General features: G+C 30.8%; 17 protein-coding genes across 31 annotated transcripts in view; 5 read left to right on the top strand and 12 right to left on the bottom strand.

Moving 5' to 3' along the window:
• The window catches only part of ATRZ-1C (RNA-binding (RRM/RBD/RNP motifs) family protein with retrovirus zinc finger-like domain-containing protein), a 5,299-nt gene extending 2,070 nt beyond the window's left edge, over positions 1-3,229 (bottom strand). Inside the window, exons 1-2 of one of the 2 annotated variants that reach the window (XM_047319858.2) lie at positions 3,075-3,229; positions 2,839-2,974 (exon numbers count right to left, since the gene is read on the bottom strand). In XM_047319858.2, coding sequence (XP_047175814.1) covers positions 2,839-2,949 — 111 coding nt within the window. In that variant the 5' untranslated portion in view covers positions 2,950-2,974; positions 3,075-3,229. Of the gene's footprint in view, positions 1-89; positions 1,617-2,838; positions 2,975-3,074 lie in introns of those variants that run through there. The other variant, XM_088096708.1, reaches the window with a different exon arrangement.
• Positions 3,230-7,778: 4,549 nt separating this feature from the next.
• SPD1 (P-loop containing nucleoside triphosphate hydrolases superfamily protein) lies at positions 7,779-11,512 on the bottom strand. Its single transcript, XM_047319868.2, has 9 exons — positions 11,002-11,512; positions 10,675-10,889; positions 10,212-10,362; positions 9,915-10,106; positions 9,556-9,718; positions 9,208-9,449; positions 8,931-9,107; positions 8,693-8,854; positions 7,779-8,336 (listed from the first exon to the last, which is right to left on the bottom strand). Exons 1-9 carry the CDS (start codon positions 11,401-11,403, stop codon positions 8,040-8,042), a joined length of 2,001 nt encoding a protein of 666 aa, XP_047175824.2. The 5' UTR covers positions 11,404-11,512; the 3' UTR covers positions 7,779-8,039.
• Positions 11,513-14,651: 3,139 nt separating this feature from the next.
• Positions 14,652-18,790, bottom strand: LOC124843195 (GDT1-like protein 4). Of its 2 annotated transcripts, none has more exons than XM_047319859.2 (13): positions 18,630-18,790; positions 18,465-18,533; positions 17,940-17,999; positions 17,742-17,789; positions 17,430-17,518; positions 17,294-17,330; positions 17,160-17,207; positions 16,450-16,518; positions 16,254-16,298; positions 16,108-16,169; positions 15,773-15,845; positions 15,344-15,430; positions 14,652-14,935 (listed from the first exon to the last, which is right to left on the bottom strand). In XM_047319859.2, the coding sequence occupies exons 1-12, from the start codon at positions 18,645-18,647 to the stop codon at positions 15,359-15,361; spliced, it is 690 nt and encodes a 229-aa protein (XP_047175815.1). In that variant the 5' UTR covers positions 18,648-18,790; the 3' UTR covers positions 14,652-14,935; positions 15,344-15,358. The 2 variants fall into 2 exon arrangements, with proteins under 2 accessions (XP_047175815.1, XP_087951742.1); XM_088095616.1 differs by lacking the exon at positions 14,652-14,935 and adding an exon at positions 14,948-15,262.
• Positions 18,791-25,995: 7,205 nt separating this feature from the next.
• On the top strand, positions 25,996-30,259 carry LOC124843202 (uncharacterized). 2 transcript variants are annotated; one of them, XR_015781326.1, is made up of 7 exons: positions 25,996-26,192; positions 26,406-26,851; positions 27,740-27,923; positions 28,039-28,263; positions 28,364-28,480; positions 29,123-29,440; positions 29,758-29,894. XR_015781326.1 is itself a non-coding variant. In XM_047319867.2 (7 exons), exons 1-7 carry the CDS (start codon positions 26,127-26,129, stop codon positions 29,971-29,973), a joined length of 1,488 nt encoding a protein of 495 aa, XP_047175823.1. In that variant the 5' UTR covers positions 26,000-26,126; the 3' UTR covers positions 29,974-30,259. The 2 variants fall into 2 exon arrangements, 1 of the variants encoding a protein (XP_047175823.1); XM_047319867.2 differs by having other exon boundaries at positions 26,000-26,192; positions 29,123-29,356; positions 29,758-30,259.
• Positions 30,260-38,683: 8,424 nt separating this feature from the next.
• LOC124843209 (transcription factor TGA2.2-like) lies at positions 38,684-42,178 on the top strand. Of its 2 annotated transcripts, XM_047319875.2 has the most exons (11): positions 38,684-38,888; positions 39,026-39,111; positions 39,218-39,291; positions 39,393-39,581; positions 39,871-39,975; positions 40,068-40,127; positions 40,348-40,425; positions 40,525-40,582; positions 41,048-41,319; positions 41,413-41,658; positions 41,893-42,178. In XM_047319875.2, the coding sequence occupies exons 1-11, from the start codon at positions 38,818-38,820 to the stop codon at positions 42,040-42,042; spliced, it is 1,389 nt and encodes a 462-aa protein (XP_047175831.1). In that variant the 5' UTR covers positions 38,684-38,817; the 3' UTR covers positions 42,043-42,178. The 2 variants fall into 2 exon arrangements, with proteins under 2 accessions (XP_047175831.1, XP_087952513.1); XM_088096387.1 differs by lacking the exon at positions 38,684-38,888 and having other exon boundaries at positions 38,907-39,111.
• A 144-nt stretch (positions 42,179-42,322) lies between these two features.
• Positions 42,323-43,215, bottom strand: LOC124843207 (uncharacterized). The gene is made up of 2 exons (XM_047319872.2): positions 42,743-43,215; positions 42,323-42,643 (listed from the first exon to the last, which is right to left on the bottom strand). Exons 1-2 carry the CDS (start codon positions 43,077-43,079, stop codon positions 42,591-42,593), a joined length of 390 nt encoding a protein of 129 aa, XP_047175828.1. The 5' UTR covers positions 43,080-43,215; the 3' UTR covers positions 42,323-42,590.
• A 5,322-nt stretch (positions 43,216-48,537) lies between these two features.
• Positions 48,538-49,890, top strand: LOC124843186 (putative carboxylesterase 6). The gene has a single exon (XM_047319848.2). It carries the CDS (start codon positions 48,630-48,632, stop codon positions 49,674-49,676), a length of 1,047 nt encoding a protein of 348 aa, XP_047175804.2. The 5' UTR covers positions 48,538-48,629; the 3' UTR covers positions 49,677-49,890.
• A 1,981-nt stretch (positions 49,891-51,871) lies between these two features.
• PP2AA2 (protein phosphatase 2A subunit A2) lies at positions 51,872-61,236 on the bottom strand. The gene is made up of 13 exons (XM_047319854.2): positions 61,008-61,236; positions 60,024-60,437; positions 59,546-59,792; positions 59,296-59,408; positions 56,174-56,253; positions 55,500-55,641; positions 55,285-55,365; positions 54,206-54,310; positions 53,887-54,069; positions 53,705-53,797; positions 52,525-52,664; positions 52,363-52,429; positions 51,872-52,273 (listed from the first exon to the last, which is right to left on the bottom strand). Exons 2-13 carry the CDS (start codon positions 60,414-60,416, stop codon positions 52,154-52,156), a joined length of 1,764 nt encoding a protein of 587 aa, XP_047175810.2. The 5' UTR covers positions 60,417-60,437; positions 61,008-61,236; the 3' UTR covers positions 51,872-52,153.
• Positions 61,237-62,518: 1,282 nt separating this feature from the next.
• On the bottom strand, positions 62,519-65,920 carry LOC124843191 (aluminum-activated malate transporter 4-like). The gene is made up of 6 exons (XM_047319853.2): positions 65,410-65,920; positions 64,818-64,958; positions 64,432-64,701; positions 63,886-64,022; positions 63,671-63,817; positions 62,519-63,284 (listed from the first exon to the last, which is right to left on the bottom strand). Exons 1-6 carry the CDS (start codon positions 65,789-65,791, stop codon positions 62,724-62,726), a joined length of 1,638 nt encoding a protein of 545 aa, XP_047175809.1. The 5' UTR covers positions 65,792-65,920; the 3' UTR covers positions 62,519-62,723.
• An 849-nt stretch (positions 65,921-66,769) lies between these two features.
• Positions 66,770-68,839, bottom strand: LOC124843217 (cytochrome P450 CYP73A100-like). Its single transcript, XM_047319909.2, has 2 exons — positions 67,916-68,839; positions 66,770-67,695 (listed from the first exon to the last, which is right to left on the bottom strand). The coding sequence occupies exons 1-2, from the start codon at positions 68,791-68,793 to the stop codon at positions 66,960-66,962; spliced, it is 1,614 nt and encodes a 537-aa protein (XP_047175865.2). The 5' UTR covers positions 68,794-68,839; the 3' UTR covers positions 66,770-66,959.
• A 5,436-nt stretch (positions 68,840-74,275) lies between these two features.
• On the top strand, positions 74,276-83,773 carry LOC124843214 (Protein kinase superfamily protein). Of its 9 annotated transcripts, none has more exons than XR_015781544.1 (16): positions 74,277-74,752; positions 75,304-76,439; positions 76,580-76,749; positions 77,353-77,519; positions 77,610-77,678; positions 77,994-78,066; positions 78,579-78,735; positions 78,840-79,131; positions 79,244-79,358; positions 79,465-79,628; positions 79,862-79,936; positions 80,038-80,449; positions 80,726-80,789; positions 81,329-81,380; positions 81,480-81,504; positions 83,386-83,773. XR_015781544.1 is itself a non-coding variant. In XM_088096188.1 (12 exons), exons 1-12 carry the CDS (start codon positions 74,408-74,410, stop codon positions 80,224-80,226), a joined length of 2,952 nt encoding a protein of 983 aa, XP_087952314.1. In that variant the 5' UTR covers positions 74,277-74,407; the 3' UTR covers positions 80,227-80,556. The 9 variants fall into 9 exon arrangements, 1 of the variants encoding a protein (XP_087952314.1); XR_015781543.1 differs by lacking the exon at positions 83,386-83,773 and adding an exon at positions 81,578-81,844; XR_015781546.1 differs by lacking the exon at positions 83,386-83,773 and having other exon boundaries at positions 74,276-74,752; positions 78,840-78,882; positions 79,003-79,131; positions 80,726-81,380; positions 81,480-81,844.
• Positions 83,774-84,332: 559 nt separating this feature from the next.
• LOC124843193 (uncharacterized) lies at positions 84,333-87,050 on the bottom strand. Of its 3 annotated transcripts, none has more exons than XM_088097529.1 (3): positions 86,134-87,050; positions 85,916-86,063; positions 84,333-84,915 (listed from the first exon to the last, which is right to left on the bottom strand). In XM_088097529.1, exons 1-3 carry the CDS (start codon positions 86,248-86,250, stop codon positions 84,764-84,766), a joined length of 417 nt encoding a protein of 138 aa, XP_087953655.1. In that variant the 5' UTR covers positions 86,251-87,050; the 3' UTR covers positions 84,333-84,763. The 3 variants fall into 3 exon arrangements, with proteins under 3 accessions (XP_087953655.1, XP_047175813.1, XP_047175812.1); XM_047319857.2 differs by having other exon boundaries at positions 84,338-84,912; positions 85,982-86,063; XM_047319856.2 differs by having other exon boundaries at positions 84,346-84,915; positions 85,982-86,063.
• A 4,769-nt stretch (positions 87,051-91,819) lies between these two features.
• Positions 91,820-96,717, top strand: LTA2 (2-oxoacid dehydrogenases acyltransferase family protein). Its single transcript, XM_047319861.2, has 6 exons — positions 91,820-92,867; positions 92,973-93,164; positions 93,332-93,419; positions 93,517-93,587; positions 93,699-93,782; positions 96,310-96,717. Exons 1-6 carry the CDS (start codon positions 92,007-92,009, stop codon positions 96,412-96,414), a joined length of 1,401 nt encoding a protein of 466 aa, XP_047175817.1. The 5' UTR covers positions 91,820-92,006; the 3' UTR covers positions 96,415-96,717.
• Positions 96,718-97,656: 939 nt separating this feature from the next.
• LOC124843212 (Glycolipid transfer protein (GLTP) family protein) lies at positions 97,657-101,501 on the bottom strand. The gene is made up of 4 exons (XM_047319876.2): positions 101,026-101,501; positions 99,827-99,999; positions 99,313-99,458; positions 97,657-98,010 (listed from the first exon to the last, which is right to left on the bottom strand). The coding sequence occupies exons 1-4, from the start codon at positions 101,233-101,235 to the stop codon at positions 97,904-97,906; spliced, it is 636 nt and encodes a 211-aa protein (XP_047175832.1). The 5' UTR covers positions 101,236-101,501; the 3' UTR covers positions 97,657-97,903.
• A 2,604-nt stretch (positions 101,502-104,105) lies between these two features.
• LOC124843198 (ubiquitin receptor RAD23d-like) lies at positions 104,106-107,856 on the bottom strand. The gene is made up of 12 exons (XM_047319863.2): positions 107,638-107,856; positions 106,552-106,713; positions 106,372-106,425; positions 106,150-106,229; positions 105,964-106,038; positions 105,646-105,823; positions 105,311-105,466; positions 105,168-105,236; positions 105,025-105,072; positions 104,837-104,946; positions 104,625-104,703; positions 104,106-104,439 (listed from the first exon to the last, which is right to left on the bottom strand). Exons 1-12 carry the CDS (start codon positions 107,701-107,703, stop codon positions 104,320-104,322), a joined length of 1,197 nt encoding a protein of 398 aa, XP_047175819.1. The 5' UTR covers positions 107,704-107,856; the 3' UTR covers positions 104,106-104,319.
• Positions 107,857-115,338: 7,482 nt separating this feature from the next.
• LOC124843201 (uncharacterized) lies at positions 115,339-116,320 on the bottom strand. Its single transcript, XM_047319865.2, has one exon. The coding sequence runs from the start codon at positions 116,059-116,061 to the stop codon at positions 115,525-115,527; it is 537 nt and encodes a 178-aa protein (XP_047175821.1). The 5' UTR covers positions 116,062-116,320; the 3' UTR covers positions 115,339-115,524.
• Positions 116,321-136,302: 19,982 nt separating this feature from the next.
• Positions 136,303-140,017, bottom strand: LOC124843200 (ubiquitin receptor RAD23d-like). Its single transcript, XM_047319864.2, has 12 exons — positions 139,790-140,017; positions 138,736-138,897; positions 138,559-138,612; positions 138,337-138,416; positions 138,162-138,230; positions 137,845-138,022; positions 137,531-137,686; positions 137,387-137,455; positions 137,245-137,292; positions 137,052-137,161; positions 136,840-136,918; positions 136,303-136,653 (listed from the first exon to the last, which is right to left on the bottom strand). The coding sequence occupies exons 1-12, from the start codon at positions 139,853-139,855 to the stop codon at positions 136,534-136,536; spliced, it is 1,191 nt and encodes a 396-aa protein (XP_047175820.1). The 5' UTR covers positions 139,856-140,017; the 3' UTR covers positions 136,303-136,533.
• Positions 140,018-141,722: the final 1,705 nt, after the last annotated feature.

Here is a 141,722-nt window from a genome sequence, read left to right as displayed (position 1 = left end):
ACAAAGTGTTACATGTTGGTTTTAGTACTTATTTACCAGATGCAAACAACATTAAATTAAAAAGAAAAACTTGTAACCAGACAACTTACTTCTCTGTTACAATGATTAAGCTTTCATATAGCTAAGCCTTTAAGAGGAATCCCAAGCCCATATTTGACAACAAACACTTCCACATTCTGAGATAGAATTTCAGCATGTTCCATAGTGATTCATGACTCCAAGATAGACCTTTAAATATTTAATCCCTCAAACATATTCTTATCGTCTGACTTATTTGAAAAAAAGGCACTGTATTATATGATACTATTATTTTCTGACCCAGAAGAACTAACATTACAACATCTACCCACAAATGAATGGTATGCCATCAAATCCAACTGTAGCTTTCACTTCAGCAGTCAACAGATTTTCTCACAACTTCAATTTTACGATGAGTTTCACATTTGGTATCTCTTCAAAACAAAAATACTCAGCCAGCAAATATTTTCCATAATTCTGAAAGACAAAAAGCAGGACACAGGCATTCACAGCATTCCTTTTGAAGATCATGCTTTCACTTTTTTTGAAAGAGTTCATCTACCTCCTGTGATTTATTCGCCTCACCAGATGCAAGAAATCAATCTTATGCAGCAACAACAATACTCAGCAACATAGAAGATGAATGCATAATATTTACTGTACTGCAATTAAATGCCTATCACTCTAGGTAATTCTGCTGTCACTTAACTGACAATATCCAACACACCAGCATTTTAGCGGAAAACCATTCCTATGCAGATGAGGATTCTTTATGTAAGAGTACACTGACAAAAGCAGAACCATTCAAACCAAAGAAAACATCTCCAACCAATGAACTCTATCCAAGTAAGGAAATATTGACTAAATCCAAGATATTCAATCATTTGACCTTCGATACAGTTAGCAATAAGAGGTTGATCAACTGGTGAGATACAGGATGTCATAAAAAAGGAGGAACCCAATCTCTGAGCAGCAACTGTCTATAGTCTCAATGCTTCGGATTGAAAATATTGAGCTCTGCAGCACCAAAGCACTCACAGGACCCGTAATGATGCAGAATGTGTTGGTGTTGTAGAGACAAACTCACACGGTTTGGATATTTATGAGAATATATATTTGTTAGAAGGGCGACGACATCAGCAAAACACAAAGCAATGTCCAAACACCAGAGCTTTACATTGCTATGAGAAACTAATGAAAACTGCCAAAGGTGCTGCAACGTTGGACTGCTCAACTGAAGCAAGCACATACAAATTCTTGAACTCCCTTTAACTAATGAAAACTGCCAAAGGTGCAGCAACATTGGACTGCTCAACTGAAGCAAACACATACAAATTCTTGAACTCACTTTAACCGGTCTACTGAGCACCACAAATCACAGCTCTTTGAAACGGTTCTATCTATACTTCGAATGGAACAGTATATTAGTTAGTGGGGTAATTTTCATTTCCATTAAAAACAGTATATTACTCTCTTCCCCAGGAACTGCGTGTATGTGAATCTTTCCACATTTCAGGACCACTAGAAATGCCACCTTGACCTTACCAAATGCATTGTCAGTTCATAAGATGGCACATCTGTTGCCCATGCCTCTACAACTAAAGAAACGGGTATAAGCAGTGTTCACAACATATCAATATATCAAAGGATAAAAATTTCAAAAAGCATAATGTGAGAAAGCAGTCTTTAACGCCTGTTTCTAATTTCCTGTAATTATCTTGGACAACAATTGATCAAGATCCAGAAGAAAAAGAAGGAATACCCAGCATAAGTTTGTTATATATCCCACTGGTAACAATTGCCATCACAAGATAGATTTGCAACTAGAAAAGGAAGGAAGCCACAGTACAGATGCAGCATGGTTTTCTATGTGAACTTTGAATTTGGACAGAAAAAATTCTTTACCCAAAAGAATTAAATGCAACTCAACTAAACAAGTGTCACAAACTGCTCAGTTCATTAGTCATGCAACAAGGCATAGATCTGTGAGCCGCACAAAAAACAAGTATTAAAACAAAAAATAGCATACTCCAACACGCATGTTATGGTATTAACTTTGTCGAAATGTCACTTGCCAGCCCAATTATAAAGCAAAACACCCATTCCAAATTACAATGCTTTTACTAACAAATCATAAGCACATCAAAGACAAACGAATAGCAGACAGCTCAGACTGTTATTTGATCAACGACCTTCCTTGCACCAAATTACAATATCCAAACCACAATAATCTCCAGGTCAAGTTCTACAGTTACCACAAAATATCATTTTATCAGAAAATTGAAAATGAACTTCAGCCATGAAGAAATCATTCTGGTAAAACATCTTTTAAAAAATCCAACCACAGCATCTTAAAGATCACGATATTCAAAACCAGCATTTCAAAAAGACAAAAAAACAAAAAAAAAGTACAGAATCCTATCATAAAACTTCAACCCTAAAGCACTATAAAAAAAATAAAAAAATAAGATTCCTACGCAATAACTCGGCCAAAACCAGACCCTGCAATCGCCCCTATCCTAAACTAGAAACCACAACGGCACTGAACAGGTGCACTTCGTGAATCACAATAGTCTCACCCAAAAATTATCATTACTACTGTTTTATAACGATATGCACGTTTAGATTAAATTAAAACGTTACTTTTATCAAAAAAATAAATAAATAAAAAAGCTTCTTTCCACTATTAATTTCTGAAAGAGCATGCCGAACATGATTGAAACGAGAATAAACAAGATCCCCTTTCCATAGTAGTGAAATAGTTTAATTTAAAAATACAGAACATTGGTCCGGAAAATCGATAGCGAAGAAGAGGGATACCTGGCATTCGATAATTTTGCCGTAACGAGAAAAGGCATGCTCGAGTTGACGCTCAGTGACGTCCCAAGATAAACCACCCACAAATATTCGATTATCCTCCTTCGCAGCCATCACCCACTCCAAATCTCGCTAAATCCTGAACCGCACAAAATCAAATGCCGACAGTTTAAAAATCAATTAAAAAAAAAAACACAGGGCAACGAAATCTTCTGCAAGTACAACTTTGAGATACTTACACGAGAGTAACTGATGAATTGAAAAGAAAAAAGAAAACGGAGAGAATTTCGGTGTTTTGAAGGAAACCCTCGAAGTTGAACTCCACGATAACGCTCTCACTTACGAGAGCGAAGTAAAACTCTTTTATTTTGAGCGTTAAGGCCGTGTTTGTTTAAAGGAGTATCTCACGTTTGGAGAATAAATGCTGTTTGTGAACATATTTTTTAGAATTCAAATGATAAAATAAAAATTTATAAAAATATTTATTGATAATATTTTCGGATTATCTTTTAAAATAGGGTTAAATATGTTTTTAGTCCCTAAACTATTGGTCGTTTCTGGTTTTCGTCCCTCTTTCAAAGTAAGGTACAATTTGGTCCTCATTTTTTTCGAAACGTTCGTTTTAGTCCTCGAAACGTTCGTTTTAGTCCTCGAAATTTTGGTAAATGAGGACCAAATTTTTAAACAGTGTTTAAAAGAAACGTTTCAAAAAGGATGAGGACCAAATTATACCTTACTTTGAAACAGGGACGAAAATCAGAAAAGACCAATAGTTTAAGAACTAAAAACATATTTAACCCTTTAAAATACAACAGATAACACGAAATAGGAAAAGATTGGAATACATAATGTTCATAATTTGGTAGATGATGAATATAAATTCTGTTTCCAAAATCCATTTATTTACAATTGTTTTTTATTAATCGTAGCAAGTATATTATGACTTGTCTTATATCATGATTAAAAAAATATAATATTTAATTTAACTGTTAATACAGAGTTATTCAAATCTATCTACATGTTTAAAAAAACAAAAATAGAGAAAGAGATCAACCATTTTCCATCCATTTCGTTGAAATTTTGAAGAAAGAGAAAACTCGCATTTTTTTTTCTTCCAACCACCTTGCTCACATATCGTTAAATAAAATTACAGTAACTACTTTCAGATTTTATATATACATCTATCTATATATATACATGTATATATACATACATACATGTATATACAAATGTATGTATATATATGTTTATATACATGTATATACAAATATATATATATATATATATATATATTTATATACACGTATATACAAATGTATAGATGTATATATATACATGTATAGATGTATATGTATATATGTATATATATACATGTGTATATATATATACATATATACATATACATCTATACATGTATATATATATATATGTATATATATATATATATGTATATATATATATATATATGTATATATATATATATATATGTATATATATATATATATATGTATATATATATATATATGTATATATAGGTTCGTTAACTTGTGTTCCTTTTTCAATTTTAACATGTGTATTAAGTTTTAGTAGACAAAAAAATCTTTGTATATCGTGAAGTCTAAGCTTTAAAGTTAAAAGCATTTTAATAATTTTTGTTTTCAAAACTAAAAAAAAACAAGAAACTCCTAAACCTTCACTCACCTTTCTTGTTACTTTTAACCATTTTTTTTTCATCTCTCTAATTCTAACATTTTCTATGTCTTTCCTACGTTAGTTACAACTAAAAAAAATCAGAAACATTCGTCTAACTCTAATCTACTTTCCTCAATTAATCAATTTGTTTCTCTCTTGTATTTATACTCTCCCTCACCCACACACAATAACCCACGACACCACAATTTATTGTTTTTGTTTCGTTCATTTGTTTTTCATTTTAATAACAAAATAATTGATGATATTGACGTTGATTTTTAATTAGAGGGTTATGTTATATATTTTTTCTTCTGATTATTATTAAATTTTGTTTTTAAATTTTAGAATTAGTCTTCTTATACATTTTTTTTAATGATAAATATTAAAATTAAAAAAATGATATAAAGTTTATGCACAATTAAACACACATAGCAAAATCTTCTTCTTCTTATTGGAATCACCAAAACATGGCTACCACTAGTGCCACCCAAATGTATTATTTTGGTCGGTGTATGAAGGGTGCGTTTCTAGATACGATAATTGCGTTGAACATCGTTCGTTTTTTTTATCATTTAGTGTGAGTAGTTTACATGAAATTTATATACTTTCTTTTGATTGTTTAACTAAGAAGGGTGTTTAAGTGTAGGGTGTTTAAGTGTATAAGAAGATAAACTACTAATTCTAAAATTTTAAAACAAAATTTAATAATAATTAGAAGGGAATGTATATAACACAGTCCTCCAATCAAAAATCAACATCAACATCATCAATTATTTTGTTATTAAAGTGGAAAACAAATGAACAAACAAATCAAGAGCAACAAAATGCGGTGTCCCAGATTGCTGTGTGTGGGTGAGGAAGAATATGGAGATGAGAGAGAAACAAATCGGACAAGTGAGGAAGATATATTAGGGTTAAACGAATGTTTCTCATTTTTTCAGTTAGGACTATTGTAAGGATGACAGAGAAAATGTTGGAGTGAGAGATGAAAGAGAAATGATTGAGAGGAACGAGGGAGGTGAGTAAGGGTTCGAGGATTTTTTTTTTTAGTTTTGAGAAGAATCCATGATATATATATATATATATATATATATATATAAATCACTGCACCAGTATTTTTTTTACATTATATTAACCCCTTTAAATATTAAGAATAAATTACATGGTATGTGTAGTACCTTTAATTTTATAACATCCAACAAATTAAAGAATTTGATTGTATAAAACTTATAATAAATGATGAAAAATATATACATGTATATAAATATCTATACAAAGTTTGTTCAAATAAATTAAAAATTTTATGTCTATTATTTTCCAAATGTTCTCTATCTAGTTGTATTATATCTATTTTTGTATATACATAATACGGTCATAATTGTGGTTCACAATGCATTAAGAGTAACTTACTAAAATAAATTATTAACTTAAAAGAAAAAATATATAAAATAATAATATTTTAGTTAATTAATCTTAACTATTCACTTTCCATTAAAATCTATCATATAAGTGTCACATAAACTATAAATGAATTTATACATCAAATACACTATATAATATCAATTAACGTCTCTTAAGAAACTCTTTGTCTTGCCAAAAGTTAATATACGATCCAATTTAAAATATAAATTTATATATTTAGTAATGTGTAAAAACTTTCTCGTATTCTTTTCACTATCTTGCCAAAAGTTAATATATGATCCAATTTAAAATATAAATTTATATATGTAATAATGTGTAAAAACTTTCTCGTATTTTTTTCACTATTTTAGATAATTATTGAAGTAAAGAAATCTTTGTACAATATAATATCAAATACTTAATTCATCAACTAAACAACAATTTACATATCCTTGATCACAACTTATATAAGTTTCGTATTTTCATAAATTTTAAATAATTAGACCACATTATAGACATGCATCTCACTTCATTGAAAACTTACTGCATCTCATCAATCAACATGCTTTTTATATCAATTTATTTTTAAATACCACCATTTATCACTATAAAAATATTAAATCTCATATATATATATATATATATATATATATATATATATATACATATATATTTATGATATTTAATGTATTGTAAAAAATATTATAATTTTTCGAAGCATGGTAAAAAAGTTATAAGATTGCCTTCTCGTAAATATAGATAAAAATACAAATTAATATAATATATTAAAGTTTTATGCAATGTACTTTTGTTTTGTAATGTATATTTAAATTCTAGAATTTTTTTTAGAAATTTTGATAATAATGAGTATTTCAGAACATAGTATGTAAAAAACATAAATACCAATTATATAGAGCATGAGGTTGACTAGCATAGTACAAAATTCATTGGGATTATTTAAGATCTCAAAACGCATTAGATTTCGAAATTTCTTATTTTTATAAATCCAAACTATTTTGTCTCTCTTTCAATCACAATAATATTAATATATATATATATATATATATATATATATATATATATATATTCTTAATTTCCTAGATAGTATAAATTGGTATATTTTATTTTTCTTATTTTTTTCCTATGAATACAGTGATACTTCTTAAACTGACTTATGTTTAAGCAACAATATTCATCAATATTAATTTATTATTCGGAGTTTAAGGTCTGGAGGTTAACATTGATATTCATATTAGTTTTTGTCATAGTTTAAGATTTGGAGGTTAACCTAGATATTCCTGTTAATTTTTTTTTATTATGTCTTATAGAATCCTAGACAACTGGTATGATTACATGATTCAGAAGTTACATACAATACACCATATGTGTAATATGTGAAAATTACATGACTAGTTTTGTATTGTTTAGTATAACATACACAGTTGTTTGATTAAACAACATTTTAGTTTTAAAAAAATTAAGTGTCACACTTGTATAACTAAAATTAAGAAACAAATATATTAAAAAATTACAAAAAAAATTTCATTGGTAAATTACCTGTGAATTCATCTCAAACCTCACCTAAACATGTTTGACTCAGCGTAAACAAGATTCAATTTAACTTATATTTAGAAAGAATAATATTTTTTTCTAATTCAACTGAACTTGAATCAATTTGGTTCTAACAGTTTTAAACCTAATTTTACACTCCTACTTTGACCATTCAACTTTTGTCTCTGAAATTTTAACTAATTAAATTTTTTTATATTTGACATTTTAATCAGATATTTGCATATTTCAGTCTTATCGTCTCTAGCTACACAAATTTACCACTATAAATTGAAAGTACATTGGAGGAGTAAAACCATGATGTATTATATTACATTTAATATGAATTGATTTTTTTTTTCAATACATACACTTTGGTACAAGAAGAGACAGCTGGACGGAGGATCAAACTTCCGGCATAGATATCACACCCCAACTGAGCTACAAGCTCTTAGGCTATGAATAAATTATTTACCCCACGTTCATACTGTACATGTTACATACATAATACATGTACGAACCACAGAAGTGAAATATGTTAGAATTGGGAAAAAAGAATTGAATTATTCAGGCAAAATGGGAAGCCTGGTAATACTGGTGCCATTGCCGCTGCCATCAGTAGAAGCTGAGGTTGTTTTCTTGCGGGCAACAGAAGTAGTAGATTTGGAGGGTTTATTGGTATTTATCCTCAAGGGAAGAATCTGCAACCTGGGGTTCTGTTCTGTACCTGACTTTTCAGCAGCCAACTGATAACTTTGCACCAGTTCAAGCTGAAGGGCAATAATTTCAGAACGTCTAGGAAGAAGTTCCACAGCCTCTCCACCAGGAATCACAATGTACTCTATTGCAAGTCGGACCTCCTGCCAGAAAAAAAGTAAAAGAATTTTAAAAAGTGACAACATGAAAGAGGTTAATATATAATACTGTAGGCTTTCTCTTGTTTAAATGGATGTAATGTAATTGGGAAATGGTCTTCTAAGAATGAACCCAGACACCAATAGAGAAACAAGTAATAGCATAGATGGTCCCCAGGAAGGGATCTATTTCCCATTTGAATAAACTAATTCAATTGCTAAGTGCATCTTCTTTCAGAAACCAGGATTCGAAAGCAATTGCAAGACTACAATAGACAGCACATGTTTTAATTGCAAAACAGAAAATGGAACATGAAGTGGAGCAATCAGATACTAACTAAATAGTTGTGAAGGGTGTGTACCTCCAAGGCATCAATCTCTTCCAGAGATGGTTTTCGTTTCGGCTCATCATCCTCAATTTCAATATCCAAGCAGTCATTTAATGACTTATTTGTTGTACGGCCAAAGGATTCTAGCCCAAGGATCATTCGTACTGCCTTGACCATTTGAGCCATGGTATTGGACTGAAAGAAATAAAAGTTCGTTACAAGACAGGAGATTTACACTGAAGGAAAAACTAAAGAAGCAGCAAGTGGGCACCTTGATAACAAATACTGGCACATGATGGAACTTTGCTACGCCACGGATCCATGGGTTCTGTCGTATCTCAGAACCGGTCGCTAGAATTGCATCAGCAGTTCCAATGTCATCAGTCACATCTATTACATCTTCAAGCCCCATTACCTTTGATACTTGTAATAGATCAGCTTCAAGAATCTGAATTCATTCAACGAGAAAGACATTGCCCATTCAAATTGTGATAAAGTTCCCAATCACTCAAGACCTTAACAAGCGCATGCAACCTCAGACAATTTACCTTATGAGTATAAACTTGCATTGGTGAACTTCTCTTCATCACAGGTCCACGAGTACTCCATTTTGTGGACCAAGTGCGTGCATGGTCTTTATCACCCTTACCAGTTTCACTTTCAGAACTTGTGATATTATTGTCAGTTAAACCAGATGTTTCCTTAAGATTTTCTTCAGGCACTGGAGCATAGTTTTCCAAATCCTTGGCATAATCATCCCATTGACGGACTTCAAACAATGGAGGTTTGCCTGTAATAAAAGAGATTTTCGAATTACACTTCAATTTAATCAACTGTTCAAATATTGTGTCAATTAATCATGACTGAAATACTTCATTACAGAAGGTGAGGAATACCTGCCAAAATGGCATCCACAGTTGCATCTAATCTATGATGAACACGGCATTCTGTTTTAGATATCATCTCAACAGCGCATGAAAACGTTGGGGGTCCTTTCCTTTCAAGAATTGTCTTCTGCACTTTCCTCTTCCTGGCTTCCTCATCCCCAAGGGTAACGCTCTATTCAAACAAATCTTCAATAAATATTAGAAATGTGGGAAAACACTACACATTCCATTTGCACATGGCTCTGAAATTTTAAGATCAATTAGCTCTTTGAAAGAAGAAGCGGGCCAGAAAGGTTGAATGTATTTAATTAGTCATTATTCATATAAATCATAAAAGTGAAAAGAAAATGAAAAGTGCAACTTCGCACCTCTATGCCACCAACAAGAATCTGTAAATAAGGATTTTTTATTATGTTTTCAATGGTCATTCCATGTGCGGTTCCAACCAATTGAACTCCTCTTTGAGCAATGGTACTGGCTGCCAATGCTTCAAGCTCCGTTCCAATTTCATCAATTATAATGGTTTCAGGCATGTGATTTTCAACTGCTTCAATCATAACCTGAATAAAATACATATAAACGGTGTCACAGACGATCGTAAATGATTAGATGTCTTCCAAATAAGATGCAGTAAAGTACAACAAAAGAATGAGATTTGTACAAACATTATGCTGAAGATTCACATTTGGAACTTGCATCCGTCTGGCTCTGCCTATTCCTGCATGAGGAACATCTCCATCCCCTCCAATTTCATTAGATGTATCCACTATTACAACACGCTTCCTGAACTCATCTGCCAGCATTCTAGCAGTCTCTCTGCGCACAAAAATAACTTTCTAATTTTAGATCCTTAACTTGTTAAGGAAAACTAGTTACTTGTTAGTAAGATCCTAATTTTTGTCAATCACTTTAAATGTATTACTCTACCAAACTGAATCCATCTTAGGCGTGACTTTTAAAGTAGATATTTATAGAAAGAATGATGTATCGTACAAACAATGATTGACCAGATGGCAATGTATTTCTTTACCAGTGACATACATTCTGATTAAATTCCAACTTTATTAGCCTAAATAATAATAGACTCAGCAAGACTAGCTAATGTGTAAAGATACATAAAAAGTGTACCTAATCAAAGTTGTTTTACCGACGCCAGGAGGTCCAATCACCAAGATAGAACCTCCATCTTCAACCAAATCACGTATGATTCCAGCACTACCACTCACAGCGCGACCCACCCGACAAGTAAGCCCAATGATTTGCATTTTCCGATTCCGAATGGCACTTATCCGATGCAACGACCTATCAATACCCGACCGGTTGTCATCAGAAAACTCACCAACCTAAACAACCCATCGCAATTACACATCAGTCATCACAACCAAGTGATGTGACCAAGCCAAGCGACTGACACCATAAAAACAATAACAAATCGTTATTTGTTGGAAACATTACCTTGGAAATGGCGTGGCGCAAATCTTCGTGCTCGATGGGTTGTTCGGAGATAACCCAATCGCCGGAGGGAAACCTGGCAAGAGGTTTTCTCCCCAAATCCATGACGACCTCTATGAGGCCTCCAATTTCGCGGTGGCGATAGAGCTCCCTTCGCATCTTCAGAGGGAGAAGTTCGAGGAAGAGGCTGAGGTCCTCCGGGCGGGAGGTGGAGGGCGAGGAGCCGTATAAGCGGTCGGAGGAGGGGCGACGAATCTCCGGCGAAGCCGTACATCGGAGACGGGTTGGTCGTCGACGGAGAGGGGATATGAAGTGGGAGTTTCTGAGGTAAGCGAGGGCAGAGGTTGGCACGTGAGGGTGGTAGTGGAGATCTATAAGGAGCACGTGCGAATTCAGCGCCCTCATTATTATTATGTGTTGTGTTGAATGTGCAGTGGTTATGTTATTATGGAGGGAAAGGTGAATGAGAAGAGAGAAAGAAGAATAAAGAAGAGAAGATTCTATGGTATCTTCTTTTATTGTAGAGTTTGTGAGATTTTGTTTTCCACAGTGTTGTGTTGAGAGACGTTAACGGTTTTTGGTCAGAGGCTGCTCACCACACATTGCACTATACGCATTGTTTGCCTTCACGCACCTTCAACCAAACCAACCACGGACTTTTCTTTTTCTTATTTTCGCCTTCCTCAATAATCACCAACAAAAATCTCAACTAAAACATTAAGAGAAAATAAGTTTTCATATAATTTTGTTCAGTGTTCATGTGTAGAAGGTTGTACCAATGGTTGACTGTTGTATTTAGTTTGTTATTTATGATCAGATGCTTTGTCTTTTGTTTTATTTGATCATGCTCAAAGGGTTCTTGAATTTACTACTATACGCATAAATTATTATAATCTAGTGCTTAAATTTTAAGTATAATGTGACGACGCTGAAAATCTATAAATATCATTAAGTTGGTGGTGTATGGGTGCTCATGATTACGATTACGATAGGGTTGCTTTAGATTTAATATTCCTTAGGGCAAGGAATGAGATTCCCTCCACTCAACAAATTAACAAATCATATACACCAAAACTCAGTTCCCAAGCTTTATCTTTTATATACTAAAAACTTAATACAGTATTAATATAAAAAAAAATATTTTAAGCTTATAGCAAAATATATATATATATATATATATATATATATATGGGTTTGTTAACGCGCTTACGCCTGTTTTTCAGTTGGTACATTTTAGCAATGTGTACCGGATTTTAGTAAACAAAAATACCCTTATATATCATGGATTCTAAGTTTTAAGGTTAAGGGTATTTTTATAATTTTCATTCTCAAAACTTAAAAAAAAAAAAAAAAGAAACCCCCAAACCCTCTCTCATTCCTCTCAATCCTTTCTCTTTCATCTCTCTCACTCCAACCTTTTCTCTGTCATTCCTACTGTAGCCCCAATTGAAAAAATCAGAAACACTTGCCTTTAAACAATTTGTCTTGGTAAAGAGTTGAGTCATTGACATATTCACCTTCAGGCAAAGGTTCATTCAAGATCTCATCAATTTCACCATCTTCACTAATTTCTCTAATTTCATCATCTGCATATGTTGAATCATCATCTCTAAAAAAACCCTCCAGGCCAATTACCAATTCTTTCGGATGTCATTATGCTTATGAAAATTAGATGAAATTATATACGACAAAAATTATAAAATGAAAACTCATTATAAAGTCATTTTTTGTAAGAAATTATTTAGCGACGAGTGTTTCTGATTTTTTCCAGGCCAATTACCAATTCCTTTGATGTCATTATGCTTGTGAAAATGAGATAAAATTAGATGAGACAAAAATTATAAAATAAAAACTCAAGTATTTCTGATTTTTTCCAGGTCAATTACCAATTTCTTTATGCTTGTGAAAATTAGATAAAATTAGATAAGACAAAAATTATAAGATCAAAACTCATTATAAAATCATTTTTTTGTAAGATTGTTTAACGGCAAGTGTTTCTGATTTTTTCAATTGGGGCTACAGTAGGGTGTTTCTGATCTTTTCAATTGGGGCTACAGAGAAAATATTGGAGTGAGAAAGATGAAAGAGAAAGAGTTGAGAGAAATGAGAGAGGTGAGTAAGGGTTTGAGGGTTTCTTTTTTTTTTTAGTTTTGAGAATGAAAATTATTAAAATACCCTTAACCTTAAAACTTAGAATCCATGGTATATAAGGATATTTTTGTCTACTAAAACCCGATACACATTGCTAAAATGTACCAACTGAAAAACAGGCGTACGCGCCAACAAACCCACATATATATATATATATATACACAAAGTTTGTTAACTTATGTAACTTCTTAAAAAGTACTAAACTTTTAATTAACAAAAATATCTTCGTTCTAAACTTTAAAATTAAGAATATTTAAATAATTTTTTATTTTTTTTAAATTAAAAATAAAAATTATTAAAATACTTCTATACTTAAAGTATATCTTTTTTTATTAATAAAATTCTTTTTATCAACTAAAATTTGGTATACTTTAATAAATTATATAAGTTATCCCTGTATATAAATACAAACCCCTGTATATAAATACAAATCATATTTCGGATGCAATCTCTTGCAACCAATCCCATTTCCTCTGTAGCAATTATGTTTAGCTTTTTCTGAAATTATATTAAATCACATCTATTTTCTCTCTAATTCTAAAATTAACATTCAGCTCCTTTATTCTTTAAAAAAATATATCAAAATTGAAGGACTTTTTTAAATGGAAATTAATACCCTTTTTCATGATAAAATAAGGGAGAAAATGTTAATTTATTAAAAACATAAAAAAACATTCAATAAAGTATAAGAGTGAAGAATATTTATTTTAAATGTAAACAAAATCAGTATAATAAGTTTGCAAACGTAATTTCGTCTTAAATTTAATAACTTTATAATTTATAACTATTTATGCATGCATGGGATCATATCACAAAATTACCCATTCATTTTGAAGTTATAATGATTCAATAGCAATATTGTTAAATAAACTACACCGAGCATTGTCCTAGTAAAATTATTCATAGAATAATGAGTCATAGTTTTCTTGTTCAACTATGATTGAATCAATAATTGTAAAATACTTGCTTAATATTATGTAATAAACCAAAAAACTATACAAAACTTAAATCATCTAAATTCTAAATATAAAAAACATCTTATTCTACAAGATAACAAAATAATCGAGCAATAATACATTCCCAAGTCCCATAACTTTTCATTTTAAAAATGTTCAAAATAAATTAATTTTCTGCCATTAATTTTTCCTAAATTTAGTTAACTCTGTAATTCATGTGGATGATCTAACCAATTATCGATTCAATAAATCAAATTGAGCAGTTCGATTCTTTTTCATTTCTTTATAAATTGTAAAATGTCAAATCTTAAATACATGTGTACACTTTCACATGGAGGAACACAGCTTTACAAAGCTTAATTCTGTCACAAACGAGAAAATATTGCTTCTGGTCTAACATTGGTTGGGTGGCATACCGGAAAAAAAAAATCACTTTTATGAACATTATTTTTTTTTATATGAACATTTTTTTAAACGGTAGGAGGCTAGAGATCATGACACCCAATTGAACAGCAAGAATTTTAATTTTGGGGTGGGGCAGTTAACTGGAATTTTAAACTTGCTATAGTTGAATTATCAGGCTCAAGTATGACTAGTACAATGGTACATGACGCTTTAGGAGGGAACAATGCTAAACTAAAGATTAGTTGTGAGAGACAAAAAAAAACATGCGATATCAAGTTACAGCACTTGGGGAGCGAGGGTTCTACCCATTTTTATATGAACTTTGAAAGGAAAGATTATTGTACATATCAAGTTCACTCAAATTGAGACCTACCAGTTTCACTTTGACCAATTGCTCCAGTGACGGAAAAGCTTTTTCATCCCCTCTACACAAGCAATGACAAAAAGATCACCCCGGGAGCATTAATTCAACAGTGTCAACATCATACGCATACAAGCAATCTTCGTTTTCCTCCCCAACTTAACCCCAAAAACAAAAAAACGTGTTCTTTTATAATATTCCTCAAGCATTGGAAATTAGCACATGGATTTAATTGATGGAGCAAAGAGTACAACGAGAGAATATGCAAAGGCACGGCTTATCTAGAAAGAACAATCTACTCAAGTTGACAACATGTTGAATTTGGCTCTGGTTCTACAGTGGTAAGAGAATGAAATCTACGACCCAGGAGGATTAGACACGAAGCTGAGGTCTTCTGGCAACCAGTTCCAATCATTATAACAAACATGTTTTCAATCATGTCTAGTAAAATGCACAAAGAATAATCACTAACCAATAGCACAGCCCTTCATGATTCCACAGGAGAAAGGTATGATTGAATTCCAAAAACAATAAAAAGAATTCCGCCGGAGAGTGCAACCTGCAAATTATTGAGTACAACATTAAGATGACATAGACACTCGGCTTACCGCTCTACACCACAATTGGACACTACATCGCAAAAAGTGTTCTAATGGCTAGTAGTTATGCTGTACTATTTTTGTTCACATGTTGCACTTGTATCCACTTCATTATTCCATCAATTCTTATATACTCTTTTTCCTTGGTAGTCTGAAACTAATTTTAAATTATTTAAACTTGAGGTATGAGGACGATTTAAGATACGAAATACTGAATTTAAAATAAGTTCACAAAAAAAAATCAAGGTGAGGAAAAGAGATTGACACGAGCAGTAAAAATAAAAAGGATTATAAATTGTTACAATTTTTTCAGATATCCGAGAAGCTAAACTCTTCCCTCCAACAACAGCAGCAGAGGTGCACAGCGCTTGTCCCCTGTGAAAAAACAATTAACAATTATACTCCTCCCATTCAAAATTGCAGGACTTTAAGATTGTCACATATCCTAGCTTACATATTTATGCCTCCTAACAAACACTACGCGTTTGCAAGGGAAGTAAACATGTACGCAGAATTACAGCAACAAATCATTGAAATAAAATGTGCCATCACGACAACCCAAGGATAAGTAGCCAAAGATTCGAGGAAATAAGCTGATTCCAAAATAAAGAAAGAAAAATTACAAGCCAAAACTTACAGAATCCCCCCGAGAACAACACCAAATGGATTCTCATCTGCAGCCAAACCTATGGTAGCCAGCTGAACAAGAAAAAAGAGTTATGCTTATTGAAGTGATTAAGCAGTCTCCATTCTCCAATAAAGGAGCTTATTCAGTATACTAACCTGGCTCTTGTCACCCCATTCACCAAAAAAAGTGATAGAAAATGCCTGCATAATAGGGATGATAAAGGGAATCAAATTTAACCTAGTTCGGTGTTCAATTGCAGAATGTATAAGGATGCTACGATTAATAGTTTATCACCCAGTTCAGTTTTCAACAACATACTGTACAGAGGTACCACCATTAATATTGTATTACCTGTAGAAAGATAGGAGAGAAAAACTGAGATAAAAATGACCGCTGCTGCTTTTTAGCGACATCATCAACCTGGGAAATGAGGCATGGTATATACAATATCAGAACAACAAATGTATAGCATTTGAGAATTCTGTTTTATTTTAATATCATAATCAACAAGAGACTGGCAATAAGTTGCATAAATTAAGTCCTTAAAACAGGAGTCATCCAAATTTCAAATTTTGCTGTTGAAACTTTGCCTGCAAGATGTTATGTGCCTTACCTCATCTGATATTGAACATTTATAAAGCAATTCATTCAAAATCAATTCATTAAGAGCCTCTTTCCTGGATTATGTAGTAATAGTTGAAAATTCAAACTTCCAAGTATCTATCAACCACTTGATAATCATAAGAGTTATAAAGTAAATAAAATATATTCTATTAAATAAATACATTGGGGGTAGCTTACTCGGGATTTATGAATGTAGTTTGTAACCTCCTATGAGCTCTTTTTTAGCTTATTTTCGTGAAGTAGTAAAAATAAGTTTTTTTTGGCTTGTATCAGTAAGCTTCAGAGGCAAACTTATGAATATGCTCTCTATTAGACAATATCTTATTGCATAAATGTTCAACTGTGATATGATCATGCATGCCTTAAAATCAAAAGGGAATGACATGAGAGACAGAAAATAAGGAAATGGAAATTTTATAAAACAGATATTATCTTACCTTTTTGCTATTTTTTGCAGCTCCATTGTTAGCCTTCCAATCTTTATCCTAATAACAGTACAAGCGTGCTATCAAGAAGACAATAAAAAGTCAACCTAAAATAAGAAACCAAAAATAGAGGTAAAATTATTAACCAATTTAGCTTCAACTTCAGCCAATTCTTCAGCATCCCTGTCCATCAAATAAAATCATTAAGCACAAGTCAAGATTCAAGCTTATTGTGAATAGAAAAGGGTGAGCAAGTTGATGTGATGGACAGATAATAATCACCCTTGTTCAAATAATGCATCTTTCAAGGACCAAAGCCCAAACCCCAAGAATAACAATGTAGTAATGTGATGAGTCCAAGTACGGGAAATCTGCAGAATTATATGAAGATCACTAAAGGCAGAAATCAAGGAAGAAGAGTAATTTAGCCAAACATGAGTTAGATAACACCCGTCTATTTGCCAAATATCTATTCTCAATACATTCAATATATTAATCAATGGACTGATACCATGGCACATCCTAAGAAATCTATAGGAATAAAAAAACAGTGATTGGAATTGTAAAGCGAGACCAGAAACAAAGAATACTCACCAGATTAGGAGCAGCCCAGCCAACAAGAGCAGACAGAATGGTCATCACCTAGTATTTTCAAAATTAACACAGAATCATGAAACTCAAAAAGGAGGAAGAATAAAAGACCTATATCATACAATAGACAAATTATCTAACCATCAAAAAAGATAATACAGTGCAGTAAAAAATAAAGGAGAAAGGAGAAAAGAAGCTTACAATCAAAGATGATAAGCAACCTGATAAGACTAGACGTCGTGGGTGCCTCATAGCCAATATCTTGGATAAGCATCATAATATGAAACAGTCAGAGTCCTAATTAATTTCTAGTAGCAAAATTAGAAAAACAATTATAAAGGTCCTTTCTTCTCTGTGTGGAACTATGCAACGAGATAACAAATAAATAACACTAGTCATCTCTTCAAACACACTACACAAAACATGGCTCCCACGTGAGTTTGCCAGCCAGAGCAGTGAAGAATGTTTTACTCAAATCCAATTAACGGCGGAAACAACCGAATACATATTTGCATATTCACAAATACTCTAAAAAAAGATAATAACAATAAACAGAAAAGATTATATGTCAGTTGGTCCAGTCCAGAACACCACTCCAGTAGTCAAGACACGCTGGCTCTCATAAACCAACCAATTAATCCGGTGCAGCCGATAACAAGATCTACAGACGAATAGAAAAATGTAGAACAGGGCTAAAAATACTTCATTAAAAAGGTAGAAACTAACCGCAGCAGCAAAAAATGTTTTGTCGCCGATCTCCGATAGAATAGTCATGGCCAAGGACTTCGTGAAACCCTAATGAAAGAGAAAAACACAAAGAATAGGATTAATGTTGATGAAATCGAAAATTGAGAGAAGAGAACATTGTATGAAAATAGAAAGGGAAAACACCTGAACGATTGAACTCATGTTGGCCGAGCTAAGAAGAAGGACTCAGAGAGAATTGAAGACTGTGTTGTGTTGTGTAGTTGGTTGAAGTGAAAGTCGCCTGAAACGGAAGGTAGAAGGAAGGTGACAAAAGCTCAGAGTGACATGTGCGCGTGTGAGTGCGTTCCCTTTAAAAAAAAATGTATTTTTTTGCACAGCATGGAATTCAATTCCCTTCTATCTTGATAAAAAAAGAAAATAACCATAGATGCTTCTCTTTTTACATTTTTCTATTTCTAAAGACTGCGTTTTGTTTAAGTTTTGATTCTGTTCAAAAGATGCCTTTTACTTCAAAATTATAACATTTTAAAAATAATTGGAAGGTTTTTGTTTTAAGAAATTAAATTGGGTGTTTTCTTTTAAAGACAATATATAAATTGATTTACTGTTACAAAATCAATTTTTCTATTTCTACAGACTGCGTTTTATTTAAGTTTCTACTGTGTTCAAAAAATGCCTTTTACTTCAAAATTATAACAATTTTAGAATGAGTGGAAAGTTTTTTTTTTAAAAGAAATTAAAATGGGTGTTTTGTTTTAAACAAAATATATAAATTCATTTTAGTGTTACAAAATCTTGAAAAGTTGTTTCCATTGTTCTCATGGAGAATAGTTTCTATCATTATAAAAAATAGAAAAAGAAGGGTTTAAGTAAGTTTGTTTTGTGGCGAGCAATAAATCGCTATAATAAAAACAAATAAATGCATCCCACGAACTATTTTTCAGTGGCACGTGGTTGCAACGAGGCATTTTAACAACTTAAAAAAAATAATTTTGTCCTTTCTCTTTTGTGATTTGTTGTTCAGAACAAATAAATCAATGAATATGTTACTGTGTGTTATTTGTACTGAGAACACTGATAGAACAATAAGAAAGAACAATGTGAAAGACAATATCATTTAAGATTTGATTATTGCATTCTGATATAAATTATAATAACAACTTTTTTATTTGCGTAAACTGGAAATTCCACTTCCTGCTTGTATCCCGTATTTATCAGCTAACCTTAGTTTATTTTTCTACCATCTGTCTGCTACAAAATACCTCTTGGTTTCAAGGGATTGTATTTAGAGAGTCGAAAATATATTGTAAAAAGTCTTTTTCCACTATTATCCTTTAATCTCTTTTTTTTATGTTCACATCTTTTACAAAATGACATTGTGATATGTATAAAAGATTATCCATTTATCTGAGTTAAAGATTTTGTTCAAGATACAATTAATACAAAAAGTAAAATCAAATATTATTTAATCTAGTTTATTATGTTTTTCTCGACTTTTACTAAATGGATATTGTGATATGTGTAGAAGATTCTCCATTAATCTGAGTTAAGGATTTTGGTCAAAATATAATTAATGTAAAAAGTAAAGTCAAACATCGATAAAAGTTTTGATATAAATATTTTGTTAATTGTGGGTCTTTATCGAGATAAATCTCAATTATATATTCATTGATCTAATAGCTATATTACATGCGGTGATATGTAACAAGTTTTAGGTGATATGTAACAAGTTTTAGCTAAGTTTCATGGTTTATTGTGATATGTAATAAGTGATGTCAGTAATTTAAGTGTGAGTCCAATGGATAGAGATAAGAAAATATAGCGCACTATATAAAGATGAAAAACTCATTAACGTATTGTCTTAAGATTTTGAATAAATAGTAGTATTGATCTCTCATGTGATTGATTTTAGGTATTATTGATATTATATATCTCCTTTCTCTCTGATAGACCAAACTCTAATATTATAAAGGTGAGAGGATATATGTTAATTTTTAGTAAATAGTCTCTAATATTTAGTAAATGGTTAATTACTATATATTCCATAATTAAAATGTAATATATTTTTAATAAAATATATAATATCAAGTATCTATGTTTGATTAATCAATTATTTTTATATAATAATTGATAGCACTTTTAACATACATTATGTACAAAATGATTTACAAACTTGCGTATAATATTATTATCTAGGAAAGTTATAAATAAAACATTTAGAGATATTGTCTTATTACCATCTTGTAATGAATATTTTAAAAATTATATTTAAGGTATTTTACAAGTTGTTAATCATGTAAGAAAATTACAGTGACAATGTACCAAAAAAGTTAATTAAAAAATAGCAAAAAAAGGTATCTTGTCTTGTCTTCCATGTTTAACTTTTGAAGTTTATTTTAATGCTTAAAAAAACAAAGTGTCTGTTTGCGTTTGTAAATGATACTAAAAAAAGAAATGGATAATATTCAACCTCAAAACCACTTTTTATTTGTTCCTTATGAATAGAGAGTTGAGGATCACAAAAAAGTTTAGGATACCCTGCTCAGATAAAACCAGTTTTGGAAGCTTCTCATTTTGATTTTCTTCAAAGAGAAAAGTACTTCTGCACCATCTTATATAATTTTAATAATTATTATATTTCTATCTAAAATTTTTAACCGGGTGTGTTCAAGGATGAATATGAAAAAGAGTGATTTGATTGAATTTAGATGGATTTGAATGATTTTTTTTTTTTTAAATATTTGGAGGTAAAGTGATGGATTTAAGAATGAGGGATTTAACTTACACATGAGTTAAAAAGAAATTAATGAATTAAAAATATATTATTATTGTTTTACCTTTGTAATTAAAATTAATATATTATATTATTTAATGAATAATAATAACAATAATAATTATATTAATAATTATTATTTATAATAATATTTCTATATTATTATTGCAACTATTGTTAATATTATATTTATAACAATAATTAAGATTTATTATTAGAGTTATTATAAAAGAACAGTATATAAAATCAAAAGTTCACATTTTATAGAATTCTATTAAATTGATAATAAAATTTCACAATAATAATATTAACATAATAGTTATTATAAATGTAATTTTTAGATTAAATATATTTTTGGTTATGTAAAAAATTGAATTACTTACTTTTCAAAACTTTGACGTAGATTTGATTCTTTTAATATAATTTTATTATGTTTATTTGACTTAACGTGTTTCATGATATTATTTTTGAAAAAGTGTTAAATACTGTTAGAAATGTTAAATAAATTAAATAAAATTATATTAAAAATAATAAATTCACGTATTTTTAAGGATAGAAATTAGATCAAAACTAATTTTAATTTTCATTTAAAGTTAATAGACTAAAATCATATTTAATTTTTATTTTTTTAATTGATATTAAATTTATTAATATTAATTTATAATAATTATTATTGCTATTAATATTATGATTATTATTGTTCACTTTTGTAATAATTTTTTGACAATTAATTGCATTACTGTAGGTGTATTGAATTTTAGTGGTCTACATACATATAAACTTTATTCATAAAGTGTTTTAGGTGAGATAGAAGCATAATACCAAATTAATCGTATTGAAGTAAATGGTACCTTGAATTAACTAGTAGTCATAAATAACACTGTCCTAATACAGAGAATTTGTTCCTTAGGGAATCCATTGCTACCACAAATACAAACACAAGATGTTTTCAGGAAATCAATTTTCAATCTTTTAAAAACTAACAAAATCAAATCCATTTTCAGGACAATCGATTCTCCACTTCAAGCAAACTGCAAAGTGTTTCTCCTTTGACTACAAAGCATAAGAATGAATGTGAATACATCCATTTTGGATGCACAGATAAAAGCATAAGAATAATAAGCTATAATTTCAAAAAAGATTACGGTTATTTACGTAAAATCATGATTAATGACATGTCTTTTGTAATAAAAATGGTAATCTTATATAAAAATACGAGGTTTGTTTTTATCACTGACAAAAAAAATACGTAAAAACAAAAACTTATGCCTAAGTTGTGTTTCATCTATAATATGATGTTTATGTATGAGTTTGAACATGAAATCCTATTTTAAAAGATAATGATAATAACACTATATACGTGTTATTTTGTGATTGGTTTATGTTGGTGTCTATAATTATTATTATTATTGATTGTGGAATAATTTTGAACCAGTCACAAAATGACATGTAAATAATGTTAAAATGTTATCAAAAAAATATTGTCAAAGTATCATTATCCATCTCAAAATACCACTTTTACCTCTTAGTCACAAATAAAAAAAAAGTTTTTTTCCTGGAAAAATAAATATTCATCCGAAAAGTCAAGTTCCATGAAAATCACGTGAGGGCACAGGCATAGGCATTAAAAAACAGAGAAGATGAGGTGATGATGTAATTGGGCACTCTCATAACTAAAAGAAAAAGCTAACAACTACCATACACTAATATAAGACAATTGATTACCTTTCAATGGAAAGAGATATCTCCCATTTGGAGATTTCTAATCTCGCTTTGTTTTTTTATTCCTTGAAAGTCGGAGATACATAAATGAACAATTAGGTGAAGATTGACACAATAAAAAAACAATGTCAATGAATTCGTTATTGTGTTCAAAATACAAGTAATTAAATTCTTAATCCAGCTTCTGTTTTCACATTTGTACCGGCATATCTCCTTCTAAAACAATCGAGAATATAGTTTTTTTTTCTACACCGACAAAGCTTAGTATTATTTGAAATTCCAATGTTAAATATGTTTTTAGATAAATAGTGATTTAAATATAAAAAATATTGATATGTTTCATTTTTTAATACAATAAAAATTTCATTTTAATAAAATAATTTTAATTTCATTTCTTCAGTGTTTTATTTGGTCGATTATCAACGTGGTCGAACATGTGTTTTTCCTAGATTAATAACCATGTGTGTATGTTAAACATTAATGAATTATTAATGATTTTAAATTTACAAAATAAAAAAAACGGTAACAAAATTTCTTTAAATCAGCGATAATAACAAAAAATTAATATGTATTCAATTATTTAAAATAATAATAAAATTCAAATAAAATTACAATTTTTATATTAAAATTGTTAAAATTGTGACTATTTTCTTATTATGTGTATTGTCTTATCTACTGTTGTTGACAAAATGAGTGAAAATAAGTATGTTAATTTTTATTATGATAATAAAATATAATAAAATTATAAATATTATTATGAAATTAAACATAAATATTTGTATAATTTTTATTTATTTTATAGGTATTTTTATGATCAAAAAAAGTTGTTAGGTTTAGAAGAACGACTGAATTAAAAATTACAGTTAAATTAAAAAAAAACACTTGAAAATAAAATTAATAAAATAATTATTTTAATTTAAAAATAAAGTCAAAACATAAATGTTTACACAAGAAAATAAAATTATATAGATATAGGTATAGTCGTATAAACAGTAAAAACAAAGCCTTGACATTTAAAAAAAAGAATTATATCAATCCTTTGGGCTAACCCAAGACTTGTCATGGGCTGAAGACCCAATAACTGTTGGCCCAAAACTCAAGCAAACCTAGTATCATTTAAAACTAAACCCTATACAAACACATGATAACTCAGTAGTATCTGTGCGAATGACAAACAATTAAAAACCTTTTGAAATTTCAATAACTTTAGTCTACAAGTAAATTAATTTGTAAAAGTTTATAAAATAAGGTTTTTAACTCGTATAAATTAATTCGTAAAAGTTTATTTTTAAATTAGTCATAGGAAAAAATTACGTATAAATAAAAGTATGGAAATTAAATGTAATTATTGGAAGAAATAAATTGTTTACAATTCTATTCATCATTAAAATCAATATCACATGCACCACCTTAAAAAATCAGTCCTGACAATCTGCAACATCTCTTATTTCGTAACGGAACAAACTTTTCTTTTGTAAAAATATCACTTAATCTTGATTTTGTGTTATAAACTATTAAATTAATTATTAATATTTTATTGGTAATAGTTCCGTGAATTTTGTTAAAAAATAATGATTATTGATATTAATAATCAGTATAATGAGTTACATCCTGTTCAAATATAAATGATTAATTTCTATCATTATAATAAGCTAACGTTGTAATAATTTAAAATAAAGATTAAATGTAAATTATAGAATTATCAAAATGAAATAAAATCCATGATCTAACTCGACATATAACGAGTTTAAATCAATTCAGTTAAAAATAATTTATAAATTTTAGTATAAACCAAAAATAATCCGACTCCATCTCACTAACTAGAACATAAAACAAATCAATTTTGTTTTTTTGAAATTTTTGAAAAAAGAGATTCATAATACTTTATTCTTTACTTTTGTCTTCATTAATCATTTGTTTTTCTTGTTTAAGTAAGTAAGGTATAATATAAGTTTTTTTAATTTCTCTTATAACTTATAACTTTATTTAGAATTGTGATTTAACTTTTTAGATGAATGTTTTTTTTTATTGTCTAAAATGAAAAAAAAAAAGATTTGAATTTTTAGAATTTTAGTTACATATTAAAAAAATATTATATTGAAGAAAAATAAATTGTGTTTTTTTAGTTAAGTGATTTAACTATTTAACTCATCGTGGTGGATGTTATTAAACTTAAGTTTTTCTGAGTTGGATTAAATAAGCTGAGGTAGATTGATTTACCAAATAACAAATACGTGGAGGATCGAACCCTTTGTTAACAGTTTTAATAAATTTAAAGTAAATTTTATTTTAAATAAAAATAATCATCATCAATAGTAATTTATGAAAAAATTGAATATGAAATAAATTTGAGCAATGATACTGAACTTACTTATGAATTTAAAACATTAAAGTTAATTTTATTTTAAGTATATCATTATAAATAAATCTTGTAATTCAACACTTACAGAAGAAATCGTGAATATATTATTCACGATTTTATATTAATTTATTTTATGATTTAGATTATATAATTTAAAATATAAAAAGTAAGGTCAAAATTTGGTTTATTCAGATATGAATTCTGATCTGTTTCTGGACCAAAGGAATAAAACGGAGAATTTGACTTTCTAGAAATGAAATTTGTAGCTGCTGTCGTTAACGGTGTTAGTCGGTAAATACTTATTTTTTAAAATTTATTACCAAATATTGTGTATGGGAATTTATTTTAGCAATTTGTGAAAATTAAAATACATATTATGGAAGCAGCCAAGCCATGACATTACAATCAAATAAAGCGCGTGATCGATAGAAACCCACCGAAAAGACTGTTTAAGAAAATGAAATGAAACTAATTTTGTTTGGATAAGAAGACATAGAAAAATTAATGTAAAATAATTTTTATGCTTATTATTTTTTATTAATCACTAATGTAAAATAGATACTACTTAATATATGGCAAATAAACAATTACCATATTTCTATCAAAATTTGTCTTTGATTGTAAAACAAAAAACACAGTAAAATATCAGTATCACTGTACTAATGTTTGAAACGCAAACCCTAGAAAATAAAATTAATCCTTCGTTCTTCAGCCAAAACCATTGACTTCGTTGCCTCGGAGGTTTCGCCTCGTTTTCTCATGTTTACCAAATTCATAATATATTCTACGTAGACAAAACAATGTTTCTTCTCCATTGCTCCCAATGATGGATTCCCCCTCTTCCTCTTCCTCCTCCTCTGAGTTCGTTTCCATAGCCACCGCCAATCAGGTACCTCAACTCCTTCCTGTTTTTAACTCTCTCAAATCAATCATTTTCGATGTATTTCTCTATGTACCTCGATAATTCAGTGTTAAGGACTATTTTCTTAATCTGGGTACAGCCAGTTGCACTCATTTGTCAATACACTGTAATAACTGTCTACGATGTACTTAATGCCCAAAAAAGATTACTTTGGAACTTGATTGTTGTGAATTGTGATAGAGTGCGGCCAGGAGCAGTGGAGAACGGGTGGCTACGGAGCAGTCGCGGCGGTGGCACGACGTGTTCTGGTTAGGAATATTCTTAATCCATTTGATTGGGTTTGGGTTCCTTCTGGGGGTTCTTGGTCTAAATAGGTTTGAGAGAGAGAATAGACTTAACATTGACAAGTTTACCTCCCGGTTTTCTGAGAACCAATCCGGGTTGACTGAGACTTACTGGCCCCTTTATGCTGCTGCTGGTGGGGTTGGGACTCTTCTTGGATGGGGTTGGTTGTTGTTGTTGGGCTCCCAGGCAACTCAAATGATGAAGGTGTCTGTTCACATACTTACCACTTACCTTGCTGTGGTCAGTGTTTTGTGTTTCTGGGCTGGCCAGATTTTCTGGGGGGTTGCTTTTGCCATTGGAGCTCTTCTGCAGTTCCTTTATGTCATATCAGTCATAGACAGGTATTGGCCTTTACAGGTTTTATGTTGATGTGGATTTCAGTTGTTTTTTTGTTTCTCAAATTGTAGACCGTAAACCAATGAATGAGTGGTGACGGACTCGGTTCGATTAAGCAAGTGATTTGGAACTTGAATCTTGACTTTTTGCGTATGGAGAAAACTTGGTTAAAGAGGGACAACTTATCATTCGATGAATATAGATCTCTCTAAGGATATTAATATCAGTAACTGACTAGGTTCTTGTAATCATACGTGTATCAGAAAATGTTGTGGGTTGTAGACAGAGATTGACCTTGAACGTTGATGTTATTATTAATGGTGTGTTTGAGAAGCCGTTTAAAATCCCATCAAAATCTCAGTCATGTTTAATTTATTGGAATGTGTGAAACGGCCGTTCAAAGTGGGAAACAAACCCGCACTAAGAATACTTGATTAGTGTTTTGTTTTTTGGTATCAATTCACTGTTTTTTTAGAATCCGAAAAAAATGTGTTTTCCGCCTCCATATAAGCAAATAGGACTGGATAGTAAGCTTTCTGAATATGTTGGTTTATCTAATAGTCAACAATGCATCCTGCTTTTGTTTTCTTCTCTGTCGTATGCAGTGAATGTAGTAGTTGATTGACACATTTTGTAGGAGAATATCACTGTTATGCAATTTTGAGTATATTCTTTTTGTTTGCCATTCAATCCCTACGGTTTCAACAGTCTCCCATCCCTGGAAATGCAAATAAGCAGATATTCAGTTTTTACAGAATTTTTCTTTGGGTGTCATCCAAAGATTAACGTTGCCAGCTTCTGATTTTGTGGTTAAGGTTTTTCTGCTGCTTCTTTTAGCCTTTTGTGTTGGTTGAGTCCATAAGATGGTTTATTGTGTTTATTTTCTTCTCCAGACTCCCATTTACGATGTTGATTCTGCAAAAGGCTGTGAAGATGATTTGGAATCTTCCTGAGGTTATGAGAGTGGCATATGCTTTTATGTTTGTTGTGCTTTTATGGATGGCCTTATGGTCATTTGGAGCAGCAGGTGTTGTGGCTTCAAGCATGGGTGATGGTGGACGCTGGTGGCTTCTTGTGGTGAGCTGGCAAGTTTTTTTCTTCATTCTATCTGTCCTTGTTCGAACTGGTTTTTGCATCAGATTACTAGACTTCCCGCATCTGATTATGCTAGTATTACAATTCATGTTTGCAGGTTCTCTCTGTGAGCTTGTTTTGGACAGGTGCAGTACTATGTAATACTGTGCATGTTATAGTGTCTGGGATGGTGTTTCTTGTTCTTTTTCATGGTGGTAGAGATGCAGCTTCGATTCCAGCTAACTCCTTAGTGAAATCTCTACAGTATGCTTTAACTACATCGTTTGGCAGCATTTGCTATGGTTCATTATTTACTGCAGCAATTAGGACACTACGATGGAAGGTAACCAATCATTATGACCAATTCCTAGTTCATTTCTTCCATTTATGAAGGTTTTTCTTGTTCATATTTTCTTCTTTTAAAACTTTGTTTTTTCTTCCAGATACGAGGATTTCGGTCTAAGATAGGCAATAATGAGTGTTTACTTTGCCTTGTTGATTTCCTTTTCCATCTCGTGGAGACTCTTGTTCGTTTCTTTAACAAGTATGCCTATGTTCAGGTATTCCTCTGTGACCGTGCCAGTAACTAGTCCTGTATATGATAGAAATTAACTAGTCCTCTATATGGCAATCAAATACAGGATTTGTGGTTTTTCATTTAAATTAACTGCTGGTATTGTGTAGTAAGAATATGTAAAAGTTCCTGGAAACAGGTTCACTGCAGTAACTTCAGTTTCAGCCACCCTGAAGTGAAAATCTCTTGTTTAGGATATAGTAAGGAACCAATGCAGATTCAGCGCTTCCAAAGGAAATGCCAATACCAGTTTGTTGTCATATCTTAATTGTTTTTTGAAGTTAAGGATATAAATTGGTTGAATTTCTAGGATGAAAGTCTGTCAAGATAAAGGTTAAAAGTGAATTAATAGAATGATTGTTACTAGAATTTGAATTACTAAAAATTTAGAAATATATGGAAAGCATTCCTTCTCTGTCAGCACTTTGCACAACGAGTGTAAAGATTAATTGAGATTACATTTGTAGGGATGACGCAAAAAGATTAACATGGGTTGTTTAAAACAGCTATTTATTTTTCCATGATAATGGAGATATAGTGTACAGTCAAGTTGTGTTGAAGTTTGTTGAATATACTGGTTCTTGGAAAACTTCTTCTGGCATGTTTTTAATGGTAACCTCCATTTCAGATTGCTGTTTACGGTAAAAGCTTTAACCGGTCGGCTAGAGATGCATGGGAGTTACTCCAGTCGACTGGGGTTGAAGCACTTGTGGCCTATGATTGTTCGGGTGCTGTGCTTCTAATGGGTACTATTTTTGGTGGACTGATAACCGGAACTTGCTCTGGTATTTGGGCATGGGTTAAATGGAGTGACAGAATTATTATGATCGGATCCACGTCCATGCTGATGGGGATGGTATTGGTATGTTAAAACAATTTCCTTGTTTAAAGCTTGCTCTTGGTGGGACTACATGCTGCTTGCTAAACTTTTTATTCTCTAAAATTGGTGAGGAACATTCAATGATTGTCCATAAACCACTTGTGATCAATTGGATTGCATCAGTATAATTGCTTCACACATGAGGGGTTTTCCATAAATCAAAAGGCTTGTATTATGCTTATCATTTTCCTGAAACATGTTGACCATTAAAATTATTCAAACTGCAATGTTGAATTTGCAGTTGTTTTTATATATATGAATGACAGCTAAATTAATGATGAAATGTCTTGTGTTCTACGTTCTGTCTGTCGTGTTTTGGCCATGAAAATCAGTCAAAGCTGTACATGGTTGAATGTGACTTAAAATATGCAATTATATTTCAGGTTGGATTGGCAATGGTCGTGGTTGAAAGTGCTGTTACATCCATATACATCTGCTATGCAGAGGACCCCTCATTGATTCAAAGATGGGACGCTGAATTTTTCAACCAAATGTCTGAGACACTTCATCAGCGACTTCAATATAGAAGTGCTCGAGCAAGGGAAGTTTTAACACACAATCGATTCGATGACCTTGTACCCCAAAACGCACGTATCTGAGGGATCATATTTTTTTGTACTACAACTTACGACAGTTTGTTTCTTCATTACATCAAGTCTTTTTTCAATTCATATTTTTCAGATGAATTAGTAGGAATAGGAGAAAGTCAAATGTTGCCTTGTGGTATTTTGTATCGGAAAGGGGACAGAGAGATGTAACTGTGCGTAGGGATTGTCCTGTCTGAAGGTGTATGAATTGATTTGTACAACAATAAACTACAAGATAATGTACAGTTTCTTTATATTTGGCAACTAAAAATGGACATGGAGAATATCAATTTTTTCTTACGTGTTTTTTTGGATGAATGCCATCGATGAAAGGGCATGAAAATATAGGGTTATTGGGCCTTAGGTTGAGGCAGTCAGACCCGTAAAACTAAAAACATCATGACCTTAAAAGGGATCTTTCAAAATCTGAGTTCATTAGCCATCTTTTCCTTCTCTCTCTAGAACTCTTATTTTTCCTTACCTTGCTCTGCCTTCTCTCTACCATTCCCTCACATTCAGCCATTGCATGTTGGATTAGGTGGTGTTCAAGTGACCGCGGCGCAGTGAGTTTCGTAACCATCCGATTAGATTTTCCTTCTTCAGCGGGGTTTGGTCATACATGTTGATGTGTGGGATGTATGAAATTGTAGCGTAAGGTCTGTAAACTGAATTGGTTGAATATAGCTGCTGTAATTGGGCGTGTTGGAAGTGCTTGAAGTAATAAATCTGTTATAGCTTGGTTGAAATCTGTCGTGAGTAGTAGTAGGAGGTCCTAGTCTTGGGTGCTTCCAGTATGGCCCAAGGTGAGTGATAACGGACTAACCTCGTGAGTGTGGTAGGGTGAAACCCATTGACAATGGCTTTGCAAAGCAGTAGAGGCCACCACGAGTGCATGACCCGTCATAGTTCTGCAATCATTCTAAGTCCAGCCGAGTCGAGTTTAAGTGCAACAAGTCATGTGGGTGTAGTGTACTGTATCTGTCTTTGCTTGCATATTGTTTGTGACTACTATAACATGATTTTTATATCTAGCTCACCCTTGTTTGTGTGTTTGTGTTTGCTTGGGTATGTTTTTCTTTTGCAATGATCATCCACTTAGATGTGAGCAGAGGCGAATGAGGTACCTCTGGAGCAGGCTTCGGAGGAAGACGGTGCTGCTGCTTAGTCTCCTTAGGATTCTTTTAATAGGATTTTCCTATGATTTCTATCATTTTGAAATACTCTATTTGCGTTTAAGTTTTAAATTATATCTCATTTTAAAATAACTGTAAGCTTAACTATCTTATTTACCGTCTACTTTAACTGTCTTTTTTTATATAAATATGGACTCATTATAGCTTCTATATAATATGAAATGTAACCATCGATATTAGTTTGAAAATTCCAACTTCATAATTAACATTTTTTTCTCCGTGTATATAGAATTTGAAATACAAATTTAGATGAAAAAGTTAGTGAGAAGTATTTACTAAACTAGTTGTCAGTGCAACATTGGGTAATAATTAGAAATGAATTTATGGGCCCCGTATTGCGGACCTGTCCTATGATTATTTTTTAATTATAAATTAATCGAATATGTTTGGTCTGAGTTTAGGGGCCAGGCTAGTTAACTCTTACAGTAATACATTTATAAAAACAAGATTTACATTTGATACATGATGGTAATTGGTTCAGAATTGAAATCATTTGATACTTCTTAATTGCTGTAATTTTTTTTATGTTTTGTTCATTTGACTAAATTATAACCTTTTTTTTACTATAATCAAAATGAGAGAATTTTAACAGATAAGAAGGTCAAAACTTCAAAGTACACTTGAACTATTGTTTTTCAGATAAAAGGTTACAATAATAACTGTAAGCAAGAAGAACAAGTACAATGTTGTGAGCACGGAATTATTATCAGAATTGAGAGAAAAAACCATATTACTGTTTATAACTAAGCAGAAAGAAACTATGATTTGTAATCAGAGATTGTGGTTTAATTAGAAGAACTAAAATAGATATTTGTAGATTTTGTTGTACATTTTTGTTTTGGGTGAGAAGAGAAGTACCTGTACGCAACACCTGCAAAGTTCTGTGTTATGTTTGAATAGATGAGAAGATTGATTGTACCAGTTTAGCATCACTTTCATTTATTTGTAACCATTTTTTCAATTTTCATAATTTTCTGTCTCTTTATTTCTTTTATGCAAATAAAAGGTGGTGTGTCTGACAAAAACAAAAAATGCATGATAGAGTGCAAATGGTTAATAAAAAGCATTAATTAGGGTTTCCAAATTTAGCTTTAGCTTCTCATCCCATATCAGTTCCACACTTCTAGGCTCAGCCTGATGCCAACGTTAGCGTAAAATGCACAAACTTCTTCTGACACACGCTCTAGCCTGAACCTACTACCACTGCTCCTTGTAATTCTAACACCTGCTTCTTTTTTCTGTTTCTCCTTCTGCTTCGCCCAAACCCATGCCCAACACCAAGAAGTTCCTTTCAAGCAAACATTTTACTTTATTTAACCTTACCTACCTCATTGCTACTCCTCTTTTTCCATCATATAGATCCACAGATCAAAAACCATTAATCTAATCTAATATAATCCAATATTTAACTCTCTTTTTTTCTCCCTATCATTATCAATCATGCATGTGAGTAGTGACATTACTATGGACAAGTATGTGTTTATGAAATAAAAGTTTGAATTTTATTTAGAGTAGAAAACAAAATTGTTTTGGACAGGGAACAATATATAATAAATGAGAGTGAGAAATGTGAAAAAAAATTGAAGCTTTAGTTTTGGTCTTACATGACCTCAATCTCATCACATCCCATCGATCTCAGCATGCACTCCTTCCCATAGCTATAACCTCGCTTTACGTGACATGCATATTAAATACTTTCTCAAGACCTATAAGATGCTCTAATAAATACAACTCTTTTACCTATTTATTCAAAATTTTTAGTCATTTCAACTTTTCAAAAACCTATTTCAACTTTTGTGCCTCTAGTTTTTCAAATCAAATCCATTGTTTTTTATACTTGAATAGAAATCTTTTAAAAGAGGATAGTATGAAGAATCTAAAATACAAAGCTTATATTTATTATATTACTTGAATGTCGGTATTTGCAACGCTTATCGATGTGGTATTCCAAATATATAAAATAATATAATACATTTTCGTATAGACGTAGTAGACACATCACCTTAAAAGAATACAATAATTTAAAAATAAAAAACATAACGACTTTCCACAAATAAGTTCATCGTTTCAAAAGTAGAATTCCTTTATATTGAAGTCTACAAGTCTAGGAGTACTTTTGAAAAAAAAAACACTGAGGAATCAAAATGTTTATCTAAACTTGAGATCCAGAATGAAATTCATAGAAAATCTAGAGACTACAAATACAATTAATTTAAAATATTGATCACAAATCTTAAATAATTTATATGTTAAAAATGTTTGTTCATTATATGGTTCAATTTCAATATAATATGTATGTTGAAAAAAAATATTCTATACAGTTCACATGTTAAAATAATAGTTTTAATTAATTTGATAGATAATTTCTCTGACAATTCACTATCACTGATATTTTTATAACTTTTATTTAAAAGAATTAAATAATTTTATCTTAATCTAAAAAACCAAAATTTATCAATATATATTCAAATTCGATTGTTTCGAGTAAGATCTTAATTTTTAGGTTGTAGACAAAACAAATCACTAAAATTAATCAGCTAAACTAAAAGTTGAAAAAAAAAATTAAAACCCTTAAAATTGTACGACTGTCTTAAATTAAGTTCTGTTAAATGTTTCTCCCTTTTTATTTTCTCCTATTTTTGTTTTTTCTCTTGTTTTGTGTTAACCAAATATCCTAAAGTGTTAATACATTACTGGTAAAATCATATATTAGAAGTTAATATAATTATTCCTTAACCTCATTTTGTAATGAAGAAGCTTTGCAGATGATAGAGGTCAGGTCAGAGCTCAGAGCAGCTCCATAGGACTGAGCATCTCAAAGTTGTAGTGGTATGCTGGAGCCTTGAGAGAGAGAAGCATGCACAATGCAGATTGCAGATATCAGATAGCAGATAGCAGATTGCAGATTGCAGATAGCAGATTGCAGATGCAGAGGATCAATCATGTAATGTAACAGAACACTCCATATTAATAATAATAACATTTTTTGTCTGAAACATCTGAAAATGTGAAGAGAGAGATGCTCAAACAGTTGTTTCTGTCTTGGGAGATGAACCAAATCAAAGATACCTCATACACCTCCACACACAACCAATCACAACATAAACATACACTCAAAGTAGAATGAATATTCAGCCCTATAAAATTTCACTTTTTTTTTTCTTACTGTAATCGTATCCTACTTAACTCCTTTTGCTGGATTTAATTTTGAAAATCTGTATTTCATATATTAACCAATGTTTTAATCAATGGTCCCAATTTTCAATTTTATTTATTTATTTATTTTATTGAAAGAAAAATATATTGAAGTTAGTCAAAAAAATAGCAACTATAATAATAGACTTTCTGCTGTAGTATGAAACCACGATCACTAAAGACAAATTCTATAGATACCTTGGAAAAAGTAATAACAAGGAAAAAGACAAGAGAAAAGTATATGATGGAGAGGACTAGATAAAGAATAATATTGTATATTGTAAAAAGGGTCATGCAAATTTATTTTTTGAACCATGTAACATCACTTCACTTTATTTAATTATGGTAAGATTCTTTTTATTTTACAAATTATGGTAAGATTTTTTTTAAAATTTTAATGTGAAATTCCCCTACTGTTTTTCGTATTTATTATGTGTGCTTAGTTTATTTATTTTTTAATTCCGTCTTTGGTGGTACAATCTAAGTATCTAAATATAACATTCGGTGGTGGGTATATCTAATGTATGCTTAAATTGGATATAATTGTAATAAACGGGGAAAATTTATTTTCTATAAATAGAAACTTCTTATTTCTCCCAACAACTCTCACATTAATTAAAAATAATAAATTTGAATGTTCCGTGTACAATATTAAGTTTATTAAGTTGTTGACGTTTCCAGTGTTTAATTTATATAATCAATTTTCTGTAACTTTGATATAATAGATGATGTATAATATGTTTAATTATTTTATCTTCGCTTAATAAATAAAATCGTATGAAAAAAAAATACATATATAGTCGTAAAAAACAATAAGATAACATAATAAAAAATATATGCATGCCATCGTATAAATAAAAAATAAATTTTTATATCAATTTTTAATTAGATAATGTTACCTTCTTTTCAATAGAGGTTCTTTTAGGTATTGAACTTGAATAACTGTGTATTCTGATATTAAAGCACAGTCATAGCAACAGTAAATACATAGCATATCAACAAACAAAGATAATATAATTAAATTTAATTTAAAATATAAAATAAAACAATCATAAACATTAAAATGTCACATTGTGCTTTCCATTGTCATCTGATAACAAATCAATTCGTATTAAAACTTACTTTGTCATAGAGTAATTCCCAAAAGTCAAGATAATTAGTAATACTTAGTATACAAATAAGAGTATATAAATCTTCACTGATTTCTTTCTTAATATCTTCATTTAATAATAATATATATCGATGAAATATGAATACACTTTCATCGCTGATGTTTTAAGTGTTTAATATGTATCAATTTGAAAAGGTTAATTATAAACTAAGAAATCATCGTTCATGCTCAGTTAAATCTAACTATATCAAATCTAACAATGAACTTAATAAAAAAAATAGTATAACTGTTTATATTTATCAAATGAAATATATAAAATCAATCACAACAAAACTAATACACTCTAAATCACATGTTAAACAATGAAAAAAAATATTATTTGATTAATTTTCTTTGAACACTTTAAATATCAAATTATAAAGAAATATTGTTTAAAAGGCTTTAATAGAAAATAAAATAATTAATTTGTATTAGTTATTTTGAATATGTAACTCGCCCTTCAAATTTTCACATATAACTAGAGTAACGTTTAGTTTAAATGAGAGAGAATGAACATTGATTTTTTTCTCCTTCAAATGTCCAATTTGACACTTTGAATAAAAAAAATTGTTAGACTTATATCTAATTCAAATTGTCAGGTGTTTGAGTGTTGATTAATTAACGATAAACCTTTGCAACCACATTTAATACCACGACTTTAATTTTGTTTAAATGACCTACTTATATAAGTTATGCTAACGAGAGCAACTTAAGAACCTAAAGTTAATTTAACTTTAAAAATATGAATTCAAACCATCTTATAAAGTAAATTTATTTTTTTCCACTTGGTTCAAATTACTTATTATAAGCAATGACAATGTCAAAACCAATGTGTTGACATTTTCAACCAAAAATCTAACGAAAATTACAACCACGAATTCAAACATATAACTTAATTATCAAACATTCAATCAATCCAAACATTTCATTCTTCAATATGGAATAAAACGAAATAAAAAATCATAATATCATACATTCTAACATTACTCATGTGTTTAACCCTCGTTTTAGCAAAAATCATCCTTAAAATTTACAATGCATTTAACATAAATGTCGAAACTAGTTTAAATGTTGTGATGATTGGGAATTAAGATTGAATTGAAAAAAAAAACATGGTTTGACGGAGAAATAATAACCTTTATAAAGTTTTTTTTTCTGGGAGATTTATAGAAGACAATTCAAGGAGTAGACTATAAATAATTAATTTTGGAAATATGACAAATGTTGATTATTGATGATCAAGTTTGCATATGAAGTAATGAATTTATAATAGAAAAATGTGACAAGAGTCATTTTAAGACTTTTAAAGCATTGAGATACTCCACGATTATTTATCATTTATTTAAAGGTTCATCTCTAATAAATAACCATTCTTTAATCTAAGTATTAAAAACAATTAGTCACTTAATATTCTTATGCTGATTTCCTAACAAGGTTAATAATATATTTCATTTTATCAATAGAAAAAAAAAATCTTTATAGATGATAGATGATGATTTGGTTTCAGATGTTTGGTCAATCTGATTACACAAAACCAATATTATTTTTAAAGGTGAGCATTGTATGGAGGGACAACATACACACTTAGATATTCACACTGGTAAGATATTGTTCGTTTTGGGCTAAGTTCTCACGGATTTATTTTTGGTACCACTCCAAAAGGCCTCTTACCAATGGAGATATATTATGTGTATATAAACTCATGTTCATCTCTTGTTTTATTGTTTGTACCCAACATCTTCCCCTCAAACAAAGGACTATGGTTATCCTACCTCCACCTCTCGTAGAAGTGAAGTATTTTCTTATCCTCGAGTACACCATGGTCAACAATGAGCATCTCTTTGCCCTCTTTCACGATCCATAGTCACAACACTAAGCATCTCTTGCCCTCCACCTCTCATGATTTATATAGCTATCTGTCGCTGGCCACCTGTCAGAGCTTCATCTGGTCATGGAAGGACGTACTTGTCTGAGTCCGGTCACCAGACCTGAACCATGGGCTTTGATACCATTTGTAGGGAGGGACAACATACACACATAGATCTCCACACTGGTAAAATATTGTCCACTTTGGACTAAGTTCTCACAGATTTGCTTTTGGTACCACTCCAAAAGGCCTTTTATCAATTGAGGTATCTTACGTGTATATAAACCCATATTCACCCAACAAGCTAAGTAAGAGTTAATTTATAGATTTTATTTCATATCTTAGTATTGGTTATGTGCAAGTATGAGAAACACCTTTTATAATTTATTATGCATTGTATTATAACCTTATAGTTACATCTAACTTTATCAATATTTATTACTCTTTCAGAAAAATCCACATACTAAAAAAAAACCCACTTGATCATTATACGCATTTAAATTTTTGTAGGAAAAAAAAGAAACAAAAGAGAAAAATGGAACATAAAAAAATGAGCTAAAATAAACAAAAACAAGATAATTTAAGGAAAAATAAAAAATAATTTTGTTTGCTATGTTGTTATTATTATTAAAATACTACGATTCGTAAGAAAAAATTTAAAACTTTAAGAGAACAAGTTATAAAGTAGTTAATTCAACTCTCAAATTTAGTTATAGGTACCTTATTTGGTTTCGTATCTTGTTTAAATTTTACTCCCAGGTTAATATCCTTTATTTATTTTGAAACCTATTTAATCGTTTCTATACAATAATATATTTATAACATGTGAAGTGACTTGTGTGTGCTAGTTGTTAATAATAAGTAAACAATAATGAATAAATAAAATTTAAAAATATTTTTTGTTTAAACAATTTATATTTCCATTAAATTGTACTTATTTTTCAATCGAACAATTTTTATTTTACCTCACTTTTTACCTATTTATCTTAATTTTTTCTCTCTCTTTTCCACTGTTTTTAGTTTTTTTTCTAATGTCACACATACCACTAATATACTATTTATTGAACCTATATTTATATTTATAGACTACTTATATTATTTTATTAGTAAATTTAGACCATGCTAATATAATTATCACTTAAAATTCTTATACTATCGACTTATTAAAAAAACACAAGAAAAGAATTAATTTTGTAATAAAAATAATATACTAAAGCAGAGATTATTTTAGAAATGTGTATGAATAAAATCACTGAAAGAAAAAGGTTGAAGCTTTGAAATGTGGGGGTGCTGATGCAACACTACTACATTACACTCTTCTTAAAGCTTCCTCCAACACTTTATGCTTCGAACTGCATTTCCATATTCTCTTCTGCTTCCACTTGTTTAACAACAAAACCTATCATCGCCATCATTCATGCTTTCTTTCCTAATCACTTAGCTTAGAAACAATGCAAAGCTTCAACCCAACCGAATCAGAATCAACCTCGCCACTCTATTCCCACTCTTCCTTCATTCACCGGTAAATTGCATATTACAATCTGCAAGAACCATTCACATGCACCAACAAGTGCTTCTGTTGATTTATTTTTCTTTTGGTATTACAAATATAATGTTTTCTAAAACAGAGTTTCTCTGTTTTTCTCTGTTCTGTAACAGGGGAAATGACGCCAACCCAAATCCCACGCGCTTCTCTGATCTTCAGCATTCTTTTCGGCAGCACGATGCTGTTGATTTAAGCTCAAGTTAATACTCTCTTTCAATGTCTTCACCATTATACAAACACACACTTACACACAAAATGGTTCCTTCTTGTGTAGGAATTTTAATTTTTAACTATATTATATCCAGGTTCTGTGTTTGGTGCGAAGTCGAACAATATGGCTGTTGTTGCAAGCAACTTGCAGTGTGGGACATTCAACACGGTACCGGTTCTTTCTCTCTTGTTTTCCTCTATAGTTATAGACTTTTTTTTTTTTCACGCGTGCCTTGTCTATTTTGGGTTCGGACGAAAATGTTTTTGTAGAACCTTGGAGGTGCAGAGTTTGGTTCGACGGTTGTAGGGTGTGTTGAGACAGAGTCTCAACACATGTATCAGAGAGGAAACAGTAGCGCCACCATGCCCATGGGGAACCAGTATGTTGAGAAATGGGCAGATGATAGTCAACACACTGAAGATACTTGCACAGACATCGACACCGATGATAAAAACCAAGTGGGTTTCTGAAAAATTATTTTCTTGCTGTTACTGTTATGTGTCGGAAATGGAAAGTCATTGTAAAGGCTTAAATGGGTTTTTGTCACTATCTTTTTCTTTTTCTTTTCTTCTACTTTCTGTCTGTTTCTCACACCTACTTAATCAACTTGACTACTAAAAAGTATAACATCAGTTGGATTTTTTGCATCTCTATCAGTATAAATGTTTTGTCCAAAAAGATGAAGACGTATTTAACGGGATAAAATGGAATGTGAATTGCTGATTTTAATGTATTTTTTGTTCACAGTGTTTCTCTACCGTGTCTTGGGGCAATGGAGTTGGAGACGGGGCACTTGTAGTTGTGGACTCCCAGGATCAAAGTAAGACAAAGGTTAAACCCGAAGACCAGAAGGTTGTTTGATGCTAGTTTTGCTACCAAATCCTATGTTTACCATTTCCTGTTTCGTTGCTGATAGCTTTATTTTTGTGAATGTCTTCCGTTAGACCGTTCGTAGGCTAGCTCAGAATCGCGAGGCAGCTAGGAAGAGTCGGCTGAGGAAAAAGGTAATTGCTCAAGGAAGAAGTTTATCCTAATTGACTCTTGATTGAGCAGTTTATTGCTGAGTTTCGTTATATCAGTTAGTTTCAATGTTATTAGTTTTTGTTTCTCCCTGTATGTGTAACAATCGCTGGGAGTAAATTAACAAGTTCATTTTTCAGATAATTCTAAGAATCTTGTTAATGGAATATATTTGATTGGTATATATGGTATGATCATGAACAGGCATACGTGCAACAGTTGGAGAGCAGTCGAGTTAGGCTTGCACAATTAGAACAAGAGCTTCAACGGGCACGTCAGCAGGTGTAAGATATTAAAGGTTTCTGGTAGATAATTTGCATCCATAACACAAATTTTCTGTTATCTTAATTGCTTTTTTATATGGGTTGCTACTTTCTCCAGGGTGTTCTTATTGCAAATGGACTCAATGCGGAACGAGGACATTCAGTTGTTGGAAATGGTAATATGAAAGATTATTTTTCATTTGTAGTGGCAGAACATTGGTAATTGACTATTGAGTACATGTTTTCAAACTCAAAACTACGGTACTGTTTATATATGACAATGATTATTGTTTGAAGCTCACCCATGGCTAAGAAAGAAGCTAAAATAGTTGGTTTTATAGATACAACCTGTATACAGTAAATTTGACATAGAAATTGTCATGATATTGGTAGAATTGAAGCCTCAATCTAGGTAATAACATCAATCATCTGCATGCCTAATTTTCTTCTGATGCTTAAAAGATAATGGCTGGGTAAGGCAAAAGGACTAGTTATTGTTATTTGTAATTTCATCCATACATATTGAATTATAAGTATTTGACATGGCTTAGGTTTGTAATATAAATTGTAATTTCATGAGTGACTATTATTACAAACTAGGCAGTTGAATTTGATTTTGTGATGATTTTTTTATCCTCAAGGAGCATTAGCATTTGACATGGACTATGCTCGATGGGTGGATGAGCATCAAAGGCTGATCAATGATCTAAGATCAGCTATAAATTCTCGAATGGGTGATAATGAACTTTATGTTCTTGTTGATGGAGTCATGGCACATTACGATGAATTATTCAGGTTGAAGAGCATAGGGGCAAAGGCTGATGTATTTCACATACTTTCTGGGATGTGGAAGACTCCTGCAGAAAGATGCTTCATATGGCTAGGTGGATTTCGTTCTTCTGAACTTCTCAAGGTGATTGACCATTTCAGATACTGAAATTTAGTGTCCATAGAATATTCTGTTCAGTTGTTGATGACTAATAGGCACATTTCTTTGGATAATCAGATAGTTAGAAACCAGCTTGAACCATTAACGGAAGAGCAGTTGATGGGCATTTACAATCTGCAACAGTCTTCTCAGCAAGCTGAGGATGCATTATCACAAGGCATGGAAGCATTGCAGCAGTCTCTTTCAGATACACTTTCAACGTCCTCACAGGGATCATCTGGTTCTGGAAATGTTGCCGAGTACATGGGTCAAATGGCAATTGCATTAGGCAAGCTTGCCACACTTGAGAGTTTCCTTCATCAGGTAATAACCTCACTAATCTTAGTCACAGCATCTCTAATACTAATATTTAGCACTTATTGCAACATTATAATCTTTATTTGTAGTTTAAGTTCTCACTTTCAATAGTAAAAATTCCACATTATGCTTATGAGTTTAGTTTCTATGTGTCTTTACTTTGTCAATTATCACTGTGATCACAACCTTTGAAAATTTGATGGAAATGTATTGAGAGAGTATAGATGTTTCCTTTTTCAGGCTGATCTCTTGAGGCAACAAACTCTGCAACAGATGAGACGAATTCTGACCACTTTCCAAGCTGCGCGGGCACTACTCGTCATAAATGATTACGTTTCACGACTCAGAGCTCTTAATTCTCTATGGTTAGCGTGCCCAAGAGAGTACTAGGTGTCACACATATTCAGAACTAATCTTATCAGAAACATGGCTAATTATTGCACCTTGATTCCTACAACTTTTCAGCTATTGACAAATTTGTATATTATTGACATTTTCAAGGAAATATTTTTCTGTGTTATGCTTACACTACTCTTGAAAATAGATAGGTGTCACCTTTGCATCGTTTCACGTACCAGACAGCATTGCAAATAACTTATTGATAGAAATAATTATAAATCATTTCATTCCCTTTCTCATCATTTTTTATATGGAAAGAGAAAACTCTACATTAAAATGCCAACAATATGATGTTTTTTTTATAGAATAGAACAGAACAGACAATTACATTAAACAATTTTCACAAATTGTTTTACTCTCCTATAATAACTAAGATCTGTACATAAATGAACAGTAGTTGTACAAACTTTTCACCCTTTATGTTCTGTAATTCTTCCACTAATGTAGCATCATCATTGTATCCTATGTTATATATATATAGAATGATCGAGCAAGGAGGATATTCAACTTCAATTTAGTAGCAATTTATCTAAGATTCTTCAATTCTTGTTATCCACTGGTCTATATACCTTTTTTCTGCTATTGATTTTTCCTGCCAAGAATCAATAATGTAACACTATTAAAATATTAATCTTTCTTTTAAACAATTTCATCATATTTAAACTAGTCAAGAAGATATAAAAAACTCTACCTGGTCTATGGATTTTTCTGGATGCAACTTGGGGAATGAACACCCCAGTACCCTTACCACTCTTCCACAAGTTCATAAGCCAAAGGGGTGGTGAACCAGAACCATGTCTTTCCCACAAACAAAAATTGCTTGGAGGTGAAGATTCCCAGCTAAATCTGAAAGCTGACCTGGCTGAACCACCATCAGTGACATTAATGGGATTGAAAGTTCTTGTTTGGAGTAAATCTTCGTTATCTTCAGATGTCAATAGCAGAATCTGCCTCCTAATCTCTGCATAGAAAGTATCCTCTTCATATTCTGCCTCAGACATAGCACTAGGATCTGAATTCCTCTCCATGTTATGTTGCTGAAGAAGATGATGATTTGGGAGGTGAAAATAAAACAAGTGTTGAGGTTTATGTATATAGATGGATGAACGAGAGAGAAAAGAGATTAGTTTGAAGTCAGTGTTGTGAAAATAGGCGTGGGTAAATCTGATATCCGATAGTGTCCAAGTTGGAAGAATATGTCCATTTCCATTTCGTTGTCAGCTGCTTTAAATCATATGATGCAATCATTAAATCTATAAGCCAAACCAAGTGGATCAGAACACACAACACAAGACATTTGTCAGTTAATTTGTAGCGACATAAATGGTCGTTATTCATCACTAAACATCAACATCTAGCATGCTTATGGTTTGGGTTACCTTGTCATAAAAAAATTAAAATATCAAATTGTGCCATGTAACTTTCATAACTTGGAATTGTTTGTGATTCAAGTATTTGGTAGATGTTAAATTAGAGTATCTTATTGGTGTTGCTTCACTTCTTATAACTACCTTTAAAAAATGGTCTATCTTATATGCTGATATTTGGATAGCTGAAATTCTCATTACACTGTTAAAAAATAAACTAAATTTTATTCAATCTCTATTATTCTGCATATATTATGATGAACACATTCTCAACACGAAGGGACCTATGAATGTGACATTCTGTACAAGATACTATAAAAGTTATCTCTCTACACCCATAATTTAGTTGTGATATGGATTGGCTTGAAGTTGCTACGTCACAAATAACTCTTTTTTCTTATTTAAATATTTTATGATGGAAAAAAATAAAAAAGTAATAATATTTTATAAGTGCAGAGATATTTTATTTTATTATTTTTATCTTATACTTGTCCACATTTTTTATTCAAATGTTATTAGGTCAACAATCAAAGTTTTAAATGAATGTTGTAAATATTACGAGAATAAGAATAAAATATTAACTATCTTAAAAATAAAATTTGTTTAATCTATCATAAAATAATATTGTACCTAGATAAACCGAAAATAACAATTACTTATCCTTATTTGCTTTGCACAAACCAAAGACATTTCTGAATCCAGAATACATGTGTGGCTCATGCATCATGTTGAGTATTTTTACAATACTCAATATCATATATATATATATATATATATATATATATATATATATATATATATATATATATTCTTTACTTTAAAATTAATCTGATTCTTGGTTTGGGCAGATAAAAAAAATCTAATAACAATAAATTATTTTCATTATGAATAGAATATACATTATTTTTTTCTCACTTAGATTATTTATCTAACATTTTTTTTCATATCAAGCCTAAGGTATTAACCATAATAAATTGTTTTGTTTTCCATTTCTTATACTTCACCTTTTTCTATATAAAATAGTGAATGAATTTAAAAATTACTCATGAAGGTTCATATCTCTACTGTTTTTGAAGGGACAGTGTTTGAAACCAACATACATGATCAAATTATTGGAACTGAAATATTTTTTCTGAATGAAAATGTACGCCATTATTGTTATTTTAGCCGTGGGCCATCGTAGTGTCTTTTTTGTTGGGCTTTGATAACACCAATTTCTAAAAAAACTGAAATCCAGGAATTCCAGCTTCAGGTAAAATCACATTTCAATAAATTTGAAGGTCTAAAATATTTCTTATTTATTTTGACAAATTTGATTTGAAAGATTTTACCCACCTGAATATAATTGTAACCACAAATAAAATGTTTTTACAATGATAATTGTAATTACATTTGTTATAGTAAATATTAGATAGTCCTAAACACTTTTCCTCAAAATCTTTCTCTATTCACTCTCCAAACCGTTCAAGTGTACCTGTCAAAAACATCTCACACTAAGTGATTAATCGGATCAGAAGTCACATTAAAATCTTAAATCCGCAATAAATGTAATCACCTACCTTCTTATCTTTGACCTCTATTTATAGGTTTAATGATGTGCTTGTGATTAATGGAATTCTAATCACAGCTTAATCACAACCCATTACCCACTAAGTAACTCTTACTAATAATCTTAATTAGAAGCTATGTTTAGGAATTTTTATTATTGAGGTCGTCTGTGCGATCTCTCATCTCCATAACTGTAAGTCGGTTAATAAATAATATTTACTTATCTTAATTGAACGACGTTTGGTGATGCTGACCATCTTAGGATAGATTATCTCTTCACAATGGTCTTATCCGATAATTCTTCTATACGTATAACATACAGTAAGCATATTTGTTTCAATTCAAATTATTATCAAACCAAAGTGTTTATAAGTTAAGAAAATACATTTTTTTATTCACGTTCAACCGTAGTGTTGCCAATTCTTCTCTTTCGTGTCTTACATTCTCTGCCACTATTCTTCTAAACCTTGACTCAATAATTATAAACAAATTTTGAAGGTTAAAAATATGCAATAAGTTTATAAGATTCTTTCATAGCATGTCTTGTCGTACCCCAACACTAATTTGTTCTTGATGGTGGTGTCAACCTTCACCAAAACGACTCAGGCTTGTTGAGCTTGGTGGCAATGGTGATATACTCTGGCATGAGGGTTTGGCAAAGGCAGATTGAGAAATGCATTGTCCAGTATGTTACATCAATTAAAAATAAAATGAATATATATTATTTAAATTATAAACAAATTTTGTTAGACTGATAGAAACTTCTTAAAATTAAAATGGTATGAGTCATCTCAAACTAAGAAGTTAATACTAGAACTCTATTAACGATAGACCTATCATTAAAATCACTTCATCGTCTAATGTCCCTAGACTGTACTTGAAGTTGTTTGGATGTTTGACTTTAGAGTTACTCATTATTTCACTCTCTAATGTCTCACCCTACTTCACCCTATTGGAAGCAAAAAGTTTCATGTCCCCGTTTGCCCCAATATCAAACCTAACCATCTTCATATTTTATGGGTGCAGGGACAACTTTTTACTCACCGTGTTTTAAGCTCCCATGAGATAGACATTTATAGGTACAAGGACACAGGGAGTTACCTACGGAGAAGAAAACACAATATATAGGATAATGATACTTTGACAACATTTTTTTAACAACATTTTAACATAATCTACGTATCATTTTGTGATTGGTTCATGTTGGTGTTTATGATTATTATTATTGATTGTGGAGTAATTTTGGACCAATCACAGAATGACACGTAAATGATATTAAAATGTTGTCAAAAAAATGTTGTCAAAGTATCATTATCCAATATACTTAACAAACTTTGGTAACTTTGGTGAAATGCTTTAACTTTTTTATCAGTAATTTATGTTAAAAAATGTTTTTTTAACAACATTTTTACAACATGATAGCTTGTGATTGATCTGTTTCAAATATAGAAACCAATAAAATAGTGACATGTAACATATTCTAAACAAATTGTTAATATATCATAGTACTTTATATTAACAATGGAACACTTGATAACCCTTTTAAAAAAAATACATACAAATTTTCTGTCTAACAGGCAGTTTTCTTTAGATGTATATATTGATATAAAATCTATGAATTTCCATGTTACTTTTACAAAAATACATCCTATTCACATATAAAAATGCTCAAAAAGTTTGTCTGCACAAACTTTATCTAAAGTAAATCAATATTACTGTTTTTTAATTATTGAATCTGCCATGTTTTACGTGTCAAAATTGAGAAATCGTGACCTTGTTCACATCTTCTAAGCATTCTCTTTGCTTTTTTATTTATTTTTGAGTATATTATAAGTACTAATCTCAATAAACTAATTGGTAATACTTGTCATACTCTAACACCTTTTGAATTGGCCGATAATGATCTGACACCAGCATTGTATCTTATACAATAATAATTCTGGTTGACAATTTTATTAATTTTTAACCATTATTGTATAACTCACAAGCAAAGAAAGTCAATAAGAATAACAAAGCACATTATTTCTGAAGTATATATGTGTTACATACAACTCTTACGTCTCCCTCTGGGTTTTTATATAGTCCTTCAAAATTGGAGTTTCATTTTCAAAATTGCACTTTTAGCCATTATGAAAGTCATCCACAGCTCGTTCCACACATTGGAAGAAGCGATCCTTCAATTTCAAATTCTGAACTCTAAAATAGTATCATTCCATTCTTGAAAATGAGAAAAGTGAAGAGGAAGATGCATGTATGTAACTAAAAAGGTAAGCATGATTCATGCACAACGAAGAATGTTTCTTTTTTGAAGATAAAATGAAAAGAAAAAGACTGGCAATAAGGTCTGACTTTGGATATTGAAGGTTCACCGAGGAGCAAGTTCAATGGATATCCTGAAAATGGGTAACCCTAGCTCATCACCACAAACTAACTTCAATTATCACTCTCTATGAAATATCTAGAATGAGTTATTAATTCAACTTCTTATAATGTGTGATGTCTCCTTATTGCTCCTGAAATGGTGTTAATGGGAGGCAACCTAAAGTTAGCCCCTAATGTTTGCATGCCACTAAGCTCACTTGTTTCTTTGAAATGTCAACAATGTCATGCTACTTATTTTTTCCCCCTTGCCCTACATGCCCATAAGTGATTCCTCAGCAGAAGCATAAACAGTTCAATTTTGACATTTCTTTCGTCTTCTTTCTTTGTACTCATATGCATACTTAAACTTGGTATGTTTATAAGCAACAAGAGATTTCCCATCACCTCTTGTTATAACCACAGTATAATGGAATGTAAGGGTGAGTTAAAGAAACATATTTTGCAAGACTTTTGTTATTTCCCATGGAAAAGGTAATAAGAGCTGTTAGATTCAAATATCACAAATATGAAAATTTAATTAAAAGAAGATGGCATATGCATAGTTACATGAACATGGCTGAAGTACTGTGAGAATGACCCTGCATCTAAAAACCAAAAAAAAAAGATCAAAAGTCAAACATCAGCGTCTGAGGCGTAATCATGGCACATCCTATTTAGACGTTCTGATTTTGTTTAATTAGCTGCTGATTGGGTAATTTAACAGTAATGTGTGCACTAAAACTGACAAAATGGATCATTCACTTACCTAATGTCGGTAGGAAAAACTTTTCTCAATCTTTTTTTTAAGTTAAGCCTGAAGCAAATCAAACATAAAAAGAACGTTTAGTGAATTTAATTGGAGTTTAAAGGTTAAAGTGAGGCCTTCCACTGCATTTTGTAAAGTGGATTGGTCTGTTTGCAAACTCTGACACGCACCAACCAGCCACTTTCCTAGAACTTGTTAATGTGAAGGTGTGTCTTTTTAGGTTGATGCTTCCCAATTAGGCAGTGAAAGGAACGAGTTACGAAAATAGGAGGCGCATTGAAAATTTGGCTGACCCTCCACATGTGAATTCACGTGGAGACATGTGTCCAATTCCACCTGCCATGAAAACATTCATTCATCCTTTCTCCACTCCTTACAGTGTCTTTTTCACCTTTTCAGTTCCACTCACTTTGTATATATATATATAAGCAAAGAATAGCGTGAGGTTGCAAACTGCAAAACCAGTCACCGAAAATTCATTCATTCCTTGCTTTCTTTCTTTCCTTTCAGCCTCTTCTTACATCCCAAGAAAAATAATGGCTACTCTTACCTCAAACGCATACCTTAGCCCACAATACAATGTTCCCAAAGACCATCATCTACCTCATGGTTGTGTAGTTGAGGAAATATCAGGGCTTATTAGAGTTCACAAAGATGGATACGTGGAACGACCACAAGTTCTTCCATGTGTCACTGCTAGTACTATTAGTCCAGAGCTAAATGTGACATCTGGAGACATGGTCATTGACAGTGCCACGAACACATGGGCACGTTTTTACGTTCCAATTTGCCAACACGAGTTGCCATTGCTCGTTTATTTCCACGGTGGAGGCTTTTGTGTTGGGTCAGCTGCATGGAGTTGCTATCATGATTTCCTTGCAAGGCTGTCTGCCGAAGTGCGGTGTGTGATTATGTCAGTGAACTATCGATTGGCCCCAGAGAACCCTCTTCCAGCACCCTATGACGACGGATTAAAGGCCCTAATGTGGGTGAAGCAACAAATGCTATATGAACAACACAAGGGTAGTGGTAGTAACAGTGAATGGTGGACTACAAAGTGTAACTTCTCCAGTGTCTTCTTGGGCGGGGACAGTGCTGGTGCTAACATAGCCTACAACGTTGCCACAAGGGTAGCTGCATGTGATGGTGTTGCTTTAAGGCCTTTGAGTCTGAAAGGTCTTATTTTGATACAACCCTTTTTCGGTGGGGAAGTAAGAACAGGTTCTGAGAAATGCATGGCTCAATCATCGGGTTCTGCTTTGAACTTGGCAGCATCTGACACTTATTGGCGCTTGGCGTTACCCTGCGGTGCGAACCGGGACCATCCGTGGTGCAACCCTTTGGTGAAAGTGAAGTTGGAGCAGTTGAAGGTCTTGCGTACCTTGGTGTGCATCTCGGAGATTGATATATTGAAAGATAGGAACTTGGAGTTTTGTGATACTTTGGTTAGAGCAGGGAAAAGGGTTGAGTTTGAGCTGTTCAGAGGTGTTGGACATGCGTTTCAGATTTTGGGTAAGTCTCAGATATCCAAGAACAGAACTAAGGAAATGATGGCTCGTGTTAAATCCTTCATGGCTCTCTGATTCTCTGTTTCACTGTTCTGCTCTCTCTCTTTCTCTGTATATAAACTTAATTCAGTCTTCTCCAAATCAAACTGCCTATTGTAAATTTCTAAATCTTCAACAACTGTACTATATAATGGAATCATTTCTCAGAGGTAATGAATGAGATTGTATATACACAGTTGTCCTCGATTTAATTTGAAGAAAAATGAGACTAAATAACTTTTATTATGAATTATTGGTATAGTTTTCTTTTTATTTTAAGATGATTGATAATTGAAAATTTTAATTGAAACAATCATCTATGATGAGATTGTTAATCTCACTGTTATTTGAGGTAAGTTGGAAAACTCAAGTTAGTTCACTTTAATTTTAGAAGAGAAATGGATGGGTAATATTGATACCTAACAAATATTTGCACACACTCAAAATACTTTTAAAAATGAGTTTTCAAGTGTAACAAAATATTTTCCGAAATGGATACACTATATTTATGCAGAGGTGAAAAAAATTCAATGGGAGTCATACTACGAAAACTTAACTACACTTGCTAATGGACAATAGAAAATTAATGTTTATTGCACCGAAAGTGAACTATAAATCAAAATAGTTTTACTTGAATTTAAATACAAGAATATTATTGGGAAATTGCCCTTTGTTTATTTTCACTTCTAGCATTAAAAGTTAGTCTTACAAATGTATCTGTTACCCAGTATCTTATCAAAGACAAAAAAATCCTTAAACCTCTGTTCGCATGAACGCAATTTACTGTTCATGTGAATTAGAGAGCGATTATTTAAAAACGTTAGGCTGTTCGTTTGAGAGGATTACGAAGGATAAGCGAAGATGGATTTGCAGAATTCATGCACTTTTCGTCACCCGCGTATGGGAGGAGATTTGCGTGGATTGTGAGCGAAATGTCCTGTGTGCCCTCGACCTATTTCTTAAAAAGTAGAAGGCGTAATCGGTTACATGCATTGGGTATGTGGTTACAGTGGTGTGAAGGATTGTGTGCACTTGTGTAATCGGTTACGTGAAAGTGGTAACCGTTTACATACCACCATGAATATTGGTTTTTTGGTTACGGGGAGGGGTATTGGGTTTTTTGGTTACCTATTACTACATTATAATTTTTATAATTTATAAATATTTATTTTAAAAATTCTTTATATTTTTTGTCTCTTTATAAATATTTTTACAATTAAATATAACATTAATAAATAATATTTATATTATATTTATAATTAGGGGCATTTTGGTAATCTTTCATTTTTAACAATTAAATATTTTTTTAAATCTATCACATCAATCAAATCCTACACTAATTCTCACAAACTTTACTTCCAAATACACTCTCAATTACTCACAAATCCACTCAAAAAAACAACTACAAAATTATCCTCAAATCCACTCAAATCATCTCCCCCAAATCATCTCCCCCAATTAACCCCAAAAGAACAAAGCCTAATTGAAATTTGTCAAAGCAGGTATAAGTTTTAGCTTCCAACATTTTGTGCTATTTTTAAATCTCTAATAGTTTTAATCTTTTTAATTTTTGTCATTATAAATAATAAACTTTAATTAGTTACTAGTATTTATCAATATATAAACACAAAAAATTAAAATCATGTTGTCATATTTGATAAGACAGATCCATAGCCCCATGCCGCCTAATCTAAAACTTGTTAATAATGATGGGTTACAGAAACATATGAGAATTGTGATAACTCTTCCCATGTGAATTCACGTGATGTGTGGCAACATTTCATAATCACTTGCGCTACACTTTCTCACTTCAGACAAGCTAAATTGATGGTTCATTATAAATCATTAACATTCTGATTCAATGTAAATTTTGAAACATTTTATGATAAAAATATATAGTTTGGATAATTTTTATAGAAAATTAAAAATCTTCCTTTTCGGTAAATTGGGCTCAGCCTTTGTGGTTTACCTGTTTATAGTTTGATAATATTCTCTTTTCATTTTAATTTCTTTCGACAAAATATTTAAAATATCTGAAGTCCTTTTGATTTTCACTTGATTAAACAATCACAGCGATTAAATGTTTAAAACAGTACGAGTACGATGAAGCAAATAAAAAGAATTCATACCCCATATGGGTGCAAGTGCCCCTGATTAAAATAAAAAAGCCAACAGAAGTAAGAAGGCTCGGGAGCTATGGCCGCCCCTGATGATGGTGTGCTTCGATAATGTTTGAAAAAATGCAATTCATTTCCCAGAATTACAACAAGGGACAACAACAAAGAATCTATGAAGAATACAACCAAGAAAAAAAACACAAAAATATATGGAAATTAGCATATAATGGAAACTAAATCACATCAATTGTCAATCACTAGCTACTCAGATAAATAACCCATTCAACTATGACTGAAAAGCGCTAAATATAACTATGCAGTGTTACTTGTGATAGTTGGAAATATTACATCTCTTCTTGACGTTTTCAACCTAAAAGCGTGTTGAACCATTCCTGCCTAGCTAGACATCATGACATGATCAATTGCCTGCAGTGCTTGGTTAGAGAAAAATCGCACATCAACATCAGGATCCTCACTGAGCTCAACCAGGCATGGACGGATAGACTTCTCGACCACCTGAATGGCAATGATGTTCGCAGTAAGAGTTGAAGACAAACAAACAAGCAAGATGAACAGAGGTTGGAAAACACAAGTATGATACTTACAGACTGATCAACGATGGGGAATATGGACTCTAATACCTTTGCCACATTGAACTTTATGTTGGGCACTCTACAAGGGACAAAATGGAAGTAAATATGAATCAGAACAACTGTATTGACTCGTCCACTATGGTATATACCCAGCATTCAAAAGGTTAAAAATACCGGTCTTTTGAAGCAGCAACAACCACCGGTAACAACTTTGAACATGTGATTTCAGGCCCCATTACAGGAGCAAGCAGAGAGATAGCACGAAGAATAGTCATCCGATACAAATAGTGTGGATTGCTGCTCATCTCCAAAACCTGTTCCAAACATTCCATATTGATACCGAAGTTACATTTAGGAAAATAGAGAAGGTAATACCATATTGAAAACAAACATTTCAATGAAAACTTTCTTCAGACCCGGAATAGGTAGGAACCTAAAAAAAGCCCAGAAGACAACCTTACAGTGAAAACTCGAAAAGGGCTGGACAAAACTCAGGAGAGACAGTGCCTAAACAGGGAAAACAATAAAACAAACCAAATATATTCATTGTTCAACAGAACTTAAATATATCTGGTTACACATCAGACTACAAGATGATAATCATCTTCGAAGATCTTCAATTTGAGCTTGGTCTAACTCAAAAAAGGTGAGGATTGTCCATGCCTTTATAAGCCCTATTTTCGTCATATCTATAATCAAGATGTGATATCAGTAGAGCTCAGAAACATGCACAGATCTATGCATTATTGAACTGAAGTTTAGTAATGTTTGGTTTGGACAAATATCAGGACTTCAAGACCATCTGTAGAGGCCAAACAAACAAGTTATAGATAAACTGTTTTTACTAATTTTAGATACAATCCAGACGTGAGTTTGCAATGAAGTTCATGACTGATGACCTTTTCTTACATCATCTTTAATTAATGACAGATGATTCCTATTAATTCAGTATTTTGGAAAAGAAAATGCTGTGCTTAAAGTGAAACAAACCAAGATGATCGCAGGCTTATTTGAGCTCAACCTAGACGCATGCAATTGCAAATAGTGGAAGATTTTGCACCCTGTCCCCAAGTCCACTTCCAATGATGACACATGAGCAAGTTTTGTCTTTCAGGAATCCAATTGAAGACAAGCAAGGTCATCCATTTCTAATGATATTGTTGCAGTATTTTCTAAAATTTATTTTTTTAAGTAAAAAAAAATGAAACCAGATCAAACTAAAAAAGGTATAGAAGACAACTACTGCCAGAATGAACATAAAGACATGCACACATACAGAGATAGAAAAATTAATATTTTGACATATATATAGGTGTCTCATGCCATTAACAACAAATGAAGCAAATAGATGAACCTGAGGTATTATGTGCTGCATTGCCCACTCAGGACCAAATTCCTCAGCAAGGCGTTTCAGGTTGTTAGCAGCTGCTTCACGAATTGAATGAACCTACAATAACTACGGCGGTTAATGAAAGTAATCACATGCAATGTTATTCCCAAAAAGCACACACCGGCAAGGAAATGGAGAGCACAAACCTTATCCTGCAACCATTGCATGCAAAGAGCACCAAGCTTGTCATCAAAAAACCCAACCCCCAACTGACTTGCCAATAAGGGTATATATTCTATAATTGCAAGCCGTACCCTCCAATGCCTATCCTCAGCAAGCTCAACAATGGCTGGTAATAAAGATTGGGATAACAGATCAATTCCGATAACCTGCAAGAATAAAAGATTGATCAAAATGTATTTGCATTCTAGAATTAAAGATAGCTGCAGACATAAGAGAAAAAGGTTGCCAAAGAAATATAGAGTATTCTGAAAATGAAAAAGTAACGAAATAAATTATAACAACCTGATTCACTTGATCAAGCTTGCTGATAATATTCAGGCGGACATCAGGAAATTCATCCTTCAAAAGCGAAAGGAAAATAGGAAGAAGCTGCTCAATTGTTGCTTCCTGCAATGATGACAAGGTAGAACTGAGACTAATATTTGCATCAAAACTACCACAATAATGATTAGCCCATAAAATAGATTTTGTGGACTATTATTTTATCAGAGAAAAGAAGATGGATACAAATTTCTGGGAGAGAGGAGTATAGAAGGTAATTCTATACGAGGGACAAAAGGCAGATAATAGTTACCACAAGGTAACACAAGCAGTCAAGCACAAGAAATAGGTTAGATTAATTTGTTAGTTCCTGAATTATATTAGAAATTTTTAAATAGGATGCTATTACTTTGGACGTTTGTAATTAGATCCTGAACTTATAAATCATTTTTAACTGGGACGAGTAGATTGGCTGTTTCCATCAATGGCAAAATATGAGAAACAAACAAAGAATGACAAGTGAGACATTGATAACACTTATGAAGCTTATGACTCTAGGATACCCAGATACTGCAGTAAGTCTAGATTTGGCAGTAAGGCTCTTTCTTTCCTTCAATGCAGGTTCCAAGAATGGGGGATGATATGGATTCTAAAATTCAATCATGAACTATTGTACAAGCCAATCAAACCTGCAAAGGACCTCTTTCACTATATAATTGATTAAAATTAATGGCCTATACAAACAGTCTCAATTTTGGAAAGTGTAAAACATAATCAAGTATTCTATGACCCAAAACTTCAACTGATGTCCTGACTCCTGAACTCAATTTAGGTTGTGTTATGCACGACAATATGCATTTGGACCAACTTCACTTGAAATAATCACCCCCTTTTTTTGCAACTTTCTAACAGAACTCCTGAGAGGGGAAATGAGAGATTTCCGGGGTAAAATTGGTTTTACCAAAACTTTCATAAAAGAAAATATTAATTACTTTGAATAGCCCCAAGCACATAACAGGCTTCACCTTCATGATATGGATAGTACATATTCCTGTCTAGAGCATAATAACTACGGAAACTGCTATTGGATACTTACATACCTTTCCTAAGACTGGTGCCATTCCCATTATCACTGAAGCCAAAGCAGAACGGACATGCTGTGAAGAATCTGATGACAATTCCTGCAAAAGTAAATCCCAAGAATTTACACCTGTACATATAAATTCAGCATACTGAATTGTACAACCAAAACCAAGGAAAGCCTCTAAACAGTAATTTTAACATGTGTTAGAATTCCTTTTTCAGAGACGCATACCTTCACACAAGGAAGAATATGCTGAATTGAAAGATCTGGATTTAAAATCCGACAAAATTTGGTCACTTTTCCAGCAGCTGCTATGCGTACTTCGGCCTCATTGTCTCGGAGCAATCGCACATAAGCAGGTACCAATTCCGTTCTTCACAAACAGTAGTTACAAAACAAAATCTTAAGAAAAATAAATATATTGCTTTGGATTCAGAGTTTGGCCTTAGTAAAACAAAGAGAAAATCAATATAGAAATCGCATGATTTAGTGTACCATATCATGAATGAATTTGAACCCTCTCCTGTTTAACTGAAATAGGAGAATCCTACCTAATAAATATAACCATTTATCACATTTATTATTAAAGCTAACTATTGAAATAAAAACAAATTAAAATTATAAAAATATGGGAGTCTACTTTAGTGGGATCATAGGTTTGTTAGTTTTCATTTAAACTGCATATATTAAGTAATAAACAAAATAATAATTAAAATTTATTAAATATGACTTCTCCTGTTAATCATGAACAGGAGAGGATCCAGATCCTATCATGAATATCCAAAATACCAGCTAGTGAACTTCATTCATAAGGCTTAATACAATTTGTTCACATAACATCATAATCATAGAAAGACTCACGGCATATGTAATATTCACCAAATAATAATAGTAGTAGTTTATACCTGGTAGGTTCAGGGCCTACAGCTTCACAAAGTTCATACAACTGATTTGCAACCATGTAACGCACACGCCAAGACTTGTCCTATCCACAATGAAATTAAAATCACGTAAATAACGCTGTAAAGATATACAAATGCAAGAGACTAAACAGCTAAGCATACATTTGGGAATTGGAAAGGAAAGATGTAAAATGAAATATAGATTCAGTTTGTGATTTACTTTAGCAAGGGTAAGATTAAATTATGATTTATTCTACCATGTTTGGATGTTCAAATTAACATGAAATAATAAAAAAGAAAATGATTTTAAACTTCCATAAATTTACTAATACCTGCCTTTGTCTTACAAAATCGGTATTTAGACAATGAAAGTTGTTTCTATTTTTCTCTCGCTTTAGCAAATCAAAAAGGTAATTTTTACTTTATTTCGCTCTTTCCTGTCTAATTTCTAATAAAATACTTAATAACAACATATATTAAATTACTCTTTTCTCTAACAGGTTCGTATTATTAACAAATTTTATTTAACATAAGTACATCGCTAATTTCTAATCCCTCCCTTTGTCTTACAAAATTTGTATTTAGAAAATGAAAGTTGTTTCAATTTTTCCTCTCACTTTAGCAAATCAAAAAAGGTAATTTTTACTTTACTTCGCCCTTGCCTATCTAATTTCTAATAAAATACTTAATAACATTTATTAAATTACTCTTTTCTCTAACAAGTTCGTATTATTAACAAATTTTATTAAAATAAGTACATTGCTAATTTCCTAACATTTTGATCCGTTGGCATAATGAATTTTTTTTCCTAGTAATTCAGAATGGCCAGAAAATCATTCCTCGTCCCCAAAACCTTCCTGTAATTTCTTTCACAAAAAAGATATATTAAATTCCGTTGTGTCATTTTAAAAGATACATAGTATTCCATAGATTCCAGGAATTTCAGCAAAAAGAAAAAAAATTTAAGGTTATATACTGATGACATTAAATTTTACTAGTTTGAAGGGGGTGACTCTCAAGTCACAGGTAATATATAATATAACATAAGAAGAAAGTCACATTACCTGATAAAGCACATAGCTTGGAGCTGAATCGTCCATATAGAAAATATGATATGAGCATAATGACGAAAAGATATTAATCATAGATAATCATAGATTTTGCCCACTCCTAAATGTACTGATAAGCTCATAAATAATGTGTATAGAAGAAAGCCATGAAGGCCAAATGAAAAGGATAAAGGCCTAAAAGTGCATAAGAGAAAGAAGGAGGCATGGAAGAGAACAATTTGGTTGATAAGGGAGGGAAATAACAGAGAGGGATCAGGCATCACTGGGGGATTGGGGAAATGTGATGTGATGAGAGCCCAATAAGGTTTCTCTAATGAAAGGATCAACTATCATACGCTTCAACCATGGATTCTTTGACTTAAGGAATAGGTTTGGTCTACTTGAAGGTGTGGAAGATTTGCACCAATGGTATCATCTTGGAGGCTTCTTGGTGATGATCATTACCTTTGATGGAAAAGATATTTTGGTTGGTGTGTTATTGGGTTATGATCAGACATATTTTTCAAGCAAGAGAGTGGTGGTTTTGAGACATTTGGATGGTGCTTGGTTGGCTAAAGTTAAGACTATGGCACTGAAATAATGGAGAAGAAGAAACAAGACAGAGAAAAGATAAGACTATGAGAAAGAAAAGCAAAGATTAGGGGAAAAAAAGATCACCTTTGAGAAAGATAGTTTTTCTTGGAATCTATTCAAAAATATGAATCAAGATTGACTGGGAATCAAGGCCAAATGATAAGGATAAATGCCTAAAAGTGCATAAGAGAAAGAAGGAGGCATGGAAGAGAACAGTTTGGTTGATAAGGGAGGGAAATAACAGAGAGGGATCAGGCATCACTGGGGATTGGGGAAATGTGATGTGATGAGAGCCCAATAAGGTTTCTCTAATGAAAGGATCAACTATCATACGCTTCAACCATGGATTCTTTGACTTAAGGAATAGGTTTGGTCTACTTGAAGGTGTGGAAGATTTGCACCAATGGTATCATCTTGGAGGCTTCTTGGTGATGATCATTACCTTTGATGGAAAAGATATTTTGGTTGGTGTGTTATTGGGTTATGATCAGACATATTTTTCAAGCAAGAGAGTGGTGGTTTTGAGACATTTGGATGGTGCTTGGTTGGCTAAAGTTAAGACTATGGCACTGAAATAATGGAGAAGAAGAAACAAGACAGAGAAAAGATAAGACTAAGAGAAAGAAAAGCAAAGATTAGGGGAAAAAAATATCACCTTTGAGAAAGATAGTTTTTCTTGGAATCTATTCAAAAATATGAATCAAGATTGACTAGGAATTGGAAAAGAATCTATCACCACTCACCTTCATGAGATAAAGGTAATTTGCCACTTGAGACCTAACTCTCAAAATACAAACTCTAAAAGAGAGAAATTTTCTACTTCGCACAAACTTAAGCATAAATGCTTTCTATTGATTTCCATCCAAAAGTGTTTAAAAAATGGTCTAAAGCACTCCTTATATAGGAGGTGTGTGGGAAGGAAACCAAACGCTACCTTCCCCCTCTACATGTAACCAAACACTAGGTTACTAACTTAGAAGTCTTATCCTTACATGCTTCCTAGCTAATCTTATACCCAAACACAGGGTTTATTATATGAGGATTAGCTACTTTCTTGAAAAGTTTTCTAACACTGTCGAGCTCCTCCTTTGCCTCCCTCTCTTTATCTTTATCCATAGCTTCTCCTCCTTGATGCGATCCGTCCTTATCCATGATCACACCATTATGAACTGAGGTCTGAGGGGTGACGGAGGTAAGGAATAATTTGGGAAAAGGCTGGGTAAGTATGCTGACTTGAGGCAGGGTCTTTACTATCTTATGCGCTGTTCGGTTGACCTATCACACACACACACCCATATATATATATATATGTATATATGTATATACATATATATATATATACATATATATATATATATACATATATATATATATATACATATATATATATATATATACATATATATATACATATATATATATATACATATATATATATATACATATATATATATAGTTAGTTAGTTAGTTCCTATCACATACCTGGGAGAAGTTCACAATAACCGGTAGAATATGTGCAACACAATCTTGTGGCTCCAATAGTTTGCCTAGAGCAGCACAGCCCTCCACAGCCAACAATCTCACAGAATCTTGATCTGATCCAAGATTACAAGAGCATATTAAAAAAGTACAGCAAAGTCAGGAGACTCTACAACAAAATCACATGTCGATGAACTAGAGAAATGACACACTTTCTACCAAAAAAAAAAAACAAAAATATGTATTCACTTACCATCTTGAGTTAGATCCTCAAAAATTGACATGACATCAGCCTTCAAATGAGCATATTCAACAGTTGCAGCAAATTTACCAAGATTTGATGCAGCTGACCTTCTAACCATAGGCATGTCATCCTGACATAACTGACTGTATATTGATCTCAACTCTGTTTTTGCTGTTTCTGGTGCACTAGGGTATGCAATATGAAATAGCCCACATGCAGAGACCCGGGCAGTAAACCATTCACCTGCTGCTAACCTCTGAACAAAAAAGTAATAGCATGAATAGGACAGAATGTGAACTGAGCAACAACAAAAAGTTATAAACGCAGATCCATTAACCAACCAGTTTCCCATTAAGTATCAGGTTACTCACGTGATATAATTTTTTCAAACTCCCATGAAAGAAAAAGTAAAATTAATATGATAATTAGATTCACTTCAAACCATAAGTGAAATGGAAAAATGTCAGATATAATAACATTAACTGACCTTCACTAATGGTATAAAATATTCAACTAAATCACTCTCCCTCATCTGAGATCCAATTCTACAAAGTGATTCCACAGCTTTATCTCTTACACAGGTCTCCTCAACAGTGCAAAGTGTCTCCAGCGGTGGCAGCAACACACTAGCATGTTCCACTCCCCCAACATAAGGAATGAAAACTCCCAACTCTTCTGCCATTGCAAGAAGTACCTCATCGTCATCATCGTTGTTTTCACTCAAAAAAGGAATTAATTCTCGACGGGTTCGCTCCTCCCCAAGTGCACGTGCAATTGTTGATAGCCTGCGAATTGAGTTTAACCGCAGCTGAATGTCATCATTTTTTAACTCGTCTATAAGCACTGCTATTGGATAGAGTGGTTCATCCGCCATAGACATTTTGCTTTGTTCCCAATATTTCTGGTAGAATCAGCAAGTTAATCAAAGTACAGTTATTAGTGCACCCAACATCAAATACTAATACATCAACAAGCCAGCATTAATTAAATGTATAAATCATTATAACTTAAAAACCTTGAACTTGAACTCCATCTTAATTAACTAATTCCATAACATTACTTCACCCAATTATCTTCAGCTTTACTTAAATGTATAAACCATTAAAACTTAAAAACCTTCAACTTGGAACTCCATCTTAATTAGCTAATTCCATACACATTACTTCACCCATTTTTTTCAGCTTCATTTAAAGTAAAGCATATGAAACCAAACCAAGAGTTTAAGAGCAGGCAAGTAGCAACTGCTAGTTCAAATTGCATGCTTAGTGTGCACCAGCCCGAGCACAACTATAAGATTCAATTAAATTTACTTAGGGTTTTCCAACTTAAGAGACATACATGCGACATCTAAAACATGTCAAAAGTTCATAAAATCAAAATAATTGAAAATCCGATATCAAAATATTTAGTGGAAAAAAGAAAGAAAGAAACCTAGTGTGTCAAATCAAGACAGAAGAGCAAAACATTGTACCCTGTGGAGTAAAAGTGTCAATATCTTTCGACTTCACCAGCTACCGAAACGTAAAGATGGAGAAATTGCGACCTTCTCCTAGTAAATCGTTGGATATAGTTGAAAAAGAATCTCAAACAAGCATCACTGCAAGGTGCTATGCATGAACACTGGAAACCCTAAGACCATTGAAGAAAGAGGAAGAAGACCATAGAGGGAAGCAACGTGGTCGCACACAAAAATGACATAGAATCACCTATGCTGGTCTGAGTTTAACTTTAAAACGGTGCGTTCAGCAAGTTCACTTTTTTTATTTACATTTTTGTAACTAAAATATTCAAAAAATATATTATACCCTCCCATATTGTTTGGTATTTTAGAAGAAGAAAAAATCTAATTTTCCATGGTCAAATGTGAAATATTCATTGTTATACTCATCATTAGTTGTTTTGAACTTAGAAAAAAAAATAACAGGACACAATTTGATTATTATGAAAAAATTAAGAGATGTATTTATATAGTAATTTCTGAAAAAATATTTTTATTGAAAAGTATAAATTTTTTTTAATGATTTCCAATGTCACTTTAATGCATGTGAAAAATTTAAAAAGCACAAAACCAAACAGGAAGTAATGATTAAGGGATGTTAATTATAGCATTTTGTTTGCATGATTAATAGAAGGAAAAACATGAGTAAAATAAGTAAAAAGGCAAAAATTGTGTTATTTTCATAAATAAAAAACAATTGTGAAAGAAATAAAAAAACATTTTAATTAAGTAAAAGAATAGTTGATAATAAATAGAGTAATAAATCAATTGTATAAAAATGTTACTGATTAAAAACTTAATTTTGCTTCTATTTCATCTCATTAATAGGAAAGAAAGTGTTGTACATGTAAGATCACCAAAAAAAAAAACCCTTCTTACTTCTTCACTCAAATAAACTATAAAAAACTGAAATATCACCACCAAAAACATACATAAGTAATTCATTTTTTACTTAGTTTAATAAAGAAATTAGTTTTGTTTCTGTAAGTTATAAATCATTGTTAATTTCTAACATAGTTACCAAATTTTTATTTCATGTTTATCTTATAAATTATTTGATGGTACTGTATTAAGATTTATCAAAATAACAACAATGAAGCTCAAATATTTTTTATATTAGAGTAGAACTTTTGTTTTAATCTTTTAATAGTATTAAATATCTCATTTTCTTACCTTTTGACTTCATTATGCAAGACTAAATGACAATATAAAATAATTAGGCACCGCATTTTGGTTAAATTCTATTTTCTTTTATACTTAGTGTTCTCATTCTTACATGAAAGGTATAAAAATACTTGCTCGACAGGAAAAATTCATGCATCACTTCGAGGAATCCTTATTGTAACAGTTTGTTTAAATTTGAGCTCGTGTTCTTGGCTTCATTTTATCCTTGAAACCTTTTCTCAAGCTCAAGTTCTTGTTTAATCTCGGTAAATAGAAGCTCATATTGCACAATTTCAGCAGTTTGAAAAGACACATTCACATACCAAAACAAATCACAGATGGTTATTTTTAAATCATACAGAGTACATAAAGGTGAGATATCTTGGACTGAGTTTGAATCCTCCCACTTTTTCCAGAAAAAGGAATGCTGCTTCAACTTCAAAGTTATTTCTTAAAAGTGAAACAGAATATCTTTGTTTGACATCTTTGATGGCCTCCAATCAATAAACAAGGGCACTGTAACTCCTAGTTCAACAACGGTTGTTCCACTTCAAAGGGGTCTCTAAAGTTAGCCTTCTCACTAAGATCTTGAAATTCATCCACGAGATTTTGAAGCCTCGCAACAAACTCGATTAAGTTTGAAGCAAATGTTGCCAAAGTTAAGGAGCTCGCACTTTCATACACGTTGGATTCTGGCTCAGGTATCGTCCCTTCTGAGCAGTGAGATAAATTTGAGCGCCCCAATAAGCTCTTGCTTGGCGTTGAAGGGTCTATTTTTATGTTAAGTTTTGGATCATCTCTTATTTCATTCAGGGAAGTGATCTCTCGTTTCATCAAATTCTCATGTTCTTTTTCCTTGTGCAGTCTCACAGCTTCCCAGCTCTCATAGTTGACTAAGAGGAATGACAATCTGTCAATCTTCATCTGCAATTGTTCCGCTGCCTCATGAACATCAAAGAGGATCTCACTGCTGCTCAGCCTTTCCATCTTTTCCACTTTGCTTCCTAGTGTTCTTAATACTTTAGCTCCTTCAATACCAACCTTCTGAAGTTCTTCAAAGAAAGCCAGTCTCTTCTCTGGAGGCGCCTGTGTCATAAATAGTATATATAGATGTATACTGGTATATAATCACAATAAATCTATTCATTTTTATAATAATTACTTTCCAAATCAATTCAAAATTATTTATAATTAGTTGATGATGTGAACCACTAAATGTGCATGAACTTAAATAGTTAACACACTATACATTTAAATTTGTAATTATGTACCAAAAAGACGGGAAATTTATTAATGGCATGCAGAACTACTATCTAAACCAGCCAGTAATCATTTTCATGGAAGTGAAGTTCATGTAATCTTAGATGTTGCTGAGTGCTTGTAGAGGACTGAAAGCAGAAACGATAGATTAAGCAAACAACCATTGTGTGATGTGAAAAAATACAAATAGGAGAACAAAATGTTTACTTCACCTGTATTTCTGAAAGTATGCATCCATGCATTGCCATGACCATGAAAGCACAATGCCTCAATGCTCCACTAACTTTGACGTAGCTTTTCCAAGGATAATTGAACATCTTGTATGGACCATGAGGTGGTTCCCATAGTGCAAAATCTAACTGCAAGACCAAAAATGAACTTGTAAGATGTTGACTCTTTAGCTTTTAAGTCTTGAAAGAAGGGATACCAGAGACTCCTCTTGAGTTGACGATTGCACTGCTGTTCTATAACCCCGGTAAAGAGGGTCATCAGAGGCTTGATAAACTAGTATTTTGGATGGTACCCTCTCATATTCAACGCATTGCAGGTACCCATTTACACAACCTAAAGAAAGTACCACAGGAACCAACCTAGAAAGTCAGCAGCAAGAGCAGACCAAAAACATGTGGAACCAACGCAAATACCAAGCACTGAAAACCCTTATTAAGTAACCAAACTGAAAAGTACTAAGCAAAACCTACACTTTTACAAGCTTCTAGTACGTTAGCCTAAAGAAGTCTCAAAATTTCATTCAATTATAGATTGTGATTTATTGATAGACCGTTGAGTTTTGTAAAAGTTTTTTTTTTTCTGGTGGTGTCTCCCTTTAAAGTAATATCTTAAGTAACTTTTAATTTAGTTTATAATGTTAAAAGGCCTGAAATTAAAATTCTACTTTAATGTTGTATATAATGTTTTGCATTCTTTTAATATTTCAGAATCCAAGTGACAAGTGAGAAAGGAGGAGGAAAACCTTCTAAAGATGCGGCAACTCCGTTGAAATTTTTCACCACCAATTTGTGCAGATCCTCCCCAGACCAGATGGGATAAATGCAAATATTCACAGACAAACTTACACCGGCACCTATTCCAATTAGAAGCAATCTGTAAAAAGCTGTTGAGAAAAATTGCAATCCAGTTCTCCCAGACACTAACACAATACAAAATGTCAACAAGAATACACGAAAGCCATATTCATATTGCTTCATCGCAGGGTACAGCCTCACATAGCTCGCGATAAACCCTGCACACCACAACAACACTGTCATCCTACACATCCACATATATCATCATGCCAACTTTGCCATCAACTAAAGTAAAATGCTTTCACCAAAAAAGATGAAAAGAATGTCGCCCAACCAGCAATAAAAATAGAGACCACAATAAAAATCTCCTCAAAAGCTCGACCAAAGAACACGGATACTTGTGCAAGACCCAGAGCAAGCACTCCAGCAGAAAATGTTCCCAAAGCCCGATTGAAACCTTTATTCAGGGTTGCACCTACACTCCCACATTACCACAACAATAAAAAGGGAAAACAAAAAGTTAATATTTTCATCAAGCAACATAATTAAAGGCCAAAATGAATTTTTTTCAAAAAGTATTATATAGTCCCACCATTTCTCACATAATCGTCCCAACCAATCTTTACTTAAGAAGCCATCAATAAAACTCAACCATCAAGTAGAGATTGGTAGAGACAATAAACACAATCCTCATCATACAACAATTTATTTCAAAACTATAGAAATAATCCTGTAGTCTAAATCTACCACTTGTTTATAATTTCGACCAATTTTCGTAAGAGTGACATCTAGCAGTGGTGTTTTTCAACACTCGAAAAAAGTATATAAGTTTGATTACATAAAACGTGGAAATTAATCAAAATGATGTAGCATGCAAAATTTTCTTTGAAAACTCATAAAGGTGGCATTGAGAATGTATGTAATACCTATGCTGAATTCGAAAACGACGACAACAGTTAGGATTGCCCAGATAGAGTACTTGCTAAACTGTTCCTCCTCAATGTAAATGACAAGCGAGACAATGGCTAAGGACAAGCCAGCTTTGATCGCAAAGACGACTTTGCGTCGATCATTGCGACCCATCTGGTACAACTTAGAGGCAATGTCTTTGGACCTGTTGTGGAAGCTAACGACGCGATCGGAGAGGGCGTCGAGGAAGGAACGTTGTTCCGGGCGTTCATTGACTTCGTCATGGAGACCAATAAGGTCCTTCTTGGAAAGGAGCCTCTCTTTGCTCTTCTCTAGGAAACTGTGTCTGAATGACCCCACTGGTGCGGTTAATCTCTGTGCATGCGTGATCTTATTCATTGCGAAGGACGAAACGATGATGGTGATGAGGCAGAGAGCATTTCTGAATGGAACAGAGGAAGAGAGAATGAAGGGAGTGTTGCCTGTGGGTGTGGCGAAGCGAAGGAAGAGCACATGAACCCGCCAAGTGACAACCTTATTTTTGGAAAATAAATAAATAACATAAATTATCTTTTGAAATTTTCTTAATTAAAAAAAAAAGTAAAAATCAGAAAGAGTTTTCTTTACTTGAATAAAAAATATTTATTTTTAGTATTATATCCTCCTTTATCACTACATCCACTTCTTTTATTTTTTATTCAATTTTCTTCTTTTCTTTTCTTTTCTCTTTACAAACATCTCTTCGTTCTTTCTTTTCTTGTTCAATAGTGCGAGACACTCTTGATCTCTTTTCTTTCCTCATGTCGCCCTTCTTTCTGACATTCTTCATCTGCGACGTTTTTCAACAAGGTAATGATAACAAGTATATTTCCATTCTTTGGATTTCTTTTTCTGTTTATATATTTTGTTTCTAAAACTTATGTGTAAAAGCTTTAAATTCTAATAGATATAAAAATTGAGACAATTAAAATTGATTGAAAAAGTGAAGAAAATTGAAGCGAAGTCACGAAATTAAAACTTTTTTCTCCTTCTGGCTGATGTAGTCACGAGAAGCGTGCAGCGTTTGGTACAGAGGGATCTAGAGGAAGTGAAGCAGTGAAAGAACATAATGAAGTTGATGGTTGAAACAAAAAGCTGAGGACCACAAAAAATGTATGAGTTGGACGAACACTATCCGACATAACCACGAATTTGTTGAACAAATTTGGATCTGAAAGAAATTTGGTGTCCCAGATAGGCATGGGTTGGTGAAAAGGATCAAGGCTTTCACGAATCGTACCTTTTTATATTAAAACAAAGTACGCAAATAAAACACGTAAAGTAAAAACTACTGCAGAAAAATGTTACAAAAAAGGAACAAAGTTATATATGACAGGTTACAAAAAAAATGCTTTATACTTTTGAATAGTGATAAGAACAACAACAAATTCAAACTGTCTTATGGAGGAACATTGCAGGCACTATAGTGTATACAATTGAAGTAGAAAGAAAGACAAATGCTTCTTGGAAATTAAGCAACTGTAGATTTAAGAACTGTTGATAAGCCAAGTGCTTGTTGGGACTGAAATCACAGGGTTCTAATTGGATGGAACAAGACAGTGGAGTGGTTGGCAATGTGCAAGCTGAATTGCCCTCCTTTTTCACTTACATCTATCTTTGTCCCTTTTGGAGCACTCAGCTCAAAATTTGACACCATTTTTGCTATCACAAGTCCAAGTATTGGTAATGCAAGTATGATTCCAGGGCAACTCCTCCTCCCCACACCAAATGGCACGAACCTAAAATCAACCTTTCCTCCAGCAACAGCATCTGTTGCACACTCCTCTTGCAAAAACCTTTCTGGCCTGAACTCCTCTGGATTCTTCCACCATGATGGGTTGTTCGCAAGCCACCAAGCATTCACCACCACCTTGGACTCCTTTGGTATAGTGTACCCTCCTAACTTTGCTTCTTCCAGGTTCATGTGGGGCACCAAGAGAGGAATCGGGGTGTGAAGTCTCAGTGTTTCTTTCACAGTTGCTTGTAAGTATGGGAGCTCGTGTAGGTTTGATTCCGTCACTGGCTCCCCTTTAAGCACTTCTGATATCTCATCACGTATCTTCTTTTGAACGCTTGGATGATTAACCAACTCTGCTATTGCCCATTCCATGGACCATAATGTTGTCTCGATTGCTGCAACGTTGATGTTTTCTACTATATATATCACATTCTCTTCACTGATTTCTCCCTTCATCTGTGCATCTATGATGTGATCAATAGCACAGCTGATCTTGTGTTTCTCCCCGTTGGCAGCCATTATTTGTCTGCAGAGCAATACACCAGCAAAGACTCGCATTATAAACAGAATATAAAGAAGTTATCAAATGGAATTTATATATATCAACCATGTTGGATATAGAATCGTAAGTATTATCTTGAAGACTACATAGTAATTTGTCTAAATGGGATGGATGTTGTATCTTTGGGAGAGTAAATTCAGTGTTTCCTATATCAAAACTTGAGGCTGATAAATATATTAATTACCTTCTTTTCTCAACGTAGTGGGTGTTGAAAAATGCAAGCCTCCTAGATTGCAAGTCCTTGCACTTGTTTAGGTACCCCCTCAAGAACGGCCTGAGCAATGGTATAAAATCCCCATAATTGTATTCAAAACTCTGTGCCAAACGGCTTCTCTCGGAGTTAAACCTCGTGGCCTGAATGAACAAAGGGTCCTCTTGTGACTCAAACTTGGCGTCAAACATCATCCTATACATGATATTGTATAGCATCAACTGAAGCCGCTTTCTGATAACAATGCCTTCGCTCCTCACTCTCTCGTTCAGGTTGAGGTCACGCACCACCAGGTCCATCTCCTCCTCCCACATGCTGCTGTAGTTGTGGACAACCTTGTTGGTGAAGAATGGCAGCGTCATGATTCTGCGCATTTTGCGCCAGTGGTCACCATAAACAGTGAAAACCATGTCTTGGCCGTTCCCAGTGAAGATATCAAACACAACATTTCGTGGGCGCGAGCCAAATTCCACACCTTGTGAATGGAGCACTTGGGTGGCGAGCTCGGGATCAGAGACCACAACCAAGTTTTTGGAACCTAGTTTGAGTAGGAACACAGGACCATAGGTCTGTGACATTGACGCTAGAAGACGGTGGTTGAGATCGTTGCCAACTTGCAACCAGTTACCAAATATAGGAACTGATAGAGGACCAGGGGGAGTGGAAGAGTGGGTTTTAGAAGTTAAGAAAAATTTGCATATGATTAGAACAGAAAGGGTCGTGGCAATAGGAATGGAAACATTGAATGGTGAGAATGGTATTGAGAAATAAGAATGGAAGAGTTTTGTAATTGAAATGAGTAATACTGATACGACAGCTGAAAATATTGGTTTCTTGATTTGAAAACTCATGTTTGTGTTTGTAGGATTGAAGTTAATGGAAGAGTGAGATACTTAGAGTAGAAAGAAAAGGTTTATATATTAGTCGTGATGAGGTTGGTGACCCATGGTTTGTGATGAAATCCATGGGCTGGGTTGAAAGTTTTTTTGAAAGCAAGGTAGGTGGATGGGGGTGTGATAGGTGAGTAAACATTTTTTTAAGTCAAAGTGTGTGTTTGGTCAAGCCAAGCCACCCATTGCAGACTTAAAATATACTGTAATTGGTGAGGCCAACGTGTACATACGCTGCTTGAACTAATCACTGTCTCTTCTTGTAAGATAGTTGTGGAGTTATTATATTCTTGTACGTGAATTACTTCCGTTTTCCATCAGTACGATAAAACGGTAATTTTGATTTCGCTTACTATTTTTATACGAGTAATGATACTAACATACTTTACGTACTTTTATATTTATTTGACATAAAAAAAAAAGTAAAATATTATAAAAGTATAAATTTTTTTATATTTTTAAGAAAAAAAATAAATAAATAAGGATAATATCAAAATGAATATAAAAGATTTAAATGTATTAAAAAATATTTTTCTTTTTATATTACTTTACATTTACTTCTCTTTTATATGGAAGTTGGAGCGATTTAATACTGAATTTATTTATGTAATTTTTACCAAAAAGATGATAAAGGGTCAGTGAAATTCAATTCGTAGTTATTTGAATTCATATTAATTTAAGCTTATTTAAATTTATTTATTTTAAATTTTAAAATATATTTTTGGATTTTTAATTTCATTTACTTATTTGGATTTCAACTAGATATAAATTAAATATTTTTTAGATTTTAGATATTCAAAATTTAATATCTAATATGTTTATATCATTTCAAAGTTTGAAATAGTTAAATTAATACAAAGTCAAATTAACTCGATGTTAAATTAAAGTCTATTTAAATTAATTTAGGTTTAGATTAAATTAAGTTGGTAGAATTTTAAATCAAGTTGAATTGATTCAAACTTAAATAAAATTGAGTCGTTCAAGTCAAATCTAATTAATCTAAATTCAAGTAAAGTGAAATCAAAAATAAATTGAATCGAATTGATCTAAAACCCAGTGCAGCTTAATCCTATATTTACTTAGATTTATTTAAAAGTTCTTCTTATTTCATTTTATTTTTCATTTTTTTAATATTTTTTTTACATTATTATACACGATAATAATATCATTCTAATTCGTAATTCTTTTAAAAACACATATTCAGATGATGAAAATAATGATTTAACTATATATGCAAGTTACAATTATTGAAAAAATGTAAATGTTAAATTCATTTTAAAGATAACTAGAAAATTATCAGTCAAAAGATAAATTTTAATTATTATATTAATATTAATTAAATAACTCACAAATTTATTTATTTTTTTTCCTCCTATTTTCTTAATCCAAATAACATTACTTCCACTTTGAAGTTTCTTCCTCGTTTCTTTATTTCCTCACTCAGTCCATCAAATCCATTCCACGTTTCAAATATTTCACAAGTCTCGTTTTTTTATTTCAGGAAAATCGATCCCGTGGTCTCCCAAAAAATACCATATCACTTGACGGAAAACACCACTTAGTGTAGTCCAGTTTTTTACTAAGGCAAAGCAAACCAAAATAACCCCGTACTTTTTGTCGTTTATTTTATTTTATATTTAATTAAATTTGATTTTTTTATAAAATTGGAAACTTTGAACTGAGCTTCCTTTAAAATTTTATGATATATTGAAATATTGAAACACAATTGAGTATTTATCGTTAATTTTTCTTTCAATAGGTAATATGAGTGTTAAATAATGTAATTCTTATTTTGTCCAATTACTTTCCTTACTTATGATCACGATTAATTATATAATTATATAATTATATAATTTTATAATTTAATTATTAGTTGTGAAATTTTTTTGTCATTACTTTCAGTAAATACATCATTTTTCTTTTTTTACTACAATCCAACATTAATTAATCTTTTACCTCCCAACATTTTTAACAAATTCTAATCACATATTTGTCATTAGAAAATTGATAAAGAAATTTTCGAAAAAAATAAAAAATCTTTCCTATCGTACTAGTCAAAAACATCTAAAACACTGTAATAAATGTTATTGAATTTTTCATGTAATACAAAATAATTTACCAAAAACTGAATCTGAGTTTAAAGATTTACAAACGCACTTTGCAAAACAGGAAAGTATAAATCTAACTAGAAAGTTAGTTTTACAAAAACAAAAATATACGAAACTTTGACACAATTCTCACAAGTATGGTGAAAATAATATATTTTGCAGTGAAATGCGAACAATTTGTGATAGTCGAAAGTAAGATTATGTAGAATGCAATTGGAGTCCAACAAGAGATACTCTCGATTTTGCATTGCTTCTACAGAGCCTGATGTCTCTTATAATATTTATCCAACTTCCGGTTTGGTTAAGATGTTTGCGTTGTGTGCTAGATATTCGATGGTACTAGAGAGACATAAGTTCAATGACAAACTTATGTGTCTGTCTATACAGGATTTGGATGTGATCTTGGTAATTGATTGACTATCTGTCAATCACATTCTTATTAATTATAGTTAAAAGAAGTTGTTGTTTCCTAGTTTAGGGGAGTCAAGGTTGTTGTCGTCTCATCAGGTGTGGCAAAAAGCCAACGAAGGATCACAATGTTTTATCATCTTAATTCAGTTGAAAGTTGAGAAAGGTAATATAAGTTAATATATCTTATTTGTAAACGAGTTGGAGGATGTATTTTCAAAATGAAGTGTCAAAGTTGTCTCCTTAACGAAAAGTTAACATTTCTATTGATTCAGTATCAAAAGTAGAGCTAGCATCAATATCCTCACTATATGGCCCCAACTGAGTTGATGGAGTTGAAAAAACATATTGAATAGTTGTTGGAAAAGTAGTTCATCATATCAAGTGTGTCACCTTGGGAAGCACTTGTGTTGTTGGTGAAGAAGAAATGTGGTAATTTTAGGTTGTGTGTGAATCACACAGTTGAACGAGTTAATAATTAAAAACTATCATATGTTAAGGATTAATGATTTGATGGATCAATTGCATGTAGTTATGGTGTTTTCAAGGATGAATATTCAATTTAGATATCATTAAATTCTAGTTAAGGCAAAAGATGTGCAAAAGATTGCCTTAAGGTCCAGATACAAGCATTATGAGTATATAATTATGTCTTTTGGTGTGATTAACGCTTCAATTTTGCACATGAACTATATGAACGTGATATTTTAACTTTTTTAGATAAGTTTCTTGTAGTTTTTATAGACGACATCAATGATTAAGATCTTAAGAGAGAAATATATATATAACCTGTTGTAAGGATTCGACTTATTATATAGATGTAATATAAATCTAGCCTATTCAAAAATTTGACATCTTTTTAACAAAAAAAGAATAAAAAATAATTTTGGTTACTAAAATGTATGTGTTTATGAGATTTTTAAAAATATGAGAAATATAAAAGGCACCTAACATGAAAGACTTGTTATTTTATTTTATTTATATACTTTATATATATATATATATATATATATATATATAACATAATATAATGATATAACATAAAAATTTTCTTACCTCTAAATATCACCATTTTATAAACTAAAAGATATTTATAAAATTCAAAGATATTTTAAAAAGTAATTTAAATAAAAAATATTAAGTAAATATTCCAAAAAATTATTATCATGACATAATGAAAACAAGCTTTGACATAAAAATAAGTTAATATAAATAGTTAAATATGTTTTTCGTTCCTTAAGCATCACATGATTTTGGGTTTAGTCCCTACTCAAAACTTTTGTTCTTTTTAGTCCTTTTAGTTTTAAAACTTGTATGATGCCACTTTCCCTGATAACTTTGTGCCACGTTTTTTTTTTTTTTTCTCTCTTTTACTACTCTTTTTGCCAAGAACCTTAATTATTTTCAAACATAAAAATTCCCTAATCTGATTTCATAAATGATTGAAGACAGGTTCACATAAAAGTGTTTGATTGAAGACATATGCGATTTGCGCGAAGTTGAACGGAGAAGACAAAGAAGCGTCGAGAGATGGAGGTTGCTTCGCGCAGGTTGCGGTAAGCGTAATGGCTTGGACGAAGGTTGAAGGAGATGAGGGAGCCGTTTAATGCTTTCATGGCGTGGTTAAGACGAAGGAGATTCTTTGAATGGTGGCGCAAAGGAGGAAGATGTCTCGCGAGTTAGGGTTTCACGATTTGGATTGTTGATTTCTGTAATTTGCTATTCAGGTACGAAGGTGCGAAGAAGATTATGACGTGCGATTTCTCGAGTGTAATTTGGGGTTTTATGGTTTCTTTGCATTCGATTGGATTTTTCTTCTGCAGATTTCCATGATGATTTTGATTTAGTGAAGAAGATTAGTGTAGGGAGATCGTTGTGATTACCCTTTTGTAGGAGTTGTCCATGGTGGACTCATGGTGATGGCCATGGAAGTAATTGAATCCCGAGGGAATTAAGAAGGGGTAGAAATTGAATCGTGGGTTGAACTAATGTATTCAGAATTTGGTGGGAGAGGGAGAGATGTGTGTTGCTGCTATTGTCGGACTTTTGATTTTTACTAAGAACCCTAATTATTTTCAAACATAAAGAAGTCCTAATCTGATTTCATAAATGAAAACATACGGGACACATCACTTAAATCTGATTTCAAAAAGTTAAAAACAACTTTGCCCTTAGTCACCTTACAAAGAAATCTAACACCAATACAAATTTTAAAATTAAAAGAAACAAAAGTTTCGAGTAGGAACTAAACCCAAAATCGTATATGATACTAGACGAAAAACATATTTAACCCTAATATAAATATGAAAAAAGTACAAAATCTATTGAAAGTAAAATAAAACAAAATTATTTTGCATAGTAACTAGAAAACACGTGCTTCAATTTTTTCTATGATTAAAAATAAGAAAATTTAATTATAAAGTAAATATAAATAGTTTTTATAATTTTTTTGTACGTATTTTTTTATTATAGATAGTTATTTTCATTTTTAAAAATATTAAGTTAAAAATGGTCAAATTTAAAAAAATATTAAATTAAAAAAGTTCCTTAAAAAATAAAGTTAATAAATAATTACTTAGAGGATGAAATTAAAAAAAACAAATATTTTGTTCAATAATATATATGTATACTCAAAATATACAAATACTACGAATTTATTGATATAGTAAAATAACCGTATATAAACATTCTAAAATTATATTGTATATTATATTATATATATATTATATACTTTTACAGTTCACTGAAGAACCCATTAGTTGTCAAATAACTCAGAATAATTAAACTTGCTAATTTATTATGCTTTTATTCAGCCATAAAAAAAAAGAAAAAAGAAATGAAAGATAATAAAGGAATCTGAAGGATTACTTAGAGAGGTCTACAAGTAGACGCGCTTAGAAAGCACGTACAAATTAACTAGTTGTACTTGTAGGTCAGGTCCTTCAATCTGATCCAATACCGAAACTCCGCGCGTGCTATTATCTTTCGCTCTCCTGCCATTGTAGCTTCCTATACAAGAACGAACACAAAAAACCCTAACCCTAACTTCTCATCCAATCATGGCTACCGATGCCCGTGACTCGCGTCACAAGCATCGCCGATCACCCTCCCCGGAGGATGTGGACAGATCCTCGAAGCGCCACAAGCACCGCCACCGCCATCGCCACCGCCACGGGAACAAAAAGCGCGATGAAGATATTGAATTCGACGATCGAACAATTGCTGCTGTTCCTTCTCCAACTCCGCATAGACATGCACAGGAGGACGATGTGGAGGAAGGAGAGATCCTCGACGACGAAGCTCTCGATAGCGAGGTAGGGAAAAAAGAGACTGAATCTGATGTCGAACCTGGTGAAATCAAGGTGACTGGAGATCGAGATGTTCAATCCGATAATCAAAATTCGGTATGTTGAGATTGATTTCGTTTATTTTGTTTTAGTTCACTTGCTTTCATTTTTGTGTATCAATAAACGTGATATCTGTTTGGTCTCGGAGAAAGTAGAGGCCATTGGAGTAGATTTGAAATAAATTTCCCTTTTCGTAATTCTGTTTCTTGGTTGCGAATGGTTTTCCTGTCTCAGTATTTTAGGTGTTTCGGTGTATCTCACTTCCTCTCGATGACCAAACAGAGCACTGCGATTCGTTGTTTTCGGACGTATAATGAGTATTTTTTTTTTAATTCCTGAGAGCTTTGGTATAGTACACTGTCAGTGTCTCATAGATATGTAAGAACCTGGTTGCACTACACGAACATGAGTGAATTGCAAAAGAAGTCTCTCTAGGCGTTTCAGTGAAGACTGGTGGCTTACAGTTAATTTGTAAGAGCTGGTTATGAGTTTTGTAAATTTAATTTTGCTCATGGACTGATTTTACGGCACTGTTTATTTCATTTGGCATCACCTCCAGCACTTTAGTTTTCTGCATGTGCACTCAATTTTTCATTTGTGCTGAACAGGGACACCTCACTGTAAATTCAGAAACTAATGAGGACATCAGGATTGATAAATTTATTAGTCCTGCAACCAATACAGATGGTGTCTCTCCTAATCGTTTAAGTGCTGAGACTCAAGATGGAAAACATGCTACAGATGGTCTGGACAATGGTTATTTGAATCCTAAATCTTCCAGGGCAGATAAGTGGCGGAATGGTGAGCTTGGACATTTTAAAGGGAATGAGAAACTAAAAGGTGACTTTGATGCACTGGAGGCTAATGTTAGGAAAACACATTTCCATAGGAATTCGTCATCCGAAAGTGGTGGAGACAAAGGTAGAATATCAGGAAGTTCTCCTTCTCATGGCAGATATAGAAGTCGATCAAGATCAATTGGTCATACAAGAGACCGGTCTCGTTCTCGTAGTGTCATAGATGAATATGTTCATTCCAAGAGAAGGCGCTCTGAATATGACTATGATGAGGAAAGAGTGAGGGCACGTGGAAGGGAACATGGTCATGGAAGTGTGGTAGATGATAGAAGGGAATACAGTAGTGGATATCACAATCGCGATGCCCATGATAGAGATAGGAGTAGGGATAGAGACTTGTACAGAGAAAAAAAACAAGAGGAAACAAGCAGGGGTAAGGAGATTGAGAGGGACCGTCAAAGGGTAAAGGAACGTGAAAGGAGCCGTGAGAGATATAAAAGGGATGTAGAAAAAGATAGGAGCAGGGAAAGGGAGGATAGGGACAGGAGGCAAGAAAAGGAAAGAGATAGGAGCTGGGAGACGGTGTTTGAGAGGGATATGAGAAGGGAAAAGGAAAGAGATAGGAGTAGGGACAGAACAAGAGATGCTAAGAGAGATAGAGACCTGGAGAATGAAAGGGATGATAAGAATCGAGAAAGGGATAATATTAAGGAGAGGGCAAGGCGAGATGATAGATATAGGCACAAGGATAGAGACACTGCAAATGGTAAAGATAGGCATGTGCGTCATGAAGATGGTAATGACAATGGAGATAAATATAGAAAACATTCGAGACATGAAGAAAATGATTACCATTGGGATAGAAAAATAAATCCTGGTAATCCTGTAAAGGATTATACTTCAAGGGGGGGAAGTACTGCAGAAGTGGGTGAAAGCAAACTAACAAGGTATGTTTCATTGACTAAATCCCATCGTCTTCTATACACATTTTTTCTCTACTTTTCTATCACCTTTAGTTATTTTTGAAACAATGCACTCAACATTTTTTTTTTAATTTTTATTTTGTTTATATGTATATTGGATGCAGCAGTGAGGTTGAACCAGATGACTTAGAGGAGGATACATTGCACTTACCTGACCAAGAAGAGGAAGATCTCAACAGGATCAAAGAAGAAAGTAGAAGAAGAAGGGAAGCAATAATGGAGAAATACAAGAAGCAGCATCAGCAAGTAGAAGTGGTTGGAAATGAACGAAAAGGTATTGTTTTCCTCATTTCTTTATTGATCTGTATGATGGGTTGATAGTATCAGTTAAATTACCTTTGGTCACAAGTTTAATTCTGTCTTCATCTATAGTCTTCTTGTTGTCATTTTGATCTTTAAATGCTTACTTGGTATCTTAATTCTTGCATAGGAAATTAACCTTTTTCAACAACACAATTATGGATGAATCCACAGGGAACCCCCCACCCCTAAATTTTTTGGGGGTTTTCAAAACATTTTTCATCAAAAATATTTTTGAGTATTTGTGTCTCTAACTCTCTCTCTCTCTCTCTCTCTCTCTCTATATATATATATATATATATATATATATATATCATGTAAAAGAAGCATTGGAGCGGATGAAATATTAAAATTAACATTGCATGTTTGGGTCGCACCTGAAGATTCACGTGACCATTTTTCTATTTTTAGATAGTAATTGATGTTTTTATTATATTATTACCATTATATTGAATTCTGAAATTAAAAGATTTATTGAAGAGAAGATATGTTAGAAGTGTTGATCATTATTCCATTTCCCCCTTGTTATCTTCCTACTTGGACTACTTTAAGTAACTTTGTAATGTGCTCTTATTAGACAAGGATACAGACATTCAAACTGAAACCTCTGAAGCACATGATGGTCAGAATGATGATGCCGATTATGTGGAGCCATCATTTACTGTTGGAAAATCTCCTGAAAATGTGACTGTTGCTTCTCAGAAGATATCTCTTGCTGGAGGCCTGGGAGAGGGTACTCCAAAGGTCTGCCCTTATTTTAAAGTAAAAATTACTTTATAAGTTGGAAAAACATATATCTAGTGGATTTTTTAATTTCATTTGTTATGCTTACAGAGTGAAAGGTCAGAGGACAAGTACTGTGACGATATATTTGGGGAGACACCAACGGGAGTTCGAAAATCAGTAAGTGTTTTGGTCATACTATTCTAATTTTGTAGTATCTGTGTGCACCTGAATTGTAGTATATTACTTCATAGTCGAGTGTTAAGACACTGAATGTACTATAGTGTGATATCTTTTCATCACATATAGCTGGTTTCTTTATATTTTTCATCACATACATTCTTCGATACAATTTTACAATTTCACTACACTTATTGCAGTTGCTTCTGGAATTATGTCAGTATTTTTTTCTTGACTTGAAACGTTAAACCATAATTGTTTATTCATATTTTTGCTCTTATCTTAACTATTAAGATTTACTACCTTCTTTTTCAGGGAAAAGGTGATGGTTTAATGATTGAAAGGGTTGGCCTACATGATAACTGGGATGATGCAGAGGGATACTACAGTAAGTAATTCGTTGGATTTTATGTATCTGTTTTCATAACGTTCTTTTGAATTGTTGTATTGAGGCCTGAGAGTTTGACGAATTTTTTTGGCTTCTTTGCCAGAAACGTTATTAGTTGTTTTTACATAACTTGTTTATTGGTTGGCTATTGTTAACATGTCTTTATATTTGTTCTTTCAAAAGTGTAACAGCATTGATTTTTTATATCAAAACATTAATTTTGTTGTGTTTGGAAAGAATGACTGGAGATAATCAATACATTAATGGAATCCCCCCCCACCCACACACACACACCCACCCACCAAGTTGAAATAGATCAAGAGTGGTCTGTTTTGACAATAGCATGTTACACATCTTTATTTACGTGTGGCATTTATAACGGATCTGTTCTTGAAACCTGTTAACATGTGGTAGAATCTTTGGGCGTCATCAGATTTTCTTGGAATTGTTGGAATTTCTCTGAAATATTTGTTTTTCTGTTCATTGTTTTATGCCGTGACGTTGTTATGCAGGCTATCGAATTGGTGAAATACTTGATGGCCGGTATGAAGTCACTGCTGCACACGGGAGGGGTGTCTTTTCAACAGTTGTTCGGGCAAAGAATCTGAAGGTGGGAAATGGTGAGCCAGAGGAAGTAGCAATAAAAATAATTCGTAATAATGACACCATGTGAGTGATGTTTGTTTCTTGGGAATCATCAGTGAGCTTTTTTCTTTTGGGTAGTTTTTTATTTTTATTTTTTTCTCACTGTTCTACATATGTAACGTGCCTAGGTACAAGGCTGGTATGGATGAATTGGTCATATTGAAGAAATTAGTAGGTGCAGATCCAGATGATAAACGTCATTGTGTTCGTTTCCTTTCAAGTTTTAGATACAGGAATCATCTTTGTTTAGTTTTTGAATCTCTTAATATGAATCTCCGTGAGGTTTTAAAGAAGTTTGGTCGCAATATTGGCCTTAGGCTAACAGCTGTGAGAGCATACGCAAAACAGCTTTTTATTGCCTTGAAGCATCTCCGGAACTGTGGTGTTCTTCATTGTGACATAAAGCCAGATAATATGTTGGTATGCTCTAAAATACTATTGCTTTTATAAATTTTTCATAGTTTGGTTTCCTAATTTCAAGAAAAAAATCTATAGTCTAACTTTTATATCTGCAATTTTCCCTTCTGACTAGGTAAATGAGGCTAAAAATGTTTTGAAGCTTTGTGACTTTGGTAATGCAATGTTTGCTGGTAAAAATGAAGTTACACCATATCTTGTGAGTCGTTTTTATCGTGCCCCAGAAATAAGTAAGTTCCATTCATTGTATTTATGATTTTTCATTCCTAACTGCTTTTTTCTTGTTGAATGTCTGATGGTTGCCAACTGTTTGGGCTTTTGAATGTTTGTATGCAGTACTTGGCTTGGCATATGATCATCCATTGGATATTTGGTCTGTAGGCTGTTGTTTGTATGAGTTATATGTAGGTAAGGTTCTTTTCCCTGGGCTTACTAACAATGACATGCTGCGACTTCACATGGAACTGAAGGGCCCATTTCCAAAGAAGATGCTACGAAAGGTATACATTTATTATTTTATTTATTTATTTTTTATTAGTGCCCAGCCACAGTTTGATTGTTGAGTATGTATGAATTATTTCAATACTTGATACACGTTTGATATTGTGTATCTATTTTGACTTACTTCCTAAATCACTCCTTTTATGTGGCTGTACCTCAATTCAACTTTTGGTGTAAATAAATTTATTCTTATTAATGATATCCACTTATTTTTTGACTATCTTCCTTGCAGGGAGCATTTACTGAACAACATTTTGATCAGGACCTGAATTTTCTTGCAACCGAGGAAGATCCTGTGACAAAAAAGGTAAGCCAGACTTTAGATTGCATTTCAAGCTGGTCTGTTATCAATTGTGAATGGGTTTTTTGACGAGTTTGAATAATGATGCTATAATTATTCCTTAATAGGCCATAAAGCGGCTGATTCTCAACATTAAGCCAAAAGATATTGGAACACTTATCACTGGCTCTTCCGGGGAGGATCCAAAAATGTTGGCCAACTTTAGGGATCTTTTGGAAAAAGTTTTTGTCCTGGATCCAGACAAGAGGCTGACAGTGTCACAAGCTCTGAACCACCCATTCATCACTGGCAAGTGAACAATGTTGCTGAAATTGACTCCCAAAATGATATACTGATATTTGTACATAATGATCCAATTGATATTGAGGTTCTAATTTTATTTGGCACTATCTATCTTCTGTGTATGGCCCAAGGAGTGTCATCACAGTTGTCAGCATGTTGAAGTGAAAAAAGGGTGATGTCTCTCTACAGGCGTACACTTTACTGGCGGTTCTTTCAGTGGAATGTACTGTTTCTATTGTAAGACAACTTGCCAATGGCAGTTTCCTTTAGTGTAGCTGTATTTGTACTTCAAACGTTCCTCTTCCAATTACATTCTCGGAAAGTTTAATTTTGAATTTTTTTTATAGGCTGGCTTATTCTTTCTTTACTCTTTCCTATTTTATGTAACTTTTATTTTGTTTTGCTTATACTATTTGCATAGATTATATTCTTTTCACCCTTGGCTTTCATTATTACTGTCAATTAATATATATTCCTTGGATTCTGGAGATTCTAATTTAATTTCTCATTCAGGACACATATCACTGGTTTGAGGCATCCCTTCATGCTTAGATGCTTAAAAGGAACCCAGGAGAAGGTACCTTGGCTTGTTTATTGGGAGATTAATTTCACCGTGCTGGAATGAGTTATGATTTCCATTTTCATTAACAGTGGTAATAGAATAACTACCACATTCGAGTAGGAACTTATTTCAATGAGCTTGAGCTGTCAATTTTTTTTATGAGGAGAATCAGTGGTTATTGGTGCTGTTTGAGCTACTCACGTTAATTATTGTTGTTAGCTGGGTACATGAGTTAAGGGGAGGGAAGTGGTCAGTGTTGAACTTGCTTCCGATTCTAGATACATGTGCCACTAGGCCATACGCCTAGTTTTTACTGCCTTTTAAATTGTTTCAGTATAAATGGTCGAATTCCCAAGCAATAGCTTTTTCCGCATATTTCTTTTTATTTTTAGTCATGACTTAGGTGTGTGGATATTTTTTTCTTGAATTGTACTTGAGCATGCCTTTCCATCTGTTGTCTTGTGTTATTTATAATACTTTTTTCCTTGAATTTACCCATACACATATCCTAATAAACTTGTGTTGCATCTTATCCATGGCGGGTCATGTTGGAGGCAATTCCACTGGATGTCTTTGGCTATGTTCTTGAAGCAAATCCGTTTGACGGTGAGCAATTCAAATTCAGAAACTATTGTTCTGTTAAGCTTGTGGTATGGATTAAAATTGCAAAATGAATCTGATTCTTATTTCATTTTTAAATCTTAGGTAGCATCTTGGTCCTGCAATTTTTGTAAGTATATTCAAGTTCAAGTCCTTTCTCATCATTGTCAGTGTTGAAGGCATTGATGGTCCTTTGCATCCAGTTTTTTACAGTGTGAACCTAGTCTTTATTCCTGTTTCCGATTTGGTGGAATATCAAATTTGCAATTTGCGGTAAAACTTTCCTGCTGCTTGTTTCCTATGTTGAATGTAGATGGCGCTTAGGTTTGATTGTCGGGCTATGTGCCATACTTCCTGAGTTGTTTCTTCTAATTAAACATTGTGTTTTTTGCTATGCTCCTGTTCCATGTTGTCCTAAACGCCTAATATTGTTTGTTATTGGCCAATCTTGTTCTTTTCGTTGTGATTCATTTGACGAGCATGTTGATTTCATGTTTATTTGTTTTTTAGAATGGAATTGAGTTTTATTTGTTAGTAGAATTCATTTCTTAGGGATGACATGCGCATACGTATTTTAAAATTTAGTGAAAGAAGACGGTCGCGAATTGGGTTGGGATGCCACCATAAGGGGACTAAAAAATAACTCAATGCTGTTAAATTATCGTTATGGTGCTGCCATGATGCTATAACGTGTCATTTTCTTTGCTTATTCTGTCTGTCCATCACTTCAGATACTCAGTCAATTTTCACTCATGTTTCTCAATGTATGTGTTTATGTTCACCATCAATCCAATGATATTGTGCTGAGTTTTTTTTTAATATATATTTCATAATTTTGTTCTGTTTTTTGAACTTCTGAAACACGTTGCATGAGGTTTTTTTTTTTTAATTAAACCGATGTTGCTTCCAATAAAAATTTCAGTTCAAGGACTATGTGAAACACACTCAATCAAATTCTTTCGAGATTTGATTCCAGTCTATGATCCTGTCGTTTTAAATTTGTTTTTGCAGTCTTTTCTGTTATTATACATTCTCCATGGCTTCCATCATTGACTGAATTTGGATTCTTTGCTCGGTTTTTTGTGCCTGCCCTTTTACCGTGCCTACAAAATAGACTGATTTTGATATTTTAAAACATATTTGAAAGCTTTTTTAATTTACCAATATTAGTATATTTCGAAGACTCAGCAGAGACAATTCTAAAATCTCAATAGAGTCTGGGTAGAAAAGGTTGGTCAATTCTTTTGCAGTCCTCGGTTGGCTTCAATGCATGTACACTTTAGCCTGTCAGTTTACCTTTTTATATTTTAATTTGATAATGAATAGAAAATAAAACGGCTTTGCAAATTAAGTAACAAAAATGAGTCAAGGTTTAGATGACTGCCATATCTTACTAGTTTAGGACTATTCTAAAATTGGAAAGATGAGACTACCATTTTTCGGTGAATGTGCTATACTGGAGAACAAAGCAGACAAGCCTCAAATGTTGTATGCTGTTGTACCTTGGTTGTACAAGTTAATTGAAACCTTTCCAGACAAGATTGTCCTTGGATGTGGGTAGTTTCTACCTCACCTTTGAGAAAAAGCTTTACTTGATTGCTATAGCTTTACTAATTTAGGAGTTCTGAAACTTGAAACGACTTCCGATTGACTACCGCCTCCTTTTTTTTTTGGATAAATGTATAAAATGTATCTTGGAGAAACGTAAGGCCTATCTCAAATATTGACATAGTAATGTAGATCTACCTTGGCTGTAGAAATCAATGGTTAGCTTTCAAAACGAGATTGTTCTCGGGTGTGGGTAGATTGTACCTACAGAAAACTCTCTTTCGCTTGATATCTGTGAACCGTTTATTCATTTAATATCCTGATCTCTTGAATGTGTAGCTCAAATAGCATGTTTCATGAACCATTTTTGTAAAGTATCCAAAAGGAAAGCAGGTTCTGTCTAGTCATGTTGAAATGTTCATATATTCCCTTTATATGGATCCCGTGGTGCGGGTTTTTTCAGGTAAGAAATACTGTAATACTGGTATTTTGGAGGGAATATTGGGGCAGCTAAAAACAGATGTTTTAGGATAGTTTGCTATCTGAGCAGAATGCTGTCCTTGCCTGTCCGAATAACCGGTCAAAAAAAGTAAGTCCTCCAAAAAAAGTAAGTACTCGTGCAAAATGGGCATGATTTTGATCTAGATATGGAAATAAAAATACGATCTGGTGGAGTTGGTGGTCCCATAACGAATGGTTTGATCGGCAGTGGAGCTATGATTTAAGTTGGAGTAGTAGAACCGTCTCTTAAATTTTTGCTTTTTACTCAACTTCCAAGTAGTCTTTAGTTCTAAAACAATATATTTAATAATTTATAATACGATATTTAGAGTTGTGGTAGTCTTTTATTACCCATATCTGAATAAATTAATGTTAATATTATGAATAATTCAGTACTATTATTTTAATTTTAACGTTAGATATTAAAATTAAGTTATAATAATTATCTAATATCAAATAATTGTGATAGATCTAACTTTTTTCTGTGATTTTAATAATGTCAAAAACTCAAGAAGTATTTCAAGTTTATAATAGAACTTTAATACGTTATAACCACAGAAACATATCAAATTTGAGATTTGTTTCGTTCGAAAATTTATCACAGATTCTGTAATGCACTACTTTTAACCATAAAATATGATATGCAGGAGTGCTGATGTTATTTCTTTTGAAAAAAAATGCAACTTTTGAGCTATTAAAACAGAAGTTACTTTTTCGTCACAGGTTATTATTTTTATGAAGTACATGTAAACACAACTAGCTTGATACATGCTCGATGAAATCAAATAGAAGTGATTAAAGTTTACCTTGATTAACTTAAATATTTGGGGATTAGGCTTTTTTAATTTGTAAACTAGATGAAATAATTTGGTGTTTGATTAAAAATTAAGCGAAATGAAATGGAGGTTGCGAGTGATGCAATTCTGAAATAGATGTATAAGATAACTTCAGAGGAAAAAAAGTCATGTTTTTTGTATTTATACTTACTACCTAATGGAATTATAAAAAATACATACACTGGAATGTTATTTCAGCTAATCAAAGATGCTGACCAGGATTTTTGTGTAACACTGAGTGACCCTAGTCATGAGGTGACAACAAACATTATTTACAGAGGGCACCAAACTTAGTTACATATTTCTCAAAATTGTTTTAATCAAATTAATTCTGTTTTCCTCTAAAATAAACAGACCTAAATCACTTCGGAATATCCATATCTCGACAAGGCTAATTCAGTGAGAAGGCAATTACAAAAGAAATTCAATCACAGATGCAATAAAGTTTGTGCTGTACCAAATTAGAAAAATCTTATGCTCATGTGGATCTCTTGTAAGCGATACTTAGCTCCGTGAAAAACGAAATATCCTTTTAATAATTGCAACTTTAGGGAGGGGAGTAATTTGTTGAGAGATTACTTTACCAATAGTTGTTAATCTGAAAGTAAGTACCACCTTTTTTTCCAACACATTCACCACCACTGACTCCGTTTCTGCTGAAAAATCATAACATCTGCCCATTAGAATTACATCAAAAAATGTTGAATAGAAAAAAGTGTTTCAAATTTTAATCTCACTTGTTTATTGTCCTAATAAAAAACAAGTGCAAGCTAATTCTAAGAAACAAAAGGTTATATCAAAGATAATGCTTAAATAACATTCTTTATGGTAAAGTAAGTGGCAACTGTGGACTTGTTTTTTATTTTTAAGGTGAATTATGCTTGACAAAAAAATAAAGCTTATTTTAATTTTTTTTTCAATTAAAGTATTCTTTGTAAGTATGACTCTAATGTAAAATGCTCACAACTTCACTTTAAATAAAAAATAAGCTAAAATACTATTTGTTTTTAACCATAATTTCTAAATAAATGTGAAAAGACATTAAAATGGTCCTAAAAAAAAGTGCAACTTCAATACCAAAAAAAAAATACTTTATTTATGAAGTTGTCTTCTAGATATGATCTACCATTTACATAGTTTCTTTTTCCAAATCCTAATTTCCAAATAAAAGTGTGTGGTGGTTCGTAAAAATAGTTGTTACAACCATTCCATGATACACCAGACCTAACAACATTTAATAAATGTAAAATACTTGTGTCAAATTAAAATATTTTTACTTTAAATTTGTTGAACTTGCATAATGTTTGGGGGAAAACGCCAACATATATAAGAAGGTAACGAAGTTGCAAAAAGAAAAAGACCAAAACAGAAGAAATAACAGTTGTTGGTTTAGTGCAGAGTACAGATATAAATAACAGTGTTCCCCAGCTTTGCAGCCGAAACACATGCCACCCTAATCAAATGTGACAACAAAAACAGTATGGGCCAATGAACTTTTTCTCTCTAACCATTTCTCAGGGTAAAAGATAATTGGTAAGAAATTCTGAATTTCTCATTCATCTGAAATACCAAACAGTCAATTCTCTGCAATTAAGTAATCATACTAACCCTCAACAAAAACAGCGAGATCTCTCATTTCTCTTAGACCTTCAAAGCCAATCATATAACAATGTCCAAATTTTGCAATCACTAATCCACACTCAATGTAAAACAGAGGCTTACCATTCATTTTAGCAATAAAATCAGCTACCCTCTTCTGGCACTTCTCACATTGCATATCAGCAGAAAGAACAACTTCCTGAACCTGTGTTCAGCACAAGATCATGGTCAATTTCAAAACTGCAAAAATAGAGTAAGGAAGGAGTTTACAGTACCACTGGCAAAGACAAAGACTCCATAGATGCCAGAGTAGTCCTTGTAAGAGGAAAACGGTTGGAGATTTCTAGACCAACTTTCTGTAGCTCCTTTTCGGAACCATCTTCAAAAGCCATAACAGCATTAATCTAGCACACCCTCAATACCATCCTACATAAAAAAAGACATGTGCAGAAAATGATGTATGACTTTGAAAATCACTTTCTACGGTGATAGAACAACTTCACCACCTGGGATGCTTGTTTATGGTGGGCAGAAAATGGAGAAAGCATGATAGGAATGAATGGCAAAGAAAGTGAAAAAGGTTAGGTTTTAAGGCTATTTTAACGGAGATTATGTAGTCCTGAAGCATGTCCCACATAGTGCTTGGTTGTTTTTTTCTACTTACCAATAAAGTAACTGAACTATTCAGCTAATGATGCAATTAGTTGACTCTGCTAGGCTTAAGCCAGTGCAATTATACAACCGTTGTATGAATACACTTTACTCTAAATTTTTCTGGTTAGAGAGTAAAGGAAGGTAGAAGTTTGAGTATTTATTGTTTTAAGTAATGATGGTAGATAGCTATCTGACTATGGAGAAGATTAGAAACATTGGATTCATTATCGTAGGTCCTCTTTGTGTAACTAAAGTCAAACAGTTGGTTCCAGCAGGGTCCTTTCATACAGATTGAAGTTGTGGTATTCTACTTTAAAAAAGTCTCTTTCATGAAGCTAAGCACGGCAAAGAAAAGGCCAAATGTGACAGATCTACGTATGAAAACACCGATCTTCGTCTTGTTTCAGTATTTCAAACAATTGCTTATGCTTCTACAATTATCTTACATGTATTAGGAACATGAAAATGAGTGTCTTTTATTTGGTAATTTGCGTTAAATAAGATTGTACTGACAACAATGGATCCTGTCTGAATTGTATCCGTGGTAGATCATGTTGATTCACTCGTCTACCCAGATGAAAATTAAGGACTGAATTAGTAAATAATCTGACGTCTTTAACTTGTTGTATTCTGTGTGGAATCTTTAATTCTTCATACAAAAATCTTATGTATTATTAAAAATATAAACATAATTTTAATTGAATCCTTCGATTTGGACACATGTTTATTGTTTATTTTTTTTACATTTTTTTAACATCCTTACAGAACTAGATTACATTGTTTATCTAGTAAAGAGGTCATACAAAATTTTCGTAGTTTAAAATACTTTTCAAATAAAAATATATGAATTCTTTAAAGAAATATATAGATTATAATAAGTTAGTTTCTTTTATGAATTTTTGTATGTATATAATTATGCAAGATCATTACTTAAACATGACATAAACTATTTAAAGGATAAAATAGTTTCAATTAATTTTATGTTCTAATCAAATTATTGTAATTATTTTTTGAGAATTTGGCTTGATGCCCTTAACAAATTGTATTATATTATTTATAATTGTCAAAATAAATTAAAACTCACGAGTCAACTTGGTTCACTACGTTGAATTAGATTAAAAAAATTGCAACACACAGATCAAAATGAACCAATCCACTAAGAATTCAGTTTATCTAGGTTAAACCTGTGGTGAGTCAGGTTGATTTACAACCCACTCATAATTTCTAAATATTAAATTATATGAAAAAAAAACGAAACCCTAAATGCTTTTATATCATTAAATGTATTTGAATTATATTGTATTTCTTTTTTTTAATTGTATTTGAAGTTTAGCATTAGTTTGGATTGAACTTTATTTAGGTTTCAATTAGGAAAAAATTGTATTTTTTTAATTGAAGAAAAAAATTAGAATTAGAAAAGTTAAAGTGTTTATCCTACTAATATGTGATAGGTCAAATTAAGTTCAAAATTTTTAAATTCGTTAATAAATAAGTCTAGTTATATTGACTTAGTAAATAACTAACCCATAAGAAATGGGATGGTTTGTTTTGACAATTTTACCATCATTTCATTCATTGTGTATATATACATCTTTTTATAATACACTTATTTATGTATATGTAAATATTCACAAGAGTCACTTAATCACTTTAAATACGAAAATCCTAACTTCATGGTAAATTTAAACCATATAATATTTATAATTTATAACATTTCAAATATGTAATTATCATTTAGTTTTTTTATTAGATGTTTTAGTATATGTTATTTAAATTTAAAAATTGGATAAAATAAAATATTTCTTTTACAGATTTCACTATACATTCACAAAATATTCATTTATCATCTCATAACTAACTTTAATTCTATATATTTCACATAATTTATATTTTATATATTTATTGCATAACTTATAATCATAGAAAAGCCCACGTCTCATTGAATTATCAAGTCAAGTATTGGTGTAAATTTTATTTTTATTTAAAATACTTCTTATATATATCATGGTAATATAACTTTAATTTGAAAATATGGATTGATGAAATTATATTAGTTATACTATATACTGTATCTATCAGTTATTCATTAATCTGGTAAAATAATAACAGTAATTATTACATATATTTTAATCACGATGCTAAAGATTTCACTTGATAGGTTAATTTTGTAAAATTAGATTCACAATATAAAAGAAATCGTATCTCCATTCATCCATGTACTCCAAAATGTTCACAGACTTTTATAAGAACTTCCTCTACCCACCATAGTATTGATCAGCATCATTCAAAAATTAAATTCAATAGTATAAAAACAATTAACTATTTTTAATTAATTATTAATTTAAAAATAACTTAATTATAATTTTTATTTTATAAAATGGGTATATTTTAATTTTCATTTCTAAATAACCTATTTAAATTAAAAAGAATATTTTTTATCCATAGTAATTGTTAAATGTTGAAGAAAAAGATTAATTACCACCCCATTCAACACCTCTTGTAATCTAATACTACTGGATAACACGATACAAATTTCAATCCTTTATTAAATACTATTTATCTATCTTGAAATTAACAATAAAAATTTTAAAAATAATTTTAAATATTGAAAAATAAAAAAATAAAAGTCCTTACCCAAACTAAAACCAAAATTTATACTATTATTAGACTAATTTTGTTATTTTTTACATATGATAAAAAATAGTAAAACTGGGCGAATGATCCAAACAAAGAGTGTTTCATCCTACACCTCCAAGATCTCATCCTGCACCTCCAAAAATTCCACTTTTAACCTTCTGACATCTCATCATTATCCTACACCTTTAACTTTATAGAAAATTTATTTTTAATTTTAATAAATATATTTTTATTTTCTTCTTTTTCTTGTTAAAAAGACTCTGTATCACCTTAATAATAATTAAATTTAAAATTTAAATATTATTTAATATAATTTTATATTTTAATAATTATTAAAATATAATTTATGTTATAATAATAATTATATTAAAAATAAAATAATAAAATAATAAAAACTAAAAATAATAACAAAAAAATAAATTATATTAAATAAAATATTTAATATACTTAAATATATTAAATTATATTAAAATATTAAATTAAATTAAATAATTATTAAAATTTAAATAATAAACAAAGTTTTAAAACAGTTATTTGTCAAATAACAAATAAAATTATATTAAATAAAATATTTAAATATACTAAATTATATTAAAATATTAAATTAAATTAAATAATTATTAAAATTTATATATAAAATAAAATTTTAAAAACCCTTCTTTATCGGATATGGATATCCGATTTATAACTCATCGGATATCGATATCCGATTAACAAATTTTCAAAATTTTGTTTTTCTTAAATTTTAATAATTATTAAATTTAATTTAATATTTTAATATAATTTAATATATTTAAATATATTAAATATGATTTTAAATATTATTTTTATTTTTATTTTTATTTTTATTTTAGTTATTATTTTTCAATTTTCTTAATAAAACTATTTTAAAAATATAAATTATATTTATTAATTATTAAAATATAAAAATATAATAAGTACATATTATAATTTTTATTTAAGTTTAATATTTATTAAATTTTAAATAAAAAGAAAAGTATTAACATATTTTATAGATTTTAATATATAAATAAGCTTTTTAAAATTTTCATTTTTATTTAAAATTTAATAATTATTTAATTTATTTTAATATTTTATTATAATTTAATATATTTGAATATGTTAAATCAAATTTATTTTTATTATTATTTATTATTATTATTATTATTATTTTTATTAATTTATTTTTATGTTTTTAATATAATTATTATTATAATATAAATTATATTTTAATAATTATTAAAATAAAAAATTATTTTAAATAATATTTAAATTTTAAAATAAATTAAATTAAATTATTATTAAGGTAGTGAAGATTTTTTTAATAAAAAAAAAAGAAAATGGAAAAATATTTATTAGAGTTAAAAATAAAGTTTTGAAAAAGTTGGAGGTGCAGGATGATGATGAGATGTCAGAAGGTTAAAAGTGGAATTTTTGGAGGTGCAGGATGAGATCTTGGAGGTGTAGGATGAAACACTCCCAAACAAAAACAACTGCAGACAGCAGACACGTGGGCTCAAATCCTAACCATGAGGAGGAGGGTTTTCTTTTTGCACTCATGCTTTCCTTTTGTACCTCTATATATATGTTAAAAGTCCTTCCTACATGTATAATTCTATATATTAAATAATTTTATTCAAATAAAACATTATAGAAACTAAAATTTAACATATTTATCGAGCTTAGCTCACAATTAAAAAATATTAATTTTAATTATTCTTTGTAGTTTCAAAAGTGTCCATTACTTCCACAATAAACTAAAAGATAGAGAATTAAGAGATATATCAGAGCAAAAAATATACTTATTCTAAATAAAGTGTTATTTTTCTATAACTTACTAGCATGAAAAAAATAAAAATTGAACTAAAAAATTTAGATAGATAATAAAAATTTCTAAAAAGAATTTATATCCGATAACTAAAAGAGGAACACAAAAATAATCACAAGAAAAAAGTAAAAATAAATAAATAAATAAAAGAAAAAAGAAGAAGAAGGAATGAACCAAAGAGAATACATTCCGAGTTTATTAATTTCGACCTTAACTATTTTAAAATACATATATAAGTTGATTAACAATCTAAATATTTATTTACTTTTTTTTATGTTATTAGTAAACCTTTTATACTTTATTCTTCCTCGTTAATTTAAGAGATTCGCATTTCTCTCTCTTTTATCTCCTAGATTTATGGTATCAATGACTCTCATCGACATTAGATCTAATACTTTATATAGAAACACTAGTAATTTAATCAACCATATAACACTATTAATTTAACAATATTTAAAATTTCAAAGTACTATAATTAATAATACTGGAAATTAAATTAAAACACATGAATAGTGTATTTTCAATAACCTTGTTAAATTGTAGATTAAGTGAATAATCATTTTTATAAAAGCTACTTTATATAGAAATATTTTTATAAAACCTTGTTAAATTGTAGATCTAATACTTTTTTTTGTATAAATTAAGAGAATTAAAATTTTCAATGAATTAAATAGGTTATAACAATTCATCAACAAATTAGACTAAACTATTTAGCGTATAAATTAAATCTAATTTTTATAATATAGTTTATAATGCATGTATTAATTTCTTATTAGCACTTCTCTTACCATGACGATGTTGTTTAACGATATAGATATTGTCTCATCATTGTTTTCATTTGGGCGATAAGTACTAAGTTAGCAAGACTTAGATGAGCTAGAAATTCCAAGTGTAGATCGATATTTGAGGGAGCGAATTGAGAACACAAAGAAGAGAGTGAAGCAACCAACAAACACTTCATAGGTGTCTCCGCCCTCTCTTCTCTTCACTGCAATTCTCTTCGCAAACCATTTCTGTGTAGTGATCACAATGGCATCTCTCCCCAACACCCTTTCCTTCTCCTCCTCCCTCTCCACCACCGCCACTCTCCTCCCATGCCGCCGCTTCGTCGCATTCCCCCGCCGCCGTTTCTCCGTTCAAGCCAAGATCCGCGAAATCTTCATGCCCGCCCTCAGCTCCACCATGACCGAAGGCAAAATTGTCTCCTGGATCAAATCCGAGGGCGACAAGCTCTCCAAGGGTGAAAGCGTTGTCGTCGTTGAGTCCGACAAGGCCGACATGGACGTCGAGACCTTCTACGACGGCATCCTCGCCGCCATCGTCGTTGCCGACGGCGAAACCGCCCCCGTCGGAGCCGCCATTGGCCTTCTCGTTGATTCTCCCGAAGAAGTCGCCGAAGCCAAAGCCAAAGCCGCCCAATCTGCTTCTTCTCCCGCCACTCCCTCCGCCGCCGCTCCCTCTGCCGCTGCTCCGGAGATTACTCCGCCACCTCCTCCTCCGGCAAAGTCCGTTTCCGATGGGCCAAGGAAGACCGTGGCCACGCCCCAGGCTAAGAAACTCGCGAAGCAGCACAAGGTGGACATTGCGACGGTCGTGGGATCCGGTCCGTTTGGTCGGATTACTCCTGCGGATGTGGAGGTTGCGGCCGGAGTAGCTCCGTCAAAGAGCAATGTGTCTCCGCCGGTGAGTCCTGCTCCGGCGGCGCCAACTCCTGCACCGAAATCTGCTGCTGGTTCTGCTGCACCAGCTCCCATTCCGGGTTCGAGTGTTGTTCCTTTCACTACGATGCAATCTGCGGTGGCGAAGAACATGATGGAGAGTCTATCTGTGCCTACTTTCAGGGTTGGTTACCCTGTGACTACTGATGCATTGGATGCTCTTTATGAGAAGGTATGGATATGCTTATCAGAAAGTGTTTGATTTATGTGAATTGTGTTCATTGGAATAAGGAATTTTTTAATAATGTGTTTGTGTTGTGTTCTTTCTGTTTATTAGGTGAAACCGAAGGGTGTGACTATGACGGCTATTTTGGCTAAGGCTGCTGCAATGGCACTTGTTCAGCACCCTGTTGTCAATGCCACCTGCAAAGACGGTAAGAACTTCGTCTATAACAGTAACATTAATGTTGCTGTTGCCGTGGCAATTAATGGTGGTTTGATCACTCCTGTTCTCCAGGATGCAGATAAGGTGCGTGGCTTGTCTATACAAATCAAAATTAGTTTGTTTCTTGTATAATGCAGTGTTCTATAGCCAGGGAAATTGATGAATCTTTATCGTAGTAGCTGACCTCATCTAGGAAGATAGGGCTGTTGTTGTTTGTCTAATTTATTGGGTACTTGTTTTTGTTATGGCAGTTGGACTTGTATCTGTTGTCCCAAAAATGGAAGGAGCTAGTGGAAAAAGCTCGTGCAAAGCAATTGCAACCTCATGAGTATAATTCAGGTTTCTTTGTAGTTATTGTCAATGTGGGCAATTTGTTATCGTTATGTGAAACTTGAGTATTTTAATTCTGACTCAAATTTGATCGTGCATGCAACAGGAACTTTCACACTTTCCAATTTGGGTATGTTTGGAGTTGACAGGTTTGATGCCATACTCCCACCAGGCCAGGTTAGTAATGACTTTTGGGACTTTTGAAGCCTTGATCTTGAGAGATGCTGTGGCTCATTTTGTGGCATGTTTTATTTGGGGTTTAAACTTTGCCTTGCTCTTTATTTCCAGGGTGCTATCATGGCTGTTGGAGCGTCTAAGCCCACTGTTCTGGCTGATAAAGATGGATTCTTCAGCGTGAAGAATAAAATGCTGGTGAGTTACTTGTTATAACTTCTTTTGTTTGTTTACGCACTTATGCTTACAACAATGGACATTGTCCAGGTGAACACAAACAATTTTTAAAGGAAATAGAACCTTTTTGGCAATGCACCAGAATTATCATGTTTAGGCAATTAGGCATAAACCTTATACTGTATTGGCATGGTGTTATACTGCATAATGATACTTTCTGAAAGTTCAGTTGTCGGGCATACCCTAAATTCTGGGCATCTGCATAAAGCTGTGCTACATGATTATATATTTTTTTGGTAGAGTTAATAAATGGGTTTAAGATTTGATTTTGGATTACATCTGTGCAGTGTTATGTCTCAATAATATATTTTTCTTAAGATTTAATTCAATGGGTTGTCAAAATTCTTGACCATTTTCATTATTATCTTTAAAAGATTTGCTGGATTACTGTCGTTAAGAGAAAAACTAGAGTCCACCCTCTTGAAGTTTTGTTTGCTGCTATTTTACCCTGCGTATTTTTGTCCTTACAAATACTTCATTCTTATCTAGCTTGGAATGTGTAGTTCTTCTCTCCTGAAGAAAATGTTATCTAAACTTTCCCCCCTGGTCTTGGATCCTTAATTTGCTTAAGTCTTGGCCTCTCATATCAAAAGAATTACTTTTGCCAACTAAAATAATCATCGATATTGTTACCAAGACATCCTTTATATACAGAAGGTAAAGGTCTGCAGAAATAGTTACATACAGACAGTACTAGGTGCTGACTTGGCACTACACGTATGATTGCCAACTGCAACAGTTGCTAAACAGATAGAGAAGACAGGCAAGCTGCAACACCATTTACTAAACTACAAACTGAGTATTTTACAACTAATAGCCTAATGTTAAAAATAAACTTAATTAGTAATTTGGTCTCTATATTTAGGCTTTTGATTTGTTTTTATCCTGATTTTTTTTTCTTCACTCAATTGAGTCTCGTTTTTTAAAAAGACTCAATGTGACCTCTTTCGTTAAATTGGTGTTAATACCATTTGAAAGATGCAATGTGTCAAAATATGGGTCTGTCGTGTTGCTTAGAAGGTGTCATCTGTCAAAATCAAAGAAGTTTCAAAATAGAAAATCATCCAAATTTTGACACGGGATACTTTCTAAATGGTGTAAACGTCAGAGTGATAGTGAGTTCTCTTAAAAGAATAAGGACTCAATTAAACCAAAAAGGAAAAATATAAGGACCTAAACGAATCAAGTCCTAGATAGAATGATTAAATTACTAATTAAACCTTACAAATAACTATTTATTAGTGTAAACATTGATAGTGGTATAAACAGTTGGATATTCATATAATTACTCCATCACAACAAGATAGAAGGATCATAAGCATGGAAGAGTCTGCCATGAGTGAGAGGCTAAGCCCCATAAGAAGAATTCGATAGCATGTTAGAAAAATAACCTAAGCATAGAGAAAGAGAGCTCGAACCAAGAGTAAACTTGAAATCGGCCTTCTGTTATTGTTATCATTATTATATTCAATCGATCTATATTATGTTTCTCTATACAGACGAAAGGTAAAGGTCTCAATTAGAAACATATATATACAGAAAGTATTAGGAAATGACTGAGAACTACGTACATGGCTGCCAACTGTCAAAAATTGATAGGCAAGCTACAAAACCAGTTACTAAACTAACAGTGATCGAGTACTTACTCTGACACCCTGTTACATTCCTTGACCCGCTAAATGACCGGACTTTTTTATCTTTCGTGTCGAAAGAGAGGGACTTCCAATCTCCAAGCTTTGTTATCTAGGGAACATGCCTTTAAATATATAACCACTAGAGCAGTCACTACAGGCTTTGGCCAATTGATGATGGAACAATCCTACCCAAGCCCTAGTTTTTATGCTGTTTTGAAATAGCCTATGTAAAACAGCATGCTATTGCGCAAGGTTCTCACACAATAGGTCAAGGTATGCAACAATAAAAGTTTAACATCTAATCTTTCAAGGAAATTGTCATCATGTCCTTGCACATCATTCGTAAAGGTTGAAATTTTCTCTACTCTCTCTGCCTTCATTCCGTCTTCTCACCGGATGAATACAGCGAATAACTTTCTTAAAATTTTCTTGAGTATAAGGGACAGCTGCCGTACCGTACCCACTTTTTTAATTGTTAAATTTTCCCAATTTATACAAAAGTATAATCATCCGAAAGTTGGAGAATTGTTTCATATACTCCGGAGAAGTAACATTTTCTTTCAAGCTTAGGAATACAACATTCCGACGATTATTAACTAGTTTATAAAAAATTAAAAATCCCAGGCGTTGTTGGTCCCGTACAACGTGTTATCCTCATATTTTACCTGCATTTATTCTCATAGGAATATCGAAAATTACAATATAACTTAAGTACTCAACAACGTTTCCTTTCAGCTCTTGACCATTAAGATGCATGGTTGCACTACCATATTTAGTGTTTTTGTTTTAAGTTGGGTATAGTTGAATTTGAACCATTAAATGTGATTAGAATTGATTTAAACTTCCTTTTTCAGGTGAATGTAACTGCTGATCATCGAATAATATATGGTGCTGACTTGGCTGCATTCCTCCAGACATTCTCAAAAATCATTGAAAACCCAGAAAGCCTGACATTATAGTCATTATGCACTTCCAACATAAAATTATGGCCGCCATCGGATCACGACTTGACACTTTGTTGAGAAGCTGTTTGGCTCGATGCTGAACATTTTCTGATTTTTTTTCCCCTCAACTTTCATCATGTTTTATCTTTTAGGAGCTATCCTGAGGACCATTTGCTAGATTTTTTGATAGGGAAAAGAACTTTAATATTGTTTACAGTGGGGTATGTTGTAAGGCAATTATGTTGACAATCTACTTGTAAGCAGTAAGCAGTTTTAAAGGTTCGATTTTTCAATAAGAAAATTACTTATTCCAGCCAATGGTTTCTTTTCCTCCGTGCTAAATTGGTTGGGAAGGATGAGAGTTGGGATGCGCTCTTCCTTTCTCCAACTGATATCATCATTTGTATCTTATCCTATTTTGATTACCAAATATGTTTTTAATGTGTTTAGCTCGGTTGGTTCAACTAAATCCACGGGAACATCTATAATCACTCACTGTAGTAAAATCAATATGTTTCTAAACATGCTTTTGTATTTTTATTCACTCATTATATAACCAAAGTGCATAACTCATGCGGCTTATGTAATGAGTAATCTTATCAAATTAATTTGATTTTAAGAACATTACCTCATTTAATTGACATTTGTCTAGACACGCGTAAATATTTATTGTAAGTTTTTTTTTCATACCTATTTTATATTAAGATTGTTTAGTGTTTTGACTTGGTTCTTAAAAATGTACCGAACGAAACACTACCTTATATACGAAGCTTACCTTGTTTGATGAGAGTAAAAAGTTTCAATTGTTTACATATTCTTAGTCTAAAAGGAAATTCACAGTTGATTTAAACAGGGCAAGGCCTAAGAGAAAGTGAAAGTCATTCTGGATGATTGAATTTGAACATTACTGACATAATTTCATAATTCTGACCATTTATATATATTTGAACTACATGATTTCCCTTTTCCGTTTTTTTACCGTAAATTGATTTGAAGTATAAGCAAATAGACGTAAATACACATTTGCCAAAAGTCAGATGACTATGGTTTTTATTTGGATATTTCTTTTAAACCATTCATAAAAAAAATGAACTGGTGTAAGCTTAATTAAACTTGTACACTGTCATTTATGAATGTTTTATTTCATTATTATAAGGAAATTATTCAAATTTCAAGCCAATTGTACAGATTTGGAGCGAGAACTCAATGCCCCCTTTTCAACAAATTATGTATATGTGCATACAGAAACACAAAAACTAAAAACCAGCTGAAAATTTCACATGCATTTTGTTAGTAATTTAGTACAAATCTATTTGGTATCTCTAAAGGGCCAAGAGCCGTTGAGTAGAACTAACATAATTACATCTTTTATATATATAGTACAAAAAACGAAGCATGTGTACTTAGGTTGCTGATATATACAACAACGGAGCCACGACACTGCCTTTCTAATAAACAGAAAGGGCATTCAACTTGGTAGATTTTCTCTTTTCTTTTTATAAACTCACCAGTCCAACGTAATATTTCGAGAAAGGTACAGACTATCAATGTATTCTATAATCGGAAGTGAGGCAGCAATATACCTTTTCATCTTCTTCTCGGCTGATTGCTCTGCGAAAACATTTATATGATGCTCTGTGAGATGGACTGGAACAAGAAAAATCTATCTAACTGATAATAGGATAAAGTTTGTTTAAAAACCCTTTGCTCACATCAGAATTTATGCAAATAATTCTTTTAATAAATTTGAAAAGAATTAAATAGAATATGCTAAAAAGGTAAGTTGTTTTAACACCAAAATGTAAGCCAATAATAAAATTCAAGTATACAGCGAATAGTAATAAGTTGTCTATAAAGTTCAGATAGAAAATTCAAAAGATGACTAACATGTTCGGGTTAACGACACTTTGAACAGTAAGTGATAACTTTTAAACAATAACTGCCAACATACATAGGGTTTTAGTTTTTTCAATGTATTCTCTTGAATAGAAATAGATTAGCTCACTCCATGAGCTTATAGGACCTTATCTGTCACGTCGGAACAAATGTTTTCTAAAAATTTAATTGGATATTAAGTAATAGTGATTTTAATTCTAGTAGGATTTTATTGTTTTTTCATTTTCTCTCTCTCTCTTATCATTAGCCTATTTAGAAATAAAAACAATTATTTGACACGCACAATTTTTTTATATTTATTTAATATTATGCTTCACTATCTTTTATTTTTTTTAAGGATAAAAATTTATTTTTTTATAACTATTTTACTCCTGTCATATATATATATATATATATATATATATATATATATATATATATATATATATATATATATATATATATATATTAAATGAATGTGAATGTATGTTTTTCTAAAGTTAACTAAAAATATACTTATTTTAAAATAACTATTATAAAAATAAATGGTTAAATATGTTTTTTTTTTTAAATTAAAATCAATTTTTGCTAAAATTTTAAATTAATTTAATCTTTCAATGTATTTATTTAATTTTTTTAACTAAATTTTTTTAAATTTATTTGATCTTTCGAATATATCATAAAACAGTATTTAAAACATCAAGTAAATTTAATAAAATTGGGTAAAAATAACTAAATTTATTCGATTAAATTAAATCAAGATTTAAGAGAAATACTATTTTCAAATGAGAAAAACATATTTAATCTTAAACTAAAATTCTAACAAATGCACCGGACAGTTTCTGGAAAAGTCAAACCGTACTTTAAAAAAAAAGCTATTACAACTTAAATTTTTTAAATAAATCAATATCTATACAAACAACACTATATTCAACCCATTCTGTTCCATCACTAATATAACTATTTAAATATATCATATATTTGATTATATATACTTAATAAGCACACCAGGGAACATAATAAAACAATGCAAATTACCTGTTTCATTGAGCTTCATCAAAAGTTGTTCTCTCGTTGGAAGTGTATACATCCCAGCGTACACAGCTGTTCGTACCGCCCATGTGTGGTATGGTGCACATACCTGCCCATAAGCTGTTGAAGCCACGTCTTTTAGAGAAGAATCTCTGAAAATACCAAACTACAAATCAGATGCCACAACTACCCACAAGGCACTAACATTAAGAAAACAAAATGATAGAATTTATGAAGCTGTGATTCAACGCAGGTGAAACTAAACAGACAGGAAAACGGTAATCTTTTCTTTTCGGAAAAAGGTTCTTTTCATTTGACAGTCTTTATAGGTGAAAAATGATTTTAACAAAAAGCTAACTTTTGTATTTAAAAAATAATAATAAAAGCTGGTGAGAGATGGTGCCCAATGATTGTATAAAGAATTATAGTGTAAAAGTACTATTATAATTTCTTTTCCAATATTTCATACGGAAAATTCAGCATTGTATTTATGTTTTTGTACACAAAAAGGGTTTCTTACTCAGTAGACAAAAGTTGTTCGAATATAGCTCTGACGAGATCAAGACCCTGTCGAACTCTACGCAGATTACGGGAATAGCTTCCAGAGGTTTTCACTGTATCATTGCCAACATCAACTTCAAGAATATCTTGTAGAGTGGGACATGTCTTTGATGCTTCCAATAGTCCTTCTAGCTGATCATATCAACATCGTAATTCATAACTTTAGGACCATGTCAGAAATTCAAATTGAGAAAGAAAACCCGATGAAATGAAAATTTTGGGAGGTAAAGCAGAGATGATGCACTGAATATAGAGAGAAATTAGTTGGATGAAAATTAACTCTGAAGAAACCAAATGTTTTACACAACCAGCATGGATCAAGTGTCATAAAACAGTGAACAGAAAAGCTTTTGGAGTAATATATTTAAAACCTTGAATGTGTATCAAAGAAATCACCAAACATGAACCTGAAGTAAAATGTAGGAGCTACCACCAATGTTATATGTTAATTGCAATAACACCACTCGGACTTTCTGAGTGCATCTCCATTAAGAACGATGGGGAGGAGGATATCAAAGAATCCCAATTCAATATGATATAAAAAAATTAAAGGAAAAAGCAAAGATAACATGATTTTGACCACAAGGAGTAACTCAAGGAAAAGGGAGATAGAAAAAAAAAACTAAATTCTGCAATCATGACTTTCAGTTTTATCATTTTTCACATGCACCATTTATCCCGTGTTCATTCGTCCAAATCTGGAATTCAATTATTAAAAAAACATTTTAAACAAAATAAAACTACAAGATTTCTTTTTGTTTATTTTCCTAAATATCCACCTTCCAAATAAATTTTGTTAGAGACACAATTCGACACTATACATATTCTCCAGAAAAAAAAAAACCCCGTAACCTGATTGATCCCGTCATGAAAACCCAACTCTCCTCCTTAAATCAAAAACCACCAGTTATTAATTAGAAAAAAACAAATCACACTGATATTCCACGAGATTATCTTCAAAATTATAAATTATACAATTCTGTATGAAATTCATACAGAGAGTCCGTTAGAGTAATTTGTTAAAGAAAAGAGTTAAATGGAAATAACTACATATGACTTTATCGAATGAGGACCACAACGGTCAATTTGATGTGGCAGTTTTGAAGTTTGAAGAGAAGAAAGTACGATTTATGATGAAAGAAAGAAAGGAAAAGAAACCTTGGCGACGTATTCCAATTCAGCGAATTTGAAAGCGAGGCCGAGACAACGGAAGAGAACGGAGACGAGAGAGGCGACCTCGCAGAAATTGTCGAGGCGAATGTGGCGGCCGTCGCTATTCTCCTTCATCCACTTCGACAGCTCCTCAAACGCCTCTGCTATGGCCGTCAGAGGTTGTTCTATAACCTCGCCCTCGTCCATCTCGGGCATCCTATTCTTCCTTCGATCGCTGGATCGCTGGATCGCTTATCGATTCCTTTAATCTCAATGTGTTTGCGAACGTCTCAAATGTCAAAAAGGAATTGGAAGTCGAATTTGCAATGGTAAAAAGGAAAGCGCGTGTTTAGACGCTGAGGGAACATTCGCTACAAATGCGCTCTACCAGAAGATTCCTTTCAATTCATTTCCCTCAAACTCGTGAAAGACAACCGTCCACCGCTGCTAACTTCCTGCTCCCTTCGTATTCAACATTCGCGCGCCATCGCCTTCTTTTCATGCCTCTTTCTATTGGGCCCCGGCCCAGCCCATTCCCTTTTTATTGTAGTTTTGTAACACTTGTAAAAGTAGAGTGTTTCACTTTTAACATTCTCAAGTCTCATTATTATTCTACACTTTTAATTTTATAGAAAATTTTATTTTTAATTTTAATAAATATATTCTTATTTTTCTCTTTTTCTTGTTAAAAGAATTCTATATCACCTTAATAATAACTAAATTTAAAATTCAAATATTATTTAATATAATTTTATATTTTAATAATTATTAAAATATGATTTATGTTATAATAATAATTATATTAAAAATATAAAAATAAAATAATTAAAAATAAAAATAATAACAAAAAAGTAAATTATATTAAATAAAATATTTAATATATTCAAATATATTAAATTATATTAAAATATTAAATTAAATTAAATAATTATGAAAATTTAAATAATAAACAAAATTTTAAAACCGTTATTTATCAAATATGACAAATAAAATTATATTAAATAAAATATTTAAATATACTAAATTATATTAAAATATTAAATTAAATTAAATAATTATTAAAATTTATATAAAATAAAATTTTAAAAACCATTCTTTTTCGAATATGAATATCATATTTATAACTTATCGGATATCTATATCCGATTAACAAATTTTTTAAATTTTTTTTTTAAAATTTTAATAATTATTAAATTTAATTTAATATTTTAATATAATTTAATATATTTAAATATATTAAATATGATTTTAATATGATTTTTATTTTTATTTTTATTCTTATTTTAGTTATTATTTTTCAATTTTCTTAATAAAACTATTTTAAAAATATAAATTATTAAAATATAAAAATATAATAAGTAATATTATAATTTTTATTTAAGTTTAATATTTATTAAATTTTAAATGAAAAAGCAAAGTATTAACATATTTTATAGATTTTAATATATAAATAAGTTTTTCAAAATTTTCATTTTTATTTAAAATTTAATAATTATTTAATTTATTTTAATATTTTATTATAATTTAATATATTTGAATATATTAAATCAAATTTATTTTTATTATTTATTATTATTATTATTTATATTATTTTATTTTTATGTTTTTAACATAACTATTATTATAATATAAATTATATTGTAATAATTATTAAAATACAAAATTATTTTAAATAATATTTAAATTTTAAAATAAATTAAATTAAATTATTATTAAGGTAGTGAAGATTGTTTTTAATAAAAAAGAAAAGAAAATGAAAAAATATTTATTAAAGTTAAAAATAAAGTTTTGAAAAAGTTGGAGGTGCAGGATGAGATGTCAGAAGGTTAAAAGTGAAATTTTTAGAGTGCAGGATGAGATCTTGGAAGTGTAGGATGAAACACACGTAAAAGTATGGTTCGAAAGTTTTTTAAAACAGATTTAAATTTACGAAATATGATAATATACGAAAGATATTTTTTTTTCAAAATAAAACATGATCCAAATCATTTATGCAGTTACTAAATTATTTCATGAACATGCAATTTTATCTGTGCTCTTATATTAAATAGATTCATAACAATTATCATATGAGAAAATAACATATAATAGTTAGCTAATGTAAAATAATTTATGGTGTACATATTCAGTTATATTTTAGATTCCTATCATATATGTAAGCAACAATTCTTATCTCAAAATAAAGCTTCCAACTTTCATAATTACGGAGGTCTAACAAAAATAATATGCATCCCACATCATAGAAAAGGTCTAAGGAATAACTATGCATTCAGGAAGATAAAAGTCAATTGAAAACATCACTAATACTTAACATTGGGTTTATTTATTTATTTATTTATTCTTGGTAATTTGTAAGGTGGATAAGAATGAGTAACATATAATGAGGGAGATGGATTGATCAGAATACTAATTATTTGTCAGGCATAGGTGGACTAAAAAAAAGTACTACCGATTTTTGGTCAGGCAGGGAAAGTTGATGACGTGTCGGAGTCTTTAGGAGCGGTGGTGATTCAACGGGTAACAATCACTAGTTCCAACAACACGGGTCAACACTACTTAAAACCGCGTGTCAGATCAAAATCTATTTTGACTATTTTTGCAAATCAAATTATTTTGTAGACCAAACAACAATAGCCACTATACTTCCAGAAACCAAAAACTCAAATTAATTATTGCAACCAGTGGCTTTGTATTGAAGTCTACATGGCAGTAAGTACACTGAACGAGGCACATATTTGATTTACAAGTTAAATCATGTTTACATTAATTATACACAGTTATCCCAGTTCATTTCTTCGTCACCTCGTACAAAGTTACAAAAGTTTTATAACTGTTAACGGAAAAAAAGTGTATGATAAGAAACTTTCAGAATATAGTTTATTTGATTTTTTATAAATTCATAACATTTTAACTAATTCCGAACCTATACGTATTAATTTTTACAATACTCAACATGACAACTACTTTAAAATTATTTGCACGTACTCCATAGAGGATTAATTTGCCATCTATGATGAACTAGGGACTTAAAAAGCATGCAGAATGAGAAACGTTAGAAGTAGATGGGATGCACAAAGGCCCAAATATAAGATGGGGGCAAACAACTATGTATATGAATACTAAAAATCTCGAGGGACAGGGAGGAAATGATAAATACAAGGGCAATAATAAAGGAGAGGCTAAAACTTATCCACTTGAGATTGTCATTATCAAACATGAACTCATTAAACATGGAGTGTAACAAAGACCCATTGAGAGAAAAAGTTGAAAAGAAATAATTTGGCAAATTGGAAACGAGATCTATTGTTCATCGAACTCGTGCATGTGATCTAAAAGGTAGTTGGCAGCCAATTCCTCATTTTTGTTACAAGCGAAGTACACCTCCAATACGATCGCACGATCAAAACCCATTGCTTCAAGCTGAAAACAAAAACCACAACTCATTATTATAAATTTTAGACGACACAAGAGCTAATCAACATGTTAGCCGCTCCTGCTCCCCAGAAACAGTTGGCGTCTGTTAAAAGGTACTCACTGATAATGTCATTTAAACAAACTATAACTATCAGCATATACATCACATCCTAACAAAAAGTCAAACTTACACGTTCAATAGCTTGGCGCTCCTCAGGAGTGACAGTCACTGCTTGAGGCATGCCACCAGCCAGCTGCCCCAATATATTCCTGAAGCACATTAAATGCAAAACATAATTCAGTGAACATGCAAAAAGATAGTCAGAAAAGATAACAACACCTTCCCCTCCTATCCACACACAAACGCAAAATTACAAAAAAACATCAGATGATGATCCCTTACCCTTCGCCACCTTCCACAGGTTCATTTATCAGGCGAAGGAAATCAGCTTGATGATCTCGAATCAACCTCATAAGATGAGGATTTTGTTTGCCGAGTTCCTGTAGCATAGGCTGCAGCAAGAACAAGAATCAGGGAACTACGAAGACAGCATATGAAACAGTGATACACTACTGAGCAAAGAAGAAAACCTGTAATATTTGTGGATTAGCCTGCACCATAGCCCGCAAGGCTTGGAACTGAAATGCAAATGAACATAATTGAAATATCTATTTAAAACATATCTATGAAGCAAAGAAATTCAGAGGTAAATGAAGAGAAAGATAATAGATACTTGTTGACTGTTGCGTAGAAAATCCAATGAGCCAGCACCAGCAGCACCAGAACCCACATTGGGAAGTCCCTGTTACACAAAGTTCAATATACAACAACCCAAAGCTTTCATTCTCTTCAATAATAAAAAAATGTAATAGCTACCTGCGGAAAAAGGTCTAAAGGATTAGCATTAGGCCCAGTTGAGGTAACCGGAGCAGGTTGTGCTGTTTGTGGAGCAGCAGCGGCAGGAGGATTTGCGGGTTGAGCACCTGCAGGCGCTCTGGCTACAAGTGGAGCTTCAGCTTGTTCAGGGATACCCTAACGTTGATGAATGATATTTGGATTAAAAAAGGAAAGATGGCAAGAAAATATCCCAAAAGAAAAGAGTCCACCTTCCACCCAAATAACTACTATACTAAACTAAGCTAAATAAATGACCGAGAAACTTGGAGGACAAAATCATCAAGCACAGTATTTAAAGTCTAAAATTCACATACTGAATACAAATATTCAACAGCTCTCTCAGGGTTGTTATAGGCAGCTCGAAGAGCACGGACAACAGTATCCCTGTCCCAGCTCCCTCCACCCATGTCAATAATTTGCTGAATAGTTCCCTCCAAATTGCTTCCAGCAACGAGATTGGATGCCGCCTGCCCATAGATATCAGACCCCTCCCTGCTTCAAAAAGACATTCTTTTAGCAACAAAATCGAAGAGAAGAATCAAGCAAGTTGAAGAGTTCTGTCTTTCAGGATACAAAAATAACAGCAACTTTAAACTCTACACTCCACACATGGCAGGAAGCAAAACACATACACAGGAGTTCCTGAAGAAATAGAAACAGGAGGTGGAACTGAAGGTGTAGATACAGGTGCAGAAACAGTTGCCGGCCTGTCAAATTGAAATGAAGCCTTTACATAGCACATAATACACATTAAAATAGTTCAAATTGACATTTATCTAAACAAATAAAAAAATATCCTAGAAAGATTAGCCACTCACGGTGCCTCAGTTGCAGCTGGAGCTTGAGGCGCTGTTGACACTGGCGCTGTTGAAGTAGGAGGTGCACTGGTCTGTGGTGTCTGCAATGAATACATAACTTTTAGAGAATGTTTAGATGATGCATAAGAGACATTATGCTTGTCTAACCATGTCCCATGAGAGGGTAAAGCCTAAATGATAGAAATATTGCAAAAACTTATTACATTGAAAAAATGTTCTCACCTTGGTCGATGGTGCAGCTGAAGTAGTAGATCCTTCACCAGAAGTGCTCTTACTCTAGCATGTTTTAAACATAATTCTAATTTAGGGCAACATAAACTAATAAAATGGTGAAACAGAATATGCAACATAATATCATTTAAAAAAAAGATAAAATAAAATAAATGAACCAAAGAAAACTACCTTTGATAGCATAATTACAATGAAACTATTTTCAGCTACGTTATTCTCCTCCAAGGTAGTAGCATCCTTCAGAACTTTCCCTTGGTGAATTAGCATTTGCTGGGCAGCAGGATAGACATCTGCACCCTGAATAGTTTCAATACTTTTCTTCACTTCAGAAACCTGAAAAGAATATCCACAATTAAAAATAATGTGACAAATCAGTTATTGATGTTAAGAAAAACCAGAAGAAAGTAGAAGTGAATCACAAAGCCCATAAAATTAAAAGATGAAGCGTTGACATATTTGATGATATAGAACTCCACATTTAGGTCATATCAAGCATTTTGAAAAATTCCATTGTTAGAAGCGTGCAACACCGAAAAAGACTAAAAAACGCTCATTATTCACACATATCTATTCACATATCAATTGCAGTCCTAGTTACCAAGACAACACCCATTCTGACAATAAGGTAATAAGTCAGTTTTGGAGCAAGTGTTAGCGGTGGCAGTAAGATAAGTCGGGTATTTAAATCTCCATAAATATGAGCATCAATTAGAAATTAAAATGTGTACTTATCAAGATTTCTTCTTATAGTACAAACTGGTTTGATATTCCTAAGAAGTAATACTCCAGATATTGTCAATGCAGAACTTATTCACTATCACATGCCAAGAATCCCAAACTTATTAGAAAGATCTCCCACTAATAATAGAATCCAGAGGAGCATCGATAAAAAAGTTTGCCACTAATTCACAGGAGCAATGAACCGGAAGACAAAAGTTATTAAAAATAAGGTTATCTAGTTAGAGAATGTTATGACGAGAATAACACACTCCATTCGTTTCCAGCATATTCCAAATACCAAATCAATCGTCACTCCGAAAAAGCAGGAATTAACTTTCAAGTAATAAATTAAATCCAAATTGGCATCAAAATTAAATTATAATTCAAATAAGCGAAACCCTAATTAACACTCAATTTCAGGGCTCTAAAAGGAGAGGAAACTTTTGGGACAATTCAAGAACGGGACGCAATTACCGACCTAAATAGAAAAACCAAATTCATAAGAAATCCAAATCGACAAAGTCTGGAGTAACAAACCGTGTTCTGAGGCTGCACTTCGATTTCGAAGTGAGTGCCTTTGAGAGTCTTCACGAAAACCTTCATCTTCGTCACCGCTATCGTAATAAGGCGCCACGAACAGCGTCAAGTCACGCCGGCACGGTAAAGTTCCGCCGATCCGAAGACACCAATGACAACTTTGTAAAGAAGAAAGGAACAAGAGAGAGTGAGCAAAGCGTAACAATGTGATGAAAAAACCTCCTTTTACTGAAATAAATAAATAAATACTGAAATAAATAAATAAATAATTGGAGATATGATATGATATACCGAAAATATGCTAGTTTATGTTAGTGGTTGAAAGAGGACTATCACGCGCTTTTTGGAGCGTGATTAGACGCGGATCTTCAATTGCTAGATTGGTGACGTGGACTATGCAGAAGAATTGGGTTAACGTGGAAGAAAGATGGATGGGAGTTGAGATGAAGAGAATTAGCTAGATTTTTGTGTGTTGTATTGTGTCTTACTATAAACCTTTTATAAATCTTTAGATGATGTGTTTGTTTTTAAGATAAATATTATTATTATTTTTTAAGATTAATATCATAGATTTTGTTATGGATCACTGTATAATAATAGTTTTTATATTATTTAAGATAAAGATTAATACTATTATTGTTTTTGTTTTTTTCAACATTAAATATGTTTAATGAGTTATTATTGCTACAATCAATTATCTATTCTCTTCTATATTTTGTTTATATATTATTTAAGATAAAGATTAATATTATTACTTCTTTTTTTCAACCTTAAATATATTTAATCTGTTATTATTATTATAGTCCATTATCTATTCTCTCCTACATATAATAAATCCCTGTTTATTTATTATTCTTATATCACTTATATTACATGGCTAAGTAAATAAAAATATATATAATAGGATTTATATTATCTAAAAAATGCTAATAGGCAGTATTTGAGTGAGACTATCGACACTTTGGGATGATTTCACGCGCTTGGGCTTTTAGGTTAAATAATCCGTCAATATATTTGGATGTGCATTCTCAAAAAAATACAAAATATGATGCCAAAGATATTTTTAAGGGATTTTGTCACTTATAAATTTTAAATAAAAATAAAAATGTACTTTTAGGACATTTTGTATGTATAAAATATTACAATAAATTTATATTTCTAAAACATAAATTTAAATATTATTTTTTAATAAATAATCTTATTAACAAATTCTCATTAAATTTGTTATATACCACTAATAATGGTAAAATGTTTTTCAAAAATATATTATGTAAGAAACCTTTCTTCTTTTGTTTTAAAAATATATATAATGTGATCCCATTTTAACATTTTTTTAATATGTCAATTATGAAAAATATTGTTCATGGTTTCTTAACAAATAATTATAATAGTAGCTCTATGTTAAATAAAAATATGTATGTGTTGAATTTGTGGAATAATTTATAGGGTCTTCGTGAAAAAATATTGTATTGATTTATAAAAGTACACCGTATAAAGAGACAAACCAGTTTAGCTAACCAAAATAAAAAGTTTCCATATAAGGAAATTAAGTTAATAATACATGGTTTCAAATATTGTTCGACAATACCTAACTAATAATTTAATTCTTTAATTTCCTTTGTTTTCAAATTATCTAGGAAATACTTTAATTTTAAAGCTGTTGTAGTGATTTTTCAAATTAGTATAATGTTGTTAATGGTTAATCTCATCGTAATTGGTATTTGGGAACTTTATTTTAATTGACAGGGTTCTGGTTTTCAATTTTGTTTATATATTATAAGAATAAATATAAAAATATTAATGATAGTATATTTAACCTATTAAAAACTATATATATAACCCATTTAAGCATAGTTTTATTTTCTAACTTGTGACACACAATTATTAAACTAAAATTAAAGTGGAAAAAAAATATAACCCATTAAACGCAATTTGAATTCGTTTAAGTGAATCATGATTCATTGACCTATATCTAAAAAAATTATATTTTTTTCAATCCAACCTTAAACTCATTTGTGAGTTATTCAATTTGAGGGTTTGAATTCATTTCGTGAACTATGATAAACAAAGTGTTTCTTATTAAATTAGTATTTGTTTTTAAACAGAAGAATAGTCACAGATATTTTTTCTAGCATTTGTATTATTCAAATAATAATAGTTACTTTGTGGATATTTACCAAAGTCTACGTGTATAAAGAATGAGCAAAAGAACATTATTGTCAAAATAAATGGTTGATATGAGATCAGTTAACCAATTTAACCGATCTCTTGGGTGTACATGGTACTTGGGTATTTGTGTATAATAAAGGGGTTTGTAGTTTTGTCACAACAAAATTGTACAAGAATTATTTGCAATTTTGTCTAAAAAAAATTAGAAAAAAGGTTTGCAATTTTGTCAAGAAAAAATTGAATGAAAATATTTGGAATTCTATAAAAAAAAAAATTGTTGTATAAGATTTATAGTTTTATCCACACGTTGTAAAAAATATATATATACGAAAGTTTACATTTTTTTCCAAAAAAATTATTATATATTGAAAAATAATATTTTTGTCTGAGTATTCGTAAATATACGTCTTGAGCGTCGAATTACGTTAAATTTTTTCTTGTGTAATTTTATTTGATTTTTTCTCTTATGTGTGTGTTTCCGTCTGAAGATATCTTTTTCTTATTTCATGGTTTCCAAATTTTTTTATTCAAACTTCTAAGAACTCATTCTAAAAATGTATATGAACTATATTTATAGAAAAATGTTGCTCTAATTTTTTTTAAATGATTTGGTAATAAGATATGATTTTGTTTAACTAAAGTTTGTTTTAACCCACATAAATTACTATGAAGTTTATGGACCTTATGCTTACATCCTTTTGCACATGACCTAGTTAGTAGTTTTTGTATATGCACATCATTGGCACGAAAAAATCAATTAAAATCCAAGTTGATGCATTTGTCATCCTTTATTTGTTTGTAATAGTTATTACCATTTTCGCAATATTTGTTTTGCTGAGAGATTAAACACCTATACATAACTCACTTCATACTAATGTGAATAAACTTTTGTCATTAACCAATATAATTCAACTTGTATTTCCATTTAACTTAACAATAAATTAGCTTGGATGTTCCATTCTTTATAATGGATTTAATTTTAGTTTCCATTTTGAGTTTTTCACCACAATTTCAAAACTTATTTATGTTGCGCAATCAATTAGCATTCTTTTAATTAGATGGTGTTCTTCGTTAGTGATTACTTTAATATCATTGAGCTGTCATTAGTTCATTTCTTCTTCTTTATACTTATTATCTATTACATAAATTTTTCTTATAGTATAATTACAAACTTGTAGATTTTAAAACTTAACTCAATCTTACAAAACTGACTTATAATGTGAAGTTTATATATACTTATATAATGTAAACTTACCTAACTCTAATCAATATGAGATCTTCAACACCTCCTTCATGTCGATCTATATACATCTTGAGCGTTAAATTAGATATCAATGAATAATCTGATGGCACAATAAAGTTAAAGGAAGGGTTAATATGGTCATTAAGGGAAGGGTTTTGATAGGTGAAAACTCTCTTTCTAACCTAAAAACTACCTATTTCTTATGCTGAAATGTAAACAAAGCTTTACACAAGTTGACAGCTCCTACTTTACCCAGTTTAACGTCTTTAAATTCATCACGCACAAGCTTTACATCAAAATCACATTGCACCTCACAGTTAAATTAGTTTTCACATCAACACATATTATATACAATCAACTCAACGTATTAAATTTCTCAATCCAATACAATTTCACAATTCGATCAATAATTTATCATACGAACATTAATTAGAACTCGTCTATCAAACAAATAAAGTAAAACTAGTTTCCATTACCTTACACCGACGACACACAGCTTTAAGAACACTCTAATTACTTCTCAGACAAGGAATTTCTAGAAATACCTATAAATCACCAAATTGAAAAAAGAAAAGAGTTCTTAGGACCTTAGATTTACCAAGAAGCTAAAAAAAATCATAAGACACACATATAAGGGAACCTTCCATGCATTGACTTGATCAAAGAGCTTAAGAGCAAAAAGGAGCCGAAACTTACTTGCTCTATTGCAGAAAATGATCGGAAAGGAATGTAGACCTCGTCATTGTGGTCGATTAGGCACCTCCTAATCGACAAAAAGATGACTCAAGAGTTAAAACTCTTAGAGAGAAAATAGAGAACTCTAAAAAAGTGGTTTATAAATAAATGATACGTTTTAAAATAATGAAACTAGTTTAAACTATTTATATATAAACTATTTAATATTAAAATAACCGAGTTTCGCTATTTTTAAACTATCACCAGTTCTAAAATACGGAGTGAAAAAATATATATTTATCTTGCTACTTACTTTTCTATTATAGACTTCTTCCTAGTTTTTATTTTTTAATATATGTTTTACAAATACAATACTAATCTATTATCTTTATATTTTCTGTTTTTATATTTGATTATGCAAATCATAATAAGAAAGTTCTTAGTTTCTTAACTATTTTAAATAGTAGGATGATTTATATATATGCTCTTATGTGTTTGACAAACACACACATATATAATTTTAAATTATTAAATAAAATTTAATTGAAAATATTTATTAATATTTGGAGTACATTGTGAACAAATAATCTTGGGTTTTATAAAATATTCAATATATATATATATATATATATATATATATATAAATATAAATTTAATATTTTTTTATTATACTTATGAGACTCATATACTAAAATTTCAGTAATTATGCTTTCACTGTTTTGAAATATAACACTGAACTCTTGCTTGTATTTGGTGTTAAATAAAATTTATCTTTCAAATAAACTTTTGAGATGAACTAAATCATTTAATAGGTAACTTGTAGATTTTTAAATTTATATATTTCATAAATATTGAAAAATAGTATAATTTGTGTATGCTCAGATATAAAGATACTTACTTAAGAAAAATACTATAACAATTCAAATGGTCTATTATTCACATTTTTCACAACAATAAAAAAAAATCACCTAGTAAATTTAAAAATAAAAACCAGCAATTCAAATCTCATAATAATCGTCCACCTTCTCAAATATGTCTTCTTCTCTGGTAAAACAAAACTGTATTCTGTGCTACTTTTTTTTAAGGAAAATAGTACCCTGTGCTTGCCAATAAATATAAACTGATATGATCCATACTCGGCCCGTATCTAACGGGCCAGACTTGGGCCGAAGCTAGTTGCAAAAATCCTTCGCTATAGAATTTTTCTTCCTCTTTGCTCTTAGTTGTAATAATTTCTCTTCACAAAAATTAAAAATATACCCACTGAAGTATTTTCCAAATTATTTTTATGTGTGACTCGGAGAAAATACAAGCACCTTTTGCATAAACCAATGAAAATTATTTTTTTATAAATTAAAATAATAAAAATATATAGTGTATCTACACATAATTTATTTATCCCCTATAGGATGTATTCATAGACAAAAAATTATTAAAAAAAAATCGAATACGTCATACCAAAATCATTATTAAAATCATTTTTGAAAAGCTATTTATAAATTGTTTATATTAAATTTATTATACTGTTTTAAAAGCATATATTTATTTATCTTTCTTACTATCAAATAACTTCATATATAATTAAATAGTCGTATTATAACTTTGAAATAAGGCATTTTTTTTATTATAACACCTATACACAATTTATTCAACATGCATGTATTGTGAGAAAAATGTAACCGGTAACGAGTTTGCTTAGCGCAACAGTACAGCAGAAATACATTAGTCTTTTAAAAACTTGATGATGAAAGAGTTTTTCTTTTTAAATAAGCTATAGGTAAGACTTTGATCCAAATGGCAGCTTTGAACTGATGCAGATACAGGGAATGGTCTATATATGTAAAATAGAAGAAAAAAAGGTCATTGTTGAAACAGCTTAAACTAAAACGGTGACGTAAATGAAGCATTTATTATGAGTATACTTTTCAATAGTGGTGTGCAGCATCATTTTCCTTAACGAGATTAATCCATCTAATTCATTTTCTTTTATTTGGGTGTTAAGTCGTGTTGGATCAGTTAGGTTTACCTATCATTTATGCCTACCATTACTCTTCTCCATCGGTTCACATAACAAAGAATATGTAGAAAAGGAAAAGAAACCTAAAACCACGTCCTTTTCTGTCTTCTAAATACAAAGGGTTAATTCTTTTAGGTGTACTTTGCAAGAACATTTGTATTTTTGTATATTTTGTAAATCTGAGTTCACTTTTGTAGTAATTGAATAGCCGTTGAATTGGATTCCACTGTTAAAGTGCGGTGAGGTGTCAGCCACTTGTAAAGCTTATAGAAGCTACAACCAAAAATGGCCCAAGTAACAGGTACGTAAAATGTGCAAGAAATTTAAGCAATACACAAAAGTTAGGCCCAAAATCCACCATCCTCCTTTCTTCGTCTACCTCCAAGATTAACAATCTCATCATCACGTGCAATAATTGTCATTCTTCTTAATCGATTTAAACTATCTTTCACCTCCCAATATATATTCTTATTAACCAAGTCTACCAAACTTGTTTCTATGTTAAAAGTCCACGTAAACTCAATTTATACTATATAAAAAAATTATTACTTTTAAATATATTATTTCATATGCTGTTATGTTATTTTTGAACAATTATTGATATTTATTAAAATGATCGTTATACTTTTGAAAAGTAGTTCTGAAGAGACAGAATAAATAAAAAACTAAACACAAAATTGATTAAAAAAGAACTTCTAGAACATATTCCGACTCGGTTTTCATAAGCTCCTCCATCTTTTCTTTTCTATATATATTTTTTTCACTTTACATTTGTTTCTGGTTAAATCTTAAAATTATTTCCAGTTTTTTCTCCTTTGTTTAGATAAAGTTAATATCCATCAATTATCTTTTAAAGAGTGTACTTCACTTACATGGTATTTGATTGAGAGAAATTACTAGGAGAGGAGAGTGTAAAATTTGTATACAGTTGCATCTTTCTATGTAATTTCTTAAAGAAAGAGAACATAAACGAAATTAAAACTGTTTGAGAGTGAAGAATTTGTATAATTTTTCGTTTGGTTTTTTACGCTTGTATTGATTATTTTTCACGAGAAAGGGAAGAAAAACAGTGGGGAGTAAAATTTCAACATAGAAATGATAACTGTGTTGAATTCAAAAATATCGAAAACGTAAAATTTCTACACATTTTTTATTTTTTAATATTAAAATGTTCAAACAAATTAAAAGTAATCGAAGTACTTTTTATGAATTAATTATCAACGTTTTAAGCGTACTAACTAAAATATCCCTACTATATTTTAAAATGTAAACTTATATAAGTAGACATAGATATTACTTTTATTCTAGAAAATTAGAATGCCCATTCTGCTATCTTTTTAATAAAAGAAGTTATAATCCAAATTGTTCTCCTTTTTATAGAAAATAAAGCATAAAACAGATGAAAATAATTTTAAAAAATTGAAACCAAAGAAATTATCTATAATACTAATATCATTTAAAATCTAGAGTCTGAATTTCACATCTAATATAATCATCCCAGAGATTTTTTAAAATAGAATATTAGTTTGTTTTGTAATTACAATAACTGGAAAACAGTGAATATACCAACACTTTACTCTGAATTGTGTCCATATGGTTCCCAGTCAGAAACACTTCCTTCATAAAGTATTAGAAATATAACTAAGCAATTTCCTTTGCATCTGTTATCCTAAACTTCTTCTGTAATTCCCTTCATCACGAAAAAAGGGAACAAAAAACAGTGAAAAATATGTACATCTCTAATACCTTTTTCTTTTTTTCTTTTTTCCTTTTAATTAAATATCTATTGTGTGGGCAACGTCTCATGCCGCCATGTATCACAAAATTCGGTGGAATCATAATACACATCCGAGTGATCGAAAAGTTTCTCAAACGCAGCGTATTCGGTGGCAGTATCGCACTCGTAACCGAATCCCATTCCCAAATCAAACGAATCGTATCTTGAAATATGGTCCTCAAACTCCCACAACTCGCCGATTCCGGACGAGTCAGACGCCACTCGGATCAACTCATTCTCCTCGTTTTTATTCTCCGGCACCGACGAGCTTCCGGCAGGAGGAAGCCCTAGCTCGTCGTCGGAAGCCTCCAGGAGGTAACCGATCTGCGCCTGAGACTCGCCGGAACCTGACGTCACGCCAGAGATCTCCTCCTGCAGACTCTTCATGACGGAGTCAAGATCCTGTGTGGAAGGCGCATCGTCGGCGTCGTCGAAGAACTCGAGTAAATCGTCCCTGAGTCGCTTAGTCTCCGGCGATTCAAGAACCGAATCGTCCGAGTCATCTCGGACACGCTTCTTGCAACCGGAATCGCTATCACCCATACTTAGAAAGAAAGGCCAAAACGGTAGCGTTTTGGGAATTAGATTTAAGAGACACGTTTAATCGGTGGTGTTTCAACGAGAGTTGACACGGCGGGTTGTGGTGGCGAAGAGATCTCGTGAGGCTTATATATAAAGGGGGACAATGGAGAGAGAAAGAAAAGAAAGAAAGAGAGAGAGAGAAAGAAAGAGTACGGTGTAATGATGCTGACGACGCAGGCGCGTGGGACCGAATTCTTAGCCCATTACACACAGACTTTGATTTTGCCTTTTTGTTTTCATGTTTCTTATTTTTTATTTTAATATTTATTTTTAGCTTTTTATGGTTTTGTTTTGAAAAGAATATGGTGGCTGCTTTTTCCTTTTTTAAAATATTAAATGGAGTTGAATTTGGAGTTGGAGTCCGGGTCAGTTGCGTGGGTCCCACTCGCCTAGTCAATGACCGCTTTTGGTGCTTTATTCGGCCCGGTTCGGCTGGTGTTTTTTTAGGTGTTTTGGTTGGTACCAAAAGGAAAAGAAAAAGAAAAAACGGACAAAGCAAGGGTTAAGTGTGAGGGCGTTTTGGGAATTAAAGCTTTTGCTTTTTCAATTTTCATTATTCTTTTTTTAATTTTATATGAGATTTGAATAGACTTGGAAATTTCATTCAAAATTGCAAACTTGAGTTGGCCTTCTGAGAAGCTTTGAAATGAAAGGTTTACTTGAGTGATGGCAACGTCAATAAAATAAAATTAAAATTGCATTAAAAATGTCTACGATAATGCTGCCCACTATCACTGCCTCAATCAGTGGGTTACACCTATTCTTATCTCTCTTTCTTTATTATTTATCATTTTAACTATTCCTATTTGCAAAAAGATACACCTTTGCTTTCCAGATCTCAACGTTTCTCATGTGCTTCAAAACTCCTTTACTTCATTATCTTCCCTTAAAAACAACTATTTACTCTTTTAGAAATTTTACTAATAAAAAGAACAACTAAATCGTACATATACAGTAATTTACAATTACCAACCTTCTTAATTTTATATAATTCAAAATTAAGGCATTTAAAACTTTTCATTTTGCACTGTTTCAACCGAGTCCGTTTATTAATATGTATTATTGGTCATTTATAACCATATGTAAATTATATAATTTTTCTTAAATTTTTCAAAACAATTTTTTATTTATTTCCTAAATCTAGACGTTCTCATAAAATAAAATTATTATAGTATCCGTTAATTTTAATTTTTTATAAACATTCTTTTAGAGAATGCATTGCAGTTATATTTTTTAAATTGGTTAATAATTCTCATTTACTGTTATACAATATTTTCTATTTTCTATATTTAAAAATTAATACATCAATATAATAAAAAGAACATTACAAAAACACCAAATTAAGTTTGACAAATTAAAAAAAAAAAGTAACTTGATAAAATTACGGTCAAACCACCTATATTTTTGTTAATAATTTATAATACTTTTATAGCATATGAAATTTAACATATCTTCCCATACTCTCTACTCATGGTGATGCGTTACTTCTTATAATTAACAATGTTTTTATAACATATCTAGTTTGTAAAACTATTAAATAAATATCATATATCTCGTGCCCTTTCGAATTTGATGTATGTTTTTCAGTAAAATGTAGTTGTTAGTATTTAATGTTGTGATATGATATTTTTCTTAACATTAGTGATAAGAATTACTTATATTAATATAAGCAGATATTTGAAATGAATCACAATTTAGAAGTTAGTTATTATTTTTAGTTTATTTAAAAAAAATGGTGTTTAGATTTTGTGCATTAATTTTAATAACTTTTAATTAAATGTGTCAAAGAGTCAAACTATAAATTAACCTATTTCATTAAAAAAAATACTAAAATATATAGGCGTGGTATAATTCTTTTTATTTCAAATTATTATATTTAAAATTAAAATTAATTTCATAACCTAACATTTAAAATATATGTTTTTATTATAAATTTCGTAAATTAAAAATCATTATCAAAGCAAATTAAAAAAAATTTAATTTAAGATTATTGTCAAATCTAACTAAAATGGTGTGGTTGATAGACTCTAGAGATTATAACATGTTTAGTTAGGTATGGATATATTGTCTATTTCTTACCCGTCCAAAACAACTCTGTCATGTTGTACATCCTATTATCCACTAAAAAAATACTCATAAGTATTAAAAAAATTGTAGGCATCTATAAATACTCATGTTTAAATATAAAAAAAATTATATATATTCAAAATATAATAATTAATATTTTTATTAATAATTGTACTTTTATTTGAATTTCTTTTAAAAATATTCAAATAAAATTCAGCTAATAACAAATACATGCAAGTCAGATACCACAGTATTTGCCCATAAGTAAGTAAATAATAAAATATCCATACTAAATATCTAAAAATATCCATTTAATATTTATTTAAAATATTATCTACAAATATTCGCAGTTATGGATTTTCTTTTGCCATTTAATAAAACCTAAGGTCAAATTAAACCTAAAATTCATAACCTGATTAGAATATTATGAACTCGGTCCCTCACTTTAACTCTTTTTCCTTTCAACTAAATAGTAACAGCTACATATAATTATATTCCAGTTAACAACTATTAGAGTTATTTTTTAGTTAAAGTCATGCATTTAAATTTGGAGATTTAAAATTTTCATACAGATATTGGTGTGTGGGAATGTGATTAGAATATTATTAATATAAAAAATATAGATTTTTTGGATTTGATCCTTCAATTAACTAGCTACTACTATACCTATATATTCCTCCACAAATTTATCGAGTCAAATTCGTGTGGTCGTGCATGCCTTGTAGCATATCTTTAATAGTTGTGTATATTATTATCTTTTAATCCATAATATATTGGGTACATGATTTAAAATAAAATATCTTATCACTCTTTTATTTTTATTTTTTCATTTCCATACCTTGTATATTTTAAAATCTATTACAGCAAGATTCATACGTGCAATAATAGTATTTATTTGTCATATATTTTAAAATCTATTACAGCAAGATTCACACGTGCAATAATAGTATTTATTTGTCATATATTTTAAAATCTATTACAGCAAGATTCATACGTGAAATAATAGTATTTATTTGTCATATATTTTTTAGCAAATGATAATGTGTTCCTTAAAATGGTGAAACTAATAAAAGCATTCTGAAAAAAAATTGTAGTTGTTTAAATTATATGAAATGTAAACATATTTTCTTGTGTCTTCACTGTAAACTCAAATAAAACCACATGATCCGTGACTATAACGGAGTTATAAATCAAACCAAAAAATCATGTTGAGATTTTAGAAGGAATAAACTACTACGGAATAGTTTTGGAGAACATTTTTAACACATCACAATTTACAAAGACCCGATGCATGATTTACATTATATTTTGAAACAGGATAAAGGGTCAAATGATTATAAAAATATAAATTTTTGTATTTTTTTAAAAAAAAAGTAAATAAAAATAATATCAAATAAATATAAAAAATATAGATGTGTTAAATAATATTTTTCAAAAATATATTAACACTATTACAACGATATCTTTTTATAAAATGTTGAACGTAATTACATATTTAAGAATAAATCAAAACTAAATAATTTTGTTATTTTATTTGATTTTAAAACTTACTTAGAGAATGTTGCGTAGCTGATTATATTTTCAATTAGAATACTTTTTTTTTTCCAAAAAATGAGATCTTTGTGTTGTGTTTGCGTTCAATTTGATTAAGAAAAATAAATCGTGGTTATTGTATATTTGTAATGATATGTGAAATTATTGAAAAAGATTATTTATGTAAAGATCTAAAAAATAAAATTTTAAAAGTATAATGATTTAAAAATAATTCGATTATTTTAATATTAAAAGATTTTGATATAAATAGTTTTGTTAAGCAGAAATTTTGTTATTTTAAAATACATTATCTATAGAAATCATTTTTCTATAGTTATCTGACTTCTCTCTAACATCCTTAGCTGATCTGTTTGAAGATCATATACCATCTTAGTGATTATCGCAGTGAAATCTTCTAGTCTAACTGGTCGATCTTTCAAATAGAGTAAAGTGATTTTTTGTTTCTTTCTTTATCAGTTGTGTTTTTCTGCATGTTAGCTTTCTTTATTTTGCATGTGAAATTTGAGTCTTTTATAAAACTTTTTATTGATCAGTGATCCTAACGGTGTATTCTGATTGTGTTTCTATATGGTTCGTTAGAGGAAATATGAATTAATGTACATTGAATCTGTTTTAGGCTTTCTAGAGCAATTTGATCTTCTGTCAAATAAGAAAATCTAATATTTGTTTTAATTTGTGTTAAGAAGTATGAAGTTTTTATTTGTTAGGTTATGAGGATGATGTGTGATTAAATGTTGTTATTTGAGATAATTATTTAGTAATATCTGTGTTTGATGAGTGAATTTGGATGATTGGTGAATGTTATTCTGAATGATTGTGCTTTTGTTGTTTTAGAGGCCTAGAAGATACAAATCTATTTTAGATTTGAAAGTAGTAAAAATGAAATATTATCGGGTTGTTTTGCATTTAATTTGGTATTATCTTTGAATTATGTGTGATCTCTAAGATATATATTAAAGTTAAGAAGTATATTTCTTAAACATGACACTAAATATATGTGGGTGTTGAGATAACAACATAACAGTGAGTGACTAAATAAATCAACAAAATTTATTAAAAAGAGTTTTAATACTATATGTTATGAAATAGGTTATATTTAATTCAAACTTATGAAATTACTTCAAAAGATAATATTTACTATAAATTGGTTTTATTTTTAATTAATATAAGATTTTCAAAACTTATAATAGTTTAAGTTTTCTTATGATATTTATATTTTAAACCTGGCTTTGTTATTAGGTTAAATTTGTTAGTTTATGTTTAATGTATGTGTCTTGTTTACCCTCTTTTTTTTATCACATGAAATGGTTTTCCCTAATAACAAAAATAGTATAATGTGTGGAAAGAAATCCGAATTATAGGTAGTTGTAAAATTGTCTTACAATAGAGATGAGGTTGTGTAGTCAACAGTTGTTGCTAACTTGCTATTATGATAGCAAAGTAATTTGACTATTGTGATTGGTACCTTACTTGAAAGTGCAACAACGAAAACTAAATTGTTTTAAATTCTGGGGCAGATGGGTCAGTGTGTTAGAAAGTGAAACCCAAGTGGGAGCTGCGTTGGCTTAATTTATTGCTATAACAACACGTTATAGATCAGAAATGGAATAAAACTTAATCCTTAATGATTTGCTTAGGCCACACTATTAGGGGTGATAATAAATATCCATTCTAACACGCATTGTTTATTTATTGATTAAAATTCATTTAAAACTTTAAAAATAGAAAAATGTTTAAACAAGATATAAAATTTAATGGGTTTTGAATTAAAATGCGTTGGAATAGATTATATGTTAAGAGAGCTGTGAAAGATTTATGGTAGAAGAAAAGGTGGTTGGGTTTCTCAACCACCACGTGAAGGGAGGAATGAAGTAGGAGTAGTACCCAAAATAATATCTACAGTACCATTCTTTTAAGATTTTCTTAAATTAAACTAACATCCCCATTTTTCTAAATTATGCATAAATTTCTAATTTATTTTAAAAACATTTTATTATCTTCCATTATAATACATTATAATATAAATGTATTTCATAATTTTAAAAGCCCCACACATATCTTCTATGTAATCTTTTAGAGTCTATTATAAAAAAGAAGGGTGGCTATAAGAGTATCTTGAAAATATATGTTGAATGTTAGTGTAATTTACTCCAATATCTAACCAGTTCCCTCCATCGGCCCACAATGCAGGAACAACCACTTCCTCCATCCCCACTTCACATGTATGATTTTTTCATAGACTTTGTTTGTTTTTAAGGATGAATTAGAGAGAATATTTGTAATCAGGTAGAAATGCAAGATTCTTCTTATATTCATTTTGGAAAAGTATATTAATGTAATACTTCAGAAAGATAAAAATACCAGTGATGAATCATGGGTTGACCGCCACATGCTATTTTGATAACATTAAAATTATACTTTTATAATCCAAAACTACAAAGTATTTAAAAAGAGAAATTTCATTTATATATATATATATATATATACACACACACTGTATGACCACCGATCGATCCTCCAATAAAAAAATGACCATATGAAATAATCAATAATGACAATTAATCTAAGGAATAATGGTTTTTAATGGACAATTAATGAGAATAATAATTTCTAATGGACAATTAACGAGAATAATAGTCATTGATTGATAATTATTAGAAATAATATCATTTATTGGCAGTATAGTAAATGAGTCGGACGTAATCCTCCCATACAGCTAGGACAAGGAAAAGAGAAAAAATAACACAACTCGATAATGAAGTTGACAACTTTGAATACTTTGAGTCAAGGATCTCAACTTAACCGATATATATATATATATATATATATATATATATATATATATATATATATATATATATATATATATATATATATATATATATATATATATATATAAACACCAAACACCATTTTCATTAGTAGATTTTTTATCTTTTTTTCTTACTACTTATTTTTTGTATATTTATATTTACTTCTCTTTTATTTATTTCTTTCTTGTTTCTTTTCCTCTCAATTTATTTTCTTTAATTTATTTTTCTCTCAACACCTTTTATTTCATTCAACTTCTTCTCTTCAATTTAGTTTTATCTCAATTCTTCTTTAATTTCTTTCTTTCTCAATTCTTTAATTTATATATGACTGACTCACTTTTCTTTAACCTTTATTCTTTTTAACTTTTTTTCTCTTTATTAATTTCTTTTTTTATGTTTTTCTTTTTCTTTATATCTCTTTTTCATCATATTTCGAGATATCTTTTTCAATATCCATCAACATTTTTTTATCTTTATATTTTATTTTAAACACAAATTTTGGTTGACGAATTGGATGATAGTGGTTATAGCTTGCAAACTATATATAAGATGTATCAAAACCAAATTTTAAATAGTTGAAGATAATTGGTTGAATATATTTTCTAAATTTAAGTGTATGATGAATTGTTAATGTAAGTACACCTTGAGTTTAATTGATAAATTAAATATCTAGATTGGTTTTTGTGAATTTTTTAAGATTTTCACTAAAAAAAAGTTGTAACTTAAATTCTCTTCCATGTGATTGAATTTAAGATATATATTTATTTCAAATCGATTAATTTTGTATAATATTTTCATTAATTTTCTTTATCAATTCTTATTTTATCTTTAATAGTTTTTTTTCTCACTCTTGTAAATCTTTCACCATCATTCATTCCATTCTTCATCTACAATTTTCCAGTCTATTTTTCTTTTTTATTCTTCCATTTTTTTATCCTTAACAATAAAAAAATATCATAACTTTGATCCATAACATAAACAAATTATCTATAAATTTTGTTCTAATAATATATGCATAAAATACCTAAACACTTCAAATCAAGTTAAAAAATGTTTAGCATTCCACACGAATCCGTTTCGAGAACCCATGTCGAGTAAATTAAATTAATCATAAGACAGATGCATTGAAAACTTGTCCTTGAGAAACAATATCATAGGTCCACAAATTATTTTAAAAAGAACTATATAATATTTAGTCATATTATTTGGATAGATAGATGGAATTGTCGACCCACATCACACAGCCATACATAGGTAGCATTATTATAAGAAGAACGTATACATGATTAAATAAATAATTGATATGATATGAAAATCAAGATTAGATTTTCCTCTTCTTTTTTTCTTCAACATAGTTTGCATCAGTTTGATACTTTGAATTTGGTTCAAGTCTCGAAAACTTCTAGATAAAGATGTTTGTTGCAGTTCGTACTAACATGTGCTTCGATTCACTGGTGTTATCCATAAACAGATTGAAAGTACCAACTAACATAATTTTGGATTAATTATGACAGGTTTCACTTGTGTTAAAAATAATTTGAAATTTAAAATTATTTCTAGGTTAAAAAATAACCTTTTAAATTTTGATACCGAGTGAAAAATTGTCTTAAAATTTACTATTATCTATTTTTTTGCAAAATAAAACATCATTGGAAATATATCTTAAGTTAAATTAATTTAGAACTAAAATTTTCGGATACTCTTTCAAGCATATATTGTCAAAATGAACTAAATTCAACGAAGTATCTGAATTTAAAAAAATACAGGATGAATTAATACATAATAATTAGATGAAAAAGCTGCATGCTTGATAAATTAATTCATATACAAGTCTTATACTTTTGAGTTGGACTTGAACAATATTATCTTCTTAATCATGCTTAGAAGATGATAATCTAACTTTTATCTTAATTAATTTTTTTTATTTGATGGTTTAAGGCATGCCTTGGGTATATGGGACGTGGTTGTTTGGATTGTAACAAACGAATTCTAAAGTATCGTGTTTAACAATTTTAAACAATATCTGAAAAATGATCTTAAGAATATACTCATGCAAAACAAAAAACCTCTCTTTTATGCACCATCCATTCACTCTTTTTGCTCGTTTATCTACCAAGCCAAACACGCTCAACACGCGGAATGGTGAAAATATCTCACCAAAGTTATCAATCACTTTCAATCTTCTAAATTCATGAGTCTGATGTTAAGGATATTTTTTCATCGATTTTCTTCCATCTACAGACTCAGAAAATTAACATAAATATTTTATAATCAGATCAGCGTTTATTTAAATAAATTCATAAAGAGGTGGTTTTAAAATAGTTTATTTCTATTAGAAGTCAGTTTTTATATAAAAAAGTGCTTAAATTTTAAAATAATGGTCAAGGTTCTATAATTTAAAATTTCCCGATTTACGAAATAATTTACTATTTAAATTTCAGTTGATGTTCCAATCATCGAACTTATAATATGAATAACTAACTTTTACAAATTAATTGAAATTGAAGAAAAAAAAGTCTAAAGAAAAACAATGTAATGCTATCAATTCAAGATATCCACGATGATACTTGTCTAATATTTAAACCATTTAAGTTACTCTCACTGTGTCACGTCGTGTTAGCTCGTTCGTGAATAAATTTATTTAATAATAAAGTTTAGTGTAACAACCTTTTAGAATTGTTTATTTTTACTTTATTTTGGTTTTAAATTAAAATATTAACTTTAACAGGCGTAATTAAAAATATCAACTATTTTTATTTACTGTATAGAAAATACAAAGTTTACTTTTTAAAAAACTGTAATACTCGTGTAAATAAATCATTTTTAATGAGTCAAGTTTATAAATATTTCCCTTTTTAGCCTGGAAACAAATGTTTGATCAGTCTCCCTTCTTATCGTAATTGAAAGTTCTGTCATGGCTAAGGATGACAAAAAAAATTTGCGTCCGCGGATATTTCCGGATAAAATCCGTGACGGATAATTGATACCCGTAGATATTTACTACCCGCAACCCGCGGGTAGTGGATATTTTAATATCCGCTTATAAACAGGTCGGGTGCAGGTATTATACTATCCGTATCTGCGGATACCCGCTACCCGCAAAAAAAAAAATAAAAATTTAATTTATATTTTATTAAGTTAAATTTAATTAAAATTAACGTTAATTTATATTTTACAAGATTAAATTTAATTAAAATTGAATTTAAATTTATATTTAATTTAATTTATATTATATTATATATATTTTTTGTAATTCTATTTAAATTTTATTTTAATAATTTATTAAAATATATATTTTTTTAATATTTGCGGATTCGCGGATATCCACGGGTATCCGCGGGTTTTAAAATATCCGCGGATATTTTTTAAACGAGTATCCGTGCGGGTAGCGGGTCGGGTAGCGGGTATATTTTTTTCTGTCGGGTCGGGTTGCGGGTAGGCACTATTCGTGCCCGACCCGACTCGTTGTCATCCCTAGTCATGACTTTATTTCTAGACGTATTTGAAGAAAAAAAAAGTATATAAATTTAAAAAATTGAATTCTTTTAAAAGGAAGAATTTGTCTTTAAAAAATCTTTTGATGAAATAATATAAAACACATGATAATTATATGATATGACCATACCGAAGAGGATCGACCGCACAAGATTATAGAAATTATTAATTACTACAAATATTAATATAATTAAGTATTATTCAATTAAAATTATCGATAAATATTATTTATTAGGTAATTGATTTTGATTAGAAGTCATTAAAGATGAAAAGATAAGTAATTGTCTTTATTACGAATTTAAGATTGCATTTATCATGAATTTAAGATTTTGATGTCATTGATGCGTGAGAACATTTTTAACATGTACTGTTTTAAACTTGGATATCAAGAAAGCAAAAAAAATTAACTAAAAGTATTTAAAATAAATTAAGTTAAATTAAAAAAAAGTATGAGTGAGTGTTTTGTAGAAATTTTCAACCCAATAACCAAAAGAAACAATTAATAGAATAAAAAAGGAAATAAAATGAAAAGTGAAAATAAATAGCTAAAAGAAGTTAATAGTTGAAATAAAATATGTAAAAAAAATAGATTAAAAATGAGCATCCTTGTGAAAGACAGGGTAATTGGTTTGAAAGTTGCTTACGACTTTGGGTGATGAAGTATTCGCATTTACTTGGTTGTGAAGGAAGTGGGATTGATATTTAGCTAACTTTTGACAAAGCATTTGCCTATTTTAACATTTTCTGTGTTCTTGGGCTGTCATGTTATGGTTGTCCCTACAACCCAACTATCTATAATCTTCAAAGAAAAATTAGTCACAAAATATAATTTTCAAAGACGAATTAGTCGCAATATATATCAGTGTTATTCAAACCTCTTTCTCAATCAATCCATCTTGCTTCTTATCCCCGTTTTCCAACTTCAACTTAAAACTTTTAATTTCTCCCCATTTTGTCTTGTTCAACAGCTGAGTTTACCAGAATCAACCAATACCATTTCCAATTTATTCAATTTGCTGCAAAAATATTGCACTTTTGTTGAAACACCAACTGTTGTCATATTTGTGTTTATTTTCATATACAAGTTAAAATATTAAAAATATTTTAATATTAAAAATAAAAAATACTAATTTAATATAATTAAGTTAAAATATAAAAATTTAAAATTATATTTATTATCAATATACAAGATAATTATATATATATATATATATATATATATATATATATATATCTTTTTATTCGATAACCTACTTTTAAATTGTGTTTTAATTTAAAATTTTTATCCTTGAATATATGTTCTTGCTGTCGTGTGATTCTAAAAAATAAGAAATAAAATAAAAAGTAATATTTTTCAAAGATGTAAATGGAATAAAATAACCTTAATTTGAATGAAGATTTGGTCAAAGATGTAACAACCCAAAAATAGATAATTTTTATATGTAGAGTTTATATACTACCTATTAGATACAGAAGACATACATAACAAATTCATAATGTATAGCTACAGTTAATGTCAAGTTTTTTTTTTAAAATTAAATCTTTACGTAATTTAGTGTCAAAATTAAAAGATAGGACTATACAATTATAAAAGGAATTATACAAGATTTATGTACATTCGACTAAAAATTCAAAAATACCGCTAGATAAAAGAGAGTTCTTCTATGATTTATTCTCAGTTTTACTTGTAAACTCACCACTTTACACGATCATTATTATAAATGAGAGACATGAAGTAACACTAATAATAGAAAGAGTAAATTAATGATAATTTTAATTCTACACACTTTTCAAATTTCTATAATAGTGTAATTGTATTTAATTAAACAAACATATATTTTTTCTAGAAAAATTAAATTAATGATAATTTTAAATACACGTTTTTTTATCTTATTTTTATTTCTTTATGGAATTTTTATTCCTTCTCGCCTATACTTTTTATTTGAAAATATATTTTTTTAGCTTGTGCTTTCATTTCTTATACGTTTTTAATCTTTTTTCAAAAACCATTCCTAGTAACTAGAACGTAGCAAAACACGAATCATTTTTCTATCTATTTAAAACTAATTTGAGTAAGTTTTTTGTTTTTGATTAAAATATATTTTCGTTAAATTCTTTTATTTTTTACTATAAATATTTTACAGTTTTACTAACTTATCAATTGAAAAGTAGTTTGATTTTTTTTTATTGTTGTGCAAATATTTCATCATGTCTCCCAAAGTCTTTATGTTTTTTTAACTTCTATTGTTATTTATCTATAAATATTACAATTAATTGTTAGGTAAGTAAAACTGTTTGGAATCTAATTTTAAATCAATGAGATGTTGTTGATGAATTGTTGGTATTATGTTTTGAAGAGTTTTAGTTAAATTAGTTTTGATTATGATTTCATTAGTTTGAAACATGACTTTTGGTTTTGGATAATCAATTTGAGTTATACTTGTTTATATACTAATCAAATTGCGCATTGCACATTTTAAACATGTTGGAATGTATGAAATAGTTGCTTTTAGAATTGAGATTAATGTTCGGTAGTTTTTTTTTAAACAATAAATGTATGTATATTATTTTTTAAAATTAAATATGTTTTTAGTCATTAAATTTTGATATAAAATTATAATATATTTTTATTTAAAATTTTGATATATTTTAATTTCCAAACTTTAAATTAAATAAATATATCATATAGTTCGTATTAAAAAAAATTATATGTTTAACCACTTTAAAATATATTGAAATTATCTTTCCTATTCAATCCATTCTCACTTCGATAAAAACTATAAAATGTATTTAACATAAAATATTTTTAAAGATTAAAAAATTTATATTCATTCAAATTTTATTTTTTAAAACTAAAATATATTAAAATTGTGGATATAAATAAATTTTACTTTAATACCAAAATTCAGAAATTAATAACATATTTAACTTTTAAATTTTTTAAAATTCAATAACGTTAGAAATATATTACTTTTAAAATTCATAGTATTAGAAATATATTATTTTAAAAGCTCATAAAAGATGTAGGTTATTTTTATTATAAAAGAATAGCCTGAAAAGTCGTTTAATAAGAAGATAATAGACCCTGAGAAGCCCTAACTTAGGTGGAGCCTTTTTGCTCTAATTGTGTGAGTGTAGAGATTGTGGCGTCAAAATTAATGAAAAAGAAGAGAGAGTGAGTGTCTAATCAAATTCTCTGTACCAACATTTGGCAAATCTAAACTTAGACTCCAACCCAACCCTTTCACAATCCATCACTCCTAAAACATCTTTTTCACCACTAATAGCAAGAAATGAAAAACAAAATATAGGTCTATACGTATATTTTTCCTATTATATATCTATTTTACCTACTTATTAAAAGAAAAGAATGGCAAAAAAAATAAAAAATTTCATAGATATTACTCGTGGATATTTATTAACTGTAAGTAACGGGTAACGAGTATTTTAATATCCGTTTTTAAACGGATCGGGTGCGAATATTAAACTATCTGTCCCGCGGATACCCGCTACTCGCAAAAATAATAATAATAATTTAATTTTTATTTTTATAAATTTAATTTAATTAAAAATAAAATTACTTTATATTTTTAGGTTAAATTTAATTAAAATTAAATTTATATTTAATATACTGTATATTATATATATATATATGTGTGTGTGTGTGTGGGCGCGTGTAAATTTATTTAAAAAATGTATAAAGAATATTTTTTTAATTTTTTGCAGGTATATGTGGGTTTTAAAATATCCGCGAATATTTTCTAAGCGGGTACTCGTGCGAATAGCGAACGAATTATAGATCTGGTTTTTTTTTCAAGTCGGGTTGCGAGTAACACTATCCATGCCCGACCCGACCATTGTTTAAAAATATATTTTTACGGTTTCGAATATTTTATTAATTAACTTAAAAAAGTTGCTAATGAAGTGACAAATAACTTTTATTTAAGTTCTATTTTGTTTTAGTCTTTAAATTTGCAAGAAACAACTTTATAAAAAAATATCTCACAACTTTTAGGTAAGTATTAATTGGACAAACCGAAATATATAGAGATGTTTGATTTTGTCATTTCAATTACTTTTACATTTTTTTTATTTAATTTTTGGGCTTTGTTCACTTAAATGAATTTGAAGGAGAGTGATTGAATTTGGAGGTAAGTGAGAGTGAATTTAGAAATAAAGTTTATGAGAATTAGTGTAAGATTTGATTGATGTGACAGATTAAAAAAATTACATCCAAATTTAGTCTCATTTATCTTCAAATCCACTCAAATAAACAAAAAAGTTACCTTTAAATTCTCTTAAATTTATTCAATCACTCTTCCTCAATTCAAGTGAATAAAGTGTTACAAATAAACATATTTTGATATGAAATAAAATAGATTTACTTATTAAATTGATGGTGTGAACTAAATATATCTCTTATATGAATTTCAGACATCCATATATAATTATTCACGTAGTTAAAATATTTCAAAATATTGGATATTCCATTTTATTTTTGGCTTTAAAACAAACAAACATTATAACAAACATTTAGAAGGTTGAATATATTTTATAATAAAAAGTCATCTGGACAGAAAAAATCAAAAACAAAAAACTGTAGAAATTAAATAAAGGACGGTAAATTCAATAATAAAATCTTATTTTTTTTTCCTGTGAGTGTGAATGAGAAAAAGGCTTTGAACGATGGTTGGTAGTCGTGGAAAGAGAGATTACCCGAGAAAGAGGAAAGTGAAGATAAGACTTAAATTAATGATAATGTGTACGAAGATATTTTTATCAATTATTTAAAAACCAGGATAACTTATTTTAATAAAAAAAACTAATTGATACGAAAAACATATCAGATTACATTTTAATTAAAATCTGATTAAAAATAACATAAAGGGCAGCAATTAACATGTCCGGGACAGGTCAAAAGCTTGAAACTTTTTTCTTAAACAAGTAGCCAAATGGTGAATAATTAGTTTTGTATTGTGAAGTACTATGAAAGATGAACATTAATCAAAACAAATAATTGAGTTTATAGTTAGAACATGGTCGACAACCCTTTACTTTTCTTTCAATTCGACCACTCATAAACAGATCGGTGTGTTTTCTGTGGTTCACACGAAACTCGAATATTATTATAATTTGGGATAACACTTTGATAAAGTTGATTCATTATTGATGATGTTTTGTACAAAGATGTTCCTTGTTCTGGAATTATTGTACCAAAAAAATGGTCCTTTTTTTTTCTAACAATATTCGAAGGCCATTAATCTTCCGTCTTGGTGTGTCTGTTGATGCACCAGTGGCCCATGTGGTGGAAAAGTCGACATCACGCACAAGAAAAATAAGTTTAAACCTAACATAGAGCCCTAGGTAACCCAATCTATTCCAACATCAACGTTTATCTAATATTTAGTATAAAGACAAGATTTTGATATAATTGATGAGTTTCATACTCATTCTTTAAAAGTGGGAGTTTGAATTTTGTCATCCTTATACAAACTTTGTAAAGTCTATGAATAGTTTTAAAGTATGTTTAGACTCAAGAGATCTCAAAACCTGATTCACTTAGTTTCTTTCATAGAAGAAAAAGAGAGACAAAGGTCCCTTTTACACACACCACCCACTTGCTATTGCTAAATAGGATATATCTTTCCTTTTATTGTAGAAAGATTATAAAAGTACATGTGCTGGTGGATGTTCCTATTCTATATCTTTTAGTTAAATTAGTATAATTCTTTTTTAATTTTATAATTAAATTGATGTGTTAATTGTATCATATTCAACCATCATGATATTATTTAAACGTATTATATGATTATCACTGATAATTATCATTTATATTTTTATTTTAAGATTAAATCGGTAATATATTTTGATTAAATCTGTACAATTTGTAGATTTAATTCTAAGTAAATACTGTCAAGTTGGCATATAGAATTTTAGTAGAATACATCTATCGATACTCTTTAATGTATGGTTACAGGCATGAGTTGTCAACATCTGATATCATATATGGTATCATTTTTAATATTTTATGATAGCTTTCGATTCTAATAAATAAAAAATTTGAAGATTTTTATTTTAATAGTATTTAATTTTTTTTTTCAAAAATTACATTTAAAATATAAAAAATAGATTTTTTTAAATCTAGAATATATCATAGATTTTATGAGCTGTATATTACTTGTAACAAACATATATTTAATTGTCTGAAGAATTTTACTATGATACGTTACGTCACGTGGAGGAATACAGAGAGAGCTCTAAGAAGTAAAGCATCTTAGGTGGATGAGAGCATTTGAATTTATCTTGTTTAACTAAGGTTGGAAAGACATGTGAATTTGGTTTTACATTTGATTTGTGTTTTTGTTTAAAGCTTCTACAGAATTCATCACAAAAGCTTTTTAAGAACAAAAATAATAATAAACTCTTTTATGAAATAAAATTATTTATGTATAGATTAATTTGTAATTTTTGTATAACTCTTTCAAATTCTTAATTTGTGTACAGATAATTTTAGATATTGTAGACATTTGGTTACATTTTATTCGTCCTTGTAAATAAGTTTATTGAAACAAATAGCTGTTTTTTTCGATTAAAAAGTCTAAAGTGTAGTTTTAAATATGTCACGTGAGAAAAATATTTATTGATTTTACTGATAATCGATATTTAATAAAGAATCTGTGATCAGTTTAATAGACGTCATATTTCAACTATACTTTTTATCCATAAATTTAAAACAAAGACTTTTTCACATTAATGTAATATATAAGTTCTATGACTTGCAACTTGTAATCTAATTTTTGTTCAAAAGTCGTTTAATGAAAAAAGTGCATTATTTCTAGTTTACTTACTCTGTTGTCTTTCAAATTAAAGCGGCTCATCAAATTGACTGTTGAAAATAATAAAAATGGTTATTCAAATTATAAATTACCAATCAATATAATTTTTATTATAACAGTAGTTCAGATCCATTCTAAAATTAAATCAATATCATTAATATGTCTGACTTTTCTTTCATTTTTTTTTCTAATACCAACCTTTCAATGGAGAAAAATTGTGATCCCACACACCTTTTCATGAGAAAAAAAAAAAATATTCTGGACTATATATTTTTATTTTTAATTAGGAAATATTTTTAGATTAAATATGTTTTTCGTCCATTAGTATCACACGATTTTGGTTTTAATCTCTACTCGAAATTTTGATGGTTTTTAATCTTCATGGTTTTGAAACTTTTACTATTAGTCCTTAAAATTGGATGGAGTTAACTTTTGTTTGACGTGGCTAACGGCCAGCCCACGTGTTGCCACCTGACTACTTTTAATTGACGTGGCAGTAAAGGTGTGGTGGTAGTCGACCTGGTGGGTGGTCGACCACTCGGTCTGGTGGGTGGTCGACCACTCGGTCTGGTGGTCTTTGCCCATAATCGTTCAGTCTTTTCCCAACACCGTTTGGTGTTTCATATATTGCACTCCACCCGTCACCATAACCGTTCGGTCTTTGCCCAACGCCGTTCGGTCTTTGCCCAACATCGTTCGGTCTTTGTCCAACACCGTTCGATCTTTCATACAATGAACACCACCCGTCACCATAATCGTTCGGTCTTTGCCCAATACCGTTCGGTCTTTTATATAGTCCGCTTCTATTGCATTATTCTGTTGATTATAATAGAACCCACCAAGCCGACCGACCACCAGACCGAGTGACCGACCACCCATCAGGCCGACCGACCACCAGACGTTGTGGCTGACCACCCACCAGGCCGACCGACCACCACACCTCTACCACGTCAATTAAAAGTAGTCAGGGAAGGTGGCATCACACGTGGGCTGGCCGTTAGCCACATCTACTAAAAGTTAACGCCGTCCAATTTTAAGGACTAATAATAAGAGTTTCAAAACTATGAGGACTAAAAACTATCAAAGTTTCGATTATAGACTAAAATCAAAATCGTGTGATATTTAAGGAACGAAAAACATATTTAACCCAAATTTTTTTCTTTGGAGTACAATTTTTTTTACAAGTGGTTATAGCGTAATCTACACAAATGGAAAAAAAAAGTGGTGATGAGAAAAACATAGAAAAGAAAGAAAAGATGAAAGAAAAGATGTGTATTTTAGATAAGGAAAGAAGAATCTTAGAACTTTCAATGTTGACTATTAATAGTATAAGTCACAAACGCTATGTGTCATTGTAATACTTTTATCATCACGATTTTGATAAAAAAAAAAGTTGCATTAACTTATTTTAAAAGAAAATTAACTAAATTAAAAATAATAAGACAAAATTAAGAAAAAAAATCAATATAGTTGGACAAACTATTAAACTAAAAGTATAAAGTATTTTATCGAGATAAAGTAAAACTAAAACTGAATATGTAAAAACTGGTGACAAAAAAATAACTTACAAAATGACATGTTACAAGAATAGGAAAAACACTCAACAGTAAAATGAACATTAATTATATATTTATTTCCGGGAACATCATGATAAAAGTTGAATAAACAGTATGTTATTGCGGGGATGGTGATAACATACGTGAAGAAAATGATAATAATGTGATCATAATAATTATTATGATGATAATAACTATTAATGATAACATGGTAATGAAAATATCAATAATAATTGTGAATGATGATAACTATTATGACAATAAAAAGAAAATCAACATAAAAGGTTATATTAACTGTGGTGACGATAAAATAATAATTGTTATGAGAAAACAAAAATAAAAAATTAGTGAAAATAATATAAAAAGTTTTATAAATTTCTACAAGTAGAGGTTATTGTATATAACATAAATAATGACAGTAAATTATATCATTTTTACCATCTTAAATTTATTATTATTATTTTACTTAGACATCCATTTAAAATGAACTAGCTTGTTGTTTTTTGTTCCTTTCAGATCACCTTTCAATTTCGTTGTTGTTTTTCTGCTCCTTTCAGATCACCTTTCTCTTGTGCTTTGTGATTAATTTTGGGCCCAGAATTAATTTTGGGCATTTGCATCTGAGGTCCAATGGACTTTCCTCAAGCGCACCCCTCGGTTAGCTAACCACATTACAATGGAATTTGGAACGATTTTTTCTTCATACACAATTTAAGCATGCTAAACAGGGCGAGTCCTTATAGGTCAATTTGCCAGCCTGCAGTATCGTGACGAGCGAATTTTATATTTTTAATCTGTTATGTTTGATTACTCAAATTAATGGACTAAAGGTAGAAATAAACGGATTTATTCATTTTTTAAATTAAAATTTATAATAAAAAATTAGTTTAAAAGAATTTTGTTTTTATAATATTATTTAAAGGATGTAAATGTATTGTAATTTAAATAATTAACATTTTTTCAATTCAGTTACAAATTAAAACTTTTCAATCATCAATTATAATTAAAAAATTAATATGTAAAAATAAATATTATTTTGAATTTATCTGATTACATGCATAAATTAATCAATTAAAGTTAAGATTTTCAACATGTCGTCAATTAATTTATTTTCTTCTAAACATACAACAATATTACACTCCTCTTTTTTGGTAACCATACTTTACTGACGCACCTTCTTAATACACAATTTGACATCTTGATGTAAGGTTCATCTTTTTCATCAATTTAAATGAGATCAATAATATTAAGAAAAAAAAAAACACAAACATTGAATCTTAAAATTTTGTTTGAAAATGGTGTGAATTCTGCTATGTGGAAACCATATTCCCCAGAGGAGAGATATTTCCTAATCTATCTTCCTGAAAAAATTTAAAATTTAATCACCGAGTTATGGTGATTCAACTGATAACAAACAATCACTGGTTTCAATCAGTGTGTGTTAAGTGCTATTGATTCGTGGTTATATATGGTCAACACTATTTAGTACACTTATCGAGGCACATATTTGATTTACAAGTTAAATCATGTTTAATATGCTTAAACCTTATAAAATTTGGGAAACAACTTACATTAATTATACAGTTATCCCAGTTCGTTTCTTCGTCACCTCATACAAAATTACAAAAGTTTTATGACTGTTAACGAAAAAAAAGAGTATAAACAAGAAACTTTTGGAATACAGTTTATTTGATTTTTAATAAATTCATAACACTTTAACTAATTCCGACATCTATTCAAATTAATTTTTACGATAAATAATCAACATGACAACAACTTTTAAACTATTTTCATGTATACCAAAGAGGATTAATTTGCCATCTATGATGAACTAGGGACTTAAAAAGCATGCAGAATGAGAAACGTTAGTAGTAGAAGGGATGCAGAAAAGCCCAAATATAAGATGGGGGCAAACAACTATGTATATGAATACTAAAAATCTCGAGGGACAGGGAGGAATGATAAATACAAGGGCAATAATAAAGGAGAGGCTAAAACTTATCCACTTGAGATTGTCATTGTCAAACATGAACTCATTAAACATGGAGTGTAACAAAGACCCATCGAGAGAAAAAGTTGAAAAGAAATAATTTGGCAAATTGGAAAGGAGATCTATTGTTCATCGAACTCGTGCATGTGATCTAAAAGGTAGTTGGCAGCCAATTCCTCATTTTTGTTACACGCGAAGTACACCTCCAATACGATCGCACGATCAAAACCCATTGCTTCAAGCTGAAAACAAAAACCACAACTCATTATCATAAATTTCAGACGGCACAAGAGCTAATCAACATGTTAACCGCTCCTGCTCCCCGGAAACAGTTGGCGTCTTTTTAAAAAGTACTCACTTATAAAGTCATTTAAACAAACTATAACTATCAGCATATACATCACATCCTAACAAAAAGTCAAACTTACACGTTCAATAGCTTGGCGCTCCTCAGGAGTGACAGTCACTGCTTGAGGCATGCCACCAGCCAGCTGCCCCAATATATTCCTGGAGCACATTAAATGCAAAACATAATTCAGTGAACATGCAAAAAGATAGTCAGAAAAGATAACACCACCTTCCCCTCCTATCCACACACAAACGCAAAATTACAAAAAAACATCAGATGATGATCCCTTACCCTTCGCCATCTTCCACAGGTTCATTTATCAGGCGAAGGAAATCAGCTTGATGATCTCGAATCAACCTCATAAGATGAGGATTTTGTTTGCCGAGTTCCTGTAGCATAGGCTGCAGCAAGAACAATAATCAGGGAACTATGAAGAAGACAACATATGATACAGTGATACACTACTCTGAGCAAAGAAGAAAACCTGCAATATTTGTGGATTAGCCTGCACCATAGCCCGCAAGGCTTGGAACTGAAATGCAAATGAACATAATTGAAATATCTATTTAAAACATATCTATGAAGCAAGAAATTCAGGGGTAAATGAAGAGAAAGATAATAGATACTTGTTGACTGTTGCGTAGAAAATCCAACGAGCCGGCACCAGCTGCACCAGAACCCACATTGGGAAGGCCCTGTTACACAAAGTTCAGTATACAACAACCCAAAGTTTTCATTCTCTCTTCAATAATAAAAAGTGTAATAGCTACCTGGGGAAAAAGGTCTAAGGGATTAGCATTAGGTCCAGTTGAGGTAATCGGAGCAGGTTGTGCTGTTTGAGGAGCAGCAGCGGCAGGAGGATTTGCAGGTTGAGCACCTGCAGACGCTCTGGCTACAAGAGGAGCTTCAGCTTGCTCAGGGATACCCTAACAGTGATGAATGATATTTGAATTAAAAGGGAAAGAAGGCAATAAAATATCACAAAACAAAACTACGATCCTCAACTTAAGTAAATAAATGTGAATAAAATATTTGGCGGTCAAAAATCATCAATTACAGAATTTAACATCTAAAATTCACATACTGAATACAAATATTCAACAGCTCTCTCAGGGTTGTTATAGGCAGCTCGAAGAGCACGGACAACAGTATCCCTATCCCAGCTCCCTCCACCCATGTCAATAATTTGCTGAATTGTTCCCTCCAAATTGCTTCCAGCAACAAGATTGGATGCCGCCTGCCCATAGATATCAAACCCCTCCCTGCTTAACAAAGAAATTCTTTTAATAACAAATTTAAAACAAGAATCAAGTAACTTGAAGAGTTCTGTCTTTCAGGATACAAAAATAACAGCAACTTTAAACTCTGCATTCCTCTCATGGAAGGCAACAAAATACATACACAGGAGTTCCTGAAGAAATAGAAGCAGGAGCTGGAGCTGAAGACACAGGTGCAGTAACAGTTGCTGGCCTGTCAAATTGAAATGATGCCATTGAATAGCATATAACATATATTAAAATAGTGTAAATCGACATTTTAACAAATAAAAAATATCCTAGAAAGATTAGCCCCTCACGGTGCCTCGACTGTAGCTGGAGCTTGGGGAGCTGTTGACACTGGTGTTGTTGAAGTAGGAGGTGCACTAGTCTGTGGTGTCTGCAATGAATACATAATTTTTAGAGAATGTTTAAATAACGGATAAAGAGATTATGCTTTTGTCTTACCATATCCATAAGAGGGTAAATCCAAAATGATAGAAACATTGCAAATATTTATTACATTGAAAAACTGTTCTCACCTTGGTCGATGGTGCAGTTGAAGTAGTAGAACCTTCACCAGATGGGCTCTTACTCTAGCATATTTTAAACATAAGATTCTAATTTAGTGCAACATAAATTAATACAATTGTAAAACAGAATATGTAACATAATATCGTTTTTTTCTCTAAAAATAAATAAACTAAAGAAAACTTTACCTTTGATAGCATAATTACAATGAAACTATTTTCAGCTACGCTATTCTCCTCTAAGGTAGTAGCATCCTTCAGAACTTTCCCTTGGTGAATTAGCATTTGCTGTGCAGCAGGATACACATCTGCACCCTGAACAGTTTCAATACTTTGCTTCACTTCAGAAACCTGAACAGAATATCCACAATCACAAATAATGTAATTGATCAGTTATTGATGTTCAGAAAAACCAGAATATCGTAGACGTGAATCACAAAGGCGATAAAATTAGAAGATGAAGCATTGGCACATTTGATGATACAGAACGCCACATGCAGGTCACATAAAGTATTTAAAAAACTTCAATTGTTAGAAACATGCAACTTCTGGAAAGGTTAAAAATCGCACGTTATTCACGTATAAAGTGCATTCCTAGTTGCCAAGACAATAGCCATTGTGAAAACAGAGTAATAAGTCAGTTTTTTAACCAGTGTTAGCGGTAGAAGTAATATATGCTGGGTATTTAAATTTCCATAAATGTGAGTAGCAATTAGAATTTAGAACCAGTACTTTTATTAAGATTATAGTACAAACTGGTGTGATATTCTTAAGAAATAATACTCCAAAGATTGCCAATGCGGAACTTATTCACTATCACAAGCCAAGAATCCCAAATTTAGGTAAACAGATTTCCACTGATAATAAAATCCAGAGGAGCGTATATAAAAGTTTACTAGCAATTCACACGAGCAATGAGCAATGAACCGGAAGACAAAAGTTATTAAAAATAAGATTATCTAGCCAGAGAATGTTCTGACATACTCCATTCGTTCCCCATCATATTCCACATACCAAATCAATCATCACTCCGAAAAAGCAGGAATTAATTTTCAAGTAATGAAGTAAATCCAAATTGCCATCAAAATTAAATTACAACTCAAATAAGCGAAACACCAAACCCTAATTAACACTCAATTTCAGGGCTCTAAAAGGTGGGAAACTTTTGAGACAATTCAAGAACGCAATTAGCGACCAAAATAGAAAAGAGGAATTCGCAAGGAAACCAAATCGAGTAACAAACCGTGTCCTGCGGCTGCACTTCGATTTCGAAGTGAGTGCCTTTGAGAGTCTTCACGAAAACCTTCATCGTCGTCACCGCTATCGCAATAAGGCGCCACGAACAGCGTCGGAAGTCACGCCGGTACGGTAAAGTTCCGCCGATCCGGAGACACCAACGACAACTTCGTAGAAGAGAAGAAAGGAATGAGAGTGAGCAAAATGTGAAGAATAAACCTTTTTTTTCTAAAATAAATAAATAAATAGAGATATGATATGATGTACCAAAATATACTAGTTTATGTTGGTGGTTGGACAAGAAGTTTCACGCGCTTGTTGGTGTGTGACTACACGCAAAGCTTCGATGAGGGTAAAGGTGGCCACGTGGACGGTGGAGAGGAACTGGCGTTAAGCTTAGCTAGATTTTTGTGTCTGACAGCGGGCGGTGTGTTGTGCCTTTTATAAATCTTTGGATCATGGGTTTGTTTTTTAAGATAAATATTCTCACTTATTTTTATTAAGATTAGGATATAATTTATTTATCATTTGATAGGATAAAAACATCTGTGTGAAATATTTAAATATCTATAAATTACATAAAATTTTAAAAATAGTAATTATAAAAATAAAATTGAAAATATAAAAAGTATTATAAGTAATATTGTGTAAATAATTTTTTATCATGATTAATTATTTAATTTTGAAAATATAATTACTAAAATGATAAAATAGAAAATAAGTTTTTTATAATAGATAATTATTTAAAATAATAAAAACAGTTACTAAAACTGAAAACTAGATTTTTATTATAAATAATTATTTAAATTTAAACGGTAGTTATTAAGGATATAAAATTGAAAATAATAAAAGAAGACACTGTTTCTCTTTTATCTATAATTATAAATTTAAAAAGAGGTTATTAAGAAGATAAAATTAAGAAAGTGAAAAGACATATTATGTTGTATATGTATATAAATTTTAAAGTAGTTATTAAAAAGGTAAAATAAAAAATAAAAAAATATATTCTTTTTATATAGAGAGAGATATTAGATCATTATTGCTTTTCTTTCTAAACCATAAATATGTTTAATCTGTTACTCTTTTTATAACAAAGTATCTATTTTCTCCTATATATTATAAATTTGTGTTTATTTTTGTTAAATCAATCATCTTGTTTTATGTTATTAAACTAATAATTATAATAATGTTAATTTATGGTTTTTAAATAATATTTATATATATCTTGACTTATTAAAATTTATCGTGATAATTTATATACAACAATATTTTTTACTTAATTTTTTTTTAAAGTAATATTTTTTAATTATTAACGAAATTAAATAAATTAAATGTGAAAGAACTTTAAACCTAATTTAATCTGATAAAATTTATATCCAGTTATACTCATCTTAAATCAATGTAGAACTTCTAAAACAATTATTCTCCCCTCATGGAATAATAACTTAACAAATATGGAATTTTGTTATGATAAACTTTAATTGATATATTAATAAATAATTTATCCGAAAAATACAATGCAATTAAAACTAGAAATAAGTTTCACAAGGGATTACACATTATTTTCATGCTCAACCCAAATACTAAGAGTAGAAAAATATACTGTCCTAACTTAGATTAATTTTTAATAGGAGATAAAAGAAACAAAAATAAGAATTAGAGTTTTTTAAGTCGTAGATTAAATTGTAATGGGAGATAAAAGAAACAAAAATAAGAATTAGAGTTTTTTAAGTCGTCACCGTGATTTATTTTGAAAAATTATCAAAAACCAAAATTTATACTTGAAAATCAATTATGTGTTTGAAATGTATGAACACAAATAATAAGGGATGACGAAAAGAAACAAGTTTAGTAAGTCAACCTACTAACCTAACCAAAAAAGGTGAATTACGACAACATTTTCAACATGAGAACTCGAACCAACCTGGTCCACCAAATCG

The sequence above is a fragment of the Vigna umbellata genome, chromosome 8 (genome assembly GCF_029865625.1).
Source record: "Vigna umbellata cultivar VRB3 chromosome 8, Vumbellata_1.0, whole genome shotgun sequence".
NCBI lineage: Eukaryota > Viridiplantae > Streptophyta > Magnoliopsida > Fabales > Fabaceae > Vigna > Vigna umbellata.
The sequence above is the reverse complement of the archived record's forward strand: the minus strand, read 5'-3'. Positions and strand labels throughout refer to the sequence as shown.

Bases quoted from the DNA above. Each gene is read 5' to 3' on its own strand.
- LTA2 (XM_047319861.2), top strand. From the start codon at position 92,007: ATGGCATCTCTCCCCAACACCCTTTCCTTCTCCTCCTCCCTCTCCACC. The intron at 93,165-93,331 runs GTGCGTGGCTTG...TTGTTATGGCAG, and splicing joins TTCTCCAGGATGCAGATAAG to TTGGACTTGTATCTGTTGTC. The intron at 93,420-93,516 runs GTTTCTTTGTAG...TGCATGCAACAG, and splicing joins ACCTCATGAGTATAATTCAG to GAACTTTCACACTTTCCAAT.
- LOC124843209 (XM_088096387.1), top strand. From the start codon at position 38,925: ATGCACCAACAAGTGCTTCTGTTGATTTATTTTTCTTTTGGTATTACA. The intron at 39,112-39,217 runs GTTAATACTCTC...TATTATATCCAG, and splicing joins TGCTGTTGATTTAAGCTCAA to GTTCTGTGTTTGGTGCGAAG. The intron at 41,320-41,412 runs GTGATTGACCAT...TTGGATAATCAG, and splicing joins GTTCTTCTGAACTTCTCAAG to ATAGTTAGAAACCAGCTTGA.
- PP2AA2 (XM_047319854.2), bottom strand. From the start codon at position 60,416: ATGTCTATGGCGGATGAACCACTCTATCCAATAGCAGTGCTTATAGAC. The intron at 55,366-55,499 runs GTATGCGTCTCT...TTACTTTTGCAG, and splicing joins ATATTCTTCCTTGTGTGAAG to GAATTGTCATCAGATTCTTC. The intron at 54,311-55,284 runs GTATGTAAGTAT...TCATCATTGCAG, and splicing joins TGGCACCAGTCTTAGGAAAG to GAAGCAACAATTGAGCAGCT.
- LOC124843200 (XM_047319864.2), bottom strand. From the start codon at position 139,855: ATGAAGGTTTTCGTGAAGACTCTCAAAGGCACTCACTTCGAAATCGAA. The intron at 138,613-138,735 runs GTAAAGTTTTCT...AAAATATGCTAG, and splicing joins TTGTAATTATGCTATCAAAG to AGTAAGAGCCCATCTGGTGA. The intron at 137,687-137,844 runs GTATGTGAATTT...CATCACTGTTAG, and splicing joins CTGTTGAATATTTGTATTCA to GGTATCCCTGAGCAAGCTGA.
- LOC124843217 (XM_047319909.2), bottom strand. From the start codon at position 68,793: ATGAGTTTTCAAATCAAGAAACCAATATTTTCAGCTGTCGTATCAGTA. The intron at 67,696-67,915 runs GTAATTAATATA...ATTGCTCTGCAG, and splicing joins CACTACGTTGAGAAAAGAAG to ACAAATAATGGCTGCCAACG.
- LOC124843195 (XM_047319859.2), bottom strand. The intron at 16,519-17,159 runs GTAAGATAATAT...CTCATTTCCCAG, and splicing joins CTGCAAAAAATAGCAAAAAG to GTTGATGATGTCGCTAAAAA. The intron at 15,846-16,107 runs GTAAGTTTTGGC...GTTTTTTCACAG, and splicing joins GTTGTTCTCGGGGGGATTCT to GGGACAAGCGCTGTGCACCT.
- LOC124843193 (XM_088097529.1), bottom strand. From the start codon at position 86,250: ATGGCTTTTGAAGATGGTTCCGAAAAGGAGCTACAGAAAGTTGGTCTA. The intron at 86,064-86,133 runs GTACTGTAAACT...TGCTGAACACAG, and splicing joins AGTCTTTGTCTTTGCCAGTG to GTTCAGGAAGTTGTTCTTTC. The intron at 84,916-85,915 runs GCTTTGAAGGTC...ATGATTTTTCAG, and splicing joins TGGACATTGTTATATGATTG to CAGAAACGGAGTCAGTGGTG.
- LOC124843198 (XM_047319863.2), bottom strand. From the start codon at position 107,703: ATGAAGGTTTTCGTGAAGACTCTCAAAGGCACTCACTTCGAAATCGAA. The intron at 105,237-105,310 runs GTAGCTATTACA...TTTGTGTAACAG, and splicing joins CTTTAGACCTTTTTCCGCAG to GGACTTCCCAATGTGGGTTC. The intron at 104,704-104,836 runs GTAAGGGATCAT...AATGTGCTTCAG, and splicing joins CCTGTGGAAGGTGGCGAAGG to GAATATATTGGGGCAGCTGG.
- LOC124843207 (XM_047319872.2), bottom strand. From the start codon at position 43,079: ATGGAGAGGAATTCAGATCCTAGTGCTATGTCTGAGGCAGAATATGAA. The intron at 42,644-42,742 runs GTAGAGTTTTTT...GATTCTTGGCAG, and splicing joins CAGAAAAATCCATAGACCAG to GAAAAATCAATAGCAGAAAA.
- LOC124843201 (XM_047319865.2), bottom strand. From the start codon at position 116,061: ATGGGTGATAGCGATTCCGGTTGCAAGAAGCGTGTCCGAGATGACTCG.
- LOC124843191 (XM_047319853.2), bottom strand. From the start codon at position 65,791: ATGAATAAGATCACGCATGCACAGAGATTAACCGCACCAGTGGGGTCA. The intron at 64,702-64,817 runs GTTGGGCGACAT...TGTGGTGTGCAG, and splicing joins GGTCTCTATTTTTATTGCTG to GGTTTATCGCGAGCTATGTG. The intron at 63,285-63,670 runs GTGAAGTAAACA...TTTATGACACAG, and splicing joins GCATACTTTCAGAAATACAG to GCGCCTCCAGAGAAGAGACT.
- LOC124843212 (XM_047319876.2), bottom strand. From the start codon at position 101,235: ATGCCCGAGATGGACGAGGGCGAGGTTATAGAACAACCTCTGACGGCC. The intron at 100,000-101,025 runs GTTTCTTTTCCT...TGATATGATCAG, and splicing joins AATTGGAATACGTCGCCAAG to CTAGAAGGACTATTGGAAGC. The intron at 99,459-99,826 runs GTAAGAAACCCT...TGGTATTTTCAG, and splicing joins GAACAACTTTTGTCTACTGA to AGATTCTTCTCTAAAAGACG.
- LOC124843186 (XM_047319848.2), top strand. From the start codon at position 48,630: ATGGCTACTCTTACCTCAAACGCATACCTTAGCCCACAATACAATGTT.
- LOC124843214 (XM_088096188.1), top strand. From the start codon at position 74,408: ATGGCTACCGATGCCCGTGACTCGCGTCACAAGCATCGCCGATCACCC. The intron at 76,440-76,579 runs GTATGTTTCATT...TATTGGATGCAG, and splicing joins GGTGAAAGCAAACTAACAAG to CAGTGAGGTTGAACCAGATG. The intron at 77,679-77,993 runs GTAAGTGTTTTG...CTTCTTTTTCAG, and splicing joins CAACGGGAGTTCGAAAATCA to GGAAAAGGTGATGGTTTAAT.
- LOC124843202 (XM_047319867.2), top strand. From the start codon at position 26,127: ATGATGGATTCCCCCTCTTCCTCTTCCTCCTCCTCTGAGTTCGTTTCC. The intron at 26,852-27,739 runs GTATTGGCCTTT...TTTCTTCTCCAG, and splicing joins GTCATATCAGTCATAGACAG to ACTCCCATTTACGATGTTGA. The intron at 28,481-29,122 runs GTATTCCTCTGT...CCTCCATTTCAG, and splicing joins ACAAGTATGCCTATGTTCAG to ATTGCTGTTTACGGTAAAAG.
- SPD1 (XM_047319868.2), bottom strand. From the start codon at position 11,403: ATGAGGGCGCTGAATTCGCACGTGCTCCTTATAGATCTCCACTACCAC. The intron at 9,108-9,207 runs GTAAATTGTCTG...GAATGAATTCAG, and splicing joins TGCAAGTTTATACTCATAAG to ATTCTTGAAGCTGATCTATT. The intron at 8,855-8,930 runs GTGCCCACTTGC...TATTTCTTTCAG, and splicing joins TGCCAGTATTTGTTATCAAG to TCCAATACCATGGCTCAAAT.